This window comes from Mytilus galloprovincialis, chromosome 13 (genome assembly GCF_965363235.1).
Source record: "Mytilus galloprovincialis chromosome 13, xbMytGall1.hap1.1, whole genome shotgun sequence".
Classification (NCBI taxonomy): Eukaryota; Metazoa; Mollusca; class Bivalvia; order Mytilida; family Mytilidae; genus Mytilus; species Mytilus galloprovincialis.
In genome coordinates, this window is record NC_134850.1 from 199,409 (window position 1) to 324,590 (window position 125,182).

At 35.0% G+C, this 125,182-nt stretch overlaps 4 protein-coding genes across 6 annotated transcripts; 1 reads left to right on the forward strand and 3 right to left on the reverse strand.

Moving 5' to 3' along the window:
- Positions 1–46,492: 46,492 nt before the first annotated feature.
- LOC143057156 (caspase-3-like) lies at positions 46,493–77,766 on the forward strand. Of its 3 annotated transcripts, none has more exons than XM_076230403.1 (9): positions 46,493–46,805; positions 49,310–49,472; positions 50,260–50,527; positions 54,669–54,790; positions 57,233–57,412; positions 57,669–57,882; positions 73,136–73,246; positions 76,156–76,265; positions 77,471–77,766. In XM_076230403.1, the coding sequence occupies exons 2-9, from the start codon at positions 49,338–49,340 to the stop codon at positions 77,552–77,554; spliced, it is 1,224 nt and encodes a 407-aa protein (XP_076086518.1). In that variant the 5' UTR covers positions 46,493–46,805; positions 49,310–49,337; the 3' UTR covers positions 77,555–77,766. The 3 variants fall into 3 exon arrangements, with proteins under 3 accessions (XP_076086518.1, XP_076086520.1, XP_076086519.1); XM_076230405.1 differs by having other exon boundaries at positions 54,672–54,790; XM_076230404.1 differs by having other exon boundaries at positions 49,323–49,472.
- A 10,040-nt stretch (positions 77,767–87,806) lies between these two features.
- On the reverse strand, positions 87,807–91,382 carry LOC143056360 (uncharacterized). The gene is made up of 3 exons (XM_076229448.1): positions 90,250–91,382; positions 89,394–89,453; positions 87,807–88,393 (listed from the first exon to the last, which is right to left on the reverse strand). The coding sequence occupies exons 1-3, from the start codon at positions 91,115–91,117 to the stop codon at positions 87,918–87,920; spliced, it is 1,404 nt and encodes a 467-aa protein (XP_076085563.1). The 5' UTR covers positions 91,118–91,382; the 3' UTR covers positions 87,807–87,917.
- A 1,513-nt stretch (positions 91,383–92,895) lies between these two features.
- Positions 92,896–101,292, reverse strand: LOC143056675 (uncharacterized). The gene is made up of 3 exons (XM_076229831.1): positions 100,379–101,292; positions 97,449–97,514; positions 92,896–93,617 (listed from the first exon to the last, which is right to left on the reverse strand). The coding sequence occupies exons 1-3, from the start codon at positions 101,247–101,249 to the stop codon at positions 93,016–93,018; spliced, it is 1,539 nt and encodes a 512-aa protein (XP_076085946.1). The 5' UTR covers positions 101,250–101,292; the 3' UTR covers positions 92,896–93,015.
- Positions 101,293–120,061: 18,769 nt separating this feature from the next.
- On the reverse strand, positions 120,062–123,568 carry LOC143056025 (uncharacterized). Its single transcript, XM_076229105.1, has 3 exons — positions 122,611–123,568; positions 120,969–121,034; positions 120,062–120,461 (listed from the first exon to the last, which is right to left on the reverse strand). Exons 1-3 carry the CDS (start codon positions 123,485–123,487, stop codon positions 120,160–120,162), a joined length of 1,245 nt encoding a protein of 414 aa, XP_076085220.1. The 5' UTR covers positions 123,488–123,568; the 3' UTR covers positions 120,062–120,159.
- Positions 123,569–125,182: the final 1,614 nt, after the last annotated feature.

The window sequence follows — 125,182 nt, forward strand, 5'->3', positions numbered from 1 at the left end:
TGGAAACTGGTAATCTCGAATATTTATATACGTTATATTCAGGCTTTTAATTCTGGTATCAAGGGCTTAAATTTACTAAAACTTTTTGAAGAAAATCATTCACTACAAAATATTTACAATCTTAGTAACGAATTACAATAAATTGTGAGGTCGTAATGCGACACGCGTGTCAAGTTTTAATACAAATCATAAAAGTAGAACCGTTTTATTCTGATTGACTGTCAAATTATATAATAAATATTTCTTCTTGAGTAAAACAAAACATTCAATTATATACGCATTAAGATTTGTAATAAAACATGTCGTTCAATTATATCCTATAGAGGATTTACGTCTGCTGTTGATGGAAGGATACGTTTATATTTCTGTAACTGACAGCGAAGCGGGAGTCGGCCATCATTGACTTTCTTCCGATTGCTTAGAAAAACATTAAATAAATGTTATACAGAAATATTAATGGCATTCTGTAAATATAAAAAGGAAGTTGTAAAATAAGATTTCTGAGGGGGTGGAAAGGGTATTGGGAGACAGGGAGAAAGGGGGCGGGAGAAAGGAGGGAGAACTATCAAAGGGAGACGAACTTTAATGTAGAAAAAAAATAAAGAGGTAAAAAAAAACGAAAAAACTGGATACTAAATGTTCTAATAAATGTACAAATCTTTGAAAAAGGCAACATTTATATTTCCCAAACCATTTCTGCCATTTCCGATCATTTCTAGCCTACTGTTCAAACTATCTGTACATTGACCTATAATGGTTTAATTTTATAAATTGTTATTTGGATGGAGAGTTGTCTCATTGGAACTCAAACCACATCTTCCTGTATCTAATTAGCCGATCATACAGCTGGTTTCTGCGCCTAGAATTGGATTCAAACTCAGTCTCTGTGATTCTGAAAACAGGTACCGAAATCTGCAACCAACCACATGGAATTGCCATAGTTGTAACTGAATTAATATACTCTGACGTTGGGAAAAGAGCATTATACAAGATCAAAGACATTGAAAATGTATCCCTTAACCAACCTGATGTTGTTTTGTTCGCTGGGAAAGGAGAGGAAGGAAATGAGGATGGTCTTGGTAAAGATTGCAACCATCAGGAATATGTACTGAAGGCAATATGTACTGTTATAAACCCTGGATCGAAAAATATCAGACTTATAACGTCTTTGTCACCAATGCACAAATATCTGTCTGTACTCCGTAATATTTACAAGTCATTTTCTGTACATACCGAAATATTGGGAAGTGTTCATAGCGATGATATCAGGATGTCAATTTCTAAGTTGAAAGACGTTGAAAGTTTCTTTGAAAACTGCACATCTGAAGCCAAGGCACTTTTACATTTGAAAATTAACTGCTTGCAAGGACCTCATGGCGTACCAGCCTCTAAGACATACAGTCAGTTCATATGCTTCGAACAATGAGTCTCTTTCCGAACAAATTACTGGTATAGAATCAAAATACTTTGAGAAAGTTGATATTAACTCAGCTCTTACGTTAGTTAATGAACAATTGCACAGTATGTTGCGGTTAAAAACAGAAACACCATCAGTTCTTGTCTGTGCAAGGGATTTTCTCAGAGGTGTCGTTGAGTGTGTTAAGAGAGTATCGCTTTGTGGATATCATTATTTCACATCAAAGAAAACGTCAGGGTATGAGAGTCCAAAACAGTATTTATCCCTTGAACAGTTTCCAAAGTTTTAACGTGACAAGCCGTCCAGTGTCTCTAAAGAAGACGTGAAACTATTGTTTGAATTTAGGGAGAGATATGGAAAAGGAGTACGACAGCGAAGCGTAAGAGCCAATACAACGAAGTTTAATGCAGGTACGCTGCCTTTCAACATGTACCAAAACAATATCCCACTTATATATGCATCGATTGATCTGTCTGTTACCGACATTAGAATCAACGAAAAAGTTAAAGACCTGTCACTTACAGAACCACGTTCAAATGAAGCCGCCGGACCAGTGTTAGACTCTACTTATGATGAAAATGATTTGGTGGCGGTCATGTTGGATGGCCAGTTGTCTCTCGGAAGTCTCACTGAACGTGTTTTTTTAAACTGACAAAGTGTGCAAAGCTATTCTGTATTAAGAGAACGATGGCCTTGAATTTCATAAAGAAATATACCACTTAATTGTATATTATAAAGTGTAATACCTCCTTTGTCACCTGGTCAGATTGTATATACATTAGATGAGGAGATTTACAATAGGCTGATCAGCTCTCTTCAGACTGATACAATGACGATCAATGAAAAAGTTAGCGAGACGTTTGAGGAAGAGGAATTTGTACTGAGCTGTGAAAGGACGAGACGTGGGAGAACTATTAAAAAACAAGACACTTGAAGGATTTATATTAATTCTGTACATATTATATTATATTTCATAGCAAAACAAATATTTAAGGTCAGATATATGCACACAGGTTCATTAGTTTTCTTGTCTTATTCCTTCACATGTGGGTATCTATTTCCTCTAAGTATTTGGCGAAATTCTACAAATTTCAAAGAAGGAATGCTGACAATGTCAGAGAGATACACTCCCTCCTCTAAACAATATCACATGTACTTAACGCGTTTTCCAGGTCACCTTAAAATATTTACGTTATCCACTTGACAATACAAAGTAAGGTGTTCTCGAGGACAGGGAAAAATAGAAATGACACAATAAAAAACTATATCTAAGTTATTACCGTAAGTGTTTTTTTTTTTTTTTTTTTTTTTATATCAAACATAAAATATTCTGAATGATGAATACAGTTGTAGTCATTTAATACTTTCACATAGACGACTGCAAAACTGCGAAAGTATTTAAACATTATCATTTTTCGTACAAGCTGCATAAAAAAACTGGATTTCATGTAATTCCTTCTCACTTGCTAAAATGATTGAAAACATTATTCCGCAGTTAGGTGTCCCTAGTGCAATAAATGAGATTATTTTAGTATACTGATTGTAAAATATGTAATCAATACCTGGAAGTTGACCTTGGTTTCTACTTAAACTGAAAAGTTGAAACCTTTCCCTGGATATTATTCAGTCCTGCATGTGTAGACATGCAGAATCTTAATAAAAAATAGACCAGCATGCATTTTTTCTGGTCAGGAAGGGGCATTATTTGCGTCTTACAGTCAGCGCCATAACTTAATGTTGTACTTCACCATCACAGTTTGTCAAGTCTATATTTGTGGGACTATAATCATCCTTATGACAGAGCAGAGGGAGTTTCGCCCATATCTAGTTCTACTTTGTATTTCCGGTTTTCACCAGGCCGAACCAGTATCAGTAGTCATGGTAAAAACGAATCATTCAATACTGATATGTTGTCGTCTGCTTATGATATGGACTATAACTAAATCCACCATTTTCTACATTTGAAAATGCCTGTACAAAGTCAGGAATATGACAGTTCTTGTCCATTTGTTTTTAATGCGTTTTCTTATTTGACTTTGCCATGTGATTATGGACTTTCCGAATTGATTTTCCTCAAAGTTTAGTATTTTTGTGATTTTACTATTTTGTATAGTTCTAATGTATTACCTGGTTTGCAATATAACTGGTGGATGACGGCGTTTAACTTTTAGACACGCAGTGAAATGTATTTCGCGTAAAAAAAATAGAAAACAATGCGAAGAAAATGACTTCGAAAGCTGACAGTAGTGATTTTGATCCACGACCAGCTCAATCTGAAAGCTAGAAATATAGTTTTTGCAGTTCACTTTTGTATAAAGCACCAGCATGTAAATGTGAAATCAAAAACTTGTTTGCTTAGTGTCAAGTTAATACATGTGACAGCCCCCAAATAAACCCCTATACCTTGCTAAGTGTCAAATTAATACATGTGACATCCCCCAAGTAAACCCCTATACCTTGGTTAGTGTCAAACTAATACATGTGACATCCCCCAAGTAAACCCCTATACCTTGGTTAGTGTCAAGTTAATACATGTGACATCCCCCAAGTAAAAACCACTATACCTTGGTTAGTGTCAAGTTAATACATGTGACATCCCCCAAGTAAACCCCTATACCGTGGTTAGTGTCAAGTTAATACATGTGACATCCCCCAAGTAAACCCCTATACCATGGTTAGTGTCAAATTAATACATGTGACATCCCCCAAGTAAACCCCTTTACCTTGGTTAGTGTCAAATTAATACATGTGACATCCCCCAAGTAAACCCCTTTACCTTGGTTAGTGTCAAATTAATACATGTGACATCCCCCAAGTAAACCCCTATACCTTGGTTAGTGTCAAACTAATACATGTGACATCCCCCAAGTAAACCCCTATACCTTGGTTAGTGTCAAGTTAATACATGTGACATCTCCCAAGTAAACCCCTATTCCGTGGTTAGTGTCAAGTTAATACATGTGACATGCCCCAAGTAAACCCCTATACCTAGGTTAGTGTCAAGTTAATACATGTGACATCTCCCAAGTAAACCCCTATACCGTGGTTAGTGTCAAGTTAATACATGTGACATCCCCCAAGTAAACCCCTTTACCGTGGTTAGTGTCAAATTAATACATGTGACATCCCCCAAGTAAACCCCTTTACCTTGGTTAGTGTCAAATTAATACATGTGACATCCCCCAAGTAAACCCCTTTACCTTGGTTAGCGTCAAACTAATACATGCGATATCCTCCAAGTAAACCCCTATACCTTGGTTAGTGTCAAGTTAATACATGTGACATCCCCCAAGTAAACCCCTATACCTTGGTTAGTGTCAAATTAATACATGTGACATCTCCCAAGTAAACCCCTATACCTTGGTTAGTGTCAAATTAATACATGTGACATCCCCCAAGTAAACCCCTATACCTTGCTTAGTGTCAAATTAATACATGTGACATTCCCCAAGTAAACCCCTATAGCTTGGTTAGTGTCAAATTAATACATGTGACATCCCCCAAGTAAACCCCTATACCTTGCTTAGTGTCAAATTAATACATGTGACATTCCCCAAGTAAACCCCTATACCTTGCTTAGTGTCAAATTAATACATGTGACATTCCCCAAGTAAACCCCTATACCTTGGTTAGTGTCAAATTAATACATGTGACATCCCCCAAGTAAACCCCTATACCTTGCTTAGTGTTAAATTAATGCATGTGACATCCCCCAAGTAAACCCCTATACCTTGCTTAGTGTCAAATTAATACATGTGACATTCCCCAAGTAAACCCCTATACCTTGGTTAGTGTCAAATTAATACATGTGACATCCCCCAAGTAAACCCCTATACCTTGGTTAGTGTCAAATTAATACATGTGACATTGTCCTCCCCTGTAGACCCCTATACCTTGGTGTACCAACACATCAAAATTCCTAGCATTTTGTTTACCTGTTTATCTACAAATTTGTCCTATGAAAGTTGACAGAAAATGTTATCGAGCTTAAATAAAATGTACAGTTGAATTATGTTTGAAACCGTTTTTAAGTCTGCAGAATTTATAAATATAATGTCAAACGAGTGAACGTAGTGAATTAGAGTGAAATTAGTTTCTCTTGTCTTTTCATGATGTATAGGTGTCGCACATATCGTGTGGTTAGTTTTCCAACGAAACGATTTCGGTCATTCAGCACGACAGCGTCAAAACGAGCGGTTTTAATTGAACAAACATAGCAGCGGCTTTGTCGTGAAGCTTTGCTCTTTAATTATGAGTTTTTGCATTCTTCATACTTTCACATGTACAGTATGCTATTTTTTTAAAATTGTTTTTCAAGGGCATACATTATCATGTGGTGACGTACATGAGACTAGTTATATATATGAAGTGAAGTTTAATACAAAATGAAGTATAAGAGTATAATGAAATTAAGGCGAGACGTCAAATTTTCATTGATGTGACAAATCGGTACACCTTAAAGAATTTTTCTTTTTAATTTCAATGAAACTTTAACCTATACCTTTTCTATATTGAACTATTCTCTGATGGGTATGATGTAAGGAACCTATTTACGGCGTTGAAATGACTTGCAGAAATTTGGATACAATTTGGTAATCTAATCCTAATCAATTCAATTAAAATATAGATATCTGATTTCATTATCCTCTATCAAAGCAACTTACGATAGATCTCAATTTTAATTAGAATGCGTCATACCCTTAATTGAATTGATCTTAATTGATACCATTTTAATGTGTAGACATTAATAATTTCTACGTCATTTGGTCTCTAATGGAGAATTGTTTCGTTGGCAAGTATACTGTATATTTATTTTTTTACATCATTCAGACCCGTAAATGCATTTTTGATATCAATGGATTATAAAGTTGTGCTATTTCCATAATTGTCAAGACTTTGTGAATATAACAATACTACGGTGAATAACCAGAAGATGTTAACTAAAGTTACTATGGTATGTTCACTAGTTGTTTTCGTTAAACAAATGCAATCGTGAACCTAAATGGATGTTGTGCATGTAAGATCAGATAGTTGTTCAATACAGATGCATGGTTTTACCTATTACGCAGTTGGCCATAAAAAAAAAAGAACAGATGTATTCCGAAATAACAATAGAGTCTTCTAATATTCCGAAAGACTACATCATTAATGAACTTAACAGTACAATTTTAGGGATATAAGAATGCCATAGTAACTGTCTAACATCATGGTTTAACTATAAATACAAAATGTGCTTATTATGATTTCAATAAGTCTAAAAATGTAAAACATCACCAATATCCTGCGTCTTATGTTTCCTGAAATCCTATTTATACAAAACAGATGTACGATAACGAAGGAGAAAATAGATCATGCTAAAGAATAACAGTGTACTAACATGTAGGGTGATGTACTAACATGTAGGGTGATGTAGTGTACTTACATGTAGGGTGATGTTTAGTGTACTTACATGTAGGGTGATGTAGTGTACTTACATGTAGGGTGATGTTTAGGAACTTTTGTCAAATGACAGTGTACTTACATGTAGGGTGATGTTTAGGAACTTTTGTCAAATGACAGTGTACTTACATGTAGGGTGATGTTTAGGGACTTTTGTCAAATGACAGTGTACTTACATGTAGGGTGATGTTTAGGGACTTTTGTCAAATGACAGTGTACTTACATGTAGGGTGATGTTTAGGGACTTTTGTCAAATGACAGTGTACTTACATGTAGGGTGATGTTTAGGGACTTTTGTCAAATGACAGTGTACTTACATGTAGGGTGATGTTTAGGGACTTTTGTCAAATGACAGTGTACTTACATGTAGGGTGATGTTTAGGGACTTTTGTCAAATGACAGTGTACTTACATGTAGGGTGATGTTTAGGGACTTTTGTCAAATGACAGTGTACTTACATGTAGGGTGATGTTTAGGAACTTTTGTCAAATGTTCGGAAACCTTCACTGTAAATAAACCTGACGCCTGACGCGTCCGGACGCGTTAAAAATTTGTACAGGCACCGAATGTTCAATATTTTAACGTCATATGTTCATGCTTAGAGACGTGTTCAAAGTTTTAACGTATGTGTCGAAAATATGAACATGTGTGTTCAGACACAGTGAAAACCGGTGTTCAAATTCTGATCTAAAAAAGAAGATAGTCGTTTGTCAGATTTTCTATCCTTCTATAATTGGCAAATTCAAAAAAGAAATTCATTAAAAAATATGAATGTACACGCAGGATGATGATCTTGTGAATTTTTTACTAATATTTTAGTGATTGTGAAATATTAAACTTCCAATCTGGAATATATATATTTTTTATGAACTTATTTTATCATTATTACTAGTTTTACTTATAAGTGACATAATTATGCATATCAATGAGGCCTGTTATGATAATATCGTAATAAAAATATGTCGATGTTTATCTTATTTCATGATCCTTTCAGTTTATTAACATTACATGTGTAATCAGTTTTCAAATCGCTTGAAATTTTGAAAACCTCGCGTTAAAAAAAATATACCAGGGTACCAAATACCAGAAAAAGATATCAGCTAGGTTTTGGCGTTTAAACGAAGAATGGTTACACATAAGGAAGAGAACTGGAGGGGACGTTTTCTTTCCCACATGAACACGAAAGAAGTGAGTAACAAGTTAGGACGATCTCCATAGGTAGTTATCGGGATGGCTTCCTTATTATTTTCTCATGTCAGATATGTATTTGTCAAATATTCATAACTGTTATATCCAAGTTTTCAAGATTCAACATAAAAGACAAATTAAAGAACAGGATTAAGATTAAACGTAAATAACTGTCAGCTTTGTTCTGATTATTTCCTAAACTGATGAATAACCAGTCTGTGATCGTCTGTCTGTTAAATACAGAATAAATGATGATTTTTGACATCCCCGTATACTAGCTCTAACATCAAGTGTTAAAAAATTAAACATAAAGGCATTAAAAACTAAACACCACACATTCAATTGATGAACACTAGTATAAACATTTGGAACACCTTTTTTGACTAGAAAATGCATTCGGTTTTTTTTTTATTTGCAGGAATCGTTAGATTAAAATGTTTGAATTAGGAACCGGTAGCCAGTAAATAAACTCATCATAGATACTAGGACGAAATATTGTATATACGCCAGACGCGCGTTTCGTCTACAAAGGACTCATCATGCAGTGATGCACGAATCCAAAAAAGTTAAAAAGGCCAAATAATCCCACGAAGGTCATTTCTGCATGCTATAAAGTGTTGGTAAAAAGAAAGTTGTCAAAATAATGTATGACAACATATGTATATTAATAGCTTATGTGGGTGTATCATTTCTATATCTAAAATTGAGAATGGAAATGGGGAATGTGTCAAAGAGACAACAACCCGACCAAATAAAAAACAACAGCAGAGGGTCACTAACAGGTCTTCAATGTAGCGAGAAATTCCCGCACCCGGAGGCGTCCTTCAGCTGGCCCCTAAACAAATATATACTAGTCCAGTGATAATGAACGCCATACTAATTTCCAAATTGTACACAAGAAACTAAAATTAAAATAATACAAGACTAACAAAGGCCAGAGGCTCCTGACTTGGGACAGGCGCAAAAATGCGGCGGGGTTAAACATGTTTGTGAGATCTCAACCCTCCCCCTATACCTCTAACCAATGTAGTAAAGTAAACGCATAACAATACGCACATTAAAAATTCAGTTCAAGAGAAATCCGAGTCTGATGTCAGAAGATGTAACCAAAGAAAATAAACAAAATGACAATAATACATAAATAACAACAGACTACTATAGCAGTTAACTAACATGCCAGCTCCAGACTTCAATTAAACTGACTGAAAGATTATGATTTCATCATATGAACATCAGGCACAATCCGTCCCGTCAGGGGTTTAGTATCATACCATCATAACATATATGAGAAGAACATAACCCGTGTCATGCCAACAACTGTTTTTAGAATAAATGTGTTTAGTTCCGATGCAAAGACCTTATCAGTGACTCAATATTAACGCCAAAATATGCAATCTTTAATGACTTGACAACAGTATCGTAATTATATCCCTTCTTAATAAGTCTATTCAAAGGTTTTGTAAGTTTCTGAGGTGAATACTGACACCTTTGTGCTTTATAAAGAATATTACCATAAAAAATTGGATGTGAAATACCTGAACGTATTAGAAGTCTGCACGTTGAGCTATATTTACGAATGATGTCTTTATACCGATACCTTAGGTCAAGAAATTGACTTTTGTAATTTATAATGTAAAAATTTGCATTTCACTGCCATAGAATATCAATTTGTACTCTAGTATATATCGAAATTAAAGCATAACAACCATTGCATAATTTGATGCTTTATGAAAACTCTTCTATTAATTTTAAATTTTATTTTGCAGGATATATAGGCTCATAGACATTACTTGTTGTGGAGGATTTTGACATTGAAAGTTGATAACAACACATAAAATGCCATCCAGTTGATAGCTTTAAGTGAAGATGCACTGCAAAGTGGAGTGTACACTGTATGTGATTGTACAAGAACTGTTGGAATTTGCAAACTTTTAAACTTTCATTGTGACAAATATCTATATCATAAACTATCTACTTATCATATTTACATGTTTTTTTTGGTTGGGATACACATGATGTAGCAACTATCTTGTCATGTAGGGGTAAATCATTATTTGTGATATATTTAAGTCAGTTTAAAAACGTTATGTATGTGATTTCACTGACTGTTACTTGTAATATCTTAAGGTCAGTCTATGAAAGAAGCGATTCGATAAAAACTTTTCTTATATCAACAAGCGATATAGTCTTATATCAACGAGTTGCATTGTGGTAAATTTCAGACGAATGTTAGCATTTGTACGAAGAAAGGCAGATTTCTCGGTATAAAGTAATTACTCTTTTCTTAAAACAGGGTGACATTTAACACGAAATACGTCTGCTGTATAATTTCCATGAATTATTTTATGTAATAACAAGCAAGATGTATTTAAACGAGAGAATTGAATTGTTGAATAAATGCAACATAAATACACGATCATTTGTAGATGTACACACTCAATAAATATCACGTAGCAAATTCAGTGGAATGTAATTGATATGAATTCAATTATTTGCTAAGCCAAAATCACCTATAAGTCAAAGATATTGCTATATTTTATTATATAAATGCAATGTTTGTCTTATATCATAGCTTTTTTTTTTAAATACTTTTCTAATATAACTGCTGTAGTTTTCTAATATCAAATGAATACGATGACACGTCACAATACATGTCAAGAAAACCGCAAACATAATTCACAAACTTAGTTCATGACCGGCTTAATGTTTGAGGATCAATATCACTAAAATTTCGTATCTGTAACAAAATTAACGTTTACATGAACTTATCATTTCGAAAATGTTGCTTAACCCTATTGATAGTTGAAAATGTTAACAACCTGTTCAGTCTATTGTTTTCAATCACATGGGTTAGACTAATTCTATTTGAAGTGATGATGCAATTGCGGAATTTAAATGCGGTTGTAAATAGTCTACCGACCTATTAGATTATAATATAGGTCCAGTGGTGAATCAAGGGGGGGGGGGGGGATTGGAAACTCCCTGTTTTTGGCCAATCAATGCATTTGAATGGGGACATATGGTTGGACCCCCTCCCCCTTTATCCTGGGTTAGGAACCCCCTTTTGAAAACGGCTTGATCCACCCTTAAGGTCACACTGATGTAGCCTATCCACATGGATAATATCGAAAAAGACAAAACATATCATTACCTAAAAGAAAAAAAAAACATTTACTCAAACAATCCAATCCAATACAGCTCCAAATAACAATGAATATTCATATGGTAAAATAAATATTCCAAACAAATTTAAATGTTTTAACACTGAAGAAGAGCTACAAATTCTCTCAAACATAGCGCATAAATTTGTCTCAAAATGGAGCTTACAGTTTAATTCATCCAAGTCGAAGGTTCTGGTTACAGGTAAAAAGAAAGACTCAGATAAAAAATGGTATCTGGGGAACGATCTCATTGAAGAAGTAAATGAATACAAATATTTACGTGTATATTTTTCAAGATCCCTTAAATCTACATACCATATAGAACAGTACCTGAAAGACAATTTTCAACGGAAAATAAATCATGCAATTCGTATTTTAGGTGAACATGGGGATTTTAACCGTATAAATTTTGGACATTCTCTGTGGATGTCGGCTATTCGACCATCACTGACGTATGGATGTTCAGTATGGTTCCCGTCATCACAGAAATGTAAAGAATTACTAGAAAGTTTTCAATATAAAGTGGGGAAAATAATCTTAAACACAAAAATGAATATTCCTAAATGTGCGCTCCTAGCTGAATTTGGGTGGGAGTCAATAAACAGATTTATGGATAGACAAAGAATTGCATTCTACGCTAGATTAAAAAACCTGCCCAATAATCGGCTGTCTAAAATTATCCTAAATGAAATTATACCTGTTAAATGTAATAAATGGAAATATATCGAAAATATCGAAACTATTTTACAGACTGCGGGTCTTGACCATTATGCAAATGGAAATATAAACGTTAACATCTTTAATAAATTTTATGGTAACGAAACGACCAAAACTCAACTGTAATATTTTAGGACAGAGTAGCTTAAACTTGTACCAATCCTTTGTGATTGTTAGTCGTAAGCAGCCGTATCTATCAAGTGTTGACGACTTCCGCTTAACAAGGCTAAAACTTTTGGCAAGAACGAATTGTTTGCCTATAAATGCAACGCTTCAGCGAATGAATCTGACAACAAATAATGAGTGTCAGCTATGTTCCTCAAATGCGATTGAGAATATCTTTCACGTTATGTTAGATTGTCCTTTTTTCTCGGCTATCAGAAAAAGAACAAGTTACATTGTTACATTTTGCCTGATTCAATATAGTTTTTATAACAGTTTAATTAAGTTTAGTACTTATGGAAAATTATGTACGCTTGAAAATAGAACATGTTCCACATTTGAACACCATCACTTTGAACACCTATGTCCACTGTTCTGAATGTTAACGTCTGGTGTTCTGAATCTTAAAATTTTGGTTTTAAACATGTTCACATCTTCCTATATCTATCTGTGTGTTCAAAAAGTGTTACATGGCTGTTGAACGCGTCGACGTATTAAGATTTTGAACATTCGGACACGTTAAATCGTTGAACACTAATGTTAAGGTCTCTAACATCAAGTGTTCAAAAATGAAACACAAAGGCATTAAAAATTGAACACCACATATTTAATTAATGAACACTAGTTTAAACATTTGAAACACCAGTACACGTTCAAAAAGTGTTACAAAAAAGCGTTCAAGCAGTGTTCTATTTATTAACACTTAGATTTACAGTGTTGGTCTTTTTAATACGATACAGGGTAAAATAGTTCCCGCATATTTCTTTCCATATAAGACTTTAATAGCTCATAAGTTATCATTAATTTTACCAACATTTAAGCAGATTCTAGAATTGTTTTTCATTCGAATTGAGACCAATGCAATATAAGGTTAAAATTAGAGTCAACCTTTTCCAGCCACTAAAAAAAATAGACATCTCAAAAAGTTATCAATATTTTAGTTTATTTCGTTTCTAAACCTATTCCGACTTATAGTTTGAATGCATTCATGATTATTCAATTTTACCTTAAGAACATCCTTAACAGAAAAATAAACAAGACTTATCAATAAAAAAAAGTACGCAGGTTAAGAGGCTCCACATTATTAATGGCAACCTTCGTGTACACATCCAATGAAACGTAGAATTTAAAAAAAATGTATTATCGAGAAAACGAGAACAGAATTATAGCTTAGAGCAATAGAACACAAGTTTCAGGGGCGGATCCAGCCATTTTAAAAAGGGGTGGGGACTCCCAACCCAGGACAAAGGGGAGGGTTCCAACTATTTGTCCCCATTCAAATGCATTGATCGGCCCAACAAAGGGGGTCCAACCCCCGGACCCCCCCCCCCCCCTGGATCCGCCAATGAGTTGACGATGACTTCATCTATACTTTTACGAATCTTTGTTTAAATAGCTCAAGGCGCAGACATCTTTATCCAACCTAATATGACCGGACAATTTGGACAGTGCAATGAAATTAGTTTTTAAACAACATTTTAGTATTTCAATTGTTTTAATGTATATTTAGGTTTGGCATTTATTTTATTATTCTAGACTTTGTCGTAAATTTAGGCATAAGTGTTTTACACGGATTATGTGTCATATTCTTGGACAAAGGTTTTAAATGCATTTACTCTATTTATCTATTGTTATTTCTAACTTAGTTTGTCTTCTGATAATCTTCTTAATCCTTTAATTGCTTGTGCTTATATATATTGTTATTGTTTGTATTTTACATTACATTTAGTTTGGAGCTTGTTGTTCGGTATTGCCGGACTGCTGAAATAAAAGTTTAAGGAGCGAAACCTTCCTTCTTGATTAACATTTAGCCGGAACGGCATTTCACCCGGTTATACTAACATTAAAGATATTCAGTTACCAAAGCTAAAACTATGAACAAAACTTTATACAGAATTTATTTTTTCTAGAAATATGTTTTATTTTCTCACCTACCTTATATATAATACATATAAAATTAATGAATTTGCCCTGAACAAATAAGAAATATTTGCCACTGGACATTACACAAATAGAAATGAATTACCATCCTGCTTATTGTTCTGGAGCTACGAAACTTTTGTATATATTATCTTTGATGAAGTAACATCGTCGGACATATCAAGCATGTTTTTTTTTTTATAAATCTAGAGGTTCAGACAAAACAATCGTTCAGAACTTCATTTAGATATTCGTTGTAATCAGTATTGGTCATTTACAAAGTAATTTGAATTAGTTTAAGTGAAAACATACTGTATTGGTGTTGGTCTTAATTATAAAAGTGTACTTTTATCTACGTAAACGAAAGATCAGTGCGTCTTCCATAGCTTCGACCACCCCAATAATTTAGACAATAATGAGTAAGTGATAAGATCATTGAAATCGGGTTAAATGTAATACCATATATCCTAACGAGAAAACAAAGACATCAATCTGTATAACACAATCTAATAGCATTGGAACCCAGTAGACTGTGTGTATTGATACGATTAGACATAAAACTGATTGTCAACAATCGATCAAATATATGGTTAATCTATACGTCTGCTGGTACAGTGCGCATGATACGTTTTTTTGTAATTAAGGTACTATTGTAAGACAAATCCAAAACAAGACAAATACTACTATAACTGTATTAAGTCTCACCATTTGTGACTTATAAAATATTCAGCACATCAATATATAAGTTAACAACAAGAGCCACTGTTTTTAAAAAGAGTTGTGAGAGATAATACAACAATTTCTCTCAAAAAGATAATATACATACTGTAAATAAATTACTCCCTCTAAAGTTTCGCCCGAAGCAGTTTTATGGATTTAGCTCCATAAGAAACGCTCATGTATAGTGGCATACACATATCATGTCTCAACAATTGGAATCAAAAGATGCAAAACTATCAAAGCACACAAAGAGTTATATAATAAAAAATGGACCAGCCAAAGATGTATAACTATCCGAACAAACGAACAGATAAATAATAAAAAGGGGCCTGGAAATGTAACAAAGATGAGCTTGATCGAGACGAACCTTAATGTATATTATTAACACTGATGGACACAATCTAGATTTTTTATGCGCAGGAAAATGTTTAAATTGCTGACACATGACTAGTATTATACAACAAATTAAATCTTCAAATTAAGCATATAAAGTAAAATGTGTATGAGGTAAAGGAATATGGAAAGCAGGTTCATGTTTCAAATTTTTACAGCTATTAAATACAATACTATTTAATGTATGTTATAGTGCTTTACATGGGGTTTTAAAATTTCTTCCTGTATGTGCATTTTCTATATTTACAGAAGTGCAACCTGCAAGCTGCAAAATATATTTTTATTTTAGATTATAATAATGAAAGTTGAACAGCGTACTAAGCATATTCAATTATTTATTTCTTATTTTTTCTGAACTTATCTATTATTTTACATTTATCATTAAAAAGTATAACATGTGAATTGTACATGTATATGATGCACTGTAATAAAAGTATGTAAACATAAGTTGAATCTATCGACAGCTCTGTTTTGAAAAGGAGTGATTCTGATGATATTCTCAATTTTATAACATAGAATTGTTGGTTTTTAAAATAATATCTTTCGACATATGCCATTAACTTAATGTCTACTGTTTACGTAATGACATTGTAGCATTTATTATCCCATCTTCTCTTGGAATTTGGGGCGTTGGAGACCGAGTAATCTACATGTAAGTAGTTCAGCCATTTTATTACTCGCCTGATAACACTGACCTTGTGAGTTGGACTCCAATTTAATTTACTAGGATTGTCAGTTTTACTGCCGAAGTTCTTTGGTTCTATTCGGGCACTTCGGCTTCCTCCACTCACGGTAAAAACTGACCGCCACAAACAAACAATCAATTAATCTATTGGAAATTTAAAATATCTACTAGTCTCTATGTCTTATTTGTAATCATTTGTGATACATGTAAGGAGTTACGTGTAACAAAGTTAAAAAATATCTTTAACGACAATCTTTATATTTTCTATGAAAATAACTTACCAGATTTATCATAACTATCTTATTTTTTATTGTTAAAAATGCATTTCCATTTACCTTATCAGCAATAAAAGAGAGAAGTTTCCTAGAAGTAATCAAAACCAAATTTCTCTATCAACAGACCAAACCATGGCCAAACATAATAAAAACACAAACAAACAACCGCGCAACACTAGCCCGTCCAAAAAATAATATTTCTGTATTTACATGTAATGTTTTCACCTGACGTAAAGGAACCAATTACTTAAATATTTCCCGTTGGAAGTAAAATTGTCGTGAAAAAGTATACATACTAAAAAGCTTTTCAGTATTTAACTAGATGTTCCCGAATGACTCTGGGTCTTACTCCAATTACTCTTAGACGTCACACTACATGCATTACGTTTTAATTTTGATATTGCCTGAAAAAAATGTTAGAATAATTTGAAAACAAGAGTAAATACCTTAGGCGTCTAAGAACAACAACTCTAATACGAATACAAGCTTGAACTCCGATCTATCCTTATTTAAGGTAATATGTGGGAATGTGGTTGTTGATTGAGAATCACATGTATCAATTTTGAAATGTTTTTTTTTTTTTTTTTTTTTTTAATCTATACTATTAAACGAGAAGACCTCATTTTGTGTGTCGCTTCTCTTCCTTCCACAATAAATTAATCATCATGCCTCTGTGTCCTATAGGTACCATATATTGTCGCATTTGTCATCCATTCTTTTGACTATTCAGTTTGGGTTATTTTGGGAGAAAAACGAAAAAAACTGCGTCCGGATATTTTTCCGTCATTGGACGAAATTCAGACTAGACATCCGGTTTGTGTTTTTTCTGTACTTTGACTATGAATAACGTGTATTTGCTATTCGCTATCATTTTCAAGTTAACTATCCACGGCGGTCACTGAGTTTATTAAATAGAGAGGTTCTATATAATATGTCAATGACAGCCGTGGATCGATTAGTAAATTGAGAGTTGATAGTAAAAAGCAAATACACTTTATTTATAGTAATGTATGTTCAGGGACCGTTCAATATTTATCAGATGGATGGGCCGGTGCATTCTTAATATTGTTTCATTAAAAAAGTTATTGCCCATCCTTTTAAATTCTGAAAAAAAGTCCTTGCCCATCTAAAAAAATCTATAAAAAAGTCCTTGCCCCTCTAAAACTCTAAGACAATCAAAAATGATTTAGGTTCTTTTTCTATTTTTAAGTTTTTAAATTTTTATGTTTTGAAATCAAAGAATAGACTTTATACAAAGTTTAATATGTGCTAGTTAATTCTATATGTATATATCTATGTGTGTATCAGAACCATACATTTTACTGATTTTCAAAACCAGTATGAATATACATGTACAGATTTGATTTTATATGTACAGCCTCAAATAGAATATTGATTTAAAATAAAGGAAATAATTTAAATTAAGGGACAATTACTCTTGGACTAGTAAACATATCATATACTGAATTACTAATTATTGTCCTAATAACAGAACATGTTTATAGTTCAAATATCAATGTCCCTTTATCTATTCTACTTTTCAAAAAAGAAATTTAATATGGTCTTTTTAAGCAAATATAGGCAGACATGTTTTTGACTTTAATGAGGGGGGGCAAGGGGGGTCCCAATAGCAGCATAACAGCAAATTGATTTGGCTTATAACAGATAACAAGGAATTAAAATGGACAAAAACAGATAACAGTAAATGAAATATTAAAATAAGTCAGGTCCTGGACTGATTGAAAGATTATGTCTCCATCATATGAAAATCAAGCACAATCCCTTCCGTTGCTGAATTTTTTCATTAATTGTAACTCATAACAATACAGAAACAGGTATTGCACAGTTAGTCCCCATTGGAATTCCGATAGCTTGACAATATACGTAAACTCCATTGCAGACAAAAATGATATCTAGTAAAAAGTTAAGGGTAGTTATGGTATCAAAGCAGGTCCAATTGACATAGTTCTTTTGTTTGTTATTACATTGTACTAAAAAATGACCTGAAAGAGTTTGAATATATATATTTGCATTCTGAATTTTTTTTAAATGCATGTTCAATGCATGAAGTGTGTGATTCTTTTCTTAATAAGACTACGAGACACAGTGGTATATAGGGTAGAAAAATCAAAAGCAAAAATTATAAGCATGCAATTTATCAAGTACTTCAAAATAATTTTGACATTCCAATTATTCCACTATTTTCAAAGGCCTTATTTGAACAACTTATTATCAGGTTTTTGAGTGTACCAAGTGTACTAGTAAGTAGAATACATAGTTTAGTAGTAGAACAATGGCTTAAAGACGAAATAAATCTTTGTTTGTAATGAGTTATGTGCAGTTTCGGAACCCAGTACATGGTTTGAACTTTCATTGTACAATGTATTTGGTTCTGCTTTGAAAAGAATCACAGATCTGAGTCTGTGTACTTTATTATATAAAATGTTAACTGGTAGTAAAGACCTACATGTAGTTCTTAATTGAGATCTTCATCAGATATCCCTGGCCATATATTTTCCTTTTTGTCATATTAAGAAATGCTGGAATTTAATATGTATGTATGGGAAACAAGGAACATTATCCCCGTACAAAAAAAAATAATTCTAAATACAGCCTTCAACAAAGAGCCTTGGCTCACACCGAACAGCAAGCTACATGTTCATAAAAAACATGGATTTTATTACAAAGGATAATCATAAGATATACTGGAATTGTCCTGGATCTCACTGATATTAATATGTTTATGTTATGATCTGTGATGGGTATATATTAATGAAATCCTTCATCGAATACGAAAACCATATTACAAGTGGTAGACCCCAATGTCCAATAATCTTCAATTTCTACCGAATATGGGCTGTCAAAAAAAAAAATGCTAACATTCCAATTTTCAATAACAGTTAACAGCAAATATATTTTCACAATAACAGATAACAAAAAACCTAATAGTCCAATAACAGCTAACAATGAATAAGACAATAACAGCTAACAGCAAATATATTTTCAGAATAACAGATAACAAAGAATTAAATTGCCCCATAACAGCATAACAGTTAAACCCTTTGCCCCCCCTCTTTAATGATGCAGCCTTTTTGACAGCTTAACAGAAAACTATAAAACAACCTGGCATTCTTTAAGAGCAATATATAAATGAGATAGCTGTACAGTTATATGAAAATCTAAGTTGATTTGAAAAAGTTATAAAAAAAATGAAAGGTGACCATCGGAACTTTATAGTCTAAACTTAAAATTGTAGCTTTTTTTCAACCTATTAACTAAATCCATAAAATGACAGCAAAAAAAAAACCAAAGTACTAAACAGCCTGGCATTCAGTAAGATCAATATACAAATGATATAGCAGTAGAGTTTATGAAAAGGCAAGTTCATTTGAAAAAGTTATGAAAAAAATTAAAGATGACTATCTTGAAATAACCAAAAACTGAAAATTTAAGCTTTTTCTTAAACTTTTTTATTAAATACATAAGAATAGCAGCAACACACCAAACTACCAAACAACTAGGCATTCTATAAGATCAATATATAAATGAAATAGCTGTAAAGTTTTATGAAAATCCATGTTGATTTGAAAAAGTTATAAAAAGATTTAAAGATGACTATCTGGATTTAGCCTAAACTGAAAATTTAAGCTTTTTTTTAACCTTTTTATTAAATCCATAAGAATGACATCAATACACCAAACTACCAATCAACCTGGTATTCTGTAAGATCAATATATAAATGAAATAGCTGTAGAGTTTTATGAAAGTCCATGTTGATTTAAAAAAGTTATAAAAAAAATCAAAGATGACTATCTAGATTCAGCCTAAACTTAATATTTGGGCTTTTTTTTTCCTTATCTATTAATTAAATCTATAAATTTAACAGCAATACACCTAACTACCAAGCAACCTGGCTTTCTATAAGATCAATATATAAATGAGATAGCTGTAGAGTTTTAGGAAAATCCAAGTTGATTTGAAAAAGTGAGAAAAAAATTTAAAGTTTACTATCTGAATTTAGCCTTATCTAAAAATTTGAGCTTTTTTTTTTTTACCTATTACTTAAATCCATAAATTTTACCGCAGTACACCAAACAATTAAACAATTTGGTATTCTATAAGGTCAAAATAATTTAAAAGATAGTCTGAACAGAAAATTCTAGCTTTTTATTCCTTAATTTAAAAATCCTTAAAATTGACAGAAATGAGCCAGGCTACCAGTTTGTTGAGACATGTTTTGAGTGCCCGCGAAAGAAATATCCTACAAGCCAATAACATTGATAGCAAAATTTTTCCTATAAAATATGTTCTGGCCCATCCACTAAATATTTAAAAAAAAGTTCTTGCCCATCCAAATATTTCCACAAAAAAAGTGCTTGCCCCACCCCATTTTGCACCGGCCCATCCATCTGATAAATATTGAACGGTCCCTCATAATATACAGATAAACGCTTACATTATTGAAATTAATAGAAGAGTAATTATAGGAGTTTCTGAGGAAAAAAATTAGGAGCCCGGCTAAAAAAAACAATTGTCATGTCCCAAAGTACCTAAATCATTTGATACCTTTTCTGAAATTCTTCAGTCATTAAATCTCTTACAAAAATTCATCGGGTCACTAAGTATATTAAATAGAGAGGGTCTATGTAATATATCATTGATAGTTAAAAGCAAACACACTTTATGTATAGTAATGTATATTCATAACATACTAAACGTAGGTTCATATTGAAATAAATAGAAAACAAAAAAATGGAAATTTTGGGAAAAAAGGAGAAGGGGTTGAAAAACAATTGTCCTGTCCCCAAGTACCTATAACTTTTTATCAGCTTTCCTGAAATATTCTCCAGTCATCATTTTTTTACAAAAATTCATCCTACAACACTTTACATACTTTCAACCACCCTTGGATGCCTGCGATTTCGCGGGTGTGTTCTAGCATTTATCATCCTTGCTTAAAGCATTTCAGTTTGGGTTATATTGGGAGGAAAACGAAAATAAATGCGTCCATATATTGTTTCTGTCATCGGACTGACTTTTTGAGAAATATAAGACTTCCGCTGCCCTTTAGGCCTGTTTTGAAATTAAACATAATTTGAATTAGTACTTGAGACAGAACAATTATTTTTTGCGTTTTTCTGTATACTTTGATCATACATATACTATAGATAAAGCGGTCACTGAAATATTTCTGTATACTACATACACAGAGGCGGATTTGGTTGCTTATATAGGGAATCACTGAAGCGTGACTGGAGCGGGCCACCTCTTAGGCAGTCAGTGGGCCCCCACTTATGAAAATTTCTGGATCCGCCACTGATACATATATACTGTGAATAAATTGTATAAATTTGCTATTATTTACTATAAATTCCAATAGTTTACTGGAGTGACTTTTAATATATCAGTGACCGTTTTATATAGTAACTATAGCATATATTTATGTATGTACCAGGCAGAAGCTAGCGAACAATAGCTAGCGAACAATAAGCCAGCGAACAATAAGGCGATATATCGAGAAACCAAAAAACCGAATAAGACAACAACGGCCGTTAAATAAAAAAATATTCAAAAAGGCAGAAAATCAGTTAAAATATAGCAATTTTAACTCAATTTTGAAATGGTTTTTATCCAATCCATTGATTTAACAAGTCGCATAACTTTTTAGGCTAATATTCAGTACCACAATAACTCTGCACCTATCAACGAATTATTTGTAGGTGTAGGGCCACCAATGTACCCATTTCAATTTAGAACGTATGTAAAAGTAGTCCTACCCTGTATATTATAGCACCTTTTATGTCATTGTTTATTTAGAGCTCAAAATTTGAAAAAAATGTCAAAAAATTAGGGGGATCGGCCTATTCCAGGGCTTCTAGAGAAAATAATGAGGGGTGTCACGGGGAATGACTATATAGGTCTTGTAGAGGAGAAACAGGCGCTTCTTTTGCGCTAGGTATCGAAGGGCGCTATGTTCAAAAATCTGAAACTAGAGCTCAAAATTTGAAAAAAAGGTCAAAAAATTAGGGGGGTCGGCCTATTCTAGGACTTCTAGAGAAAAATAATGAGGGGTGTCACGGGGTATGACTATACAGGTCTTGTAGAGGACAAACAGGCACTTCTTTTGCGCTAGGTATCGAAGGGCGCTATGTTCAAAAATCTGAAACTAGAGCTCAAAATTCGAAAAATTTGTCCAAAAAATTGGGGTAGGGTCGGCCTATTCCAGGAGTTCTAGAGAAAAATAATGGGGGGTGTCACGAGGTATGACTATATAGGTCTTGTAGAGGAGAAACTGGCGCTTCTTTTGCGCTAGGTATCGAAGGGCGCTATGTTCAAAAATCTGAAACTAGAGCTCAAAATTTGAAAAAAAGGTCAAAAAATTAGGGGGGTCGGCCTATTCCAGGGCTTCTAGAGAAAAATAATGAGGGCTGTCACGGGGTATGACTATATAGGTCTTGTAGAAGAGAAACAGGCGCTTCATTTGCACTAGGTATCGAAGGGCGCTATGTTCAAAAATCTGAAACTAGAGCTCAAAATTCGAAAAATTTGTCCAAAAAATTGGGGTAGGGTTGGCCTATTCAAGGAGTTCTAGAGAAAAATAATGGGGGGTGTCACGGGATATGACTATATAGGTCTTGTAGAGGAGAAACAGGCGCTTCTGTTGCGCTAGGTATCGAAGGGCGCTATGTTCAAAAATCTGAAACTAGAGCTCAAAATTCGAAAAATTTGTCAAAAAAATTGGGGTAGGGTCGGCCTATTCCAGGAGTTCTAGAGAAAAATAATGGGGGGTGTCACGGGGTATGACTATATAGGTCTTGTAGAGGAGAAACAGGCGCTTCTGTTGCGCCAGGTATCGAAGGGCGCTATGTTCAAAAATCTGAAACTAGAGCTCAAAATTCGAAAAATTTGTCAAAAAAATTGGGGTAGGGTCGGCCTATTCCAGGAGTTCTAGAGGAAAATAATGGGGGTGTCACGGAATATGACTATATAGGTCTTGTAGAAGAGAAATAGGGGCTTCTTTTGCGCTAGGTATCGAAGGGCGCTATGTTCAAAAATCTGAAACTAGAGCTCAAAATTCGAAAAATTTGTCAAAAAAATTGGGGTAGGGTCGGCTTATTCCAGGAGTTCTAGAGAAACAAAATGGGGGTGTCACGGAATATGACTATATAGGTCTTGTAGAGGAGAAACAGGGGCTTCTTTTGCGCTAGGTATCGAAGGGCGCTATGTTCAAAAATCTGAAACTAGAGCTCAAATTTTGAAAAAAAGGTAAAAAAATTAGGGGGTCGGCCTATACCAGGGCTTCTAGAGAAAAATAAGGAGGGGTGTCACGACTTATGACTATATAGGTCTTGTAGAGGAGAAACAGGCGTTTCTTGTGCGCTAGGTATTGAAAGGCGCTTTGTTCAAAAATCTGAAACTAGAGCTCAATATTTGAAAAATTTGTCAAAAAAAATTGGGGTAGGGTCGGCCTATTCCAGGAGTTCTAGAGAAAAATAATGGGGGTGTCACGGAATATGACTATATAGGTCTTGTAGAGGAGAAATAGGGGCTTCTTTTGCGCTAGGTATCGAAGGGCGCTATGTTCAAAAATCTGAAACTAGAGCTCAAAATTCGAAAAATTTGTCAAAAAAAATTGGGGTAGGGTCGGCTTATTCCAGGAGTTCTAGAGAAAAAAAATGGGGGTGTCACGGAATATGACTATATAGGTCTTGTAGAGGAGAAACAGGGGCTTCTTTTGCGCTAGGTATCGAAGGGCGCTATGTTCAAAAATCTGAAACTAGAGCTCAAATTTTGAAAAAAAGGTAAAAAAATTAGGGGGTCGGCCTATACCAGGGCTTCTAGAGAAAAATAAGGAGGGGTGTCACGACTTATGACTATATAGGTCTTGTAGAGGAGAAACAGGCGCTTCTTTTGCGCTAGGTATTGAAAGGCGCTTTGTTCAAAAATCTGAAACTAGAGCTCAATATTTGAAAAAAATGTCAAAAATTAGGGGGGTCAGCCAGCAGCGGCATAACAAAAAAAACTCATCATAAATACCAGACGCGCGTTTCGTCTACAAAAGACTCATTAGTAACGCTCGAATGAAAATAATGGTTGAAAGGCCTAAATAAAGGACGAAGTTGAAGATCATTGAGAACCAAACATTCCTAGCAGTTTTGTCAAATACAGGTAAGACAGTTTATTCCTGGTGTAGAAAAACCTTAGGTTTTTTTCAAAAATTTAACGCGGTGTTAATTTATAAGATTATATTAATGATAAGTCAAGTCAACACAAGTGCCGACTACTGGGATGGTGATACCCTCGGGGAAATAAATCTCTACCAGCAGTGGCATCGACTCAGTGGTTGCATTTTAAGTTTTAACTCATCATAGATACCAGTATTTTAATTTTATATTTACGCCAGACGCGCGTTTCGTCTACAATATATCAGTGAATGTCCTGTGAAGGGAAAACAGGCGCATCGTTTGCGTAAGACTTCAAAAGGTGCTATGTTCAATTTTGTCGAAAGGAACTGAAAAAAATTAATGAAAAACTCAACTGTCAGACGAGAACGCGAAAACCAAAGAAAAAAAAAAACATATCAGAGTCAGTAAAAACTAATTTTCAAAATCTTGTCATATAAAGTCATAATTTCCCCATCCGAATAACATGATAAAAGAGTTTGTAAAATGTGTTATGTAAATACTGATAAATAAGAATGCTGATTACTGGCTGATTTTCTTTTTCAAGGGTATGTCGAAAAGAAAACGACGAAGATGAAAGAACTTTAGTGCGAATGCCAGCTGGTATATAACCTAAAGTTCTATATACACTTACAGACTTAATAGACAGTCTAATTTTTATTCTTTCAACAGCTTTTTTCATATCAGAGGTTTTGTATCAGATAACCAAAATCAGCAAAGAGTACTGCATTGTTAAAAAAGAATGATTGTAAAACTACATACAGACCAGTTAACTTTATCAATGACAATACAAGCGCCTCAACCTTTAAGACGGTATAAGTACCCTCGTCCACGTGTGGGTGTGTCTGATAAAAATCGATGTATACACATGGAAAAAAGTATTTTGTAAAATGTGTTATATATATATATGTAAATACTGATAAAAAAATGCTGATTACTGGCTGATTTTCTTTTTCAAGGGTATGTCGAAAAGAAAACGACGAAGATGAAAGAACTTTTGTGCGAATGCCAACTGGAATTTAACCGAATTGAAATTAAAAAAACACTCTTTATTTTTTTCTGATATAATTTGTTAAAATAGAACTAGTTAAACACTATTTAAATATCACCTGAGTTTGATCAATAATTATCGACTCGATAAGCTCTTATCTGCACATGCAGCTACTGTACCCGTACACAGCAAAACATGTGTTTTTATCCTCATTGTTTTCAACACTTTAAATAACCAAGTTTATAAAGCTGTGTGATTGACACCTTGAAATAGGTCCTCCACAACTCTTAACCGCAGCAAGATGGCAGATTATCAGCATGAAAGAGGCAGGCATGTCGCTGTGAAAACTGTACGTATTGTCGGTCATCACTTTTCCACTATTAGTCGTTTAGAGAATAAAAATCAGGCAATACACGATATAAAAGACTATCCGAGATCAAAAAGACCCCCTATTCCACCTTCTAGGGAAAATCAAGCATGTTGAAGCTTAGTCAGAAAGAAACCCATTGCATACAATACAATCCTAAAAAGAGAGGGGTGGGCATACAGGAGCCTTTTAACAATAATTGTTCGAGATTGAATCATCCCTTCTGGTTGTTGTGCGATAAGACCATTTTAGGGACGTTTGCTTATGAACAGACACACAGTTATCTTTACAATGTAGTGCAGAGCTCGCCAAAATTGGAAATAAGCATCGTGTAGGAAGATCCATTGTTCAAATGGAATTCTGTTTATCTTCCTTTACCAGATCGTAGCCCGGATTTGAACCATATCGAGCATATTTGGGACATTATTGGGCGGAAAGTGCACAAAAGGATAACCCAGTCCAAACACGTGATGAAATAAACAATGCCCTTCATCAGAAATGGTTGCTGCTACCTAAGCAACAAATTAGTCGATTTATGGCAGAAATCATAAGACGTTAAGTGGCGGTTGACCGTTTAAATGGAGACTGCGCACAAAGTACTATTTCTTTGGCGTATAACGATTAACCATGATGTAAACAATCATCTTAAGATTAATTTTGAAATGTCTGACATTGTATAGTTCGACTACAGTAAAAAATGGTAAAATGCAGTTTTTTGTACAAAAAACACCTCATTTTGTTTTTAGAATTGTGGTTAGATAAATAATTTTTTTTTTTCAATCATTTTTTGTTCGTTAAAATGCCAATGTTTTCATAAATTATGTTTCAATATTATTTTACAAATATTTTATCATATTCCATCCACAATAAAAGGCTGATTATTCAAGTTTTAAAAAATCAATATTTTGCAATACTTTTTTCCATGTGTATATATAAAAAAAAAAAAGAAACATTACTTTGATTTTTAAGTAAAATATATTTAATATATTAGTTTGTAATATTTTCACAATTAAAACTAATGATCTGAATAATTTATTCATGATCATTTAGTATTTTTTTTTAAATTCGAAGATAACTTTACGCCATTTTCCGATTTCAAACAAATACGCATTTGTTTCAACCATTTACCTTTATAGAGATGGAACTGAGTTTTCCTTTTGATCATTAAATGTATCGAGCACTATTCAATGTCTCTAAAATGACTTTGAAAGGCGCTAAAGACTCGTCTTAGAGATACTGGTACAACATGTTAACGTCCCCGAGGTTGCAACTCACGTGAAACGAGGTTGTGTGAAGATTGGCAAATCCGCATTATTCATCTCCATAATGGATTTGGAGAAACTCATGGAAGAAACAAAAATAGGCTATATGCGCAAACAGTTTGTAACCGACTTCATCTAGGCAGTCTAAGAGCTCGTCGTTCGTTGAAGTGACCTATCCGTAAGCAGAATCGAAGGATGTCGCGAGTTAAATGGAGAGGGTACTGATTCGATGACATAGACTAACATGGAGACAAATCCTTTTTACCGCTGAATCGAAATTCAACTTGACATTTATCGACGGCAGGGACATGGTCTGCCGCAGGTGCAAGACATGCTTTTTGATGCATGCGTACAGGAAACAAATTGGCTTCAGGGAGGCAAATTAATGGTATGAGATGGATAACCTACCAGGAACGCCCCGATCTGACAATTAGTGAAGGAAACCTAAATGCAAAAAGGTATAGGAACGAAATTCTGGCTACACTAGTTCTCCCGTTTCTCCGAAGGCATCGTTAAACTACATTTTTAACAGAAAACACCCGTTGTAAACACATTTTAATGAGTTTTGGAGAATAATCGCATTTGAGTGTTGCCGTGGCCAGTAATGTCTTCAGATTATCGCCAATGGGACATCTTTGGGACGAACTTGGAAGACTCACCAAAAAAAGCCCAAATCCATCGGAAAAGGTCATCCAACTTGAATAACACTTTTCAGGGAAAATAACAACAGAAAGGGTCATTGATAAAAAGGGACGATCAAGTGTAGTTTGTTCAGATACTGGAACATGAATGACCACAATATTACCACCCTGAAAGCTCGGATGCTGTAATGAAATGTTGGTTCATTCAAAAGCACGTATAAAACGGATATAAAATGGATGCAAATAGAATATGATGCAGCAATAAAAGAACGTGAGAAAAAATAATGAACAAGCTGGACAAGTATGACCACAAATTCAAACATGCAGAACCATTGATTTGTTAAGTTCACGAAAATAAAACGGCGGCTGAGATCCAGGTGATGAATGTTTGGTAAGCAAAACAAGAAGAACAAGAGAGAGAAATTGAATAGATTCACGGAGTGAGATGTGTTGAGACGAACTAGAGTAGATATAGAAACCTTAAAAATTGAAGGTAATACGTTGCATCATATTCATACCTCTCGTAAATACCACACACATGGCGTTTACTATGTGCAGCACTCAATGTAATGTCACGTCACTTTGACATCTTTCTATGATTAATACATCTCTCCCATAGTTAAGAAGTCCTTTATTTCTATTTTAAGAAAGGAAAAGTAAGACAAAGCTTAAAGCCATTTGTTCCGGAAATGAACGAGCACTTACAAGACTTTAGAAGAATTTTGGATACATATATAAAACTGGATAGTTTCGATATAAAAATTGAGGAATTTTAGATTCATACTCACAAAAAAGTGATATTTATAGGTCATCATGATAAAATTGCAGAAGATTGCTCGTATAAAAAGGTGGTGGAAGAGATTTAGCAAACAAATCAGTAAATGTTCGTTAAGATTAAGAAATCCGTTAAATTAGATTTTTTTTATTCAATCCTCACAATCATCTAGTTATAACTTACCCGTCAATACTATCGTTTTTTAAGGTAGCCATGTTACTGCCTCTAATACACCAATACATATCATAATTTCACCTAGAGACAATGTCTACCCGCAAGTCACTCCTCTCAATAGCACCGGCACGCCAATTAAATTGATGCACGTCGACATCTCTTGTTTAATAGAATGCAGCATATATTCATAGTAGTTACTCTGATTTATCAGAGAAAACCGCTGAATCATTGGTTACTAGTAGTAACCTTTACATTCTCATAACCTTTACAGTCCTGGAGAATCATCAAGAATATAGACCTTCTAGAGATGTTAGTTTAAGCATAGTTATTTTTTAGTGTATTTGGAAACAAGTTATTATGAATTAAATTAATCATACCCCTTTCTACTTTTATTGTGCGAGTGCTGCCTTGTAGCGCCATTAGCCTGCTCTTTTTTTGGAAGCTAACAAGTTGTCTTTTACGTGCAAGTGGTATGGCTCTCTTTTAACACGTGATCAGTCGCGTATCCATCTGACAGACTATCGTTGTTCCAGAGGACAATACTCGCAAATGGTGTGAAGGAAGAGCCGAAAATTTGGTCCCTGAAATTGTCTCCCAGAAACGGAGATAAAACCAAGAACCTTTGTGTTTGAAAATAGAGGTTGTGATTCCATGTCTTGTTGTTTGAACCAAGAAATAAATGACTGAGAATACCTTTCCATTCCTCCAAGAGATCATTTACATCACCCCAATTATACGATTATAGATGCGATACGAGGTATTCGGAAGTTCGGGAACTCTGTTTTTCCTCATTGTTAAAATTCTGGAATTGGTAATCACGCGGAACTGACCCTGCTGTATAGTTAGTATGTCTGCATACAAGTTACACTTCAACTTATTATCTTTCATATTTCTTATAAGTTGCGGCCACATGTCCTAAGTCGATTGCTGTTTGGTGGTGTTTTAGTTGGTCAATGAGATCATCTAAAGTACCAATCACGCAAGTGCGAATATATTTGGGTTTAAAGTATTTGTTCATCTTCCCCATCATGGTATGATCTCAGTGGTCGAGAAAAACTCGAGTTTCCTCAAATCTTGCGGGATCAATAGAGTAGACATCAACGCAGTGTTTTATACATAGTACTTTGATCTCTTTGTTGTTGAATTCGGTAATCTTTTCCGTCCACAGTTTTATGAAAATGCTTGACTTGAATATGGTATGAAAAGCAATCTGGATCATCACAACTTCTTGGTCTTGGGCGGCACTAAGTCATATTGGCAAGTAAAACATAAATGATGCGAAGAATAAACGTGAATTCTTTATTCTGTTAAAACAGAACTGTAAATAAACTCATTATAGATACCAAGACTAAATTTAGTATATACGCCACACGCGCGTTTCGTCTGCTAAAGACTCATCAGTGACGCTCGAATCCAAAAAAAGTTTAAAATGCCAAATAAAGTACGAAGTTGAAGAGCATTCAGAACCAAAATTCCTAAAAGTATTGCCAAATACTGCTAAGTTAATCTGTGCCTGGGGTAGAAAAGACTTAGTATTTCAAACAATTCAAAAATATGTGAACAGTAAATTTATAAATATAACCATATCAATGACAATTCATGTCAGCACAAAAAGTGTTGACTACTGGGTTTGTGATACCCTCGGGGAAATAAATCTCTACCAGTTTCCAAGTTTCACTCAAACGAACAACGATCAAGCATCGTTTCACGGATTTACGTCGAAATATTTTATCCGTTTAAATAACAAACTTTTCTATAGAGACACCTAGACCGATTTGTACTTTTGTGAAGATGAGGTTTGTTAAACGGTTGACTAGATAAAGTCGGTTATATAGTGCATAGTTAACAACCCATGTTCTTTAACTCACATAGTTGCGAGTCGTTGTATTCTTATGTTGAGCATCGACTGCTTATTTGAGTGACTTATTTCAAAAAGACGCGTAGTTAACAACCCTAATGGACCCATCTTACGCACGGCTGTATTATATATATATACATAGAAAAAAGTATTGCAACACCTTGATTTTTTAAAACTTGAAAAATCAGCCTCTTTTTTTGGATGACATATAATAACAAATGTGTATGATATTATTGAAACATAGTTTATGATAACATTGGCAACAACAATTTTAATAACAAAATGTAGTGTTTTTTGTACAAAAAATGCATTTTTCAACTTTTACTGTAGTCGAAATTTACAATGTCAGGTATTTCAAAATTAATCTTCAGATGACTGTTCGCATCATGGTTGGTCGTTATACGCCAAAGAATTAGTACTTTGTGCGCAGCCTCCAATCAAACGGATTACCGCATCTCACCGTCTTCTGATTCCTGCCATAAATCGGCTAACATGTTGTTAAGATAGCAGCAACCATCTCTGATGAAGGGCATTGTTTATTTCATGATGTGTTTGAACTGGTGTGTCGTTTTGTGCACCTTCCGCCCAATAGTGTCCCAAATATGCTCGATATGGTTCAAATCCGGGCTACGATCTGGCCAAGGAAGATGAACCGAATTCAATTTGAACAATGGATCTTCCTCTACGATGCTAATTTCCAATTTTGGCGAGCTCTGCACTACATTGGATACGGATAACTGTGTGTCTGTTCGTAAGCAAACGTCCCTGATATGGTCTTATCGCACAATAACCAGAAGGGATGATTAAATCTCGAACAATTATTGTTAAAAGGCTCCTGTATACCCAGTCCTCTCTTTTTAGGATTGTATTGTATGCAATGGGATTCTTTCTGACTAAGCTTCATCATGCTTGATTTTCCCTAGCAGGTGGAATAGGGGGTCTTTTTGATCTCGGATAGTCTTTTATATCGTGTATTGCCTAATTTTTATTATCTAAACGACTTATAGTGGAAAAGTGATGACCGACAATACGTGCGACATTCCTGCCTCTCTCATGCTGATAATCTGCCATCTTGCTGCGGTTAAGAGTTGTGGAGGACCTATTTCAAGGTGTCAATCACATAACTTTATAAACTTGGTTATTTAAAGTGTTGAAAACAATGAGGATGAAACACATGTTTTGCTGTGTACGGGTACAGTAGCTGCATGTGCAGATTAGAACTTATCGAGTCGATAATTATTGATCAAACTCAGGTGATATTTAAATAGTGTTTAACTAGTTCAATTTTAACAAATTATATCAGAAAAAAATAAAGAGTGTTTTTTTTAATTTCAATTCCAATTTGGTTATATACCAGCTGGCATTCGCACTAAAGTTCTTACATCTTCGTTGTTTTTTTTCAACATAACCTTGAAAAGGAAAATCAGCCAGTAATCAGCATTCTTTTTATCAGTATTTACATAACACATTTTACAAACTCTTTTAGGCCGAACGTACCCCCATTTTTTGGACAAATTTTTCGAATTTTGAGCTCTAGTTTCAGATTTTTGAACATAGCGCCCTTCGATACCTAGCGCAAATGAAGCGCCTGTTTCTCCTCTACAAGACCTATATAGTCATACCCTGTGACACCCCTCATTATTTTTCTTAAGAAGTCCTAGAATAGGCCGACCCCCCTAATTTTTTGACATTTTTTTCAAATTTTGAGCTCTAGTTTCAGATTTTTGAACATAGCGCCCTTCGATACCTAGCGCAAAAGAAGCGCCTGTTTCTCCTCTAAAAGACCTATATAGTCATTCCCCGTGACACCCCTCATTATTTTTCTCTAGAAGCCCTGGAATAGGCCGACGCCCCTAATTTTTTGACAAATTTTTCGAATTTTGAGCTCTAGTTTCAGATTTTTGAACATAGCGCCCTTCCATACTTAGCGCAAAAGAAGCGCCTATTTCTCCTCTACAAGACCTATATAGTCATATCCCGTGACACCCCCCATTATTTTTCTCTAGAACTCCTGGAATAGGCCGACCCTACCCCAATTTTTTGGACAAATTTTTCAAATTTTGAGCTCTAGTTTCAGATTTTTGAACATAGCGCCCTTCGATGCCTAGCGCAAAAGAATCGCCAGTTTCTCCTCTACAAGACCTATATAGTCATATCCCGTGACACCCCTCATTATTTTTCTCTAGAAGCCCTGGAATAGGCCGACCCCCCTAATTTTTTGACCTTTTTTTCAAATTTTGAGCTCTAGTTTCAGATTTTTGAACATAGCGCCCTTCGATGCCTAGCGCAAAAGAATCCCCAGTTTCTCCTCTACAAGACCTATATAGTCATATCCCGTGACACCCCTCATTATTTTTCTCTAGAACTCCTGGAATAGGCCGACCCTACCCCAATTTATTTGACAAATTTTTCGAATTTTGAGCTCTCGTTTCAGATTTTTGAACATAGCGCCCTTCGATACCTAGCGCAAAAGAAGCGCATATTTCTCTTCTACAAGATCTATATAGTCATATCCCGTGACACCCCCCATTATTTTTCTCTAGAACTCCTGGAATAGGCCGACCCTACCCGAATTTTTTGGACAAATATTTCGAATTTTGAGCTCTAGTTTCAGATTTTTGAACATAGCGCCCTTCGATACCTAGCGCAAAAGAAGTGCCTGTTTCTCCTCTACAAGACCTATATAGTCATTCCCCGTGACACCCCTCATTATTTTTCTCTAGAAGCCCTGGAATAGGCCGACCCCCCTAATTATTTGACCTTCTTTTTCAAATTTTGAGCTCTAGCTTCAGATTTTTGAACATAGCGCCCTTCGATACCTAGCGCAAAAGAAGCGCCTGTTTCTCTTCTACAAGACCTGTATAGTCATACCCCGTGACACCCCTCATTATTTTTCTCTAGAAGTCCTGGAATAGGCCGACCCCCCTAATTTTTTTACCTTTTTTTCAAATTTTGAGCTCTAGTTTCAGATTTTTGAACATAGCGCCCTTCGATGCCTAGCGCAAAAGAATCGCCAGTTTCTCCTCTACAAGACCTATATAGTCATATCCCGTGACACCCCTCATTATTTTTCTCTAGAAGCCCTGGAATAGGCCGACCCCCCTAATTTTTTGACCTTTTTTTCAAATTTTGAGCTCTAGTTTCAGATTTTTGAACATAGCGCCCTTCGATACCTAGCGCAAAAGAAGCGCCTGTTTGTCCTCTACAAGACCTATATAGTCATACCCCGTGACACTCCTCATTATTTTTCTCTAGAACTCCTAGAATAGGCCGACCCTACCCCTATTTATTTGACAAATTTTCGAATTTTGAGCTTTCATTTCAGATTTTTGAACATAGCGCCCTTCGATACCTAGCGCAAAAGAAGCGCCTGTTTCTCCTCTACAAGAACTATATAGTCATATCCCGTGACACCCCCCATTATTTTTCTCTAGAACTGCTGGAATAGGCCGACCCTACCCCAATTTTTTGGACAAATTTTTCGAATTTTCAGCTCTAGTTTCAGATTTTTGAACATAGCGCCCTTCGATACCTAGCGCAAAAGAAGTGCCTGTTTCTCCTCTACAAGACCTATATAGTCATTCCCCGTGACACCCCTCATTATTTTTCTCTAGAAGCCCTGGAATAGGCCGACCCCCCTAATTATTTGACCTTCTTTTTCAAATTTTGAGCTCTAGCTTCAGATTTTTGAACATAGCGCCCTTCGATACCTAGCGCAAAAGAAGCGCCTGTTTCTCCTCTACAAGACCTGTATAGTCATACCCCGTGACACCCCTCATTATTTTTCTCTAGAAGTCCTGGAATAGGCCGACCCCCCTAATTTTTTGACCTTTTTTTCAAATTTTGAGCTCTAGTTTCAGATTTTTGAACATAGCGCCCTTCGATGCCTAGCGCAAAAGAATCGCCAGTTTCTCCTCTACAAGACCTATATAGTCATATCCCGTGACAACCCTCATTATTTTTCTCTAGAAGCCCTGGAATAGGCCGACCCCCCTAATTTTTTGACCTTTTTTTCAAATTTTGAGCTCTAGTTTCAGATTTTTGAACATAGCGCCCTTCGATACCTAGCGCAAAAGAAGCGCCTGTTTGTCCTTTACAAGACCTATATAGTCATACCCCGTGACACTCCTCATTATTTTTCTCTAGAACTCCTAGAATAGGCCGACCCTACCCCTATTTATTTGACAAATTTTCGAATTTTGAGCTTTCATTTCAGATTTTTGAACATAGCGCCCTTCGATACCTAGCGCAAAAGAAGCGCCTGTTTCTCCTCTACAAGACCTATATAGTCATATCCCGTGACACCCCCCATTATTTTTCTCTAGAACTGCTGGAATAGGCCGACCCTACCCCAATTTTTTGGACAAATTTTTCGAATTTTCAGCTCTAGTTTCAGATTTTTGAACATAGCGCCCTTCGATACCTAGCGCAAAAGAAGTGCCTGTTTCTCCTCTACAAGACCTATATAGTCATTCCCCGTGACACCCCTCATTATTTTTCTCTAGAAGCCCTGGAATAGGCCGACCCCCCTAATTATTTGACCTTCTTTTTCAAATTTTGAGCTCTAGCTTCAGATTTTTGAACATAGCGCCCTTCGATACCTAGCGCAAAAGAAGCGCCTGTTTCTCCTCTACAAGACCTGTATAGTCATACCCCGTGACACCCCTCATTATTTTTCTCTAGAAGTCCTGGAATAGGCCGACCCCCCTAATTTTTTGACCTTTTTTTCAAATTTTGAGCTCTAGTTTCAGATTTTTGAACATAGCGCCCTTTGATGCCTAGCGCAAAAGAATCGCCAGTTTCTCCTCTACAAGACCTATATAGTCATATCCCGTGACACCCCTCATTATTTTTCTCTAGAAGCCCTGGAATAGGCCGAACCCCCTAATTTTTTGACCTTTTTTCAAATTTTGAGCTCTAGTTTCAGATTTTTGAACATAGCGCCCTTCGATACCTAGCGCAAAAGAAGCGCCTGTTTGTCCTCTACAAGACCTATATAGTCATACCCCGTGACACTCCTCATTATTTTTCTCTAGAACTCCTAGAATAGGCCGACCCTACCCCTATTTATTTGACAAATTTTCGAATTTTGAGCTTTCGTTTCAGATTTTTGAACATAGCGCCCTTCGATACCTAGCGCAAAAGAAGCGCCTGTTTCTCCTCTACAAGACCTATTTAGTCATATTCCGTGACACCCCCCATTATTTTTCTCTAGAACTCCTGGAATAGGCCGACCCTACCCCAATTTTTTGGACAAATTTTTCGAATTTTGAGCTCTAGTTTCAGATTTTTGAACATAGCGCCCTTCGATACCTAGCGCAAAAGAAGTGCCTGTTTTTCCTCTACAAGACCTGTATAGTCATATCCCGTGACACCCCTCATTATTTTTCTCTAGAAGTCCTAGAATAGGCCGACCCCCCTAATTTTTTTACCTTTTTTCAAATTTTGAGCTCTAGTTTCAGATTTTTGAACATAGCGCCCTTCGATACCTAGCGCAAAAGAAGCGCCTGTTTGTCCTCTACAAGACCTATATAGTCATACCCCGTGACACCCCCATTATTTTTCTCTAGAAGCCCTGGAATAGGCCAACCCCCCTAATTTTTTGACCTTTTTTTCAAATTTTGAGCTCTAGTTTCAGATTTTTGAACATAGCGCCCTTCGATACCTAGCGCAAAAGAAGCGCCTGTTTCTCCTCTACAAGACCTATATAGTCATTTCCCGTGACACCCCTCATTATTTTTCTCTAGAAGCCCTGGATCAGGCCGACCCCCCTAATTTTTTGACCTTTTTTTAAATTTTGAGCTTTCATTTCAGATTTTTGAACATAGCGCCCTTCGATACCTAGCGCAAAAGAAGCGCCTGTTTCTCCTCTACAAGACCTATATAGTCATACCCCGTGACACCCACCATTATTTTTCTCTAGAACTCCTCGAATAGGCCGACCCTACCCAAATTTATTTGACAATTTTTTCGAATTTTGAGCTCTCGTTTCAGATTTTTGAATATAGCGCCCTTTGATACCTAGCGCAAAAGAAGCGCTTATTTCTCCTCTACAAGACCTATATAGTCATAACTCGTGACACCCCCCATTATTTTTCTCTAGACCTCCTGGAATAGGCCGACCCTACCCCAATTTTTTGGACAAATTTTTCGAATTTTGAGCTCTAGTTTCAGATTTTTGAACATAGCGCCCTTCGATACCTAGCGCAAAAGAAGTGCCTGTTTTTCCTCTACAAGACCTGTATAGTCATACCCCGTGACACCCCTCATTATTTTTCTCTAGAAGTCCTAGAATAGGCCGACCCCCCTAATTTTTTTACCTTTTTTTCAAATTTTGAGCTCTAGTTTCAGATTTTTGAACATAGCACCCTTCGATACCTAGCGCAAAAGAAGCGCCTGTTTCTCCTCTACAAGACCTATATAGTCATTCCCCGTGACACCCCTCATTATTTTTCTCTAGAAGCCCTGGAATAGGCCGATCCCCCTAATTTTTTGACCTTTTTTTTCAAATTTTGAGCTCTAGTTTCAGATTTTTGAACATAGCGCCCTTCGATACCTAGCGCAAAAGAAGCGCTTATTTCTCCTCTACAAGACCTATATAGTCATATCCCGTGACACCCCTCATTATTTTTCTCTAGACCTCCTGGAATAGGCCGACCCTACCCCAATTTTTTGGACAAATTTTTCGAATTTTGAGCTCTAGTTTCAGATTTTTGAACATAGCGCCCTTCCATACCTAGCGCAAAAGAAGTGCCTGTTTTTCCTCTACAAGACCTGTATAGTCATACCCCGTGACACCCCTCATTATTTTTCTCTAGAAGTCCTAGAATAGGCCGACCCCCCTAATTTTTTTACCTTTTTTCAAATTTTGAGCTCTAGTTTCAGATTTTTGAACATAACACCCTTCGATACCTAGCGCAAAAGAAGCGCCTGTTTCTCCTCTACAAGACATATATAGTCATTCGTCGTGACACCCCTCATTATTTTTCTCTAGAAGCCCTGGAATAGGCCGACCCCCCTAATTTTTTTACCTTTTTTTCGAATTTTGAGCTCTAGTTTCAGATTTTTGAACATAGCGCCCTTCGATACCTAGCGCAAAAGAAGCGCCTATTTCTCTTTTACAAGACCTATATAGTCATATCCCGTGACACCCCTCATTATTTTTCTCTAGACCTCCTGGAATAGGCCGACCCTACCCCAATTTTTTGGACAAATTTTTCGAATTTTGAGCTCTAGTTTCAGATTTTTGAACATAGCGCCCTTCGATACCTAGCGCAAAAGAAGCGCATGTTTCTCCTCTACAAGACCTATATAGTCATACCCCGTGACACCCCCCATTATTTTTCTCTAGAACTCCTGGAATAGGCCGACCCTACCCCCATTTATTTGACAAATTTTTCGAATTTTGAGCTCTCGTTTCAGATTTTTGAACATAGCGCCCTTCGATACCTAGCGCAAAAGAAGCGCCTATTTCTCCTTTACAAGACCTATATAGTCATATCCCGTGACAACCCCCATTATTTTTCTCTAGAACTCCTGGAATAGGCCGACCCTACCCCAATTTTTTGGACAATTTTTATCGAATTTTGAGCTCTAGTTTCAGATTTTTGAACATAGCGCCCTTCGATACCTTGCGCAAAAGAAGCGCCTGTTTCTCCTCTACAAGACCTGTATATTCATACCCCGTGACACCCCTCATTTTTTTTCTCTAGAAGTCCTAGAATAGGCCGACCCCCCTAATTTTTTTACCTTTTTTTCAAATTTTGAGCTCTAGTTTCAGATTTTTGAACATAACGCCCTTCGATACCTAGCGCAAAAGAAGCGCCTGTTTCTCCTCTACAAGACCTATATAGTCATTCCCCGTGACACCCCTCATTATTTTTCTCTAGAAGCCCTGGGTTAGGCCGACCCCCCTAATTTTTTGACCTTTTTTTCAAATTTTGAGCTCTAGTTTCAGATTTTTGAACATAGCGCCCTTCGATACCTAGCGCAAAAGAAGCACCTGTTTCTCCTCTACAAGACCTGTATAGTCATACCCCGTGACACCCCTCATTATTTTTCTCTAGAAGTCCTAGAATAGGCCGACCCTACCCCAATTTTTTGGACAAATTTTTCGAATTTTGAGCTCTAGTTTCAGATTTTTGAACATAGCGCCCTTCGATACCTAGCGCAAAAGAAGTGCCTGTTTTTCCTCTACAAGACCTGTATAGTCATACCCCGTGACACCCCTCATTATTTTTCTCTAGAAGTCCTAGAATAGGCCGACCCCCCTAATTTTTTGACCTTTTTTCAAATTTTGAGCTCTAGTTTCAGATTTTTGAACATAGCGCCCTTCGATACCTAGCGCAAAAGAAGCGCTTGTTTCTCCTCTACAAGACCTATATAGTCATTCTCCGTGACACCCCTCATTATTTTTCTCTAGAAGCCCTGGAATAGGCCGACCCCCCTAATTTTTTGACATTTTTTTCAAATTTTGAGCTCTAAATTAAACAATGACATAAAAGGTGCTATAATATACAGGGTAGGACTACTTTTACATACGTTCTAAATTGAAGTGGGTACATTGGTGGCCCTACACCTACAAATAATTCGTTGATAGGTGCAGAGTTATTGTGGTACTGAATATTAGCCTAAAAAGTCATGCGACTTGTTAAATCAATGGATTGGATAAAAACCATTTCAAAATTGAGTTAAAATTGCTATATTTTAACTGATTTTCTGCCTTTTTGAATATTTTTTTTATTTAACGACCGTTGTTGTCTTATTCGGTTTTTTGGTTTCTCGATATATCGCCTTATTGTTCGCTGGCTTATTGTTCGCTAGCTATTGTTCGCTAGCTTCTGCCTGGTTATGTATGTTCATAGTATACAGAAAAACAGAAAAAATAAAAATCGGTATTTGGAAAAAGGGGAGGGCAAAAAAAAATGTGCCCAGTCCCCAAGTACCTTTGACTTTTGATACCTCTCTTGGAATTCTCCAGTTATAATTTTTTTTTTACAGTTTACATACGCTTTATTTACCCGCGATTTCGCGGGTGTGTTCTAGTATTTATTGATATAAACTGGAAATTTAAGAGTGTGCGTTAAAAAAATACTTGTTGAAAATCAAAACAATTACAAATAGACACGACTCCTGATGTGTGCCTCACCGGAGGTGTGCCTAGATTGTTAGAAGTTATAAAATACAGATAATTATACATTTTTGGAAACATTGTATAGGAACATTGTTACGCAAAGCAAATCGTACATTTTGCATATTAACAAAGCAAATAAACACGTTTTAATAATTGATATTTCAAAATTGAATTTATCCGTGAAAAAAATGCAAAATAAAACGAACATGAATTAATGACAGTTGATCGGGACTGAAATACACATAGTTAATTTTCCGGCATTTGAGACGAGAAAAGTATGTAATGCTTTATCTCATTTACCTTAAGACAATAGGTGTTGCTATATCCCAGCCGCATCATATTGCAACCAATCGTAATTTATATGTGATTGTAATTAAGGAAGCTGGCTTGTCATATTTTAGATTTTGTGTAAGATTTTCGGAATCCTCTGGTTTTATCCATTTGAATGCCTTGAAAAAATTTGCCCGGTGACCCCCATTTTTCTTTTTGTAAATCTTTTAAATGGATAATGATATGCTATCTGTAAAAGTCTTATAAAATTTTAATTACTTTTTAACAGTTTTTGAGAACTTCAACTTGTCCATGATAAAGCTATGAAAAGTCAAGAGAGAATATTTTCCCGCCAAAATTTCAATGGATATTATCTCGAAAACAAGCACGGTGACCTATATATATTTTTTTTGCTCTTTGGTCTTTGGATTTCTTTATTAATCCCCTATCTACATGTATATAAACTAGTGTTTTGAAAAGTTAATTTACTTTGAAACTGAGAAGCAAACTCCCTCAAGTCAAGATGACGTGTATGTCCACTGAAACTAATAGCTCCGCACCGTGATGCGAAGCAATGACTAGTTTTCGAATTGGTCAAATTGAAAACATTTCGGTCAGATAGCAATAATAACCAGTTTACAAGTGACTTCAGATATGCATATACAAACATGTTATGGGCTAGACTAGTTTTATAGCACTTATTTAAACAGAACAAACAAAATGATAGATTGATATCAGGTGTTCGCTAATCTTGATGAATAACTTCAAAGTCGAAAGAAAAAACAACTTTTTACCAATAATTAACATTGTTCTTGTCAATTGAGATTGTGTCTTGCGTAAAGGATAATAACAATCTGAAAGGATTTGGTATGATTGCCAATGAAACAAATATCCACCATAGTTTCAATAAAGTACGCGTACACATATATACATGTATATTTGTTTTATGTAGATTATTAGGGCCTGGATGGGGTCTTCTTCTCTGTTTTCTTTATTTCTATAGCCATTTTTCTGAGTCATTAATGCCTTTATCGTCTGTTCTTTATACAGTATCCTCTATTGTTACATTTAAGCACCCATTATCTCGCGCATGCATGTTTATATCTCTCGCAATGGAAGGGATCACCCTACCACTAAATCATCTCATTGATGATGTACATGAAATATTTGCCACTTGACGTTTAACATTTAACATAACAAGCTATATAAAAGACATGTTAAATGAAATACATATTTTTATTAGTTGTTAGAGGCTTTGAGCTAGCTGTCAGTTAACTGCGAGTACTCTCAAATCTGTAACTAGTGTCTTTTTGTTGTTGAGATGTAAAAGTACCCGTCTACGTCCACTTGTATTTTTGTCCATCTGATGACTTGAACCTTTTTCAACTGATGTTTATAGTTCGTTTTTATGCTGTACTGTTATATCACTGTCCCAGGTTAGGGGAAGGGTAACATGTTTAACCCCGCCACATTATGTATGTTTTGTGTCTGTCCCAAGTGAGCAACCTGTAACTCAGTGGTTGTTGGTTGTTTATGTGTTACATATTTGTTTTTCGTTCATTTTTTGAACATAAATTAGACCGTTAGTTTTCCGTTTGAATTGTTTTACATTATCATTTCGGGGCCTTTTATAGCTGAATATGCGTTTTGGGCTTTGCTCATTGTTGAAGGCCGTACGGTAAAAGAGGGACGAAAGATACCAAAGGGACAGTCAAACTACCTAGTTTTAATGTCTGTGTTATGTTGGTCTCTTGTGGAGAGTTGTCTCATTGAAAATCATACCACCTTTTTTATATATTGAAACAATCTGTAGCCGGTGAGTTAGAGATAAATCTGTGGTATTATAGAAAATCCAAGAACTTGTTAACTAGACTTTAGGTTCTAGAGAAACTGTGTCTTATAGCAATACATACAGTAGGAAAGGGTAAAACTTCAATAGGCTTTAAAAAATGAATTCGTACAGATATATGGCTTTTTTAAATTCCTTCCTCAACTTGAACATATATAAGTTATATACCGGGGGGGGGGGGGTAATAATCGAATAGAAAATAAGAAAATACAGAAACAGAAATAGAGAATAAAGCGCTACAATGTATAGAGGTAAAGAATAGAGAAAAACAGAGATTATTATAAGGTTTAGCATTGATTTCCCCTAAATACAGATGGACCCACGTATAAAAGTTGAAGGTAAATTTTATTCTGTTAACAATTTCATAGTTACATTCTCTTTATTTATACACTTATTCTGTCTGTTCTTTTAGCTCAAGAAAGACCAAACTGTATGAAAAGGTTCTGAACCTTTATAAAACACAAAAGGTCAGATGGGAGCAAATAATTAAAATTTTTAAAAATTAAATGGAACTTTACATGTAGAGCCAACAGATAAAGCAGACATACATTTGTACTCAATGGCCAATTCCAAAAAGCCTTTTCAGACAAAATCACCATTCTAACTGAAAAAGAATTTAAAGAACAGTGTAACATGCCTGGAAAGTTTGAAAAAATCTTGGACATCAATATAACAGAAAATGGTGTGTACAAACTACTAAATAACTGTTGTAGACCTGGAGATATAAAGGTAGTCTAACTAGTTGAGTTAGGGGAGATCTTCTTTGGCTCAATTGGTTAGAGCGCTGCCTTTAGATCCCGAGATTGAGGGTTCCAATCCCGCTGGTACCATCCATGGATTTTCACATCATTGGCGCTGCGAGCAATTACTACTTGTACAAACAAGTGTGTATAGGTGCCTGGCAGCTTGATATGGGGTCATGGTGGTTGAGCAGAGGTCATAGGATGACCTGGAACTGGCCAGAGGATTTCCGAGTAGATGTCTCGGGGTTGTTCAGGTAGTGGACCTGTGAGTTGCTCGGATGGATGGTACGCAGCCCGAAAAAAAGAAAACGGGGAAGAGTGTTGTAGACCTGGAGATATAAAAGTAGTCTAACTAGTTCAGTTAGGAAAGATCTTCTTTGGCTCAATTGGTTAGAGCGCTGCCTTTAGATCCCGAGATTGAGGGTTCGAATCCCGCTGGTACTATCCATGGATTTTCACATCATAACCTTAACCCAAATAAGGCAGCCGGGCCAGACAATATAACACCAAGAGTCTTAAAGGAACTTGCAGTAAACATAGCACCAATCCTGACAATAATATTCCGCTGCTCATATAAGACAGGCGAAGTACATAGTACATGTATTTGGAAATCTGCAAACGTCTGCCCAGTATACAAGAAAGGGAAAAAATACGATCCGATAAATTATAGGTCAGTCTCTCTCACTTGCATAGCATGTACACTAATGGAGCACATCGTAACTAGCCAACGAACAGATTGTCTCATAATGGACTTCTCCAAGGCATTTGTTAATGTTAGTCATAGCCTTCTCATTCATAAACTGAAGCATTATGGGATAACCGGTAAAACAAATCAGTGGATATATACAACTTCCTCAGTGATAGAATACAGTCAGTAGTTGTAGAAGGTGAAACATCGACCTCCATACCTGTAGAGTCCGGCGTACCACAAGGATCCGTCCTGGGACCTAGCCTATTTTAGTTTTATATAAACGACATGCCCATGGGGATTCAATCAACCGTACGACTGTTTGCTGATGACACTATTGCTTATCTCATAATCTCGTCCAATGCAGATGCCGCAAACTTACAAAAAGACCTTGACCAACTGGCCTTATGGGAAACAACATGGCTTATGAAGTTCAATCCAGACGCATGTAATGTACTCACGAACTCCAACAAAGTACAATTACACACTTCATGGCCATAACCTTGAACATGTAACATCAGCAAAATACCTGGGATGCACTATTTCATCAGATCTTAAATGGGAAAAACATATAAACTCCATCTGCTCCAAAGCAAACAACACCATTAGCTTCTTAAAAAGGAATGTTAACATCTCAAACAAGTAGATTAAAGGAAAGGCATATATGTCCCTTGTCATGCCTACTTTAGAATATGTTAGTGCAGTATGGGATCCATACCAACAAAACGACATCCACAGATTGGACATGGTGCAGAGACGGACAGCAAGGTATGTTACTAACATATATCACAACACCTCATCTATTAGTAGCATGTTTGGTCGTCTTGAATGGCCCACCCTACAAGAACGAAGGAAACATAGCCGCTTAATAATGATGTATAAGCTATGTACAGAACAACTTTGTCAAAGTCGATACATTCAGTAAGCTAATATCGAATGAACGGCCTTCCAGAAATAACAACGAAAAGGCAATAAGAATACCATCATGTAAAACAACTGTACGGAAGGAGTCTATCCAAGAACGATCAGAGAGTGGAACACCTTGCCCAACTCTACTGTCTCCGCCCCGAGTCCTGAATCTTTCAAGACTCAGCTTCGTCATTAGATTTAAATGACATGTTTTAAATTGCACCTGTATATATATTAAATTGCACCCATTCTTTTTGTTTATTAAATTTCAAAATTATTGTATGCGCTCACTCCCAAATGTGGCAGAATAGTCAACCAGTTGACGGTGGCCGCTTACCGGAAGTAGAGGTCCACAAAAGTAAAACTCAATTTTCAATATGTATTTGACTATATATTGCACAATATGGGATAATTGTAACGAAGAATGCCTCCCGAGACAAATAACCCCCCCCCCCCGAAAAAGATCAACAAGAATACTTTTAGATGCCCCTTTCTTTTTAACAGATTGAATTGGCTAAGTTTCCGACTCAGAATTGTTTTTCATAAACTTATTCTATTATATAAAAACTTACACGATAAAACTCTTGATTCATTTATCTGAAAAACTTATATTCAGAACTCTGAATTCAAATTCCGTGTAGTTAATGGTCATTTTTTTATACTTACTTAGGTTTACTTAGGTTTTTTTTTACTGATACAGGAACTAAAGTGTTTCTTCATCAGTCTATATTTAAATTTTTTCCACTTCCGGTGATCACCGTGTATCATCAGTACACCGGATATAGGTACTAACCAAGCGGGAGTGATCGATTTTGACCTCACACAGTAACAAAATCTTTGTTTTGTTCACATAATAGCAATGGTGATTGCTGATTTATAGTCTTCGTACACCATTGTTTGGTTCTCCCGGTATTTGTCTAGTCTATTAAATGTATTTGTGGTTGGTGATGTCACTATAATTTTGGGTAGTGTATTCCATTTTCTCACCTCGTAGAGAAAAGGCATTCCTCCTTAATTCTGTTCTTCATCTCTGTGGAAATATTTTCAGATGTTGCCGCGTACTCCTGTTCGTGTAGTCATATCCTTCCATAATTTAACAAATTGTGCCGCCTCTTTATCATATTTTCTGTTCAGTGTTTTATATAATTTAATCATGTCACCTCGGACCCGTCTAAAATTTAGAGATGGTAGTTTGAATTTTTGCATTCTTTCTGAGTACATGTATGTTAAATTCATTAATCCTGGTAGTTTTTTAGTTGCCCGGCGCTGTACATTCTCAATCATGTCAATATATTTTATTTTATATGGATGCCATACTGAGCTTGCAAACTCTAAATGTGTTCTTAAGTTACGAGTGTCTTGTATAGTGGTACAAAGGTATCTGTATCTAAATATTGGAAAGTCCTTCTCATAAGTGCAAGCATGGAATTTACTTTATTTATAATTCAATAAAAAATGCAACATTTTAAATTAATGAGACGGCTTGCTTTAAGTGGAAGCTAATACTTGTTATTTTTCTATGGAAAAGTGTAAAAAACATTAGTAAAGTTGTTAAGGCAGGAGAAATAAAAGCAAGAATAAGTACTCAAACGTACATATTCCAAGCCAAAAGAGCTAAGTTCGATCCGAAAGTTAACCCGATGTGTACAATCTGTGAACAGGGAAATGAAGATCTAGAACATTTTATTCTACACTGCAAAGAATTAGAGCAAATAAGATCTAAATACTGCTCAAAAATCGAACAGACAATGGATGAAATTGATACCTCAACATACAAGAAGATCATATAACAAGGGAATTGACTGCATCTCATAATGGACTGTACTAGCAAGGACATAAACTGTTACTCAACTGTGTATGAAAACATTGAAACTCTGGCTAGAAATATGTGTTATGAGATGCACTTGCTGCGCACAAAAAGGATAACAAAAACTTGATCACAAGTACAGTATAAGTTAACTTTTTAAAATAAAATAGTTCCTTACAAATAGTATGTCATCTTACTATTTTATGACTTATAAGTATTTAAAAATAAATCTTCCCTTTTTAAAAATTGTAAGATATCAGTTATAATTTAAAGAATAATGACAAGATCTCCATATAGTGAATTAAACTGTAAAGAAAATTTATGTATATATTATAGCTAAAAAAAAAAATTCCAAACCTCAACCATTTTACATAAGTCCTATAAAATAACATTTTCATTAAGATCCCGATGTACATGATGCATGTATAGCAATCTTAACTGATAATTATAATTAAGTTTAATTTGAGACCATTTTAATTCTTATTTGTAAATATATATAAGTTGTTACTTAACGTTTTCTTACACCCCAGCACATATGAATTATTATTTTTTTTTTTTTTTTAAACTTTATGATGACTATCCTATGAATTAATTATGATATTTATTATTTAGTGATTATTATAACCAAATTCAGTCATCTGTATATAATTAATTGTTTCCTTATGTTTTAAGGTGTATATATTTGCTATTTAACTATACCCTTTGGGTAGTGCTCCACAATTAATGGAGGAATAAACAAGAAACTTAACTGCTATATTTAGCCGTGCCGTGTCTAGTGGTTTCGTATTAGGAATCAGTCCAAATATTTATCTATTTTTAGGAGAAATCTATAAACATCGAAGCAGAGTGAACTGTTGTTATTTTCATTTAACTCTGAAATACTTATAAACAGTTGACTTTCTCCTTATTGTACATTAATAAAAATTCCTACGAACCTTAACATGTTTATCAGATTCATTGTTTGTTTATGTGTTTAAACCACTTGATGTAAATGATCTATTAATAGATATACGGAATTCACCTAATCTTTCCATAGTAATTCCCCTTGTCAATACGCGGACAAAACACATCGACGCAGGTAGGGAAAATATGTATATAAGGAATGTTACATTAACTAAAGCGTAGTGTTATGTCATGCTTCATGCATAGGGTATTCAAAGCTCTGTTTCATCTAAATATATAATTATTTACTAGTTATGTCAGTTTGTTTAGTAGCATTGTGTGCTCTTATATTTTGCAAAGAGGCTTGGAGTTCCTTTCAAGTTTTTGTTGTATTGATATCGTGATATTACACAGAAGACGCTTACTCTTGCTCACTTGTGTTGATGACATCCCTACACTTTTCTGTAGTCCTATAACTTACTCTTGCTCACTTGTGTTGATGACATCCCTACACTTTTCTGTAGTCCTATAACTTACTCTTGCTCACTTGTGTTGATGACATCCCTACTCTGTAGTCCTATAACTTACTCTTGCTCACTTGTGTTGATGACATCCCTACTCTGTAGTCCTATAACTTACTCTTGCTCACTTGTGTTGATGACATCCCTACTCTGTAGTCCTATAACTTACTCTTGCTCACTTGTGTTGATGACATCCCTACTCTGTAGTCCTATAACTTACTCTTGCTCACTTGTGTTGATGACATCCCTACTCTGTAGTCCTATAACTTACTCTTGCTCACTTGTGTTGATGACATCCCTACACTTTTCTGTAGTCCTATAACATAATATGACATCGGAGTACTATACTGACCTCCCCCTTTTGTTATAGAAGATCATTGAACAATTACAATGTCTGTTATACATGTTATAGGTGTAATTATAATGATATTGTATTGTCTGTATTTGTAATTTGATAAATGTGCTACATTTAGTTATGAGACCTATGATAAGGAATATTCTATTCTATAATCCTGATAATACAATCTTTTTCTGCATGCCTTCATTTTCTGATATATTTTCGTTTACATTTCAAATGGACAAGCAAAATAAAACGCCACTTTCTTCCCCATACATCTGTGTACTATTATATTAACTTACTGATTTCCTTTTTATTTAAGATATTTATTTTCATTCAATGTACTCTCGTCCATGACAAAAAAAAACAACATTATAACCACCGTGTATCATCAGTACAGCGGATATAGGTACATGTACTAACCAAGCGGGCGTGATCGATTTTGACCTCACACGATAACGAAAACCTGTGTTTTGTTCACATACTATCAATGTGTACCTCAATTTAAACATAATTGTTGTTTTAAGAAATGATTTGGTCGTAGGTTAATGATTACAGATGTCTCATTATTTTCCCAAAAACAAGAACGATTACTAAAAACATGTGCAGATGTGCAAATTACTTGTCAAAGAAGTTGGCACTCGTCTCATCCGATATACTTCTATATTCATTGTTACTCTTTTTCTGATAGAAGGCCACTGTGCGTGTGTAATAAGTATAGTTGTGTTAATAATTGGCATTGAAATCTTTCATGCACATGTTTTTTTCGAGATTTTACGGTGTTTAGCTGACCACACAAAGCCTTCTGTACGGTGCATAGTTAAGTTGCTGTACACCGTACACAAAAACAAAATTTTCATACTCGTTTATTACCCAAAAAGTTTCAAGGAATGAGTAATCACAGGTAAGTTTATGATTGGTAACTATTACTTTTGCCCTGTATTAGCTTTCTTTCAGGTAAAAGATGTAAATGTCTCAACAATTGTATCGAAATTGAAAGTTGGTGTTGACATTCACAACTATTTGCTCATTTACAAGTTAATTGTCCTTATAAGAATATAAAAGTTGTCTTATAAATAGGAAAAAATCGATGCGAAAATATTTTTGGAGCAAGAATTTCAGATGTTGAGAAATTTACACTGAATGTTGATAAAACAAAACAAAGATTTCCGTTACCGTGTCAGTTCAAAATCGATCATGTCGGACTCCGCTTGCTTAATACCTATATCCGCTGTACGATGATAACAAGATATTGTCAACACATCAATTGCTTCTTCGTTAGCATTAGTCATGTTAGTTTAGAAGGAGAATACATGAGTTACGATTCCGTGTACTCCAAAAGTAAAAATACAGGAATATGGTTAAATTTTACCAAAACTAAGTCGATAGTCGTTTGTGATAGAAAACATTAGTATCCAAGATAACTTCAGTAAAATGTAAATTGACAAAACAAAATATGACATACGTCATCAATAACGAAAATGTGTTTACTTTATTGTGATGAATTAGCGAATTCAAACTAAAAATAATCGTGAGAATAATGGACGTTGATGTTATTGTTACAGTATCTAATCTATAGAACTAATATACTGCATCACATTTAAATATCTCTATAGTATATAGGTTGCATTATTGCTGTTTTTTCCAAATCATTTTTCAATGATGAAAAATAGGATCGTATATAAATTCAGGACAACTTTTTTTCATCAAATAACATTGCAACTATTTGTACTACATTATATAACACCAGATCAAACTTACAGTGAAATTAATCTCATTATGAGATTAGATAGTGCCAACAAATTAAACAACTTCATCTTTACTTGTGCTTTAAAATTACAGATAATTTTTACAGAAATAATTAGCAGACATGGACGAACGTTCCCGGACGATCCTAAGGAAAGGTCGAACTATTTTAATCAAAGGATTATGTGACATACCTGGTATATGTGATAAATTGTTTGCATATGGAGTGTTAACAGAGGGTATGATGTCAGAAATAACGGTAAGTACCATCTAAATCATATACATGAATGCATTGAAACGTTAAATGTTTATATATATATATACAATATTAAGGCAATAAAATTAAGAATGGAAATGGGGAAGGCGTCAAAGAAACAACAACCCGACCATAGAACAGACAAATAAGCTAGACTTGTCTCCATTTCCATTAAGAATTTTGCTAGAGTGTTCTTCCTTGGTTGTTAATATTTTTGCTTTGAACAGTTGTCTCCCCTTGGTAAATGTATATGCTGTTTTTGTCTCCATTTCGGGTGTTTTGATGTATTATACACAAGGAAAGTGAACCATCATTGGTTTTTTTTATGAGCTATAGAACAGTTTTAAGAAAAGGAATAACAAGATCAACTAAATAGTTCAAAATGAAAATAAACCCAAATGAGTTGAGATTAAGGAAATAATGTCCGGAAAAAAATATATTACTTTTGGTAACACCGTTGCTTAACGTTTTATAGGGGGGGGGGGATGTCATGTGCAATACCTACTCAATCTTTGCTATCGAGTTAGAAAATACATTCCTTTTCGTGTATACACATATGTAGATCTATAATAATTAACTGCTTGGTTCTTTAATTCCGAACTTAATTGGACACATGCCTCTACGACTTTTTTAGTTCTCGTAAACTATTTTGCAATTTTTGTTTGTTTGTTTGTTATTATTATATATTATGTTGTTCAAAGTCATTCACAAAGGAAAAATATGTTTTATTTTGATTATTTACACTTTTCATAAAAAAAATCTAAATTAATATTCCAACTTAAAATTACAGTCTGAACATACACGAGAACAACAAGCTCGAGCACTTCTGGATATACTACCACGAAGAGGTCAAACAGCTTACGATTATTTCCATCAAGCACTTGTAGACACACACAGTCAAGATCTCGCTGATGTTCTGAAGCCAGAATTGGCAAGCAGACCAGAATTGTCAAAAGCTAAAACATTAGAAGAAACACCACAGCGTTACGATAGAACAACATTACAACATGCTGCATCTGTCGGTTCGCCAATAATTGATCCTCCATCATTATTTTCAGGTAAGAGTGACTCAATATAGGAAAACAACAAACTATCCATATATTGATAGGAAAACAACAAACTATCCCTATATTGATAGGAAAACAACAAACTATCCCTATATTGATAGGAAAACAACAAACTATCCCTATATTGATAGCATGACCTGGTACAGACATACATATAGGAAAGCAACAAACTATCCATATATTGATAGCATGACCTGGTACAGGCATACATACAGACTATCCATATATTAATAGCATGACCTGGTACAGGCATACATACAGACTATCCATATATTAATAGCATGACCTGGTACAGGCATACATACAGACTATCCATATATTAATAGCATGACCTGGTACATACATACATACTGTGGATTCATTTATTTTCGTGGGTACCAATTTTCGTGGGTTGAAGAAAACTTACATGTTCGTGGATATTTGATTTCGTGGTTTTGCCGAAGTCTGCATACAAGCCATAGGAAAATTTGTCATTCGTTGAACATTTAATATCGTGGTTCAACTGTTCCCACGAAATCCACGAAAATTGGTATCCAACGAATAATAATGAATCTACAGTACATACATACAGACTATCCATATATTGGTAGCATGACCTGGTACATACATACATACAGACTATCCATATATTGGTAGCATGACCTAATACAGTCATACATACAGACTATCCATATATTGGTAGCATGACCTAATACAGTCATACATACAGACTATCCATATATTGATAGCAGGACCTGGTACATACATACAGACTATCCATATATTGATTGCATGACCTTGTACAGGCATACATACAGACTATCCATATACTGATAGCAGGACCTGGTACAGACATACATACAGACTATCCATATATATTGATAGCATGACCTGGTACAGGCATACATACAGTCTATCCATATATTGATATCATGACCTGGTACATACATACATACATACATACAGACTATCCATATATATTGATATCATGACCTGGTACAGGCATACATTCAGACTATCCAAATATTGATAGCATGACCTGGTACATACATACATACAGACTATCCATATATTGATAGCTTGACCAGGTACATACATACATACATACAGACTATCCATATATTGATATCATGACCTGGTACATACATACATACAGACTATCCATATATATATTGAGAGCTTGACCTGGTACATATATACATACAAACTATTCATATATTGGTAGCATGACCTGGTACATACATACATACAGACTATCCATATATATATTGAGAGCATGACCTGGTACATACATACATACAGACTATCCATATATTGGTAGCATAACCTGGTACATACATACATACAGACTATCCATATATTGATAGCATGACCTGGTACATACATACATACAGACTATCCATATATTGATTGCATGACCTTGTACAGGCATACATATAGGAAAGCAACAAACTATTCATATATTGGTAGCATGACCTGGTACATACATACATACAGACTATCCATATATATATTGATAGCATGACCTGGTACAGTCATACATACAGACTATCCATATATTGATAGCATGACCTGGTACATACATACAGACTATCCATATATTGATTACATGACCTGGTACAGGCATACATACAGACTATCCATATACTGATAGCAGGACCTGGTACAGACATACATACAGACTATCCATATATATTGATAGCATGACCTGGTACAGGCATACATACAGTCTATCCATATATTGATATCATGACCTGGTACATACATACATACATACAGACTATCCATATATATTGATATCATGACCTGGTACAGGCATACATTCAGACTATCCAAATATTGATAGCATGACCTGGTACATACATACATACAGACTATCCATATATTGATAGCATGACCTGGTACAGGCATACATTCAGACTATCCAAATATTGATAGCATGACCTGGTACAGGCATACATACAGACTATCCATATATTGATAGCTTGACCTGGTACATACATACAGACTATCCATATATTGATTACATTACCTGGTACAGGCATACATACAGACTATCCATATACTGATAGCAGGACCTGGTACAGGCATACATACAGACTATCCATATATTGATAGCATGACCTGGTACATACATACATACATACAGACTATCCATATATTGATAGCTTGACCTGGTACATACATACATACAGACTATCCATATATTGATAGCATGACCTGGTACATACATACATACATACAGACTATCCATATATTGATAGCATGACCTGGTACATACATACATACATACATACAGACTATCCATATATTGATAGCATGACCTGGTACATACATACATACATACATACATACATACAGACTATCCATATAATGATAGCATGACCTGGTACATACATACATACAGACTATCCATATATTGATAGCATGACCTGGTACATACATACATACAGACTATCCATATATTGATAGCATGACCTGGTACATACATACATACATACATACAGACTATCCATATATTGATAGCTTGACCTGGTACATACATACATACAGACTATCCATATATTGATAGCATGACCTGGTACATACATACATACATACAGACTATCCATATATTGATAGCATGACCTGGTACATACATACATACATACATACAGACTATCCATATATTGATAGCATGACCTGGTACATACATACATACAGACTATTCATATATTGGTAGCATGACCAGGTACATACATACATACAGACTATCCATATATTGATAGCATGACCTGGTACATACATACATACATACATACAGACTATCCATATATTGGTAGCATGACCTGGTACATACATACAGACTATCCATATATTGATAGCATGACCTGGTACATACATACATACAGACTATCCATATATTGATAGCTTGACCTGGTACATACATACATACAAACTATCCATATATGTAAGCATGACCTGGTACAGGCAAACATACAGACTATCCATATATTGATAGCATGACCTGGTACATACATACATACAGACTATCCATATATTGATAGCATGACCTGGTACATACATACATACAGACTATCCATATATATATTGATAGCTTGACCTGTTACATACATACATACAGACTATCCATATATATATATATATATATATATAGCATGTCCTGGTATAGGGATACATACAGACTATGCGGTATGAGCTTTCCTCATTGTTAAAGGCTGTACGGTGGCCTATAGTTGTAAATTTCTGTGTCATTTTTGTATCTTTTGAATGTTGTCTCATTGGCAATCATATCCTACAACTTTTTTATATATACAATATAGTTGGCTAAGTCAGTTTATATATGTATGCGTGCACACAAAGCTCACGTTTTAGTTATATACAGACTACTAGTTTATGTCGTAAACATGAAATGTTGTGATCTTTTAAAAATATTTACATCCAAATAATATCGAAAATTGTACATGACATTTTAAAGCAATATATATTAAATAGATAGACAATGCTTAATATCCATGTGTGTTTGAAGACTAAGATCTTGGGGTCCATTTGTTTTCGTTGGTTGCTGTTAGCTTTTAATTGTGTTTCGTTATACATGTATATTGATTGATATAAATCATACCAGTTGTATAGTCTTATTTATTTTGTTTTACATTTTCTGTTATACCAGTTAGTACTGTCCTTATTTTACCTTATGACCTTATACACCATTTTCATATTAAATTACCGCTTTTTTTACCTTAAAATTTATTTTTTTCGACAGTTTACCTACTCTGTGTATGACATCCTGGTACGAAGTCAAGTAAGAGCAACATAAAGAAGTAATATAAAGCTTTTATGGACTTTCCGAATTGATTTTCCTCTAAGTTCAGTATTTTTGTGATTTTACCTTTTAATCGGTACAATGTATTGGGACTATTAAATGCCTTATATTTTTTTCTTTTCACGACAGATTCATCGAAAAACAGTAAACTTCACCCTCAAATTACACCGATTATATGTTTAATTTTAATTATTTTGGTTACTTTTGTTGACCGACTACCAGGATGTTCTAGGACAGAAAATGTAACCTGTTGAAAAAGATAATAATCTGAGTTAAAAGTCGGTAATATGAAAATCGTCTATTAAAATTTCTTTTTTTTTTCTTTTGTAGTAGGAAGCATTGATATACACTCTACAGACACTGTTCCTCCATTTACTCCAGAGACTGTAGAACCAATGAAAATAAAAATGTTAAAATGTTACAGACAACAGATTATAAGCAATAACCCTGATGTATGTAAAATACTATTTATTGTCAGAAACTACAAGTATATTACTTTATATACTTGTACACAGAAATGACCCAGCTCTGTGTCATGTTTATGTCATGTTTATGTCATGTTTTGGTCATGTTTATGTCATGTTTATGCCAGTTCGACATACATTGTTCGCAAGGTATACAGAAACATGTCGTCATACATACAGACAGTATCAAGGGAATTCAAAAGTCTTCATTCGAGAGAAACTACCAACGACAAAGAACTTCAAAAGTTCACAAAAAAACAGTGAACTAAAGTGACCTACAATGTAACGAACCTCATAAAATAGATGTTATAATTGTAAAACAAATGAGTATATGACATCGTTGTTTTGTCATTGAAAAAAATAAAAATCCAACTATAATAAAACGTAAGAGTTTTTGTTCCTTCGTGATGAAGGTCTTACTGCATGGCTTAGAGGAGAAAGACAGGAATTAAAATACAGTAACTGTTCCTTCAATTTTGCTATCTGTGTTTTGTTTAAATATAACTTAGGGATTTCGCAGATTAAGAATTATCGATATCGTTATACATCACGAATCTTAGAAGAGTCGAATTTTATAAGTGGACGCACGTTTAGGATATAATTTCTTAGTTTTTAGTACCGGTCTTTGTAAGAATCATACAGGTTCCTGTTGATAGGCGATTCATGACCCCTCTTCAAATGTCTTTATATTTTGTTTATGAAGAAGGTAAGGTATGAAAATAAGTTTAATGTATTATTATTTTCTTGTGAACTTTGGTTGCCATGGAAACCATCCTTACAAAATTTTGCCTAAATACGTAAATCAGTAGCCTTTGAAAAATGAAATATAAGGGATTTTAAAGAACCATAGAAATAAAGTTAATCAATACAAACAATATGTATAATATATTTACAGTATAGCTTTTTAAGTTCAAAATGTTTCAGTATTCATCTGTTTGGTAATCTAATTTAAATTTTGGTGAAAATTGACAATTTTTGACTAAAATAATTTTTTAAAGATAAAAAAACACACGACTTTCTTTTTATTTTATTAATATATAGAATGTGGTCTTTCAAAATTTGTCAATGACATGTCATAATATTGTTGGTCTTGGGAGATAAACAGATTTAAAATTTAGGCGTTTTTGAAATTTTTCGTTTTCGAATTTTAACACATTTTTAAATGGTTGCTATGGAAACAAACTATTTACTAAATTCAAAATTTTAACGTTTTTGTATAGTTTGGGGTTTCGTTTGTCAATACTGTAAATATTCATATTGTTTGAATTGAATAACTTTATTTCTATAGGACTTTAAATTCCCTTATTTTATATTTTCAAAAGGGTCTTTTTTTCACATATTCATGCAAAATGTTGATTTGATGGTTACCATGGCAACGGGCATACTACTTAATAGTTATCCCATTAGGACGCGGTGTGTCAGTGTAAGATCATCCCGATGGCCGGAGTCCGAATTGGATAACTATTTTACATCCCAGCTGTTTTAGATTAGACGAAAAACCATTTTCAATTCATAAAATCTAGTTTAGAACGCCACACAACCATTATAATATACTTTATATATTACTATATGATGTATACCCTTTATGACCCCCTAACACGATGAGTAGATATCAAACAATGTCAACTCGCCCCACTGGCAAATCGGCCCACACTATATCGCCACTTTATGAAAAAAATCGCCCAACTCTTGTAACCGACTCGCCTAACTTTAAAAAAGTGTAAAATCAAATTGAACAATCAGTCTGACAACTCATTTATTTAACGAAAAGGGTTTAAACCCCACTGAATAAAAGTCTGCCAACTCGCCCCAGTTATAAAAATATCTTGCTTCCTTTAAGTATGTTAAATTTCTGACAGTTCGTATCGAGTCGTCCTGGTGTAGTGGTAAGTGTCGTGGCGTTAAAGATAAAAAAAAAAGTGTCGTGGCTTGATATGCTAAAGGTCTTGAGTTCGAATCCCAGCATATACACTGGTTTTTCTACGTGAATTTTGATAGATAGTCCTCTCCGTATAAGTAATTATAAGTTTTATACTGGATTTGACATTCCCGCCAAAATGTTACAGAACAAAGGAAAGCATGCATAACAAAGAAACTTAAACTGGGGTGATCTGGTTGGGGTGATCCGGCTCAGATCACCCCTGTTAGAACAAAGGAGCTGGGATGTAAAGGGAAAATAAAGACAGAATTTTACTCATCTACCAAAGTTCTTATGATATAGGGCAAAAACAATTACTTCTGTGACATGTCATGAATCACCTTCTGCATGATTTTTATAAAGACCGGTACTTAACTACTGAGTAAAGTTGACAGAACTTACAAAGATCATAACATTTTTCAGTACTTTCTTTAATATTAATGACTTTAAAAAAATCTTATAACGAATTTACCTTTATTTATTTATATTTGTTTACTCGTTTTCCATTTCAGTGTTACAGCATGGACGGTAATCCCAGAGGAAAACTCATAATCATTAACATAATGTCATTCGATAACCATGGTATACCATCACGTGACAAACAGGCACATGATCTATCAGCAACAAGTTTATCGTTATTGTTCAAACAACTTAAATTCAAAATTGATATAAAAACAGATATTAATAAAAAGGTAAGTGATTGAGACGTCCAAATTTTATATTTAAATTATCTTGCCTCCTATACATTCCTAGAAAAAAATATTGGTATAAATATGTAGTTTTATGGCAATAAAGATTTGAATTGAATTGAATTGTTTAAGGCAACCCAATAAAGACCTTGTATATTTCATATTAAATAAGTGGGCGGAGCTTACTTCAATATATGATTGGGATGCTGTCTCTTTATTCTCAATAATTTCAGAATGTTAATTCAAAGTACGTTTATAGGAATTATTAGATCTGATTACTGCAGAACAACAAAGTCGTGAGACTTACGACTGTTTTGCAATGGTTATTTTATCTCATGGACTTGGTGATCTGATATTCATGAAGGATGGAGAACCTCTGAAAATGCAAAATATAATGGATCAGTTTGATACAGAAAACTGTCCAAAACTGAAGGGGAAGCCGAAGCTGTTCTTCATTCATGCATGCCCGTCAGGTAAGTTTTACAGTCTTTTGTACTTTCGATCGTGTTCTTGTTCATCAGTCTTAAGTTTTACAGAATGTCTATTGTACTTTGGATCGGGTTGGTGTTTCTCAGTAATAAGTTTTACAGTATGTCTTTTGTACTTTGGATCGGGTTGGTGTTTCTCAGTAATAAGTTTTACAGTATGTCGTTTGTACTTTGGATCGTGTTGGTGTTGCTCAGTAATAAGTTTTACAGTATGTCGTTTGTACTTTGGATCGTGTTGGTGTTGCTCAGTAATAAGTTTTACAGTATGTCGTTTGTACTTTGGATCGTGTTGGTGTTGCTCAGTAATAAGTTTTACAGTATGTCTTTTGTACTTTGGATCGGGTTGGTGTTTCTCAGTAATAAGTTTTACAGTATGTCGTTTGTACTTTGGATCGGGTTGGTGTTTCTCAGTAATAAGTTTTACAGTATGTTGTTTGTACTTTGGATCGGGTTGGTGTTTCTCAGTAATAAGTTTTACAGTATGTTGTTTGTACTTTGGATCGGGTTGGTGTTTCTCAGTAATAAGTTTTACAGTATGTCGTTTGTACTTTGGATAGGGTTGGTGTTTCTCAGTAATAAGTTTTACAGTATGTCGTTTGTACTTTGGATCGGGTTGGTGTTTCTCAGTAATAAGTTTTACAGTATGTCGTTTGTACTTTGGATCGGGTTGGTGTTTCTCAGTAATAAGTTTTACAGTATGTCGTTTGTACTTTGGATCGTGTTGGTGTTTCTCAGTAATAAGTTTTACAGTATGTCGTTTGTACTTTGGATAGGGTTGGTGTTTCTCAGTAATAAGTTTTACAGTATGTCGTTTGTACTTTGGATCGTGTTGGTGTTTCTCAGTAATAAGTTTTACAGTATGTTGTTTGTACTTTGGATCGGGATCGTGTTGCTCAGTAATAAGTTTTACAGTATGTCGTTTGTACTTTGGATCGGGTTGGTGTTTCTCAGTAATAAGTTTTACAGTATGTCGTTTGTACTTTGGATCGGGTTGGTGTTTCTCAGTAATAAGTTTTACAGTATGTCTTTTGTACTTTGGATCGGGTTGGTGTTTCTCAGTAATAAGTTTTACAGTATGTCGTTTGTACTTTGGATCGGGTTGGTGTTGATCAGTAATAAGTTTTACAGTATGTCGTTTGTACTTTGGATCGGGTTGGTGTTTCTCAGTAATAAGTTTTACAGTATGTTGTTTGTACTTTGGATCGGGTTGGTGTTGCTCAGTAATAAGTTTTACAGTATGTCCTTTGTACTTTGGATCGGGTTGGTGTTTCTCAGTAATAAGTTTTACAGTATGTTGTTTGTACTTTGGATCGGGATCGTGTTGCTCAGTAATAAGTTTAACAGTATGTCTTTTGTACTTTGGATCGGGTTGGTGTTGCTCAGTAATAAGTTTTACAGTATGTCGTTTGTACTTTGGATCGGGTTGGTGTTTCTCAGTAATAAGTTTTACAGTAGGTCTATTGTACAGTGGATCGGGATCGTGTTGATCAGTCTTAAGTTTTACAGTATGTCTTTTGTACTTTGGATCGGGTTGGTGTTGCTCAGTAATAAGTTTTACAGTATGTCGTTTGTACTTTGGATCGTGTTGGTGTTTCTCAGTAATAAGTTTTACAGTATGTTGTTTGTACTTTGGATCGGGATCGTGTTGCTCAGTAATAAGTTTTACAGTATGTCGTTTGTACTTTGGATCGGGTTGGTGTTTCTCAGTAATAAGTTTTACAGTATGTCGTTTGTACTTTGGATCGGGTTGGTGTTTCTCAGTAATAAGTTTTACAGTATGTCTTTTGTACTTTGGATCGGGTTGGTGTTTCTCAGTAATAAGTTTTACAGTATGTCGTTTGTACTTTGGATAGGGTTGGTGTTTCTCAGTAATAAGTTTTACAGTATGTCGTTTGTACTTTGGATCGGGTTGGTGTTTCTCAGTAATAAGTTTTACAGTATGTTGTTTGTACTTTGGATCGGGTTGGTGTTGCTCAGTAATAAGTTTTACAGTATGTCCTTTGTACTTTGGATCGGGTTGGTGTTTCTCAGTAATAAGTTTTACAGTATGTTGTTTGTACTTTGGATCGGGATCGTGTTGCTCAGTAATAAGTTTAACAGTATGTCTTTTGTACTTTGGATCGGGTTGGTGTTGCTCAGTAATAAGTTTTACAGTATGTCGTTTGTACTTTGGATCGGGTTGGTGTTTCTCAGTAATAAGTTTTACAGTAGGTCTATTGTACAGTGGATCGGGATCGTGTTGATCAGTCTTAAGTTTTACAGTATGTCTTTTGTACTTTGGATCGGGTTGGTGTTTCTCAGTAATAAGTTTTACAGTATGTTGTTTGTACTTTGGATCGGGTTGGTGTTTCTCAGTAATAAGTTTTACAGTATGTCGTTTGTACTTTGGATCGGGTTGGTGTTTCTCAGTAATAAGTTTTACAGTATGTCGTTTGTACTTTGGATCGGGTTGGTGTTTCTCAGTAATAAGTTTTACAGTATGTTGTTTGTACTTTGGATCGGGTTGGTGTTTCTCAGTAATAAGTTTTACAGTATGTCGTTTTTACTTTGGATCGGGTTGGTGTTTCTCAGTAATAAGTTTTACAGTATGTCGTTTGTACTTTGGATCGGGTTGGTGTTTCTCAGTAATAAGTTTTACAGTATGTCGTTTTTACTTTGGATCGGGTTGGTGTTTCTCAGTAATAAGTTTTACAGTATGTCGTTTGTACTTTGGATCGGGTTGGTGTTTCTCAGTAATAAGTTTTACAGTAGGTCTATTGTACAGTGGATCGGGATCGTGTTGATCAGTCTTAAGTTTTACAGTATGTCTTTTGTACTTTGGATCGGGTTGGTGTTTCTCAGTAATAAGTTTTACAGTATGTCGTTTGTACTTTGGATAGGGTTGGTGTTGCTCAGTAATAAGTTTTACAGTATGTCGTTTGTACTTTGGATAGGGTTGGTGTTGCTCAGTAATAAGTTTTACAGTATGTCGTTTGTACTTTGGATCGGGTTGGTGTTTCTCAGTAATAAGTTTTACAGTATGTTGTTTGTACTTTGGATCGGGATCGTGTTGCTCAGTAATAAGTTTAACAGTATGTCTTTTGTACTTTGGATCGGGTTGGTGTTGCTCAGTAATAAGTTTTACAGTATGTCGTTTGTACTTTGGATCGGGTTGGTGTTGATCAGTAATAAGTTTTACAGTATGTCTATTGTACTTTGGATCGGGTTGGTGTTTCTCAGTAATAAGTTTTACAGTATGTCGTTTGTACTTTGGATAGGGTTGGTGTTGCTCAGTAATAAGTTTTACAGTATGTCGTTTGTACTTTGGATCGGGTTGGTGTTTCTCAGTAATAAGTTTTACAGTATGTCGTTTGTACTTTGGATCGGGTTGGTGTTTCTCAGTAATAAGTTTTACAGTAGGTCTATTGTACAGTGGATCGGGATCGTGTTGATCAGTCTTAAGTTTTACAGTATGTCTTTTGTACTTTGGATCGGGTTGGTGTTTCTCAGTAATAAGTTTTACAGTATGTCGTTTGTACTTTGGATCGGGTTGGTGTTTCTCAGTAATAAGTTTTACAGTATGTTGTTTGTACTTTGGATCGGGATCGTGTTGCTCAGTAATAAGTTTAACAGTATGTCTTTTGTACTTTGGATCGGGTTGGTGTTTCTCAGTAATAAGTTTTACAGTATGTCTATTGTACTTTGGATCGGGTTGGTGTTTCTCAGTAATAAGTTTTACAGTATGTTGTTTGTACTTTGGATCGGGTTGGTGTTTCTCAGTAATAAGTTTTACAGTATGTCGTTTGTACTTTGGATCGGGTTGGTGTTTCTCAGTAATAAGTTTTACAGTATGTTGTTTGTACTTTGGATCGGGATCGTGTTGCTCAGTAATAAGTTTAACAGTATGTCTTTTGTACTTTGGATCGGGTTGGTGTTGCTCAGTAATAAGTTTTACAGTATATCGTTTGTACTTTGGATCGGGTTGGTGTTGCTCAGTAATAAGTTTTACAATATGTCGTTTGTACTTTGGATCGTGTTGGTGTTGCTCAGTAATAAGTTTTACAGTATGTCGTTGGTACTTTGGATCAGGTTGGTGTTCCTCAGTAATAAGTTTTACAGTATGTCGTTTGTACTTTGGATCGGGTTGGTGTTTCTCAGTAATAAGTTTTACAGTATGTCGTTTGTACTTTGGATCGGGTTGGTGTTTCTCAGTAATAAGTTTTACAGTATGTCGTTTGTACTTTGGATCGGGTTGGTGTTTCTCAGTAATAAGTTTTACAGTATGTCTTTTGTACTTTGGATCGGGTTGGTGTTTCTCAGTAATAAGTTTTACAGTATGTCGTTTGTACTTTGGATCGGGTTGGTGTTTCTCAGTAATAAGTTTTACAGTATGTCGTTTGTACTTTGGATCGTGTTGGTGTTTCTCAGTAATAAGTTTTACAGTATGTCGTTTGTACTTTGGATCGGGTTGGTGTTTCTCAGTAATAAGTTTTACAGCATATCGTTTGTACTTTGGATCGGGTTGGTGTTGATCAGTAATAAGTTTTACAGTATGTCTATTGTACTTTGGATCGGGTTGGTGTTTCTCAGTAATAAGTTTTACAGTATGTCTTTTGTACTTTGGATCGGGTTGGTGTTGATCAGTAATAAGTTTTACAGTATGTCGTTTGTACTTTGGATCGGGTTGGTGTTTCTCAGTAATAAGTTTTACAGTATGTCTTTTGTACTTTGGATCGGGTTGGTGTTTCTCAGTAATAAGTTTTACAGTATGTCGTTTGTACTTTGGATCGTGTTGGTGTTGATCAGTAATAAGTTTAACAGTATATCGTTTGTACTTTGGATCGGGTTGGTGTTGCTCAGTAATAAGTTTTACAGTATATCGTTTGTACTTTGGATCGGGTTGGTGTTGCTCAGTAATAAGTTTTACAGTATGTCGTTTGTACTTTGGATCGGGTTGGTGTTTCTCAGTAATAAGTTTTACAGTATGTCTTTTGTACTTTGGATCGGGTTGGTGTTTCTCAGTAATAAGTTTTACAGTATGTCGTTTGTACTTTGGATCGGGTTGGTGTTGCTCAGTAATAAGTTTTACAGTATATCGTTTGTACTTTGGATCGGGTTGGTGTTTCTCAGTAATAAGTTTTACAGTATGTCTTTTGTACTTTGGATCGGGTTGGTGTTCCTCAGTAATAAGTTTTACAGTATGTCGTTTGTACTTTGGATCGGGTTGGTGTTTCTCAGTAATAAGTTTTACAGTATGTCTTTTGTACTTTGGATCGGGTTGGTGTTTCTCAGTAATAAGTTTTACAGTATGTCGTTTGTACTTTGGATCGGGTTGGTGTTGCTCAGTAATAAGTTTTACAGTATATCGTTTGTACTTTGGATCGGGTTGGTGTTTCTCAGTAATAAGTTTTACAGTATGTCGTTTGTACTTTGGATCGGGTTGGTGTTGCTCAGTAATAAGTTTTACAGTATATCGTTTGTACTTTGGATCGGGTTGGTGTTTCTCAGTAATAAGTTTTACAGTATGTCTTTTGTACTTTGGATCGTGTTGGTGTTCCTCAGTAATAAGTTTTACAGTATGTCTTTTGTACTTTGGATCGGGTTGGTGTTTCTCAGTAATAAGTTTTACAGTATGTCTTTTGTACTTTGGATCGGGTTGGTGTTCCTCAGTAATAAGTTTTACAGTATGTCGTTTGTACTTTGGATCGGGTTGGTGTTTCTCAGTAATAAGTTTTACAGTATATCGTTTGTACTTTGGATCGGGTTGGTGTTTCTCAGTAATAAGTTTTACAGTATATCGTTTGTACTTTGGATCGGGTTGGTGTTTCTCAGTAATAAGTTTTACAGTATGTCGTTTGTACTTTGGATCGGGTTGGTGTTTCTCAGTAATAAGTTTTACAGTAGGTCTTTTGTACTTTGGATCGGGTTGGTGTTTCTCAGTAATAAGTTTTACAGTATGTCTTTTGTACTTTGGATCGGGTTGGTGTTTCTCAGTAATAAGTTTTACAGTGTGTCGTTTGTACTTTGGATCGGGTTGGTGTTCCTCAGTAATAAGTTTTACAGTATGTCGTTTGTACTTTGGATCGGGTTGGTGTTTCTCAGTAATAAGTTTTACAGTATATCGTTTGTACTTTGGATCGGGTTGGTGTTTCTCAGTAATAAGTTTTACAGTATGTCGTTTGTACTTTGGATCGGGTTGGTGTTTCTCAGTAATAAGTTTTACAGTATGTTGTTTGTACTTTGGATCGGGATCGTGTTGCTCAGTAATAAGTTTTACAGTATGTCTTTTGTACTTTGGATCGGGTTGGTGTTTCTCAGTAATAAGTTTTACAGTATGTCGTTGGTACTTTGGATCAGGTTGGTGTTGATCAGTAATAAGTTTTACAGTATGTCTTTTGTACTTTGGATCGTGTTGGTTTGCTCAGTAATAAGTTTTACAGTATATCGTTTGTACTTTGGATCGGGTTGGTGTTGCTCAGTAATAAGTTTTACAGTAGGTCTATTGTACAGTGGATCAGGATCGTGTTTCTCAGTAATAAGTTTTACAGTATGTTGTTTGTACTTTGGATCGGGATCGTGTTGCTCAGTAATAAGTTTTACAGTATGTCGTTTGTACTTTGGATCGGGTTGGTGTTTCTCAGTAATAAGTTTTACAGTATGTCGTTTGTACTTTGGATCGGGTTGGTGTTGACCAGTCTTAAGTTTTACAGTATGTCGTTTGTACTTTGGATCGGGTTGGTGTTTCTCAGTAATAAGTTTTACAGTATGTCGTTTGTACTTTGGATCGGGTTGGTGTTGATCAGTAATAAGTTTTACAGTATGTCGTTTGTACTTTGGATCGGGTTGGTGTTCCTCAGTAATAAGTTTTACAGTATGTCGTTTGTACTTTGGATCGGGTTGGTGTTGACCAGTCTTAAGTTTTACAGTATATCGTTTGTACTTTGGATCGGGTTGGTGTTGATCAGTAATAAGTTTTACAGTATGTCGTTTGTACTTTGGATCGGGTTGGTGTTGACCAGTCTTAAGTTTTACAGTATGTCGTTGGTACTTTGGATCGGGTTGGTGTTGATCAGTAATAAGTTTTACAGTATGTCGTTTGTACTTTGGATCGGGTTGGTGTTGCTCAGTAATAAGTTTTACAGTATGTCGTTTGTACTTTGGATCGGGTTGGTGTTGATCAGTAATAAGTTTTACAGTATGTCGTTTGTACTTTGGATCGGGTTGGTGTTTCTCAGTAATAAGTTTTACAGTATGTCGTTTGTACTTTGGATCGGGTTGGTGTTTCTCAGTGATAAGTTTTACAGTATATCGTTGGTACTTTGGATCGGGTTGGTGTTGACCAGTCTTAAGTTTTACAGTATGTCTTTTGTACTTTGGATCGGGTTGGTGTTTCTCAGTAATAAGTTTTACAGTAGGTCTATTGTACTTTGGATCGGGTTGGTGTTGATCAGTAATAAGTTTTACAGTATGTCGTTTGTACTTTGGATCGGGTTGGTGTTCCTCAGTAATAAGTTTTACAGTATGTCGTTTGTACTTTGGATCGGGTTGGTGTTCCTCAGTAATAAGATTTACAGTATATCGTTGGTACTTTGGATCGGGTTGGTGTTGACCAGTCTTAAGTTTTACAGTATGTCGTTTGTACTTTGGATCGGGTTGGTGTCTCTCAGTAATAAGTTTTACAGTATGTCGTTTGTACTTTGGATCGGGTTGGTGTTTCTCAGTGATAAGTTTTACAGTATATCGTTGGTACTTTGGATCGGGTTGGTGTTGACCAGTCTTAAGTTTTACAGTATGTCTTTTGTACTTTGGATCGGGTTGGTGTTTCTCAGTGATAAGTTTTACAGTATGTCGTTTGTACTTTGGATCGGGTTGGTGTTTCTCAGTAATAAGTTTTACAGTATGTCGTTTGTACTTTGGATCGGGTTGGTGTTGACCAGTCTTAAGTTTTACAGTATGTCGTTTGTACTTTGGATCGGGTTGGTGTTTCTCAGTAATAAGTTTTACAGTATGTCGTTTGTACTTTGGATCGGGTTGGTGTTGATCAGTAATAAGTTTTACAGTATGTCGTTTGTACTTTGGATCGGGTTGGTGTTCCTCAGTAATAAGTTTTACAGTATGTCGTTTGTACTTTGGATCGGGTTGGTGTTGATCAGTAATAAGTTTTACAGTATGTCGTTTGTACTTTGGATCGGGTTGGTGTTGCTCAGTAATAAGTTTTACAGTATGTCGTTTGTACTTTGGATCGGGTTGGTGTTGATCAGTAATAAGTTTTACAGTATGTCGTTTGTACTTTGGATCGGGTTGGTGTTGATCAGTAATAAGTTTTACAGTATGTCGTTTGTACTTTGGATCGGGTTGGTGTTCCTCAGTAATAAGTTTTACAGTATGTCGTTTGTACTTTGGATCGGGTTGGTGTTCCTCAGTAATAAGTTTTACAGTATATCGTTGGTACTTTGGATCGGGTTGGTGTTGACCAGTCTTAAGTTTTACAGTATGTCGTTTGTACTTTGGATCGGGTTGGTGTTTCTCAGTAATAAGTTTTACAGTATGTCGTTTGTACTTTGGATCGGGTTGGTGTTTCTCAGTGATAAGTTTTACAGTATATATCGTTGGTACTTTGGATCGGGTTGGTGTTGACCAGTCTTAAGTTTTACAGTATGTCTTTTGTACTTTGGATCGGGTTGGTGTTTCTCAGTGATAAGTTTTACAGTATGTCGTTTGTACTTTGGATCGGGTTGGTGTTCCTCAGTAATAAGTTTTACAGTATGTCGTTTGTACTTTGGATCGGGTTGGTGTTGATCAGTAATAAGTTTTACAGTATGTCGTTGGTACTTTGGATCGGGTTGGTGTTGACCAGTCTTAAGTTTTACAGTATGTCGTTTGTACTTTGGATCGGGTTGGTGTTGATCAGTAATAAGTTTTACAGTATGTCGTTTGTACTTTGGATCGGGTTGGTGTTGATCAGTAATAAGTTTTACAGTATGTCGTTTGTACTTTGGATCGGGTTGGTGTTGACCAGTCTTAAGTTTTACAGTATATCGTTTGTACTTTGGATCGGGTTGGTGTTTCTCAGTGATAAGTTTTACAGTATGTCGTTGGTACTTTGGATCGGGTTGGTGTTGATCAGTAATAAGTTTTACAGTATGTCGTTTGTACTTTGGATCGGGTTGGTGTTTCTCAGTGATAAGTTTTACAGTATGTCGTTGGTACTTTGGATCGGGTTGGTGTTGATCAGTAATAAGTTTTACAGTATGTCGTTGGTACTTTGGATCGGGTTGGTGTTGATCAGTAATAAGTTTTACAGTATATCGTTTGTACTTTGGATCGGGTTGGTGTTGATCAGTAATAAGTTTTACAGTATGTCGTTTGTACTTTGGATCGGGTTGGTGTTTCTCAGTAATAAGTTTTACAGTATGTCGTTGGTACTTTGGATCGTGTTGGTGTTTCTCAGTAATAAGTTTTACAGTATGTCGTTTGTACTTTGGATCGGGTTGGTGTTTCTCAGTAATAAGTTTTACAGTATGTCGTTTGTACTTTGGATCGGGTTGGTGTTGATCAGTAATAAGTTTTACAGTATATCGTTTGTACTTTGGATCGGGTTGGTGTTTCTTAGTAATAAGTTTTATAGTATGTCGTTTGGACTTTGGATCGAGTCGGTGTTGATCAGTAATAAGTTTTACAGTATGTCTATTGTACTTTGAATCGGGATCGTGTTTCTCAGTCTTAAGTTTTCCATGTTGTGTTTTATCTACTATTGTTTGTCTATTGGTCTTTTAAAACTTTTTTTGTTTTTAGCCATGTTGTTGCCTGTTTATTTTCGATATATGAGTTTGAATGTCTCTTTGGTATCTTTCGCCCCCTTCATTCTCTTCTTTCCTGTCTAACTATACGTATCCCACTTCCTGTCGTATTACATGTATTAGTTAGTGAGTACCTCATTTTGTGTCTCATTGTAAACAAAGCCTTCCTGACGTATTAGTGAGTACCTCATTTCTTGTCTCATTGTAAACAAACCCTTCGTGTCTTATTACTTAATGAGTACCTCATTTCGTGTCTCATTGTAAACAAACCCTTTCTGTCGTATTATTTAGTGAGTACGTCATTTCTTGTCTCATTGTAAACAAACCCTTCCTGTCGTATTAGTTAGTGAGTATCTCATTTCTTGACTGATTGTAAACAAACCCTTTCTGTCGTATTAGTTAGTGAGTACCTCATTTCTTGTCTCATTGTAAACAAACCCTTTCTGTCGTATTAGTTAGTGAGTACCTCATTTCTTGTGTCATTGTAAACAAACCCTTCCTGTCGTATTAGTTAGTGAGTACCTCATTTCTTGTCTCATTGTAAACAAACCCTTTCTGTCGTATTAGTTAGTGAGTACCTCATTTCTTGTCTCATTGTAAACAAACCCTTCCTGTCGTATTAGTGAGTGAGTACCTCATTTCTTGTCTCATTGTAAACAACCCCTTCCTGTCGTATTAGTTATTGAGTACCTCATTTCTTGTCTCATTGTAAACAAACCCTTTCTGTCGTATTAATTAGTGAGTACCTCATTTCTTGTCTCATTGTAAACAAACCCTTTCTGTCGTATTAGTTAGTGAGTACCTCATTTCTCGTCTCATTGTAAACAAACCCTTCCTGTCGTATTAGTTAGTGAGTACCTCGTTTTTTGTTTCATTGTAAACAAACTCTTTCTGTTGTATTAGTTAGTGAGTATCTCATTTCTTGTCTGATTGTAAACAAACTCTTTCCTGTCGTATTGAAAGTTTCTCGATTTGTAATTTATTGGAAATATTGCATGTTTTCCTAATTTTTCTCCCTTTCGTACTCCTTTTTTAAATTTCATTATAATATCCTTTATCCTAATGTGTTGATATTAATCTCCTTATATACCCCTTTCTAACTTGACGTATGATAAGTAACTCCTGGTTTTTCTAATTGTACATGGCCTTTCTGTATCGTCGGGGAAGTATCTCCTTTTTTTGTACCATTGTAAATATATCATTTCCTGTCTAATTTGAAGTATCGTTTTCATGTTTCATTGTAAATGCTCCCTTCTGGGTCGTCTGGAAACTATCGCCTTCATTCTAAACATCACTATCATGTCGTGTTGTACTTTATCTCGTTTTTTGTGCACTCGACTCCAATTTTAATCGACTAGGATTGTCAGATTTCCAATCGAATGTCAGTGGTTTTCTACGGGCTCTCCGGCTTACTCTATCATTAAAACTGGGCGCCATGCGGTGCTAACAAGTGGCGCTAAGACACCAAAAATCAATCAATTAATCATTTCTTGTCTTGCTGTAAATACCCCGTTCGTGTCGTATGGTAAGTAATTCCTTGTGTAGGTTTAGTAACTCAATGTTTTTGTCTCATTGTAAATCCTCCTTCTCTTGTGGTGTTGTTATTTTCTCTTTTGCTGTCTCCTTGTCAATACCACTTCCATGTCGAGTTGTAATTTTTCACCTTTCTTGTCTAATTGTAAATACCCCTGTTCTTGTCTTATGGATGATATCTCCTTTTGTATCATTTAAAATATCTCTGCTTTCATGAAGTTTGGTGAGTAACTCTTGTCTTGTATCATTTAACATATCCCCTCTTTTGTTGTGTTGTTTATATTCATTTCTTGTCTTGTTGTAATTTTTCTCCTTTTATGTCTAATTCTAAATACCCCCGTTCCTGTCGTATGGTTTGTTTCTCCTTTTGTGTCTCATTTTTAAAGATCCCTGCGTTATAATGTTGTAAATACCACCTCTCCTTTTACACATTTAGTATCGCCTGTCTTGTGTCATTGTACATTGTATTTTTTGTTTGTGTCTCGTTTGAAATTTCCTTCCCATGTTGTGTTGTAATTCCTTTCCTTTCGTGTTTATTTGTAAATATCTCGGATCCTGTCGTTTGGTAAGTATCCCCGTTTGTGTCTCATCCCTGAAACATCCCTGCCCTGATAGTTGTATTTTTCTCCTTTCTTGTCTAATTGTCAATACTCCCGTTTCTGTCGTATGGTAGATATCCCCTTTTGTATCATTTGAAATAACCCCGATTTCATGTAGTTTGGTTAGTAACTCCTGTCTTGTGTCTTTGACCCCACTTCTGTTCCTTTCTTGTCTTGTTATAATTCTTCTCCTGTCGTTTAGTAAGTATCCCCGTTTGTGTCTCATAGTATTAAAATAACCCTGCCTTGATAGTAGTAATTTTTTCTCCTTTCTTGTCTTATTGTACATACCTCTGTATCTGTCAAATGATAAATATCTCCTTACTATGCTCTTTTTAAAATTATCTGCTTTATCGTGTTGTAAATATTCCTGTCCATTTGTATGTTTAGTAACCACTGTCCTGTATAATTGTAGTAGGTTAGAGTTTAGAGTAAATACCTCTTTTTAGCTCACCTGGCCCAAAGGGCCAAGTGAGCTTTTCCCATCACTTGGCGTCAGTTGTCCGTCGTCGTTAACTTTTACAAAAAACTTCTCCTCTGAAACTACTGGGCCAAATTTAACCAAGCTTAGCAACAATCATCATTGGGGTATCTATTTTGAAAAATGTGTCCGCTGATCCAGCCAACCAACCAAGATTGCCGCCATGGCTAAAAATAGAACATAGGGGTAAAATGTAGATTTTGGCTTATAACTCTGAAACTGAAGCATTTAGAGCAAATCTGGCAAGGAGTAAAATTGTTTATCAGGTCAACATCTATCTTCTCTGAAATTTTCAGGTGAATCGGACAACCGTTTGTTGGGTTGCTGCCCCTGAGTTAGTAATTTTAAGGAAATTTAACTGTTTTTGGTTATTATCTTGAATATTATTATAGATAGAGATAAACTGTAGACAGCAATAAAGTTCAGCAAAGTAAGATCTACAAATTAGTCAACATAACCAAAATGGTCCCCGTTTGGGCCAAGTGAGCTTTTCCATCACTTGGCGTCAGTCGTCATAAAGAGTTATAAAATGATTATAGGTTGCTCTTTGTAAATACAGCTGTTTCTCAAAACACACCTCTTTTGGGGAGATCTTGAATATTCATAGAAAATTAATTTTGTTTACATACTGGTTCGCAGTTATGCTCTTGTGTTTCATCTCACAGAGACATAACTTGGGAATGTTATCAGTAAATTTACATGTATGTGCATATTGTTTACATTGAAATCTGTTGTAACCTTTCATTCGAGGTAGGGGTAGTTACGAATTTAGTGTTAGTTTAAACTCTGAGAAGTTCAGAGCATATAAACGTTGAAAATATGCCGCACAGCCCTATATTTTGACCTTTGAACTTTCAATTGTAGGATAAGATTTTTTTCAAAACTTCATAGTAAAAGTGGTACAGTTTTAGCCGTAAAAGGAGTTCCTATGGGAAATTGCATTGTCAATATTTACAGAAATGCAACCTATAAAGGGTAATAACTCCATTAAGGAGTTATTGCCCTTTATAGTCATTTTTTACCAATTTTGTTTTCTTTTACAAAAATCGTATTCTCTAAAACCACTTGGTCATATTTAACCAATTTTAGGCACAATCATTTGTAGGCTATCTTGTTTTAAAATTGTGTCCAATAACCCGGTCAACCAACCAAGATGGCCGCCATGGCTAAATATAGAACATAGGGGTGAAATGTAGATTTTGGCTTATAACTCTGAAACCAAAGCATTTAGAGCAAATCTGACAAGGGGTTAAATTGTCAATCAAATCAATATATATATCTGCCCTGAAAGTTTTAGATGAATTGGACTACTGGTTGTTGGGTTACTGTCCCCCAATTGGTATTTTTTAAAGAAATTTTGCCGTTTTGGTTTATTATCTTAAATACTATTATAGATAGAGATAAACTGAAAACAGCAATAATGTTCAGCAAAGTAAGATCTAAAAATATGACCAAAATGGTGAGTTGACCCCTTAAGGAGTTATTGCCCTTTATAGTCAATTTTCATTAATTTGGTAAATTTTGGTATATTTTCACAAAATATTTTCCTCTGTATCTAAAGGGCCAAGTTTATTATAGATAGAGAAAATTGTAAGTAGCAAGAATATTCAGTAAAGTAAGATCTACGAAAACATCACCATCACTAAAACACAATTTTGTCATGAATCCATCTGTGTCCTTTGTTTAATATGCACATAGACCAAAGTAAGCGACACAGGCTCTTTAGAGCCTCTAGTTTTGGTTTTCTTACAAGTATCTCGTTTATTATGTCCTTGTAAATATCTCTCCCATGTCATGTTATTACTCTTCTTCTTTCTTTTCTTATTCCCCCCGTTTTTGTCACATGGTAAAAATCACTTTTTTTAAAATTCAAAACATCCCAATTTATGTTGTTATGTTTGAAACTTGTTCTTGTCTCATTTAAGATTTCCCTGCCTATGCTGGTTTTTATGTTTCTTTTTTTTAATTGTAAATACGCCCGTTCCTGTCGCATGGTAGACATCCCCTTTTGTATCATTTTAAATACCTCCCTTCCTGTCGTATGTATGGTCAGTATCTCTTTCTGTTTCTAATTTTAAATATAAAATCGAAGATGTGGTATTTTTGCCAATGAGACAACTCTCCACAAGAGACCAAAATGACATAGAAATTAACAACTATAGGTCACCGTACGGCCTTCAACAACGAGCAAAGCCTATACCGCATAGTCAGCTATTAGACACCCCGAAATGACAATGTAAAAAAATTCAAACGAGAAAACGAACGGCCTTATTTATACAAAAAAAAATAACGAAAAACAAATATGTAACACATAAACAAGCGACAACCACTGATTTACAGGCTCCTGACTTGGGACAGGCACATTATGTGCGGGGTTAAACATGTTAGAGGGATTCCAACCCTCCCCCTAACCTGGGACAGTGGTATAACAGTACAACATAAGAACGAACTATAAAAATAAAGACACCCGTTCCTGTTGTATGGTCAGTATCTTCCTTGTGTCTCATTCTAAATACCTTGTTCCTGTCGTATGGTCAGTATCTCCGTGTGTGTCATAGTAAATATCGCTGCCATGTCGAGTATTTTTTTCTTCTTTCTTAGCTCATTTATGAGCACTGTAAGATCAAAATTTAGAATGGAAACGGGGAAGGTTGGACGGTGGTCTATAGTTGCTTACTTCTACAATCACGAGGACACTCAGTCAAGTGTATTGTTGTCTCATTCACAGCATCTTGTTAGTGTTTTAATATAGCAATAGGTTTTTGTTATATGCAGTGTATATAATAGTTGTTCATTATATGCAGTGTATAATATTGTTCTTTTGATGCAGTGTATATATATTTTAGACTCTGGAGATCAAGACAATACTGAGATGAGCAATATTTTCCCACTTATTCATGAAGACCATCATACTCTCACCAAAGCAGATATTTTCTTAGCGAGGGCAACTAAATACGGTAATTCCATATATCATCTTAGCGAGGGCAACTAAATACGGTAATTCCATATATCATCTTAGCGAGGGCAACTTAATACGGTAATTCCATATATCAACTTAGTGAGGTCAACTAAATACGGTAATTCCATATATCATCTTAGCGAGGGCAACTAAATACGGTAATTCCATATATCATCTGAGCGAGGGCAACTGAAAACGGTTATAACATAATAATAAATAATCCTTGCGAGGGCAAGTAAATACGGTAATAACACATATCAACTTAGCGAGTGCAAATAAAAACGGTGATTCCATTTATTATCTTAGCGAGGGCAACCTAATACGGTAATTACATACATCATCTTAGCGAGGGCAACTGAATACGGTAATTTCATTTATCATCTTAGCAAGTGCAACTGAAAACGGTAGTTACATATTATTAGTTACATAGTGTGCTAGTGACCTAATACGGTATATGGGGTCAGTAAATTCCATATGGGATGAGAGCGAAGCTCGAATCCCCATATGGAATTTACTGACCCCATATATACTGATTACGTCACTAGCACACTATGTAACGAATTTATCTTACCGACAATCTTAACGTGTAAAATTTAGGCTAGTGACCTATCAAAATGATCCTACAAAAACAGATGCCAACAATGACAACTAGTTAGATTTAAATGTGTTTTATGAATTTATTTCACTTTATCATCACTTTCTTCGTCTGTTGAAACCTTTAAGATTTTTTCTCAGTACTGTTTTGTTTTTCTAAAGGGACATAACACCCCTACTAACCGTGTATGAAATAAGCGCCGCCTCCTTATTACCTTATATGGAATATAAAGGGACGTAACTCCATTACTAACCGTGTATGAAATAAGCCCCGCGTCTCAACTAACCTTATATTAAATATACACGAGGACGTTTTTAACCAATCATATTCCTAGAAATGTATAGGAGGTAATTGAAGATAAATAATCTTAGCGAGGGCAACTAAATACGGTTATTACATATATCATCTTAGCGAGGACAACTGAATACAGTAATTCCATATATCATCTTAGCGAGGACAACTAAATACGGTAATTCCATATATCATCTTAGCGAGGACAACTGAATACGGTAATTCCATATATCATCTTAGCGAGGACAACTGAATACGGTAATTCCATATATCATCTTAGCGAAGGCAACTGAATACGGTAATTACATATATAACCTTAGCGAGAGCAACTAAATACGGTTATCGTAATAACACATATCAACTTAGCGAGGGTAACTAAATATGGTTATCGAAATTCATATATTTATTATTATTATCTAAGTGATGGGCACGATATACGGTTATTCCATATATCATAAAGAGAGGTTACGTTCTTTCATCGATTTTTGTCGAGCCTTCGACTTTAGTCGAAAAAGCGAGACTAAGCGAGCCTACATTCCGTCGGCGTCGGTGTCGTCATCGGCGGCGGCGGCGTCCACAAATATTCACTCTGTGGTTAAAGTTTTTAAAATTTTAAGAACTTTCTTAAACTATACTGGATTTCTACCAAACTTTGACAGAAGCTTGTTTATGATCATAAGATAGTATCCAGATGTAAATTTTGTAAAAATAAAATTTCATTTTTTCCGTATTTTACTTATAAATGGACTTAGTTTTTCTTTGGGAAAACATTACATTCACTCTGTGGTTAAAGTTTTTAAAATTTTAATAATTTTCTTAAACTATCTTGGGTTTATACCAAACTTGGACAGAAGCTTGTTTATGTTTATGAGATAGTATCCAGAAGTAAATTTTGTAAAAAAAAATAAATCCCTTTTTTTCCGTATTTTACTTTTAAATGGACTTAGATTTTCTGCCAGGAAACAACATATTCACTCTGTGCTTAATTTTTAATTTTTTTTAATAACTTTCTTATATTATTTTTAAATTTGAACCAAACTTTGACTGAAGCTTGTTTATGATCAAAAGCTAGTATCTAGAAGGAAATTTTGTTAATACTTTGTACCTGTGCTTCTGTATTTTACTTATAAATGGACTTAGTTTTTCTTCCAGTTAACATTACATACAGTCTGCAGCTAACGTTTCTAAAACATTTATAATATTCATAAACTATCCTGGATTTTTACCAAACTTGGACAGAAGCTTCTTACAATCAAAAGATAGTATCAAGAGGAATATTTTTGTTGAGCATGCGATTTACAGCAAAAGTAGGCGAGACACTGGGTTCCGCGGAACCCTTACATTTTTTTTCAACATTTTGCGGTTACCGAATATTAAATGGAGAACCCTTGTTTCAAATTGACCGATTAAAAAGAATATAACCACTAAATACAGCTTAAGTTCGATTTTTGTCTTTTCCACTTGTAATGTTCAAGGGTTATGGTACTTAAGTTTGGAAATAAATCAAAATGATGTGGTGTCTGGAAAATAAATGAAGAATCCTTTTGAAATCGATACATTTTAATTGAATGTTTTTAATCACTCAATTGATGCGGACGAATGTATCTGTGATCAGAAGATCACCTCTCGGTTATTGTAGGAACTATTTTGTTTAGCTTTACAACTATTTTGATTTGAGTGTCATTGATGAGTCTTATGTAGACAAAACGCGCGTCTGGCGTATTCAATTATAATCCTGGTACCTTTGATAACCAATTACACCACTGGGTCGATGCCACTGCTGGTGGACGTTTCGTCCCCGAGGGTATCACGTACCAGCCCAGTAGTCAGCACAGTGTTGACATGAATATCAATTATATGGTCATTTTAATAAATTTCCTCTTGACAAAACTTAATTTTTTTACGAAAAACTAAGGATTTTCTTATTTTTTCGATTCCATTCAATTGGATGAATAATTATAATTTCTATATTTGTTTACAAAATATTAATGTATTATACTACATAAATTGTTTCATTTCAGACCCCATCGTTTCTAATACGGAATCCAAGGGCTTCTGGTTCATCCAAGCGTTTGTACACATAATGAAGTACCGTGGACATCACGATCATCTGTTAGATATCATGACAAAGGTAAACAAATATTTAAGAGAGGTTCGAGTTATACCAGAGGGACATTCAAACTCATAGATCGAAAACAAACTGACAACACCATGGCTAAAAAGGAAAAAGATAAACAGGCAAATAATAGTACACAAGAAACAACATTGAAAACTTAAGACTAAGCAACAAGAACCACACCAAAAGCTGGAGTGATCTCAGGTGCTGCAGAAGGGTAAGAAGACCCTGCTCCACATGTGGCACCCGTCGTGTTGCTCATAGTATTACAAACCCGGTAATAGTCTAATTCGGTAGGTCATATTCGTGAAAACAATTTACCAGTTTTCACAATTTCATCCGAAACTAAATATTTGAAAGATACATAAATGTGACATAAAGAGAGAACCGGATCAGGCATTAAAAATGTTAAACATATAATTCTTCACAAACAAAAAACATACTAAAAATAAAAAACCGTGTTTACTAAAATTTCCATTCTCAATTTTAATGAAACTGGTTTTGCGTCGCCTGCCTTGGAAGGGTTAACCGTTCATACTCCGTTAACAAAAGAGGGACGAAAGATACCAAAGGGACAGTCAAACTCATAAATCTAAAACAAACTGACAACGCCATGGCTAAAAATGAAAAAGACAAACAGAAAAACAATAGTACACATGACACAACATAGAAAACTAAAGAATAAACAACACTTTTAACCGTAGCACACTTTCTCTTGTTCAGGAAGGTGGATTCCGTAGTGAGCTAACATTAATCTTAAAAAGGTTATCTCCTATATCACACATTTTCAACCGGTTCATTATAATAATGTTCCCGAAACTGTCTAGGGGTGATTTCAGCCGTCAAGCAAAGACTTCAAATGGTACAATAACATGAGGACACAAAGGAAATCACTATTATAATTTTATATGGCCTCGGGATATAGGTATCCGTCAATGCGACAGTAGTCCAACGACTTAAGTAACCAACATATATCTTCAGAGTATACATACTGCGGCGCCGACGTTTAAATCACCATTCGTTTTGTAATTTTAAAAAAGAAAAACTACATGTATTTGGTCATACGCCTAAACAAACAAACAAACAAACTTTAGTGTGCATGTCTCAGACTTATTGTACTTCTATAGCACATGATTTAGCAATGTCCATAATACTTTTCTATAGCACATGATTTAGCAATGTACATAATACTTTTCTTTAACAATGTTTCTCTCTATTAGGTGAATGGATTAGCACGAGAAGATGACCAACTTGTTGAAAGTATGAATACGTTGACTAGATCCTTATATTTCTTCCCTGACTAGATCCTTGTACTTCTTCCCAGACTAAATCCTTTAAATTCTCCCGAGACTAATGTATATGACTATAGAGAAAAATGTCAAATGGAAGATATGTTGTCATTTTCTATGTATATTTTAGTAGACAAGCTGGACAATCGTGAAATGTATATTTGTTTTATCATTGTTTTGACTTGTAGACTGTGGAATGTATTCACATAAATTAGATTTTTATTGCTGTTTGTGTCATTAATCAACCAATGTCTGAATCAAAGAAATGTTGTTTTTTTTGTTTCTCCCAGGAGAAAATTTACCCAAACTTAAAGGAACTGATTTCAAACAAATCAATTATTTTCTGTATAATTATTACTCTTCTTATCTACATTTGAATATTTCAGTTTCACACAAAAATATACGACAAAAAGGACGATTTTTATTTAGTTCCGTACTGTTATTCTGCTTTTTTGGATGGTCACGTTCCTTTGACACCATCTTACTGTGTTGATATGTGACAGTGTCACAGCGTTTTCTGTGCCCGTGTTTGTGCAGCGTTTCCTGTGCCCGTGTTTGTGCAGCGTTTGTTATGTCCGTGTTTGTACAGCGTTCGTTCTACCTGTGTTTGTGTGTATCGTTCGCCTAGTTTATAATAGGCTCTTTTTTTTAATCTGCCATAGATTTGGGATGGTATGACGCCATATTTACCATTGATTCGGAATCTGCCTTAGATCTAGAACCCACCATATATATTTGATTTCTACAACTATATTTTGTATATGGGTTCTATGTAAAGGTTGTATTTCCACCAGAAAGACTTTATCTGACTTCGACCTAATTTCATGATAAATTAACACGATTATGTTTGTTTCTCAGATATTATAAGCAGTAGGTCGACTATGTGTTGTGTATGGATTGATTGTAAAGGATACTTGTCAGTCTGGCATGTTTTATTTAACTTTGACCTCATATTCATGGTTCATTAGTCAATGTTAATTTCTTATGCTTTGTGCAATTTGTATGCGTTATAAAATAGGGACATAAAATACCAAAAGCACATTCAAAACACAAACACCATACACAAATTAAATAATACAATAAAACTTCCACTGAAGACAAATAGTCCATGAATAGAATGTGTTATTTTCAAAACTAAAATTGAAGCAGTTATGTTCTATGAATTAGATTTTATGAGGAAGCCATTATTGACAATGATTTAACTTGCACCGTCCACCAATGCAACTTTACATGATTACGGCCTTAAGGCTGTAAAGGTCAAACATAACTCAGTTAAGTCAGGTAATTATTTTTATCATCATTAGATGAATTAGTTAAGTATAAAAACAGAATACAAATGAATATGCTTTGTATTGAACTTCATTAGAATTACGGAGATACTATGACCGCTTTCAGTGTACAGATCAAGGTCATTAGATATACGGAGATACTATGACCGCTTTCAGTGTACAGATCAAGGTATCCGATAGATATACGGAGATACTATGACCGCTTTCAGTGTACAGACCAAGGTATCCGATGAAGATATTCCTGTTAATAATGTCAAAAGACAGGTACTTCGTTCTGACATTATTAAATGGTTAGATCTTGGTCGCCTAGTATAATTCAAATGAAGGGCCCCGTGGCTTGACAACATTGAATGTTTTAGTCTTTGACTGCTGGCATTAGTCAAATGAAGGATCCCGTGGCTTGACTACATTGAATGTTTTCGTCTTGGCCTGCTCAACACCAAACATCCTTCGTAACATAAAACCTCTTCGTTTATCTTTAATTTCTTTAAGTCGGAGGAAAAGATGCAACACGAGACCAAAGGCTATACAAGCTATGATAGTATTGAGAACGAATAATACATAGCTTATGATATCTAACACAGTTATACATTTTCCAGCACTCACAAAACCTGGAAAACAGAAAGCATATGTTCAATACATGTTCATATGTTAGAAAGTCATCCATGATCATAAAACATACATAAAAGTGTACTAATATTGTTTGGATAGAATGTGTTTAAATTGACCGTTGAATTAAGTTCATACTATTATCTGTCGAACTGTATCGTTTAAAAATCTATAGCTATCATGAGCGATAAACAGCAATTTAAACTTTGAAAATCGTGCAATTTTATTAGAATTATAAATGACAAATGGATTCTCTCTGATGTTTTAAAAGTTGTTGGCTGTACATGTGCTGCTCCTGATGACGTTATGATATAACTCAGATCTAATGCTTCCTCAACAAATGTACAACGCAATGTAAAGTAAAATAAAAAATAAAAAATCTGCATGCTTAGGTTATACCAGAATAAATTATCTATATTATACCAATGATTTATAATTGTTTGATTGATATTGATAAGTTGATATTTAAGTCATAGCGGAGAATAAATGTGTGATATCTTCTTTTTTTATGCAAATTCTTATTGAGCAATTTTATGTACCATACTTTCAAAAGGCAGTCCAAGCCTCTAGCCTAATGCATAAATAGGCCAGCAATCTACGAATTCATTTAAATATCACTTTGTTCTCATCATAATACCCAATAGCACATCACGTAACATGAACACTATAGATGAATGTCTATACGACAAATATCATATTACTGGACTAACATCTGACACGTTTAACACAATTGAAAAATGAACCCTCTTAATAAAGGACAGGAAGATATATTATAAAAAGGACAGAAATGTCATTCTGTTTTAAATATAAGCAATAATAGAAGGAATGAATGAAACAATGCCACTTTGATGAGTTTAAACCCAACAACTATTACAATGTAATAAAGGCTGGTTTATTTAGAAAAATAAAATGTAATACTGACCTGTTTGACCAGCACAAACATCATAACTTATACAGTTTGTGGCATAATAAACTGCTGCTCTCTGATCTGTAAAACAAAACAAACGGGTGTTAATTTAAAGTTGTTTGTTGCTGTGTTACATATTTGTTTGTTTTTCATTTTTTTGTACATTAATTTGGCTGTAAGTTTTCTCGTTTGAATTGTTTTACATTTGTCATGCCTTTTATACCTGACTATGTATTATGGGTTTTGCTTATTGGCGAAGGCCATGCGGTGACCTATAGTTGTTAATGTCTGTGTTATATGGTTTCTTGTGAAAGTTGTCTAATTGGAAATCATACCACATCTTTTTTTTTGTTAGCATCAAGAGATAAAAGTATACAAAAAAAGTCAAGTAATACTACAAAATGATAAGAGCAACTTTTTAAATAAAGACATGAAAGAAAAAGACATATGAACTTCCATAATCATTATTTACTTCTAACATGTCTCGCCGAAAGTCTCTGTGTAATCATATGACTAATTTTAGAGATACCGTGATATATATTATGATGTTTCACACTATCTGGGCATTACATTGTGAAAGAAACCTACTCGGGTACAATGCCATGTCTAGGCACCTGGTGTATTAATATTGTATTTTGATTCTATTATACACGCCTTAAAATTACAATAGAACAAATGAAGTTTTTTGTTACAAAATACATAATAGTTACTGTACATAGCCGTTTTGGAATACAAATTTAAAGCTATGTTGATAAAGCAGTAAGAATAAAGAAACGTTAGATATAAGTCTTACTTGCATAATTCGCAGGCGATGTACAAACTATATCTCCTTCCAAAGTGATGTTATTGCTGATGACATAAGGTATAAATCCGAGAGAGCTGCATGCACACGCCCAAGGTATTCCGTATATTCGAACGAATTGTAAAGATTGTGACTGGATAAACAGATTGTCTGGGATACTAGTTAAGGCGTTGTAACTTATAGATAAATTGGTAAGTTTGAGGTTATTATAAAATGTATCTGTACGAAGAGAGCTCAGGTGTATGTTGTCTAGTATTATGGTTGATACATTGCTTTGAGTGAAGAGACCGCCGTATGGCAAAGAACCGCCAATAATTTCAGTGTTCCGAAGTATAAATTCCCCTTTGGGTGTGACAGCAGACGACATTTTGTTGACATTTAATCCATAGAAAGTGTCAGCGACCATAGCATCCATTGAACCACCCTCAATAATTAAAGAATTCAAGTCACCAAAATGTGCGAATACTTGCGCGGGGAGCGAAAGAATGTCACAATCTTGAATAATCAGTTCTTCAACCCATCCAAAATCTTGAAATGCATCTTTAACCATCATGAGAAAGCCATTAGCGACACACATAATGTGTAAAGATGGCGGGAATCTTGCATCAAATAATGCTGTATTGATCGCACTGAAGCCACTAAACACGGGTCCATTAGGAGCAGATGCTGCAAGTTCTCCGGACATGTCTTTGATCAGAAGTCTCTGTGGCTGCACCGTAAACTGGGAAAAATCTAGAGGTAACACCCATAGTCGGCTGTCGCAGGAATATAACAGAATGTCTGTAGTGTACGTACATCCGGTCGGATTAGACAGTGTCAAAGGTACAAATATCAGTATCAAAATGCATCGGAGAACCATATCTCTTAAATCATCCCCAAAAATATCAACAAAAGGCTAGAAGTGTCCTCTTAACATTATTATGATGACGCCATTTTAATTTGTTCTTAATGTAATGTAACCAAAATATAATCGATTAATATTTAATCTAGTAATCTAACTAAATCCTATTTTGTAATAAAAGAGATTAAGATATTTTAAATGTAAGGCAAACCTCTTATAAGGGTTGATTTTAATGTATATTGTTACATTATAGGGACAAACAATCGTATTTCTAACTTGATTTCTAGTGATAGTCTTGTAAGGGAACGATTTTTTTTTCTTTGCATATTTATTTAACAAAATTTATTATTTCAATGGTATGAACTATTTCTATCGACGAGTCAGAATATAATATTTTCAATTGCCAACCATTTTGATTTTGGCTTTCAAAACACAAGACATAAATTCGATTGAGGTCGTATATTTTTGCCCATTACCCCCTACATTGTACCGCCTTCTGATATCATCCCTAAACAAAACGCCTATATCGCAAATGAGTTGTTAGTTATTTAAACAATGATTATTGTATACCATTTTTCTGTATTGAAAGGGACACCGTGTTAATCCGAATTGATACATTAGTGGCTATCTGCATAGGATTGGCATTCTAATAATGCATGCAAAACAAAATCATCGGTACAACATATTTGCCAAAGATTTCTATCTTTCAATTCAATGCGAAATAAGGTAACAATAAACGGAAGACAAAATTGAGAAAGGAAATGAGGAATGTGTCAAAGCGACAACAATTAATCCGACCATAGAGCATTCGAAGTCCACCAATGGGTCTTCAATATAGCGGGAAAACCCCGCACCGGAGGCGTCCTTCGGCTGGCCCCTAAACAAATATGTATACTAGTTCAGTGATAGTGGACGTCATACTTAATTCCGAATTATACAAAAGAAACTAAAATTAAAAATGATACAAGACTAACGAAGGCCAGAGGCTCCTGACTTGGGACAGGCGCAAAAATGCGGCGGGTGTTAAACATGTTTTTTGGAGATCTCAACCCTCCCCTATACCTCTAGCCAATGTAGAAAAAACAAACGGACAACAGTACGCACAGTAAAACTCAGTTTAAGAGAAGTCCGAGTCCGATGTCAGAATAGGAAACAAAAGAAAATAAACAAAATGACAATAATACATAAATAACAACAGACTACAAGCAGTTACTAACATGCAAGCTTCAGACCTCAATTAAACTGATTAAAAGATAACGTCTTCATCATATATATATATGAATATCAGGCAGGCACAATCCCTCATGTTAGGGGTTTAGTATTTTACCATCATAAAATATGTGAGAAGAACATAACCTGTGTCATGCCAACAACTGGTTTAGAATTTAGAATAAATGTGTTAAATTCCGATGCAAATACCCTATAAGTGAATCAATATAGTCAACAGTATGGAAACAATACCCCTTCTTAATAAGTCTGTTTAAAGGTTTTGTTAGCTTTTGAGGTAAATACTGATATGTTTGTGCTTTGTAAAGAATATTACCATAAAAGATTGGATGGGAAATACCCGAACGTATAAGATGTCTGCATGTTGAGTTATATGTACAAATGATGTCCTTATACCGATGATAAAATTTGGTAAATGTTTTGACTAGTTTATGATATCGAAAACCCTGGTGTAATAAATTTTCAGTAATACGTCAATTTCTCTCCCTTAAATCGTATATGTTGTTACATACACGAGCGAACAGTACAAATTGAAATACATAAACATCATACGATGGGGACATGGGACCGTCACCATATCTAAAAATGGATAATTAACAACATCTAAAAATGGATAATTAACAATAGGAAATGAAAAGGCATCTCTTTTATCATAATTTTTTGTATTAAGATTCCCGTTAGTGATATACATATAGATATCAAGATCGAGAAAAGGAAGGGACAGTGGTCATTGTTAGTATTAGCTTTATTTTAAGTAAGTTCAACAGGATTAATTTCTTTAGTATACATACTGCAGTCGTCATTATTTAGAGCCAATATATCATCCAAATATCTACAAGTATTGTTAAATTTTTGTATCAGATGTTTTTTCGATGGGTCTTTGCTGATTTTAGTCAAAATTTTTTTTTCTTGCCAGATACTTGATAAAATAGGCCCCAAAAATGTTTACGTTTGTTAAATAGGACTGTTTTGCTTGGGATATGTCAAATAAGTAGTTATCACCGAGCAGGGCCATAACTAGTCTCTTGTTAGGCAAAATAGATTGGTCGAGTAATGCATAGCGCAAACAAAATAAATCGGCTAGTGGTATGGGGCCATTCAAGGCCCTTCGAGAAGATCTTGGGGGAAAAAAGAAAACATATGCTGATCGTTTCACGGAACCTTTTTTAATCTGAAACGCAAACTGTTCAATTATTTTTTCAACAATACTCTGGTCTCAAAGCAGAATGAATAGAATTCTTTGTAATATTTTTAGTTTTTAGGGACAACATCAACATACCGCTGCATGCATACACATGTATCCCTTCATCTTTTATGTAAGGATCTGAACACGGCTTAATACATTTTGTTAGCTATTATTCGTGTGTTTCTCTGTCCTTACTCCAATTTATGTATATTGTAGTTAGGATTAGGGTCGTAAATATGATTAACATTTCCACTGTTAATAAGTTCTTTAAATATATACATGTATCCATCTGCAAAATCTTGTTTCCGATAAAAAGTCAAACATACTTTTAGCCAAAAAAACATGTGACGGTCCACTTTTTTTTTAAAGATGTACAACCTAACTCCGATAAAACAGAGTATTTTTGTAAATTTATTGAATAATAGTCCCTTCTTACTTTAGTAACTTTCTTCTGCCAGCTTTCGAGCATTTCGTTTCAGGAGTTTGGCTGAATGGTTTAAGTAGTCGAATAACTGTACATGAATAACTTGCCTGTCAACACGGGGAGTGTGAGTTCGAACCTTGCGCTAGACACCAATTGATTAAGATTTTCAGTTTACTTACCGAAGACCGTCTTCTTCCATTTACCACGAAATAACACAAACCTGCTGTAAGTAGTGTTAACACACAAATCAATGAATCTCGTATAGTTGAGACAAAATTCAGTAAGATACAACTTTTATTAGACAACACGCATATGAATCAGCTGCACATTTAATAAGTTACAGTTTTGCGAGTCAATGGTCTATTTCTGCAGTCTATAACAAGATTTCTTAGACCAAGAAAATAAATTCTTTCAGTATCTAACTTTCTTTAACGACTCACTCTGCCGTTCTGATCAGGGCTTGCATATGGATTTCGCTTGTTAACACTTTAATACTTAAATTTACCGTCCTTAAGTTCAAGTCATAGATTTGAGTCACTCACGTAAATGCCAACAAATAATGACTCCGAACTTTTACTTGCTTTAACCCGCAAGTTATAAATAACTTTAACCTTAACAACTGAACAGCTGAACAGTTAACCGAATCTCGTTATTCGCAAACTGACAACTTTTATTCAGTTCAAAGAACTTTTCAAAAACTCAACTCATAATTTAACCAGCAAACCGCTTTCTAAATAATTCACGCCTCAACACGTAAATATTCAAAGTTTTCCGCTAAATCTCCAATGCAAACCGTGATCAAAAACCAGCCAGTTTTAGTCACTCAATATATGTACATGAAAATCATAGGAGGGGGAACTTCTTACCTAAAAATACTGTAAAACACATTTTCTTCAATACACTAATTATAGTATATAAAATAGCGCGTGATTCCTACTGAGACCACTTCCAACAATATCGCGCACATGGTTGAAAATTCCCCTTTTTACCTTACATCTATACACCTGGAAGTCTGAGCTGAGAATGATTTCTAGCAGACAATATCTGCACGAGCTAAATTTTCCCCGGGAATTCAATCGAGCTCTCTGATTGGTTGAGAAGGGAAAACATTTTTAATGCTAATGCGAGGTTCGTTACGTCACTAAAATTTAATGAATGAAATAAAAATCGGAAAGTAATAAAATAATAAAAAGCAATCTTTCTGGAAAAATAATTAAAAATAGTAATAATGAAATAATTAAATGAACCAAATAAAGTGACCCACAAACGTTACAATACATTGAAATAGAAAATAATGTAGGCAAAGTGCACCCTTGTTTGAGATCCAATTCTTGATTGTACAAGTCAAGTAAGTGTTTGTATTGTCGTTTTTGTTTCATTTTGAGTGATATTATGCTGTACCAAGATCATTACGGGCTGTAATAAATGTATTCAGTCTACTTTTTTTTTTTTAAACTTTTGATAATTTAGAGCTTGCAATGGAATACAAGTATTCCACATTCCAAACTAAAAGACAAATTGAAAGAGTTGGTATTGCTTTGCTTCATAAAAAAGAATGGCCAACGTAGATACAAGTATCTTGTCTTAGGGAGGGAAAAATCTTACTTTGTAAAGGATCACTCTGATTCAAACAAAAAATTCTCTGAAACTGATATTTTCTAAGTAGCAACATTTCCAGCAGCACCTGCATACGGGGAATATATCTCCCAATTGATACGATATTCCCGTGCTTGCATTTCCTATCATGATTTTCTTCATAGAGGGTTGCTGCTCACAAGGAAGCTTTTAAACCACGAGTTCCAAATGGTGAAGTTAAAATCATCCCTTCGTAAATTTTACGGACGCCATCACGAGTTGGTTGACCGTTACGGAATAACCGTTTCACAAATGATATCGGATATGTTCCTTACGTCATAACTACCATCCCCTTCCCTTTCATGAATGTGACCTACCGAATTAGACTATTTACCGGATGTGTTATCACATAAGCAACACGACGGGTGCCACATGTGGCGCAGGATCTGCTTACCCTTCCGGAGCACCTGATATCGCCCCTAGTTTTTGGTGGGGTTCGTGTTGTTTATTCTTTAGTTTTCTATGTTGTGTCATGTGTACTATTGTTTGTCTGTTTGTCTTTTTTTTCATTTTTAGCCATGGCGTTGTCAGTTTGTTTTTAGATTTATGAGTTTGACTGTCCCTTTGATATCTTTCGTCCATCTTTTTTGAATGGACGTTTGCTTTTTGAAAACCGTATGTTAGTATGCGCATGTCTCTTGTTTTGTTGTTTATGGGTTTCTGTCTCCTTTTAATCATATTATTACAGAAATGTCCATAACCACTGTTAAGTTACTAAGGATAACATCCAGCTTAGTCTACCAAATACATATATACATAAAATAGAAACAACAATAATGTGTCCATGATACACGGATGCCCCACTCGCACTTTCATTTCCTTATGTTCAGTGGACTGTGAAATTGGGGTCTAAAATCTAAGATCATATCAAAAGGAACCTGTGTACTAAGTTTCAAGTTGAATGGACCTCTGAATCACCTTCATAAAAAAAAATATACCTTTACCAAAAACTCTAACATGAAGCCGGACAGACGGACGGACGAAGGAACAAAGGAACGAACAGACCAGAAAACATTATGCTCATAAATGTGGTATAAAAATAATCAGCAACAGAGTAGACAAAAAATAGTGGTCCGTTTTCCCATTATTAGTTTAATCGGAAATTGAACTTTGGATCATCGGATCATTAAATTCTCAATAAACTGACGGTGATTGATATAATTGTAGCAATGCTTGTGCCTAATATTACTAAAATAGTCTCTAGAAATTTTATGTGTTTTTGGTCATTGAATTCTTGTGCTATTAACACAAAACTATGTTTAATATTTTCATTCATATATTTACGATATATACTTGATCTAAAAAAAAACTTAAGTGTAAAACTATGGTTGGCAAGATGAAGGAGAGTTTATACAGTCATGATTTTAATTTTTTCAACAACCTCTGAAGTTTTATGTACTTCATAGATACATTTTATTATTTGCACATTATTTGTAAATGAGACTGGTAAACTTTTGTTCAGTGACAAATATCTTCATGACTGGTATCTAAATTTCTTTTGCTGCTTTGGTATTCAGTTTCGTCTAGATCATCGTCGTCTCTGGAGTCATCACTTTCGCATGGATTTTCGTCGTCACTCGAGTATTCATTTTCGTCTATTTCATTTAAATTTCTTGGCGAAGTTAGAGTTTCCGTTTTGGGTTGATTTTCTTTAGTTTCCTCCCTTATTTTGTTTTTTTCGCGATAAACATCTATATTATCCTGAACAAACTCTTCAATTTTATTTATCTTATTTCGAAGGATACCTGCAATTTTGTCAGCCATTACATTTCGAATGCCTCTGACTTTTTCTATTCTTTCCTCTTCATTTTTCTCTTTACAGTGAAGATGCACGATAATTCCAAAACCAAATATTGTCAGTATCAAAATTAATAATACAGTAGCGAAGTTAACTACATCTAGAGCTGTTATGCATACTTCTCCAATATGGAAACCTGAAATTAGTTTTAGTAATAAGACATGCATATAGATCAACAAATTTGAGCATACACATTTAATAAGTTTTTTATGTGATTGTGTACCAGGTTGTGGAGGAAGGGTATTTTAGTGCCAGGCAGTGTGGGGAGGGGTATTTTAGTATATTTTCTACTATAATGTACATATAACAGGGGAAAAGAGATTTTTGGTATCCACCAAGACCAAAATCAGTATATGTACAGCAAAAAAAAAACAACATAAAAAGCAAAGGAACAACACTTTTCTTGCTATCTGTAAACTGAAAGTCACGGTCACTGTGAACATGGAGCAAAAAACTCTCATCTCACTACAAGTTTAAGACTGGTCACAACTTTAAGACTGGGTTGTGCGGAATTCCTTGCAAAAAAGTTAAAGTACGCTATGTAAGATGTAACCGCACCAAATCGGACCCGGCCAAAAAGAATATATATAAAGAAACAATATATATGTATATGTGTACTTGTTAAACTATATACAACACATTGTTTGACCAAGATATGTTATATACCAGCATTATGATTAACATACGTTACATTCGCGAACATTGACAATTCATGAATGCACTCAAACGTATAGGAAATAAACCCAAAATTCGCGCAAATGTAAATTAAATGCGCACAAAATTAACGCGCCAAAACATAGTAACTTGTGATAGAAGACGTTTCTACTCTTTGGACGGTTTGTTGTCTCTTTTAAACATTATCAGTTCAATTCTCAATTTGTAATACCATCTAAAAGATCAACAACTGCTGTGCAATGATTTTACTTGTTCAATATGTACGTTGCATTGCGAAATAGAATTGACACAGTAAGAAATCAACAATTTTACACATATTACTTAGTTCACAAATGCTATAGTAGCTTAACGAAAGACAATGTCACAGCTTTCAGAAATCAACAATTTAACATATAAAGTTCACTTTGTTATACATTTGTAGTACAGTGACTCCATCAAGTCTTTACAATTAATGCTCTTACCAATTTGTCCATCGCATGGCAATACACAGTTATTCTGATAAAATGACGAGGCCCTTGTATCTGGAATTATATTAACAACATAAAACAAAAGGTAAATTTGATTAAAACTTATACATATTTATGATACAGTCAAATGACGAATGTGCCTGTCACAAAGCACCTGTGATATAATTGAAGTCGTTGGGTGATTTTTACCATATTGTTTTTTTCCATTAATTAGGCTGTTGTTTTTCCCCTTTTAATTTGTTTTGGTTATTATAGCTTACCGTATGAGTTTTGCTCTTTATTGAAGGCCGTACGATGACAAATATTTGCCTACTTCTATGTACCTTAGCTGTATTTGGCATAAGGAATTTTGGTCCTTAATGCTCTTTAACTTCGTACTTTATTTGGCCTTTTTTACTTTTTTGGATTCGAGCGTCATTGATGAGTCTTTTGTAGACGAAACGCGCGTCTGGCGTATATACAAAATTTAGTCCTGGTATCTATGATGAGTTTATTTATTTGGTCTCTAGTGAAGAGCTCTCTCATTGGCAATCATATAAAAAGTGTCGTTACGTAACGACAAGAACAATAAATGATTTAGAAATAAACAACGTACATACATTGAAATATATGATACCTTTTATAAATGTCATTGTATGCCCAATCATTGGAGATATAGAATACAATTGTAAGTGGAACGCTTCTCGGAACAGTTGTTGGGTTGTTGTCTCATTGACGTATATATAGTAATCAACGAGGAAAACTATGATTGTATATATTACACAGATACAGTTGTAGTAGGTTTGAAACAATATGTAAGCAATTGAATGTATTTTGCAGATTGGTTGATGTTGACAAACTGTTAACTTACTGTAATATCCTGCTGGTGTATAACACACGATATCTCCGTTAACAGTTATATTGTTGTCAGAGGCGTAAGGTATAAACCAGAGTTTATCACACGTGCAATCCCATTGAACTCCCCAAATAGTCATGTGCTCTAACGCATGGAGGTTTGTGAATATAGATTCAGGAATGCTTGTAATGTCGTTATAACTAAGCGTAAGGTTATATAAGTGTGGCACGCCCTGAAATGTATCGCTTCCTATTGTTGTGATGTGGTTATTTTCGAGGATTATGGTTGTGGCATTGTTAATGTTAAACAGAGCGCCAGGTGCTAGCTGTCCAGAGGTAATTTGGCTGTTACGTATTGTAAATGATCCCTTCGGCGTCGGCGCAGTTGTGATTTTCTTAACATTTAATCCTTGAAAGCTGTTTGCCACCATGTTAGTTATAGAGCCTCCTTCAATTGTAAACGAGTTAACATCACCAATATGAGAGAACACTTGGACAGGTAGAGACAATATGTTACAGTCAGTAATAATCACCTCGTCTAGCCAATCAAAATCGTCAAACGTGTCCATGAAAATGATCAAATCGCTATTTACAAAACACATTATCTGCAAAGACGGAGAAAATCTTCCGTCAAAGAGTGCAGTATTTGTTGAACTGAACCCACTAAAAGTTGGTCCATTTGGTGCAGAAGCTGGTAGTTCCCCTGCGATATCTACCAATAGAATACGCTGTGGTTGTATGGTGAAGTCACTGAACAGAAGAGGCAGAGACCAGTATCGTGCATTACACGTGTAAAGTACATTAGTAGCATCATAGGAACAGCCGACGGGATTTGGTAAAACACCAGGCAAATATAACAGTATCAAAATGCATCCAAAACTCATTTCATTTCTTATACCATAAAATAGAATATTCCAATATTACACAATCAGATGTGGGATGTACTTTTAGTTTTTCTTCATAATTCTATAGTGTAACTTGTTTCTGATCTATCTAAGTCAAGTGTAAGGTACATAATCCTGTACAAGATACTAGTAGTCATGCATGTATACACAATAAGATGTGTGATGTACTTTAAGGTTTTTCTTTCGAATTCTGGTGGTGTATACGTAAACTGTTTCTGACCTATTATAAGTCGAATTCAAATTAGCACCATAATCCTTTGCATGCATATATCTGATTTAATCGGCCAAATTATAATCCAACATATAATGATTTTGGGATTATCGTTATTACCGATTAAATAATTAAAGTATACAGGTCGAAATAATTTAAACTAGGGCATATAAATGGAATATTTGCCACTAGACGTCAGCAAAACCCCCTTATATTGGGGCTATTTATAACATACATAAAAAAATCCAGTTTGATCAACAATCTTAAGGTATACCAGTTCCGCGCCATAGTTTAGCATTGTGCATGGTCATGTTTTATCTGACTGTTAATGACGTCTATGCAGTATGGGCTTTGTTCATTGTTGAAGGCCGTACGATGATCTATAGTTGTTAATTTCTGTGTCATTTGGTCTCTTGTAGAGAATTGTCTCATTGGCAATCATACCACATCTCTTTTTTATATTATATTATTAACCGATGTTGGATGTGTACTGATTGATATTTTAGTCTAAGATGGTTTTGATAAGAAACTGTGATTACTGTCAGGTCTGTGTTAAGTGTCTTTTTGTAGTGAGGGATGTATAAGTACCCGTTCGTATCCGCTCCTCTCTTTTTAGATGTCTTTCTACTTTTATCCATCTGATTAGTTAAGCCTTTATCAACTGATTTTTATAGTATTTTCTTACGTTGTAATGTTATACCACTGTCCCAGTTTAGGGAAGGGTTGATCTAACAATCGTGTTTCTGTGTCTGTAGTTCAGTGGTTGTCGTTGCATGGTTCATGTTTCTGTGCCTGTAGTTCAGTGGTTGTCGTTGCATGGTTCATGTTTCTGTGCCTGTAGTTCAGTGGTTGTCGTTGCATGGTTCATGTTTCTGTGTCTGTAGTTCAGTGGTTGTCGTTGCATGGTTCATGTTTCTGTGCCTGTAGTTCAGTGGTTGTCGTTGCATGGTTCATGGTTTTTTTTAATAAATTAACCGTTAATAGTTTAACTTTTCTCAATTGAATAGTTTCAAATTGTTCATGTCGGGGCCTTTTTCAGCCTACCATACGGTGTGGGGTTTTCTTATTGTTGAAGGCCGTACGCTTGCCTACAATGGCTTTCATACACTTCATTTGAAGTTTGGTCGATAAATGTCTCATTGGCAATCATACCACACCTCCTAACTTTATATACAATTAAATATAACACAGACGCCAACAACAACATTTTTATGTAGTTTATAGTAAATTTAATTTACATGATAAATAGGATTTGCTTACCCTTTCGGAGTACTTGTGATGACCCACTCCTGTTATTTTGTTGAGTTTGTGGTTATTCTATAGCTTTCTATGTTGTGTTTTGTGTACAGTGACTGTTGTGATATTATATTTTTCTCCATATATCGTTATCAGTTTGTTTTTGACTCCCTTAGATGAGTTTAAATATGCCTTTGGTATGTTTTGATATCATAAATAAACAAAAGTTCTAAAAATCAACTTTACCTTTTTTTTTATAATTTCCAAAGGTTAACGATAAGAAAATTATATTTTGAAGTAGTTTATTTATAATTAGTTTACAATGAAGATTTACATATATTTTATAAGTATCAATAAATCCAAGAAGGTAATCACTTTTTTTTATTTGAAACATTCATAATGTTTATAGATTTTGTTTTTGTGTACGATCTTAAAACTCAAGTCCAGATTTACCTCCCCTTGGAGCAGCAACCCATATACCTGAAACAACAGGAATATTTTCTAAATCTCGTAATATCTTTTCTTCCAGAGCTTTTGTTAGTCTTTCTCCTCGTAAAGTTGATAGATCCTGTAATTCATAGTCTTCCTCATAATCTTCTAGATCCGATTCATTATCACTATAAACTTCTTGTTTTGTATCCTCATGTAGCGGGTTGTTTGATTGGTTAGTCCATTGCTTTGTATTCTCAGGTAAAGGATTATTTATTTGGTTAGCTGTAATCGTTTTTGACAAGGCTCTTGCTATCATAAGCTTCCGTTTGGCACCTAACCAATTATGAGAAAAGCTTCGGTTTTCTGTAGTTTCTTCATTTTTTGCTATTTTCGCCGCTAATGCTTTTGCAAACTTATCTTCTCGTGTATCAATATTTGGAACTTCTATCATTTGACGAATGTATTGCTCATTTCTCTTTACATACAATAATAACTGGAGGATACATACTAAACTGATAACAGTCAAAGTTATTATTGGTACAGCCAATATGTACGTTACCATGTCAACTGCCTTTATACACGTGTCAGACGAGACAAAACCTGAAAAGGATAAATGTCTAGAAAATATTGAGCGTACACACAGGTCAATAAATCAGGAATTGAACCTCGAACTCAATCTTAAAATGAGATATGTAGTAATCAACTTAAAATCTGTTATTAACATGTAGTAATTATAACGCATCTAATGATTGTTCACTCGTTAAATTGTACAACATGCAACGAGGGAAATTACAGCATGCTATGATAAGCTTTCTACCCAAATTGTAGAGTATTAACTCTCCCATTTCCTATACTAATGGGGGGGGGGGATGTCATGTATGGCTGTGCATTTAGCTTTACCCTCCATCCCGGTCAAGTCATCATTCAAAACATCCAAAATGGATTCATTGCTAAGTTCTATAAAGTTGAGAATGGGAAATGGGGAATGTGTCAAAGACAACAGACAACAGCAGAAGGTCACAAACAGGTCTTCAATGCAGCGAGAAATTCCCGCACGCGGAAGCGACCTTCAGCTGGCCCTAAACGAATATATATACTAGTTCAGTGATAATGAACGCCATACTGAACTCCAAATTGTACACAAGAAACTAAAATTCAAAAGAATACATGAAATATTTGTCGTTGACCATTTAGCATATAACATTAAATCAATCATCCTTCTACTTTATTATTTTCTTGCTGTCTCGTCATTGTTTTGTGCCGTTTTGGTTTTTTATGACGTTAACTGCATCTTTATGATAATCAATTAAAGTCATACATTTCTGTTTAACAACAAATGATAACAACTTTCAACGTGTTTAGAATACGGTTGTTTGTTTTAAGCATCACAGTTTGGAAACGGTACTTTAACAAACAGTCTATGGAAGAAGCGAATCGATATAAACTTTTCTTATACCAACGAGCAATATTGTCTTATCTGAACGAGTTGCATTGTGGGAAATTTCAGACGAATGTTAGCCTTTGTACGAAGAAAGGCAGATTTCTCGGTATAAAGTAATGACTCTTTTCTTAAAACAGGGTGACATTTAAAACGACATACGTCTGCTGTATAATATCCATGAATTATTTTATGTAATAACAAGCAAGGTGTATTTAAACGAGAAAATTGAATTGTTGAATGAATGAAACATAAATGCATGATTTATCATTTGTAGATGTACACATTCAATAAATATCATGTAGCAAATTCAGTGGAATTCAATTGTTTGATAAGACAAAATCAACTCTAAGTCAAATATACTACTATATTTTATTATATCAATGCGATGTTTGTCTTATATCATAGCGATGTGTTTTTAATATCAAAAATTTATGAATGCGATACTTTTCTAATATAACTGCTATTGTTTTCTAATATAAAATGAATACGATGTCACGTCACAATGCATGATGTCAAGAAAACCGCAAACCTAATTCACATTTCACAAACGTAGTTCATGACCGGCTTAATGTTTGAGGATGTTTAATGTATCACTAAAATTTCGTATCTGTAACAAAATTAACGCTTACATGAACTTATCGTTTCGAAAAGGTTGCTTGACCCTATTGATAGTTGAAAGTGTCGTTAACTTGTTTAGTCTATTGTTTTCAATCATATATGGTTTAACCGACTAATTCTATTTGAATTGATGATGCAATGACGGAATTTAAATGCGGTTGTAAATAGTCTACTGACCTATTAGATTTTATTATAGGTCCAGTGGCGGATCCAGGGGGTGGGGGGTTCCGGGGTTCGGAAATTCCCTTTATTTTGGCCGATCAATGTATTTAAATGTGGACATTCGGTTGGACACCCCGACCCCTTTATCCTGGGTTTGGAACCCCACTTTTGAAAACGGCTGATACGCCCTTGAGGTCAAACTGATATAGACTATCCACATGGGTAATATCGATATAGACAAAAAATATCATTAACCTACTTAAAAAAAACATTCATTCAAACAATCCAATCCAGCTCCAAATTACAATGAATATTCAAATGGTAAAATAAATATTCCAAACAAATTAAAATGTACAAAAAATAATGAATAGAAAACAAATAAATAAGATGTAAATGTCTGTTGACGTTAGAAATGTGTATATATCTTTTCTATATTTATAAATTTAGATCGTTCATTGCTGTTTATTTGGTATTTTTATTGACATAATCGTCCTTGTACCAACATAACTGTCGTTACCGTTAAAGTTAAAGTGTGCTAGTTCATATTGCACTTTATAAAAAATTCAGCACCCAAAATGACGTTTTTTCGAGGACTGGAAAGCAGTTATTTATAAGGGGAAATTTTAAAGATTTATAGATATAAGAAGATGGTGCATGAGTTCTAATGAGACAAGTAATAATTTGTTTCAAGTAAACCATTATAGATCATAGTAGGGCCTTACACACGGAGCCTTGGCTCACAGCGAACACCACGCTATACAAGAACCAAAAAATTACTAGTGTTAAACCATTCAAACAAGAAAACCAACGGTCCAATTTGTATAAAAAAAGGAGCATCAAAAGTACAGGTCGGATTTTGTCGAATCAATCTGAACGAGGACAGTATGATTCATCTTTGTCACAAGTTAGTTTCATTGTTATCAATAAAGAAAGTCTTCTAAAGTTAAGTCTTAGATGCATGATTTTTTTATTAGTTGTTAGTGGCTTTGAACTAGCTGCCAGATAACTGCGAGTACTCTCAGATCTGTTCATTGTGTCTTTTTGTGTCGGGATGTATAAGTACCGGGCCACGTCCACTTGTACTTTTGTCCATCTGATGAGTTAAGCCTTTTTGCAACCGATTTTTATAGTTCGTTCTTATGTTGTACTGTTATACCACTGTCCAAGGTAAGGGGGAGGGTTGGGATCCCGCTAACATGTTTAACCCCGCCACATTATTTATGTATGTGCCTGTCCCAAGTCAGGAGCCTGTAATTCAGTGGTTGTCGTTTGTTTATGTGTTACATATTTGTTTTTCGTTCATTTTTTGTTACATAAATAAGGCCGTTAGTTTTCTCGTTTGAATTGTTTTGCATTGTCTTATCGGGGCCTTTTATAGCTGACTATGCGGTATGGGCTTTGCTCATTGTTGAAGGCTGTACGGTGACCTATAGTTGTTAATGTCTGTGTCATTTTGGTCTTTTGTGGATAGTTGTCTCATTGGGAATCATACCACATCTTCTTTTTTATATATTCCATGCGTGCGTTGTGAGCATATCAGATATATATTATTTCGTTGCGTTCATTATAAAATTTGCTAAATGTTATACATGACTTTTTTTGTGAACAATAATTTTGTTACTTAGCTATTTGATTACGACATTGTTTATTACACCCCATCGGTACTGGCATTTTCAAATTTTGAAAATGATGGATTGAACCTGTTTTTATAGCGCTAAACATCTTACATGTATGACAGTCTCATCAAATTTTGTCATATTTATAACGATGCGTGAACAAAACAGACATAATAGGTAAAATTGACAAAATATGGGTACAGCAGTCAAATATTAATACTAATAAGTACTAATATTGATATAACAAAAACACCGCTATGATATTTTAAAAGTATCGCATTGATATTAGAACTAATAGCATTTGTATGTTTATGTATATAAGAAAAACACAGCACTTCAAATTTTACACGGACATTAACGTTTGCTTTTAACTAACTTCTGAATGTATATTTATACTCAATTGTTGTTTATATTTGAACAATAAATTTTAAAGTTAGTATTTTCTTAATTTTTCGTTGCCGAAAACAACATTTTCCGCATGGAATGTCTGCATATTTACAATTGATATTAGACAATATCGCTATGTGATATAAGAAAAGTTTTTATCAATTCGCTTCTTCCATAGACTGACATAGTAGATCAAACGATACAAACCTGCTTCTCCTCGACATACATCATAATTCAAACAATTGGCTGCATAATATGACGTCACTTTTGTATCTAAAATATACAAACAAAATCTTATTACTGAAGTCATATGAAACGAGTGACCGGTGAAAAATAATGGTATTCCAATTCTTGAACCAATGCATATAAATATCATAAACTTAGTCTTCTGTGCACGATTTTATCATTTTTGTCGCATAAATTTCGTATAATCGTCAATTTTTTTTCGATCGGTCCGTGTTGTTGTGAAAATATGGCAGGTAATTAGGTCTTTCCACTTTTCGTGGAAAGACCTTTTGTTTTTTTTCTGATTATTAGGTCTTTCCACTTTTCGTGGAAAGACCTATTGTTTTTCTTCTGATTATTTTTTTTTTTTTTTTTTTTTTTTTTTTCTTCTGCCGTCTCAGATGCTTTTTTGTTTTACAACATATCGAATGGATGTTTGGCCCAATGATGTTGTTCAGTAATGGAGGTTTCAAAACTCACCCTGTGTGACCGAACACTTATTCTTATAGGAGTTATCTCCCCGCGTCCCCTTTTTCTTGTTATCGCTATATCTCTAAAAATGTTTTATTTTGACTGAGGTGATCAGAAGACATCTTATGGGAGTTATTTCCCTTTGAAAATTTAAAATAAACTATATGTTGGGTTAATTCATACAGTATAAGTTGTAGAGGCCTACAGTCTTTTGATATGAAGTCCTTGGTCCAAATAGAGTAAATTGAGGTCAAGGTCAAAGGTCAAGGTCATGTAATAAATTTTGAATTTTGCTTGTTATCGTTATTCAAAAGAAACTGTAACAGTTATTGGTATGATATGTTTGCAAAATCACTGTTTACAATAAGGCACAACTTCAACTTATTCAGTCGAAGGGTTTTGGTTAACCCTTATAGGAGTTTTCTCCCCTTTTGTATTTGAAATCATTATTTCTCCACAACCATACAAGTGATTGACCTCGGACCTTCCTATTTGAGTTCACTGACCCATGACCTTGAAATTGAGGTCAAGGTCAAAGGTCAAGGTCATGTTATAAATTTTGAATTTTGCTTGTTATCGTTATTCAAAAGAAACTGTAACAGTTAATAATACGATGTGTTTGCCAAATACTGTTTACAACAAGGGGCAACTTCAACCCATTTAAGTCGAAGTGTTTTGGTCAACCCTTTTAGGTGTTTTCTCCCCTTTTGTATTTGAAATCGATATTTCTCTACAATCATACAAGTGATTGATCTGGGGTCTTTTGATTTGAGATCACTGACCTATGACCTTGAAATTGAGGTCAAGGTCAAAGGTCAACTTGACGTTCTAGATTTTGACATTTGCTTTAAATTAAGTCTTCTGCATATACCTATCAATCTTATTTTTCTATATCAGTTGAGGTACCAAATTACATCAACAAGGAGTGACCCTTTCTAACATCTTTTTTTAAATTTCATTCTAATTATCGAGGTGGAAAGACCTTCAATTGTTCTCTGAAGAATTGGTTTTTAATTTTTTTTTTTTTTTTTTTCTTCTGCCGTCTAAGATGCTTTTTTGTCTTACAACATGTCGAATGGATTTTTTGGCCAATGATGTTGTACAGTAATGGAGGTTTCAAAACTCACCCTGTGTGACCGAACACTTATTCTTATAGGAGTTATCTCCCCGCGTCCCCTTTTTCTTGTTATCGCTATATCTCTAAAACCGTAAAAGATTTTAGCAAACTGTTTTCACCAAATTGTTTGTCTACTCTTGAAAATGATTTGGTTTATTTTGACTTTAGTGATCGGAAGACATCTTATGGGAGTTATTTCCCTTTGAAAATTTAAGATAGGCGATTTGTTGGATCAATTCATACGTTATAAGTCGTAGAGGCCTACAGTCTTTTGATATGAAGTCCTTGGTCCATTTGAAGGAAATTGAGATCAAGGTTAAAGGTCAAGGTCATGTTCTAAATTTTGAATTTTGCTTGTTATCGTTATACCACAGAAACTGTGACAGTAAATGATATGATGTGTTTGCCAAATAACTGTTTACAATAAGGCGCAACTTCAACATATTTTAGTCAAAGTGTTTTGGTTACCCCTTATAGGAGTTTTCTCCCCTTATGTATTTGAAATAAGTATTTCTCCACAACCAAACAAATGATTGACCTGGGGTCTTTTGATTTGAGATCACTGACCTATGACCTTGAAGTTGAGGTCAATGACAAAGGTCAATTTGACATTCTAGATTTTGACCTCTGCTTAAAATTATTTCAAGTCTTCTGCATATACCTATTAGTCTTATTTTTTATATCAATTTAAAGAACCAAATAACATCAACAAGGAGTGACATTTTATAACATCGTTTTTTGAATTTCATTCTTATTATCGAGGTGAAAAGACCTTCAATTGTTCTCTGGAAAATTGGTTTTTAATTGAAGTTACTGTTTTGAAGCCGAAAGTTAACGATTGTCACCTGTTTGTCAACAATCAACAAAAAAGCATGGATATTGAGATCGTGTTTAACATGAACAGTCAGATTATAGTTTATTTTAAGGACATTCATGCGTATTGCGATCACCGGATTTTTACGAGATGGGTCACACTGAGGTCACTTTGCATACGGAAAATTTGTCGGGGAAAAGCTTGATGAGACAACTATCTACAAAAGTACAAATATTAGTTTCCTGCAAACTTCTACAGATACCACTCACCCAGAAGAATACCCGTGATTTGTCTCATTGTACCGTTGATATCAGTGCAAAAATTATGACAGACCGACAGACGGAGTGCCAGACTGAATGTAAACATATAGTTCCTAGTAACGGGTAGTGCTTACAATCATAGTATCAGCTATCGTCTACCGTTGGTTTTGGCCACGTATCTCGACATTGCTATTCCCTATCATATATCAGTATATCACGGTTTTTATACTTGGCCGATAATAATACTTACTAGATTGAGCTACGGGTGATGAGCATATAAAGTCTCCGTTCAGGGTTATATTGTTGTTGATGACGTAAGGGACAATCCAGAGATCGCTACAAGTACAAATCCAGGGCAAACCCCAAAAAGACAGGAACTCCAATGAATGCGATGATGCAAACAGTTGACTTGGAAGACTCGCTAAATTGTTGTTACTGATTGTTAAATTTGTCAAGTATGGGTTAGCATAAAACGTGTCTTTGGTAACTGACGTTATGTCGATGTTGTCGAGTACCATAGTTGTTACATTGTATATATTATAGAAAACTCCAAACGGAAAACTTTGAGATATAACCTGTGTATTTTGTAATACGAGTTCTCCTTTTGGCGTCAGAGAAGCTGGCATTGGTTTAATATCAAGTCCATTAAAGCTATCTGCCACCATATTGTTTATTGACCCTCCTTGTATGATAAACGAGTTAACCTCACCAAAATACGAAAATACTTGCACCGGAAGTGATAAAATATTGCAGTCTTGAATAATGACCTCGTCAATAAATCCTAAGTCTTGAAATGTGTCCTTAAATATGATCAGACTTGTGTTCGCATAGCACATGATGTGGAATGAAGCTGGAAATCTGGTGTCAAATAATGAAGTGTCAACAGCACTAAATCCTATAAATGTTGGACCGTTAGGGGCAGACGCCGGAAGTTCTCCATCAACGTCTTTCAACAACAGTCTCTGTGGTTGGTTAGTGAAGGAGGAAAACACTAACGGAAGTGCCCAAAGTCTGGCATTACACGTGTAAAGTAATGTGTCTGTGTTGTAAGTGCATCCTGTTGGATCTGTGAATATTGATGGTAGACATAGGAGTGTTAAAATGTATGACAATTTCATCATATATAAAACTGTATTTCACAAACTAGTATGTCACTGTGTATTGTTCTTCTAGTCATATATAGATCTATTTTTGAAACTTTAAATTTAAATCCAAAGAAATTTTAAAGACTCGAGAATTAATTTTGCTCTAATAATTAATGTAATGCGGATTATCTAGATATATATTTATTGGCAAAGATTTAAATTTACAACTTCATATTAGCACATGGGGCTTTCACATCAGTTTGGGCCATCATCCACAATTCTCACAGAATACCTTCAGCTAATGCATTATTCAAGAAACTTCACGGTAGTATTTGGTTTAATTTTTTGGGGGGATTGGGGTATTATTATATTATTTTGATGTGATGCTAGTCTGTTTAAATATACAAAGCAAATGAAAAAAAGTTAAGATATAAAAAATTATATATGAAAAAAGATGGGATATGATTGCCAATAAGACAACTCTCCACAAGAGACCAAATGACACAGAAATTAACAACTATAGGTCACCGTACGGCCTTCAACAATGAACAAAGCCCACACTGCATAGTCAGCTATAAAATGCCAACAAATGTATAAACAATTCAAACGAGAAAACTAACGACATAGTTTATTTGCCAGATTTGAACAGCGGTAAACTACAATCACCTTAATATATTTCATCGATTTGTAGGAGTTTAAAATAAAGGATCATAACAAAATTGTATTCGTTTAACTCTCTCTGCATTTTGCACGTAATCACTTTTTTATTTTCTAACATGTCTGTTCCTGTGTGTTGATATTTATATTCACATTTAATTTTTTCATCGTCATTACAAAAGAGGGACGAAAGATACCAGAGGGAAAGTCAAACTCATCTATACACATGGAAAAAAGTATTGCAACACCTTGATTTTTTAAAACTTGAAAAATCAGCCTCTTTTTTTGGATGAAATATAATAAAATATATGTATAATATTATTGAAACATAGTTTATGATAACATTGGGATTGAAACGAGCAAAAAAGGTTTGAAAAAAAAAAGATTTATATAACCACAATTTTAATAACAAAATGAAGTGTTTTTTGTACAAAAAAATGCATTTTACAACTTTTACTGTAGTCGAACTTTACAATGTCAGACATTTCAAAATTAATGTCCAGATGACTGTTCACATCATGGTTGTTCGTTATTATCCAAAGAATTAGTACTTTGTGCGCAGCCTCCATTCAAACAGATAACCGCATCTTAACGTCTTCTGATTCCTGCCATAAATCGACTAATTTGTTGCTAAGGTAGCAGCAACCATTTGTGATGAAGGGCATTGTTTATTTCATGATGTGTTTGAACTGGGGTGTCCTTTCGTGCACCTTACGCCCAATAGTGTCCGAAATATGCTCGATATGGTTCAAATCCTGGCTACGATCGGGCCAAGGAAGATGAGCCGAATTCCATTTGAACATTGGATCTTCCTCCACGATGCTAATTTCCAACTTTTACGAGCTCTGCACTACGTGTGATACGGAAAACTGTGTGTCTGTTCGTTAGCAAAGGTCTCCGAAATGGTCTTGTCAAACGATAACCAGTAACGATGAGTCGATCTCGAACAGTTCTTGTTAAAAGGCTCCTGTATGGCCACCACTCTCTTTTTAGGATTGTCTTGTATGCAATGGGTTTCCTTCTGACCAACCTTCATTATGCTTGATTTTCCCTAGCAAATGGTATAGGGGGTCTTCATTATCTTGGAAGGTCTTTAACAGCGTTTATTGCCTGATTTTTATTCTCTAAACGACTTATAGTGGAATGGTGATGACCAACAATACGTGCAGTTGTTACAGCGACATCCCTGCTTCTCTTATGCTGATAATCTGCCATCTTGCTGCAGTTACGAGTTGTCAAGGACCCATTACAAGGTGTCAATCACATAACTTTAAAAACTTGATTATTTAAAGTGTTGAAAACAATGAGGATGAAAACATCTGTTTTGCTGTTTACGGGTACAGTAGCTGCATGTGCAGATAAAAACTTATCGAGTCGATATCTATTGATTAAACTCAGGTGATACTTAAATAATGTTTAACTAGTTCTATTTTACCAAATTATATCACAAAAAAATAAAGAGTGTTTTTTTAATTTCAAATTCAATTTGGTGTTGCAATACTTTTTTCCATGTGTATATATTAAAAAGAAAATAAACTGACTAACGCCATGGCTAAAAATAAAAAGACAAACAGACAAATAAAAGTACCAAGCAACAAGAACCACACCACAAAACTGGGGAGGGGGGGGGTGATCTCAGATGCTCCGGAAGGGTAAGCAGGTCCTGCTCCAAATGTGGCACCCGTCGTTTTGCTTATGTTATTACATATTCGGTAAACAGTCTAATTTGGTTCGTGAAAATGGAAAGAGTATTTTAGTTACGACATAAGGAACATATCCGATACCATCTGTGAAACAGTTATTCCATAACGGTCAACCAACTCGTGATGGCATCCGTAAAATTTACGAAGGGATGATTTCAACTTCACCATTTGGAACTCTTGGTTTAATAGCTTCCTTGTGAGTAGCAATCCTCTATCAAGGACATCATTATAGGAAATACAAGCTACGGAATATCGTATCAATTGGGAGATACATGTATATAATGTAAACTGATGTCTTATATTATTGACCGTTAACTTATGTAATATATTTGCGGAAGCTGACTACGTACATCTTACGCGTATACACTAATAGTAGTATCAATCCTTTCCCCTTGACCTCGATATGATATTATTCAACGAAAACTTTGTTGTCAGTAATAACACGATGACATCTCGTTCGAAGTACCTGATAAATTGCATGCATATATTGGTGATTTTGAATCTGTTCAAAGTTTTGATTTTTCTACCCTTTATACCACTTTGCCTCATATTCTTATTAAGAAAAAAATCACGTCCCTTATTAACTGGGCATTTAAAAAGTCTGAATGCGAGTATATCATATGTTCAAACTCTTTTTGGTCATTTTTTAGTAGCAATAAACAAAAGAACTATGTCAATTGGACATGCTTTGATACTATATATGCGCTTGAATTTTTACTTGATAACATTTTTGTTCGCTTTGGAGATTCCGTATATCGTCAAGTTATTGGAATTCGAATGGGGACTAACTGTGCACCACTTATTGCGGACCTGTTTTTGTATTGTTATGAGTTACAATTTATGACTAAAATTAACAAAGACCCATCGAAACAACATTTGATACAAAAATTTAACAATACTTTTAGATATTTGGATGATATATTGGCTCTCAATAATGACGACTTCAGTATGCATACTAAAGAAATTTATCCTGTTGAACATACTTTAAATGAAGCTAATACTAACAATGACCATTGCCCTTTCCTCTATCTTGATATCTATATCATTAACGGGAAGCTTAATACAAAAATTTATGATAAAAGTGATGATTTTTCATTTCCTATCGTGAATTATCCATTTTTAGATGGTGACGTTCCCTTGTCACATAGGGATAGTGATCCGGCGGCGGCGGCGGCGGCGGTGTTAACTAACTTTTTAAAAGCTTTATATTTTAGAAGGTGGAAGACCTGGATGCTTCATACTTTGTATATAGATGCCTCATGTTACGAAGTTTCTGTCAGTCACATGTCCAATGTCCTTGACCTAATTTTCATGGTTCAGTGACCACTTGAAAAAAAAAGTTCAGATTTTTTGTAATGTTGAATTCTCTTTTATTATAAGTAATAGGATAACTATATTTGTGCGTACCTTGAAAGGTCCTCATGTCTGTCAGACAGTTTTCACTTGACCTCGACCTCATTTCATGGATCAGTGAACAAGGTTAAGTTTCGGTGGTCAAGTCCATATCTCAGATACTACAAGCAATAGGGCTAGTATATTCGGTGTATGGAAGGACTGTAAGGTGTACATGTCCAACTGGCAGGTGTCATCTGACCTTGACCTCATTTTCATGGTTCAGTGGTTATAGTTAAATTTTTGTGTTTTGGTCTGTTTTTCTCATACTATATGCAATAGGTCTACTATATTTGTTGTATGGAATGATTGTAAGGTGTACCTATCTTGCGGGCAGATGTCATGTGACCTTGACCTCATTTTCATGGTTCAGTGGTTATAGTTAAATGTTTGTGTTTTGGTCTGTTTTTCTCATACTATATACAATAGGTCTACTATATTTGTTGAATGGAATGAATGTAAGGTGTACCTATCTAGCAGGCAGATGTCATGTGACCTTGACCTCATTTTCATGGTTCAGTGGTCAAAGTTAAGTTTTTGAGTTTTGGTCTTTTTTATCTAATACTATATGCCATAGGTCATCTATATTTGGTGTATGGAAATATTTTATGATCTTTATGTCAGTCGCGCAGTTTTTATTTGACCGTGACCTCATTTTCACGGTTCATTGCACAGTGTTAAGTTTTTGTGTTTTGGTCTATTTTTCTTAAACTATAAGTAATAGGTCAACTATATATGTTGTATAGAAGCATTGTTAGTTGTACATGTCTGCCTGGCATGGTTCATCTGACCTTGACCTCATTTTCAAGGTTCATTGGTCTTTTTAGTTATCTTGGTTAATGTTAAGTTTATGTGACAGTTGTATTAAAGCTTAGCTTTATACTTAGGACTATCAACATAATATCAATGATATGTATAGAAGGCGAGACATTTCAGCGTGTGCACTCTTGTTTTATGATAGTATGATACTAAACCCCTAACGGGAGGGATTGTGCCTGATATTTATATGATGAAGACATAATCTTTCAATCAGTTTAATTGAGGTCTGGAGCTGGCATGTCAGTTATCTGCTAGTAGTCTGTTGTTATTTATGTATTATTGTCATTTTATTTATTTTCTTTTGTTATATCTTTTGACATCGGACTCGGACTTCTCTTGAACTGAATTTTAATGTGCGTATTGTTATGCGTTTAATTTTCTACATTGGCTAGAGGTATAGGGGGAGGGTTGAGATCTCAAAAACATGTTTAACCCCGCCGCAATTTTGCGCCTGTCCCAAGTCAGGAGCCACTGGCCTTTGTTAGTCTTGTATGATTTTCATTTTAGTTTCTTGTGTATAATTCGGAGTTTAGTATGACGTCCATTATCACTGTACTAGTATACATATTTTTAGGGGCCAGCTGAAGGACACCTACGGGTGCGGGAATTCTCGATACATTGAAGACCCATTTGTGGCCTTCGGCTGTTGTCTTCTCTATGGTCGGGTTGTTGTCGCTTTGACACATTCCCAGTTTCCTTTCTCAAGTTTATGATTTTCGTTTGGCTATGTTTTATTTGCATACGTTTGGCAATGTTTGATATTTTATCGATTAAACATGTTTTATATGTATTGGTATGGTCATGTTTTATATGAATAGCAAAGAAGATGTGGTATGATTGCCAAAAAGACAACTCTCCACAAGAGACCAAAATAACACAGAAATTAACAACTATATGTCACCGTACGGCCTTCAACAATGAGCAAATCCCATACCGCATAGTCAGCTATAAAAGGCCCCGACATGACAATGTAAAACAATTCAAACGAGAAGGCTAACGGCCTTATTTAAATTAAAAAAAAATGAACGAGAAACAAATATGTAACACATAAACAAACGACAACCACTGCATTACATGCTCCTGACTTGGGACAGGCACATACAATAAGGAAGATGTGGTGTGAGTGCCAATGAGACAACTCTCTATCCAAATAACAATTTCTGAAACAATAGCATCACAACATAGAAAAACACACGATAAAAGATCAATTGGAAGGCTTAACTCAATCAAAAAACGTAAATTAACACACTATGAAACATACATACATAATGTGGCGGGGTTAAACATGTTATCGGGATCCAAACCCTCTCCTAACCTGGGACATTGTTTTAACAGTACAACATAAGAACGAACTATAAAAATCAGTTGAAAAGGCTTAAATCATCAGATAGACAAAAATACAAGAGAACGTGGACGGGTACTTGTACCTCCTAAAAACAAAAAGACACTATGTACAGATCTGAGAGTACTCACAGTACTGACAGTTAATTCAAAGCCAATAAAAACTAATAAAAAAATCATGCATCTAAGACTAAACCATCAATCCGTACACACGTGTTCGTTTGGCTATATTTTATATTTATTAATGTGGTCATGCGTTTGACCATGTTTTATATGTATTTGTTTGGCCATGTTTTTACTGTTTTTGTTTGGCCATGTTTTATGTGTATTCGTCTGACCATGTTTAATGTGTAATCGTCTGACAATGTTTAATGTGTAGTCATCTCAGTACCAGAATCTATGACAAACGAGACGATTTTAATTTTGAAATTATAAATTTCCCCCACCTGTAAGTTAGTACTTTCTACTTAGCAATAAAGCAACTGCACCTGCATATGGGATATATATTTCCCAACTTATTCGATATCTAAGAGCTTGCAGCTCCTACTCAGACTTTGTAAAACGTCATCAGTGTCTTGAGTAGAAAGTTGATGAACCAGGGGTATGTCAAAATAAAATTGAGAATGGAAATGGGGAATGTGCCAAAGAGACAACAACCCGACCATAGAAAAAAAAACAACAGCAGAAGGTCACCAACAGGTCTTCAATGTAGCGAGAAATTCCCGCACCCGGAGGCGTCCTTCAGCTGGCCCCTAAACAAATATATACGAGTTCAGTGATAATGAACGCCATACTAATTTCTAAATTGTACACAAGAAACTATATATAAAATTAAAATAATACAAGACTAACAAAGGCCAGAGGCTCCTGACTTGGGACAGGCGCAAAAATGAAATATCAACCCTCCCCCTATACCTCTAGCCAATGTATAAAAGTAAACGCATAACAATACGCACATTAAAATTCAGTTCAAGAGAAGTCCGAGTCTGATGTCAGAAGATGTAACCAAAGAAAATAAACAAAATGACAATAATACATAAATAACAACAGACTACTAGCAGTTAACTGACATGCCAGCTCCAGACTTCAATTAAACTGACTGAAAGATTATGATTTCATCATATGAACATCAGGCACAATCCTTCCCGTTAGGGGTTTAGTATCATACCATCATAACATATATGAGAAGAACATAACCCGTGTCATGCCAACAACTGGTTTTTGAATAAATGTGTTTAGTTCCGATGCAAAGACCCTATAAGACGTCTCGTCCTTTACCTAAAAAAGTTCATCGGAAGTACCAAGACCTTGTTGATAAATATTCCGTATCAACTTCACAATAATACGTTGAATATATGACAAAGACGGTATCAACTATTATAATTTAAGATTATCTGAGATAATTATCCACCACAGACCAAAATGACGAAGGCAGTATCAACGATATGATCGCTAATGAGACAATTATCCACTACAGACCAAAATGACGAAGGCAGTATCAACGATATGATCGCTAATGAGACAGGTATCCACCACAGACCAAAATGACGAAGGCAGTACCAACAATAGGATCGCTAATGAGACAATTATCAACCACAGACCAAAATGACAAAGGCAGTATCAACGACATGATCTCTAATGAGACAATTATCCACCACAGACCATAATTACGAAGGCAGTGTCAACGATATGATCGCTAATGAGACAATTATCAACCACAGACCATAATTACGAAGGCAGTTCAAACGATATGATCGCTAATGATACAATTATTCACCACATACCAAAATGACGAAGGCAGTATCAACGATATGATCGCATATGATACAATTATCCACTACAGACCATAATTACGAAGGCAGTATCAACGATATGATCGCTAATGAGACAATTATCCACCACAGACTATAATTACGAAGGCAGTATCAACGATATGATCGCTAATGAGACAATTTTCCACCACAGACCATAATTACGAAGGCAGAATCAACGATATGATTGGTAATGAGACAGGTATCCACCACAGACCAAAATGACGAAGGCAGTACCAACGATATGATCGCTAATGGGACAATTATCCACCACATACCAAAATAACGAAGGCAGTATCAACAATATGATCGCTAATGAGACAATTATCCACTACAGGCCATAATTACGAAGGCAGTATCAACGATATGATCGCTAATGAGACAATTATCAACCATAGACCATAATTACAAAGGCAGTTCCAACGATATGATCGCTAATGATACAATTATCCACCACAGACCATAATTACGAAGGCAGTATCAACGATATGATCGCTAATGAGACAATTATCCACCACAGACTATAATTACGAAGGCAGTATCAACGATATGATCGCTAATGATACAAATATCCAACACAGGCCAAAATGACGAAGGCAGTATCAACGATATGATCGCTTATGATGCAATTATCCACCACAGACCATAATTACGAAGGCAGTATCAACGATATAATCGCTAATGAGACAATTATCCACCACAGACTATAATTACGAAGGCATTATCAACGATATGATCGCTAATGAGACAATTATCCACCACAGACCATAATTACGAAGGCAGTATCAACGATATGATCGCTAATGAGACAATTATCCACCACAGACCATAATTACGAAGGCAGTATCAACGATATGATCTCTAATGAGACAATTATCCACCACAGACCAAACTAACGAAGGCAGAATCAACGATATGATCGCTTATGAGACAATTATCCACCACAGACCAAACTAACGAAGGCAGAATCAACGATATGATCGCTAATGAGACAATTATCCACCACAGACCAAAATGACGAAGGCAGTATCAACGATATGATCGCTAATGAGACAATTATCCACTACAGACCATAATTACTAAGGCAGTGTCAAAGATATGATCGCTGATAAGACAATTATCCACCACAGACCATAATTACGAAGGCAGTTCAAACGATATGATCGCTAATGATACAATTATCAACCACAGACCATAATTACGAAGGCAGTTCAAACGATATGATCGCTAATGATACAATTATTCACCACATACCAAAATGACGAAGGCAGTATCAACGATATGATCGCATATGATACAATTATCCACTACAGACCATAATTACGAAGGCAGTATCAACGATATGATTGCTAATGAGACAATTATCCACCACAGACCATAATTACGAAGGCAGTTCAAACGATATGATCGCTAATGATACAATTATCAACCACAGACCATAATTACGAAGGCAGTTCAAACGATATGATCGCTAATGATACAATTATTCACCACATACCAAAATGACGAAGGCAGTACCAACGATATGATCGCTAATGGGACAATTATCCACCACATACCAAAATAACGAAGGCAGTATCAACGATATGATCGCTAATGAGACAATTATCCACTACAGGCCATAATTACGAAGGCAGTATCAACGATATGATCGCTAATGAGACAATTATCAACCATAGACCATAATTACAAAGGCAGTTCCAACGATATGATCGCTAATGAGACAATTATCCACTACAGACCATAATTACGAAGGCAGTATCAACGATATGATCGCTAATGATACAATTATCCACCACAGACCATAATTACGAAGGCAGTATCAACGATATGATCGCTAATGAGACAATTATCCACCACAGACCATAATTACGAAGGCAGTATCAACGATATGATCGCTAATGATACAATTATCCACCACAGACCATAATTACGAAGGCAGTATCAACGATATGATCGCTAATGATACAATTATCCACCACAGACCATAATTACGAAGGCAGTATCAACGATATGATCGCTAATGATACAATTATCCACCACAGACCATAATTACGAAGGCAGTATCAACGATATGATCGCTAATGAGACAATTATCCACCACAGACCATAATTACGAAGGCAGTATCAACGATATGATCGCTAATGATACAAATATCCAACACAGGCCAAAATGACGAAGGCAGTATCAACGATATGATCGCTTATGATACAATTATCCACCACAGACCATAATTACGAAGGCAGTATCAACGATATGATCGCTAATGATACAATTATCCACCACAGACCATAATTACGAAGGCAGTATCAACGATATGATCGCTAATGATACAATTATCCACCACAGACCATAATTACGAAGGCAGTATCAACGATATGATCGCTAATGAGACAATTATCCACCACAGACCATAATTACGAAGGCAGTATCAACGATATGATCGCTAATGATACAAATATCCAACACAGGCCAAAATGACGAAGGCAGTATCAACGATATGATCGCTTATGATACAATTATCCACCACAGACCATAATTACGAAGGCAGTATCAACGATATAATCGCTAATGAGACAATTATCCACCACAGACCAAAATGACGAAGGCAGTATCAACGATATGATCGCTAATGAGACAATTATCCACCACAGACCAAAATGACGTGGATGTTGTCAACTATAAGATTGCCTGAGACAATTATTCATCTATAGCTCATTAGCACAGCTAAAGTATACGACGTACATTCAGGATGTTTCTGGCTAAATGTACCTGTGTCATTTACTAGCTCTCATTATACCCCTGGCCATTGTCACTTTTATCTTATTCATATGGTGATTTTAGAACACGTATGTTTGGCGAACATGGTTTATATGTATTAACTAATATATATACAACAAATGCTTCATAGTGCTTTATGTCAAGCTTTAATTTTCAAAGACTATCTGTATTTAGCAGTTTAATTTTAAAGACAGAGCTAAAAATCAAAATTATGGATGGACGGATCCGACCTAGGTGATCTTAGGATATTTTGTGATACCCTTCGTTCTGAGCGATCAGATGGTTCGCGTGCTCGTCTGTCATCGTTTCGATCAGAGGGTTCGCGTGTTCGTCTGTCCTGTCGTCGTTCTGATTGATTCTCATCGCGTCTCCTATTTGGATCCCTGCCAGATTTTCTTTTTGAACCATCATCATCGATCTTATTCCAAGTAGAACCACTTAACTTCCGGCCTTGTCTTGGTTCTTCATTTTTTTCAAGTAGCCCGGCAGCTTTCGCTTTCCGATATGAATGGACAGTCAAACCAAATGCTACACATGATAGAATACAAACAATGAGAGTGAAGCCATAGGTCAGCATATGTACCAGCGTCATACAACTCTCGCCCATCGCTATACCTGAAGATACAACAGTAGGATTTGTAAAACAACATTGGTTTATGTAGCGGTACAAAATGTACGAAATTAAATAACATGATTGTGTTTTGAGCTTTCAATTAGTTTTTATCAAAACAGAAAGATTTTGATAGCGGACTTTATCAGATGACAGGGTGTTTTCTAGTTATATTAAAATCAAATATGTGAACCGCTTGTCTTGAAGATGAACTATCCTCAAATCACAGCTATGTTCAGAATAAAAGGATATACACAAATAGTAATTGCCAATTCTTACGTTCACTGGAATTCAATTAAAAATATTCTCCTTTTAAAGTTGAATACAGCATACCTGGGTCATCTATCTTTGGTTTTCTGTTTTTCCTAACCTTCCCCATACCTGGTTTGGTTAACTAAATTTAATTACGTAGTTAAGTTACGGGTGGATATAATTTGATTATTGGCAATCATGCCACGTCCTCTTACTTTATGCAGCGGTGTAGCAGTACAGCATTAGAACAAACGTCCTCTTACTTTATACAGCGGTGTAGCAGTACAGCATTAGAACAAACGTCCTCTTACTTTATACAGCGGTGTAGCAGTACAGCATTAGAACAAACGTCCTCTTACTTTATACAGCGGTGTAGCAGTACAGCATTAGAACAAACGTCCTCTTACTTTATACAGCGGTGTAGCAGTACAGCATTAGAACAAACGTCCTCTTACTTTATACAGCGGTGTAGCAGTACAGCATTAGAACAAACCGTAAAAATCAATCATCTTAAAATCAAACTAATATACTTTCTATTTGTTTTTCATCAAAATGATATTCTATTGAAAACAATTCTTCAAAAATATGAAAATCAAACTTACTTCACACAATAGTTATTATATAATTCACAATTTGTGACCTTCTGATAATAGTGCAAAATTTACTGAGGTGAACTTTTTTTCTTCAAATATGGTGCTAGAGGTCGTCTAAACTTAGTACTGATTTAGTGTCATAGAGGGATACCTTAAGTCCTTTGTTTTTCTATTATAGTTTTTTTCGCATTGTCTGTACTTATATTAAAATTAATGAACATTTTTAAAACATGCTCTATTACAAACGTAGTTTCCGGTATCATGGCACGAAGAACAAATAATATATTTACCGATCTGACCGTCGCACACAATATACTCGACACACGTGCTCTGGTAGTATGTTGTAGCTCTCTTGTCTGAAATAGAAAAATGATCGATGAAAAACCATTAATAGCCGATTTTAATTATATCGCTAATGCGTCACAAATATCATATGTAGACACAAAAAAAAACGAATTCTACGGTGACCTCTAACTTCTATATCATTTGTTGTCTGATGGAGAGTTGTCTCATTGGCAATTATACTACATCTTCCAATTTTTATATGAACATTTGAAAGAGGGGATTCGCATTTCACATGATATACGATAGTTCCAGATTGGTTTTACCAAATGGACAGAAGTTTACTACCGACGATCGGAACCCTATTGGGATGATTTTCTGGTTGATGGTTAGTTTTTTGTGGCATACTTCTTCTATAACTTCAAACTTGAGTTTATCATGACGTTATGCCGTGGCTCATTTTAAGATTACTTATATAAAAAAAAACATTCCCTTTTTATATGTATCTACATGAAAATAGAAGAATAAAATAAGAACTTACTTAAATAATCAGCTGGGTCTTGACAAACAATGTCTCCGCCAATGGTGATGTTATTTTCTTTGGAATACTCTAAGAACCAGAGATACCCACACGTGCAGAACCAACTGATTCCGTACAAATCCACGTGAGACAGGGCATCTAGACCTGTAAACATATTACCCTCAAGCTTGGTCATTATGTTGTCATTTAGAGAAATATACTTCAACTTTTTCAGAGCAGAAAACATGTCAGCTTGAAGCACCATTAAATGTGCACGTTCAAGGCGCACTCGCTCCACTTCAAGCAAATTAAACAGAGCCCCGGTGGCCATTGTACTGCCCACGACTTGTGAGTTTATGATGGCGAATTCTCCGAGCGGATCACTGTATTGTGACATCTTTTTCACATTGAGACCTTTGAAACCATCGGGATGCATGTTAGTGATGGATCCACCGGTTATATGAAACAAATTAACATCGCCAAATCCCGAAAACACGTCCGATGGAATCGATAGTAATCCACAATCGATAATCTTAACCTCGTCAATAAAGGAGAAATCAGTGAACGCAGCGCTGTCAAGGATTATATCAGAGTTTGCATAGCATATCATATAAAGACTTGGAACATATTTTGAATCGAAATTTCCCGTGTTGATACTCGTGAATCCAGAAAACGTGTTTGCTGCTATTGTTCCAGATAGTTCTTCCAAAACTATCCGCTGTGGTTCTACGCTATCAAAGTCAGCGTAAGCCAAAGGCAGAGACCAACTTCTTGCACTACAAGTGTAGAGAATTTGAGATGAATCGTAAGTACAGCCAACAGGAAGTGCAGACAACGGTGTCAGCGCACAGAAACATAAACACGCCACTATTGTGGAATACATGTTTTGTCCTTTTCACTTCCTGATAGTTTTATAACAGATCCACATTTTATCATTCCATTGTGGGGTAAATACTGTGTATGAAGAATTCCTCCATTGATTTGGTTTAGTGTAATGATTTGGATTACCCGTTTATCCGATTACCATTTTAACCTACTATTTAATCATTTGAACATGCTTAGATTAAATGGTAATACACAATATTATTCTGGTAAATTGCTGTAACAACTTGTTTTTAAAACTAGTGGGCGTATTTCTATTTTCCTAGTTTATAAAAAAAACCGAGTTGAACAAACTATGATCGCCCATTATAGACAGTTGACCATTAATCTTTATAGCCAACAAAATCCTCAGATAAAGATACAGGACTTTTTTACTAATTAAAAGAACCAAATAGTAAAACTAAACAAATCTAAATTTCGGGTAATTACCATAACCTAAAAGTTGAAATAGGAAGTTGTAAGGACAACCATAGCATATCAAGCAATCTTTAGAGTTGCAACAACGATTTGTATATAAGATTATGAAAGTGTGGTTTGATCGCAAATGACATAGAAGTTAACAACCTACTACAAGCCTCCAACAATGAGCAAAATCAATGCCGTATAGTCAGCTTTAAAAGGCCCGAAAATGTCAAATGTAATTATCTCAACTGAGGAAGCTAACGGTCCTGTTTATATACAAAACAGGTTGCAGTTTTGTAATTGACTGCTCCATAGTCTTACATGCAAAACAGCTGATCTTTGAAAATTAAAAAATTAAAAATGCTACATAGAAAATTTGTTTCATGTTCATATCATGTATGTACTAATGTGAACTGGTGATTTAATCGAAAAAAAGAGGGTCTTGCCATGAAGAATAAAAAGTTACGTAATCCTGAAGTCAAAACATTTTTTTTCTTCTTTCTGTTTGCTACTTTTACTAGGCCGCACCACTTCCAGTAAACATGATATCCTTTCACTTTCCTGGATTGATATCCTCCAAAAGATGCAAGATTTTTTTAAAGTCTATATATATATATGTTTCAATTCAGCATAAACCTATAATCAAACAGAAAAAATTGAGTTCAGAAAAAAATGCACTATTTTGTTTCCCTCCATGTTGTAATACAAGACTGGTACCAACAGTGTGCAAAAATCAAATACATCTATAATACACAGCAACAAACGACAACCGCTGAATAACAGGCTCGGCGGGGTTAAATAAGTTTTAAGGCACCAATCCTCCCTATACTGGGACAGTGGTGTATAATAGTAAAACATAAGAACAAACTATACAAATCAGTTGAAAAGGACTCCACCGCAAATAGAAAGCAGGAGGACATCAAACAAATTAAACCACAAACCGGACGTGGCAGGGTATATTTACATCCTCACAACAAATAGGACACTAAGAAAATATCAGAAATTCTTGCGGTTACTGACAGCTAGTTCAAAGTCAATACAAATTATAAAAAAGCATGCATCTATTAATTAAATATCAATCCGTAAACTTCCAATATCCGATCGTTTTAGTGTAAAGACGTCATTGTTTCAGGCCGTAGTACTGAGATATATACTTAATTTCTGTGTCATTTGGTCTCTTGTGGTGAGCTTTACTATTTGACATCATATCACATCTTTTTATTTTTATAGAAAAGTCTTTATTTTTATACAAAAGTCAGAAAAACATGACCTTGTGCAATGCCAAGAAACAGGCATCTTCCATGGCAATCAAAAGTTGCATTGGCATACATGTAACTATGTTATTTGTGATACATGTAACTATGTTCTTTGTGATATATGTAACTATGTTCCTTGTGATACATGTAACTATGTTCCTTGTGATACATGTAACAATGTTCTTTGTGACACATGTAACAATGTTCTTTGTGATACATGTAACTATGTTCCTTGTGATACATGTAACAATGTTCTTTGTGACACATGTAACAATGTTCTTTGTGATACATGTAACAATGTTCTTTGTGATACATGTAACAATGTTCTTTGTGACACATGTAACAATGTTCTTTGTGACACATGTAACAATGTTCTTTGTGATACATGTAACAATGTTCTTTGTGACACATGTAAATATGTTCTTTGTGATACATGTAACAATGTTCTTTGTGACACATATAACTATGTTCTTTGTGATACATGTAACTATGTTCTTTGTGATACATGTAACTATGTTCCTTGTGATACATGTAACAATGTTCTTTGTGATACATGTAACAATGTTCTTTGTGACACATGTAACAATGTTCTTTGTGATACATGTAACAATGTTCTTTGTGATACATGTAACTATGTTCTTTGTGATACATGTTTAAACTTGTAATTATTGACTTGTGTTAATACTGTGATTTTGCTTGAACAATTAGGGTGTAATTTCCGAATAGAATTATTATTGATCTAAATTATATTAAATTAAAGTACTTATTTTATCCTATTTTTTTGGTTTAACAGAATAGATCGCCAACTACGATACCACTTTAGTGTTCGTCAAACACTTCTGTACAGTTTGAAAACTAAATAGTAGACGTATAATTGAGTTCGATTAACTAATAAGTTTTCTAAATGTTCAGTTGAATAAAACTTACGCAACTGACCGTGAGACGATATTATAAAAATGGGTCCTTTCGGGTGACGTACGTAGAATCCCGGTCGTGAGGTAGTCTATATACGTTATATATCATTTTAATTTGAATTCGGACAGGGATAAAGCTCATAATCGTTATGTGTATATGTGGTTTAAAACATCGATAATACAAGGGAACTGATTTTACAAATGCATCCTCTTTGAACGACAAAATTCTAAACCATGAAATCATCCTATGTTAAAGCATATTGTGGCCATCTGTTTGCAGCGCTTTTTTATCATGTTTATTTATTTAAATATTGATAAATCAAGAACCAATAAATATGACATGATCTTTGGGCATTATTATCAAATGTTTTGTTTAAATGTGGCTCAATGTTTCAAAACAGACATAGTAATCACATACATGTACATGTATATATAAGACATGCTAAAACAAAATCATAAACAAGAGAATCGACCAGCCGATATTAGTTCTTAAAAACAATTTCTCAGATTGTTTCATTCTTCTGCTTAATTTTATGTCATATTGATTTTCCAGTAATTGTGGCACCTGTACATTTATCAGCCACGTTGATTAATCTACTGCATAACTTGCCTATTTAGATTGTCGGTGTGTGTGTGTTCGAACCCCGCACGTGACAGGAGCGTTCGACTCGAATATAATTGACTAGGAGTACAGGTTATACTGACAAAGGTCGTTGGTTATCGCCAAGAACTCCAAATTTACCATCACGTTTTAGCTAAATGGTGGCGTTAATACAAACAATAAATCACTCGGTCAGTGCATTAATGATGTACTTATGTGAGGTTTTGGAATAAGTGTCAAATGTTCGGACTCCTCAGTGTTTTTCCATACGATACAATGTAAAATATGTTGCCCCATAACACCTTGTTTTATCTTTCAACATGAGATTTAATGGCTCATTAAAGGTCATTTGCCAAAATTTAAGCAGATTCTTGATGTTCTTTCTTTTGATTTGACACCCAAATAATACCAATGCAAATATAAGGTAAAAGACCGAGTCCGCCATATTTTATAAATTAAATATCTTGAAAAGGAACTCAATAACCTATCAATATTTTTAGCTGATTTTGATCCTTAACTAATACTCTTCCAGTTTAAAGTATCAACTTTGAATTCTTGATTTATTTAGTTTTACCTTAGATCACCTAAGTACATCCTTAAACTGGTGTTTATTTGAAGACGGGTATCGCAAAAAGCGTCTTTATACTGTTATCAAAAGATTAAAGAAAACAAATGTTTTGAAATTGCCATTTTGTTACTGAGGAAAAAACTTAACAACATACTTATAAAGATAAACGACTGCAGGTGATCGACATGGCTTTCACGTAAAACTTAATTGAAGCTGCAAAAACATTTCACTCGCAAACTTGTTAAAACCTAATACATTGTACTTTCCTTGGCCTAAGAGAAGTAACAACACTTGAATTTCAAACAGAATATAATTACAAACAAGAATGTGTTCATAGTACACGGATGCCCCACTCGCACTATAATTTTCCATGTTTAGTGGACCATGAAATTGGGGTTAAAAATATAATTTGGAATTAACATTACAAAGATCCTATCATGGGGAACATGTGTACTAAGTTTCAATTGGATTGGACTTCAACTTCGTCAAAAACTACCTTGACCAAAAACTTTAACCTGAAGTGGGACGAACGGACGCACAGACCAGAAAACATAAAAACATCTTGAATTAAAAACTGCAACAAATGGCAACGAACAAATACAAATAACATATACACATAGCTATATAGACTGAGGTAGTTTCGAGAGTACTAAAATGTCGTTGATTGAAGAAAATATTTGTGATTATCATGATCGTGAGAATTTGAATTCGAGGTTTTGACAACATCTGCATAAAGTCAATAAGAAAACAGTATTCTATTGAACTTTGATATTTCGCTTTTACCTAACCCAAACCATGCAAATTAATACGCAACGAATGGATCAACCTTATATTGTTCTGTATTTTTATTATACCCCCGCTTTAAAAAAGGGGGGGTTTACTGTTTTACCTCTGTCTGTCAGTCCGTCCGTCAGTCCGTCCGTCCGTCAGTCAGTCCGTCCCATGAAACTTTCGTCACATTTTTCTCAGGAACTACACATCCACCCTTTCTGTAATTTGATATCAACATTTATATATGTCAGCCATACCGTGTGATGCGTTTTCAGATTCATCACTTGACAACTTCCTGTTTACCGAATACTTGTCTGATTTTACACATGATAGCCAAGTTGAAAATTTTCGTCACATTTTTCTCAGGAACTACAATACAAGGATTTCTGAAATTTGGTTTCAGGATTTATATAAGTCAGCTATACCGTGTGATGCGTTTTCAGATTCATCACTCGACAACTTCCTGTTTACCGAACACTTGCATATTTTTACACTATTAATATTATCCACTTGCGGCGGGGGTATCATCAGTGAGCAGTAGCTCGCAGTTTCACTTGTTTGAATATTTATACTCAATATACAATAAACAATATGCTTTATTTTAAAAACACTCCGTCTCATTTACATGTGACACAAGAGATAAATACATACAAAATACAATCACATACAATAAAAGAAATAAAGAAAACAACTTAGAAATGATATATATTACAAATTACTTTACTTTATATTAAAATATTTTCGTTAACTTTGAAAAGAATACTTTATAGCTGTACATGCACTTCGTTGATTAAGCTTCTGTATCTATGGAATCCATGTTACTGATAGTAGCTCCTGTTTGTTTCCTAGGCAATGGACCAGCTTGTAACTCTTCTAAAGACGGCGGCTCTCGTTGATTGCTCGCAATTCTGTTTTGGCTCGTGTTCCTGCTAGGTGATTGTTCAGGTTTGTTTGGTTCTATGGTGTCACTGACTTGCCGCTTAGTGTGGATAATAAGACCAAGAGCTGCACATGAGATGACCAGTGTGATTAACAAGAGGATGTAGTTGATCAGCTCGAACATACTCACACACGTACTACCAATAGCAATACCTAGTATTACAAAAAGAAAATATTTTTGAGTGGTTTTAGAAAATAATTTATTACAAGTACCGACAAGTAATGACATAGTTCAACGTTATTTGATATAATAATACAAGCATTGATTCAGACTGGAGCGCACCTGACGCCTTCCACCTAAAAGAGTTCAGCAAATGTAACTGGAAGGTAAATTGTCTGCGATATTCTTGTTAAAATATAGATCTCTACGAGACCCAACCCAATCAATCAAAATCAAATCGTGGATTAGTTTATCACCAACATTATTATCATGTCCAATCTTTTTTACCTTTATTAAGAGACTGAAATTTTTTTAATCTTTCATCATGTTTTTCTTGCTTAGTTGAAATAGTTCTTTGCTTACTTTTAGTCTTGCAAGTAATATTTTAGAATATAGACACTACTTGACCTTGTTATGTCATTTTGTTGTTGGGTTTTTGTACTATGGATATATACCTAAAATCTGCTTTTATTAAAATTCATAGAACCCAAAGAGTTTACCTGTTATTTTACCACACACCCCATCTGTCACACAAGTGTCCAAGTTGTACTTTGTGGCACGTTTATCTGAAAGAGAAAAGTAGCGATGACATATTTTACCAACAGTGGCAATGTACGTACATGCACAATACCGTATTACTGCGTCAAGTGTGCACCGTGTGCTGACCATAATGTATTATCAGATTGATAATGTGTATCTATATCAATATGCATTAAGGTAAATTATTTCCTTGTTGAATAAAGATTATTTTTTTCTCTAATGTGTGCTTAAAAGCAAATGTATGGTTTAACACATACTTAGCCGTACAATACAATAAAGTACCAGAACAACTTTGAAAACATACTTACGTTCACCTGTTGGTGACCTTCTGCTGTTGTTTTTTTTTTCTATGGTCGGGTTGTTGTCTCTTTGGTACATTTCCCATTTCCATTCTCAATTTTATTACGTAAACAACAGGGGTGCTTCATACAATGTCACGTACATTCGTAATCAACAAGAGTGCTACATACAATGACACTTACGTTTGTAATCAATAGGAGTTCTATAGACAATGTCACTTACGTTTGTAATCAACAGGAGTGCTACAGACAATGTATCTTACGTTCGTAATCAACAGGAGTGCTACAGACAATGTCTCTTACGTTCGTAATCAACAGGAGTGCTACAGACAGTGTCACTTACGTTCGTAATTAACAGGAGTGTTACATACAATGTCATTTGCGTTCGTAATCAACAGGAGTGTTACAGATAATGTCACTTACGTTCGTTATAACGTGGTGTGCTACATACAATGTCACTTACGTTCGTAATAACGTGGAGTGCTACATACAATGTCACTTACGTTCGTAATCAACAGGAGTGTTACAGATAATGTCACTAACGTTCGTAATCGACAGGAGTGCTACATACAATGTCACTTACATTCGTAATCAACAGGAGTGCTACAGACAATTTCACTTACGTTCGTAATCAACAGGAGTCCTATAGACAATGTCACTTACGTTCGTAATCAACAGTAGTACTATAGACCATGTCACTTACGTTCGTAATCAATAGGAGTGCCACGCACATTGTCTCTTACTATCCTAATCAACTGAAGGGCTTCAGAAAATGTCACTAACGTTCGTAATCAACAGGAGTCCTATAGACAATGTAACTTACGTTCTTAATCAACAGGAGTCCTATAGACAATGTCACTTACGTTCGTAATCAACAGTAGTACTATAGACCATGTCACTTACGTTCGTAATCAATAGGAGTGCCACGCACATTGTCTCTTACTATCCTAATCAACTGAAGTGCTTCAGAAAATGTCACTAACGTTCGTAATCAACAGGAGTCCTATAGACAATGTAACTTACGTTCGTAATCAACAGGAGTCCTATAGACAATGTAACTTACGTTCTTAATCAACAGGAGTCCTATAGACAATGTTACTGACGTTCATAATCAACAGGAGTCTCATAGACAATGTAACTTACGTTCGTAATCAACAGGAGTACTATAGACAATGTCACTCACGTTTGTAATCAACAGGAGTCCTATAGACAATGTCAATTACGTTTGTAATCAACAGGAGTCCTATAGACAATGTAACTTACGTTCGTAATCAACAGGAGTGCTATAGACAATGTCACTTACGTTCATAATCAACAGGCGTGCTACAGACTATGTCGCCATTCATAGTGATATTGTTCTCTGATAAATAGTCCAAGAACCAGAGGTTGTCGCAGGAACAGTCCCAGCTGATGCCATACATATCTACTGAGGCGAGGCCAAAGACATTGGCAAACATGTTGTTCGGGATGGTTGTAAACGTGTTATAGTTCAGGGAAGCATAATTTAACTTTGATAACGCATAGAACATGTCGGATGTTACTGTTGATAGGTGAGCGTTTTCAATCAGCACTCGTTCAATATTTGGCATATTAAACAATGCTCCGAACGCCAATGCACCGGACGTCAGCTCTGAGTTAATAATTGCGAACTCTCCCTTAGGATTCGGTACTGTTGTCATTCGATTTACGTTCAGGTTTTTGAAACTATCAGCCACCATATTAGAAATGGATCCGCCTTGAATGTGGAATAGATTGACATCTCCAAAGTAAGAGAATGCTTCAACTGGAATGGATAGAATATCACAATTTAGAATTTCGACTTCTTCAACGTAACTGAAATCGGCAAACGCGTCTTTGTCCAAAATTAACTGCCCTCCGAAATAACACATGATATATAGGGCTGGCGCATAGTCTGGGTCAAAAGTTGCAGTGTTAATACTACTGAATCCAGAAAATGCCGGTCCATTCGGTGCACTTGCTGAGATTTCGCCATCGACATCTTTCAGCATCAGTCTTTGCGGCTGCGCAGTTGTAAAGTCAGAAAATACAAGAGGCAAACTCCAACTTCTTGCGTTACAGGTGAATAAAATTGTCGATGCATCATATGTACAACCGGTAGGGTCCCCAGTTGCTGATGACAAAACATATATAACAAACAAAACACGAAAATGAAGACCCATTGTTTTTTGTTATTAAATTATCTTACTATCTTCTGAGGCAATATTCCGCCATATTGAAAGCAATACATTAAAAGTTCATTTCTTTAAAGGTTAAGGTATAAACTACACATAAATCCAATTAAAGCCGATTAGTGAAATATTGGCACAGTGGTAAAAGTAAAGTAATTTTGAATAATAAGGTCAAAAGATAATATTTAATAAAATATACACCTCAATACGATAGATTAAATAAACAATAGAATCGTGTTGTTTCAGAATTAATTTTAAATAATAATTGTAGTTTTTCATGTACATTAACATGATTAAGTAGATAAACTCCTTATGTCGAAAATGACCTGTTTAGATATACATTAGTTATGGCTAGGAGTGACCTGTTTAGATATACATCCAAGTTATGGCTAGGAGTTGTTATTCATTGTTATTAAATCACATTAAAGTTATTTCAAAAGTATGTATGGCATTACAGTACTGAAGTTGAAAAAGTAGGGGATTTGATTAGAAGATCGCAAAATGCAGACGCTCTGAGTCTCTGTGTTCGCTAATTCGTCACACGCAATTGGCCTTAAGTCTTTAGTTTTCTATGTTGTGTCATGTGTACTGTTATTGGTCTGTTTGTCCTTTTTTTTTTGGCCATGGCGTTGTCAGTTTTTTTTCAATTTATTAGTTTGACTGTCCCTCTTTTAAAAGAAACTCTATCTCGTCTTAAAATTGCTGTCTCTGAGATAATCTAGTCTTGGTTGTTTTTATCTTATTTTTGAAGTATGTCTGATTTTGGCAAAAATAAGTCGTAGATTTACTCTTTTGAATGGCAGCTACGTGTAGGTTCTGTTAAGCTTACTTTCATGTGTGGTATGGATTATGCTTATTGTTGAAGGCTGAACAATGATCTAAAGTTACATTCAATAGATATAGGAAGATGTGTTGTGTGTGCCAATGAGACAACTCTCCATCCAAATAACAATTAAAAAAAAAGTAAACCATTGTAGGTCAACGTACGGCCTTCAACACGGAGCCTTGGCTCACACCGAACAACAAGCTATAAAGGGCCCCAAAATTACTAGTGTAAAACCATTCAAACGTGAAAACCAACGGTCTAATCTATATAAAAAAACGAGAAACACGTATAAATTACATAAACAAACGACAACTACTGTACATCAGATTCCTGACTTAGGACATGTACAGTTGCAAAAATTTGCAGCGGGATTAAACGTTTTAATGGATCCAAACCTTCTCCCTTTTTCTGAAACAATAGCATAACATCACAACATAGAAAACCACACGATAAAATATCAAATGGCAGGCTTAACTCAATCAAAAAACGTAAATTAATACACTTTGAACGAATAAATTTGATATAGTCTGTTTTTCTTTTAAAGATAAAAGAGGGACGAAGGATACCAAAGGGACAGTCAAACTCATAAATCTAAAACAAACTGTATAATTGTGACATTTGCAATCATACCAAGTGTATACAATATTTTTATTTTTTTTAAATTTGACATAACGTTTTTTGTAGTTATCTTCAGCTCAAACTTTTTTCTCCAATGATTTAGACATGTACCAAGTATTTTTTGCAGATTGACAGAATTTGCTGTATTTCTAACTTAATAATTATCTATATTGCAAACAGTTTGTAATGAGGATGAATACAGTATCAGTAATGTCTCTCTATTGAAGAGGTTCCCCTTCATA

What these genes read in the sequence shown, in the direction of transcription:
- LOC143057156 (XM_076230403.1), top strand. Translation starts at nt 49,338, where the DNA reads ATGGACGAACGTTCCCGGACGATCCTAAGGAAAGGTCGAACTATTTTA. An exon ending in TTATAAGCAATAACCCTGAT is followed by an intron (nt 54,791 to 57,232) that starts GTATGTAAAATA and finishes TTTCCATTTCAG; the next exon opens with TGTTACAGCATGGACGGTAA. An exon ending in CATTCATGCATGCCCGTCAG is followed by an intron (nt 57,883 to 73,135) that starts GTAAGTTTTACA and finishes TATATATTTTAG; the next exon opens with ACTCTGGAGATCAAGACAAT.
- LOC143056025 (XM_076229105.1), bottom strand. Translation starts at nt 123,487, where the DNA reads ATGGGTCTTCATTTTCGTGTTTTGTTTGTTATATATGTTTTGTCATCA. An exon ending in CACGCCTGTTGATTATGAAC is followed by an intron (nt 121,035 to 122,610) that starts GTAAGTGACATT and finishes TTTCTCTTTCAG; the next exon opens with ATAAACGTGCCACAAAGTAC. An exon ending in GGTGTGTGGTAAAATAACAG is followed by an intron (nt 120,462 to 120,968) that starts GTAAACTCTTTG and finishes TTGTAATACTAG; the next exon opens with GTATTGCTATTGGTAGTACG.
- LOC143056360 (XM_076229448.1), bottom strand. Translation starts at nt 91,117, where the DNA reads ATGAGTTTTGGATGCATTTTGATACTGTTATATTTGCCTGGTGTTTTA. An exon ending in TACACCAGCAGGATATTACA is followed by an intron (nt 89,454 to 90,249) that starts GTAAGTTAACAG and finishes ATATAATTCCAG; the next exon opens with ATACAAGGGCCTCGTCATTT. An exon ending in GCCATGCGATGGACAAATTG is followed by an intron (nt 88,394 to 89,393) that starts GTAAGAGCATTA and finishes AACTAATTTCAG; the next exon opens with GTTTCCATATTGGAGAAGTA.
- LOC143056675 (XM_076229831.1), bottom strand. Translation starts at nt 101,249, where the DNA reads ATGATGAAATTGTCATACATTTTAACACTCCTATGTCTACCATCAATA. An exon ending in ATCACCCGTAGCTCAATCTA is followed by an intron (nt 97,515 to 100,378) that starts GTAAGTATTATT and finishes TGTATATTTTAG; the next exon opens with ATACAAAAGTGACGTCATAT. An exon ending in TGTATGTCGAGGAGAAGCAG is followed by an intron (nt 93,618 to 97,448) that starts GTTTGTATCGTT and finishes TATCCTTTTCAG; the next exon opens with GTTTTGTCTCGTCTGACACG.